We start from the raw sequence: 144,179 nt of genomic DNA on the forward strand, positions 1-144,179 counted from the left end.
CTTTCACAGCTTCAGTGGTTTCTTAGCTCACAGCTTCAGTGACGTCATTGTTGCCGGCTTGACTGGAAATGTCCTTTTATTGCTCAAGTGTCTTAAATGGGGTTGTTTGTGGTGTTTGCTTTGGAATTAGCTTTGCAATCCTGCATTGTTATGAGGATGGTCATGTGTTTTTGGACGGTTTTTTCCTTTTCAGTTCAGAGCTGCAGGTTTGAGTTTTAGTTTTAGAAGAGACAGCAAGATAAAAGGAATTGTTTTCTCTCTCTCTCCCGGTTTTGTTTTCTTTGGAAATTCTCCTGTTTTCCTGAAGGGTGAATATCTGCTGTTGTTGGGGCTGGACCAGAGTCTCTCTGGTGCGTTGGGAAGCTGCCTGGTCTTCAAACTGTGCAGAATAAATCCAGAGAGCTGCAGACTTCAACCAAAGGACTCAATCTCCCTCATCACGTGAGCAGTAGACTTTGCTGAACATGTTTAAAGGGTTTTCTCTATGGCAAGGGTTTTGGTTTGATTGGAACACATTAGATATCTTTGTTAAGGGTTTTATACATTATAGCGGTTGTTTTGTTTCTTGTTTGCAATTGAAAAAATTCTTGCTAATTTTCTTACTATACATGTTAACTATGTTCTTAAATAAACTTTGTTCCACAAAAGCTTCCTTGGGTCTTTTGAATCACACCTGAAGTGGAATATATCATGATTATCCTAGCCAAATTCAAGATACAACATTTATGATTCAGATGGGCTTCATAAAATACATTAGAGTTTCTAACCTCAACCATAACACTACCTTTAGCCCCATTAACTTACCTAACACTGCTTCTTTAGTGATAATGATCGTTTCGAGATTCTCACCTGTCATTGCCTTCTCATCATCAATTTGGGGCATGTTATTTGTGTTTTCCACTGTGAAGTCCGACACAAAATACCTGTTCAATGCCTCGGCCACTTCCTCATTTCCCATTATGAAATCCCCCTGCTTAGCTTCGATGTTTACCTTCGCCGCTCTTTTTCTTTTTATATATCTGTAGAAACCTTTGCTGTCTGTTTTTGTATTCTGAACTAGTTTACTCTCATAGTCTATCTCACTTTTCTTTATAGTTTTTTTGCAGCTCTCTGTTGGCCTTTAAAGATTTCCCAACCCTCTCGTTTTCCACTAATCTTTGCGATTTTGTATGCAAGGCCAGAATTTATTACCCATGACAATTAAAGAATGGTGATATAGTGCGAAGGCCTGATTTTGCTTGACGAAGTTGAACTTGTAGATTGTAGTGTTCCCCTGCATCTTCTGCCCTTGTTATTCTTGGTGCTGGAGGTTGAGAATTTGGAAGGTGCTGACTAAGAAACCTTGATGAGTTCTGCAGTGCATTTTGTAGATGGTACACATTGTGCATGTAGTGGTGCGAATAAAGTTTAATGTGCTGAATGGGATATAGAAATCTACCAGGAGGATACAAGCTGGTAGACTGAAAAATGTTCCAAATAATTACGTTGTTTGCCGCCTCCCTAAATCAAGAAAATTACGACCTGTTAAAAGGTAGAGGTAAATTTGGACAAATTGTACGTTGCAGTGATTAAGCACATGAACAAAATATTTTCCAACAGCAGATGATGGTGATAATGGGAGGTGGACAATACAAGACTCCCAAACACCCAATTAACTCCCTGTCACACACAAACACGGGGTATTCCAATACTCAGTAACAGGACACCCCCGGGCACGTACCTTGCAGCGCGGATAGTGTGCAGTCGTCGATTTTACTGACTTCAGTAAGCTCTTCTTCTTCTCCTTCTCCTTCTTCCGTTGGATGAATTTGCCCACGAATTTCATGATCAAGACCACGAGGCCCCAGACTATTAGCAAAATCGCGATCACCAAGATGACGATGCCCAGGTTCGTGGTCCACAGGAACGACAGCAAGTTGTACATGAAATCGTAGAGGATGGCGAACCGAGACCGGGGGGTCAGTTTGTAGCCGCACCATATCGCCAAAGTTTCAATCACCGTTTTCAGCCCCGACCTCTCGAACAGGGTCTGCAACATGGCGGCTCGGCAGGTCGGCCAACGCGCCTGCGCGCGCCCGCACACACGCGAAGCTCCCGATTCAACCTCGATGTCACCGAGAAACTGGAGCCGAGAAACGGAGAGTCAGGATGAGGAACACGAACCAATTCCTCGAAACTGTTTTTCTTTCTAAAAAAAATACAGTGCAAAAAATTGTTCAGCCACAACGTGTCAGGTCAGCGCCGACACTGAACGGGATGGTCCCGGCTCCCCGTCACCGCCTGCCCAGCGCCATTGCTCGGTCACAATGGCTCAGCCCATCACCCACACTTGTGGGGGGGGGGGGCGGTGTGGGAGGGAGACCAGAAAATATAACAGTATTCACACACAGGAGGAAATAAGTAAACATTCCAAATACAATTACTATTACTTATTTTGTACTTCAGACGTGCTGGTGTTTCTGCTTCTACTTTTGCCCTCACTTTTAAAGAATAAAGTAAAATCTCCCCCCCCATCTATTGGATAGGCGACGCTATTGTGTGACACTCGTTGCCAGGTGTCACTTGCCGCGGGAAAGAGGCACGTGCCGGTAGGCTGGCTCCTGGGGACCAGCTGCTGCCTGTGAGCAGAGTGCACACACATTACCGTCAAACCTGGGCATTGCAGTGGTGTTTGCAATGGATAGCGGGTTTGCAGCTGAGGAAGATCGACCAAATGTTTGCTGGCAATTTATTTTTCCTTGTGGGTAACAAAAACTACAGACTTTGGCACAGAATTAGTGTCAGAACTTTAGTGGTATCAAACAGAATTCACATTTTGATTTATTATTGGTATAGAGTGAAAAGCATTGTTTCCCGTGCGCAAAACAAACAATGGAGAATTGGAGGTGAGCAAGTATACATACATGACTAACAAGAGGCAAGTTGCACAAGCCTAAAGCAAATGTCTCACTGGAACCTTGCACTGACACCCTTTCTGAATCGTGCATGGAGTACATAGAGTAGAAGGAAAGGAGAGGCTGCAGAATATGGTGTTGCAGATTCCAGACAGGGTGAAGAGAAAGATCAGCAAAGAGAACACTATTAGACAATTTAAAGGTGTTAGAGTTAAGTTTTAAGAGCACAGAACGAGAGTAAAAGATTGAATTAGAGAGTATGCTGGGGACAGCTTGCACAAAGTCACCTCACTCAGCTGCCATCATTTTTTCACATTGTGGGCTTGGTGCAACATTCTGGTACTTGGCATGACCCACTTACAGTAAAAATATTTGCTAGAAGAGAAATTGGTATGTGTCTTCCCCATTTTTGCACATACAAGTATCGTAATTTAGCCCAATTTCTGGGTGCAAGGTATTACACCTAAACCGTGTCAACAGCATAGCCACCTCTTTAGTCCTTGCTGTTGTCCTTTTTCAAGCCACCAGAAATCAGCACTGGATCACTTTTAATGTGCCAGGGAAGACTCTGTGCCTGTTTAAAGACCCTTGCACAAAATGGGTACACAGGTTTAGCCTGTTCCGTGCAAGCCCTCACTCGAATCTTCAATCCTGCAGCAGAACCTCGAGGATAGTGGATGCCACTGAAGAAGACATGTAGAATGGCAACACGACAGCATTACAGTAGGTCATTTCCAGCTTTCCTCAACTCTCTTGTGTCTGTGATACTTCCTCAGCACATTTGGAAACCTCAGTCTCCATCGCCTTGTTTCCTATTGCTCACCAGTGGGACTCTGGGGATCTGTTGATGTATTTGAAGAAAATAGTTCTTACATTTTTGTTAGTGTGCAGTTAATAATCCCTTTGCATACCAGGATTCATGGAATTCTGGAATTCTCTCTTGCAAAAGACTGCAGGGGCTAGGTCAATTGAAAATGTCAGAACTGCAATTAATACATTTTGTTGGGTCATGGAGGTGGATTTTTCTGTTCCGCCGATCACAGAAATCGTAGCGGGCAAGGGGCAGACCATGGAAAGATCCGTTGACCTCATGCAGGATTTTCCAGTTTCAGGGTGAGCGTGGCCAGAAAACCCTGTCCCAAGTATCAAAAAATATGGAGAAAGGGCAAGCAAATGGAGTTCAGTTTTGAGGTGCTGAATATCCTCTTCCAATCGCTATGTTCTGATGCATTTTAATTAACAAGACAACTGAGTAACCAGTCAGAAAGAATGGTGCTGAATTCGACATTAACTTGAAAAGCCTGCAAGCATTATTAATGAAACTCAGTTTATCAAAGCACCGATGGTTCTAATTCTGAAGAGAGTAAGGGAACTTTTCTGTGTAATGTCCAACCTCACACTGTCAAGATCAGGAAAGAAAGTTGAGGCAGATCTGTGGGGTATGATATAATAGCAGCGTTGTTAAGTTTCTGGCAGGACATGCCACAGTTAATCAGAAAGAGGAAACCCAGGAGTTAATCTTAATTTAAGTGCCTGTAACTTTCAGACAGGACGTCAGTGCAAGATTCCAGGTGAGGCACATGCCTCAGACTCCTCGCATCTTGTTAGTAATGTATGTATACTTGCCCAGTTCCAATTCTCCATTGTTCGTCACCTTTCTAAATACGTTTTAAAATCCCTCTTTATCTCCCTCCCTGGAGATGTACTCCTGCTCCTATTTCTTGTGTTCAAAAGTCCTCCACTATTCAATACACTCATGTCTTATTTTGGGCTTTAATTCAATTTTCCTGCTCGCTCCCCACTCTTGAAAACAAGAAAATTAATTTTGAAATAAAGGCATTACCAGACTGGGAGCTGATGCAGGTCAGTGTTCAAAGGAGAAATAGATGTGACACTTAACATGCATTAGTAAACGGGCAGTAAAATTTTGGATGAATTCAAGTTCACAGAATTCAAATCGGCCATGGAGACAGCAGAGGCAGCAGTGCCACAGTGGTTAGCACTGCTGCCTCACAGCGCCATGGACCCGGGTTCGATTCCCACCTTGGGTGACCATGTGGAGTCTGCACATTCTCCTCGTGTCTCTGTGGGTTTCCTCCAGTTGCTCCAGTTTCCTCCCACAGTCCGAAAGACATGCTGGTTAGGTACATTGGCCATGCTAAATTCTCCCTCAGCGTACCTGAGTGTGGGTACGAGGGAATTTTCATAGTAACTTCATTGCAGTGTTAATGTAAGCCCACCTGTGACACTAATAAATAAACTTTAACCTTTAGCATTTTAAGCAATAATCTCAAAAGATCTAAAAAGATCTGTGTGAAATGTATGCACTGCATGTTTCAAGCAAGCGCTGAAGTTTATGATACACATGCCCAATCCTCAGGACTCTCCAACAGTGGTCTCCAACCTATTGAAGCACAAGATCACTTTCAGAATCTAAATGCAGCACAAGATCTGCTCTTAAAAATTCGACTTTACGAAAACCCCCTAAAATGTATGCCGTGCATAACACTCATCTTTTCTGACTTTCTGGGAGTGCTGTGATGTTTGTGTTGTAGATTGAAATGGCCAGTCTCATACAGCCTATCAGATGGCATCAGTGACATTTTCATCTGGGAAAAAGCCATCTCACAGGTGAACCAAAGTATGCCTTCACCTTGAGTGCACAGAATGTCAGAAAAGGGTACTTGTCTCTGTTTACAAATCCCCAAAAGTCTTTGCCCCTTGACCTAATTTTCAGTTCTATGTCATCTTGCATGGTGATGATTTCTACGTCAAGGCCACTGCTCTGTTCAAACACCTGCTGAAATTTTGCTGTCGGTTCTCCAATGTCCACTTGAAGAAAATGATGTGAGACAAGCATAGTGATTTGTTTAATCTTGTCTAACTCCTGACATTGTCTGTTGAATTTCTTTTCCAATTTGTTCAGGGGGACAAAGATGTTTGGATGGAACCTTGTCTCCAGATTTGGGAAGTGCTCAGTAATTCCCTCGTCACCACACTCCAGTGCCTGTGTCTTTATTTGGGAGGACCACAGGCCCACTTTCAACTTGAACACATTCTCTGTACTGATCATGTGTGACAAGTCTCTGTCCCTCCTAAAAGTCTGTGATTCAGTTCATTCAGTTTTGTGCTTATATCCGTAAGAAATATCAAGTCTCGCAACCCATGCATTATCTGACAGCTCGCTGTACACCTCAAATTTAAGAAAGGTGACAATTTCAGGGAGCAGATCCAAAACTCTCTGGAGGACTTTTCCTCAAATTAACCACCTTACCTCTGCATGAAGGATGAGCTCACCATTGGTGGCATGAAGCTCGAGTAACAATTTGAACAAACAAATTTGCAGATGTTTGGCATGAATTGAGTTGACAATCTTGACAACAACTGTCATTACATGAGAAAAGTCAATAACCCAGCTCGCTTCCACTTGTTGATTGATAACACAGTTCTAATTGACAAAGGAGAACTCAGGATCATATGTGCAAAGTGCCACAAAGCCTGCATTGCTACCTCGCTTTCACGGTGTGAAAGAAACCAATTTCTTGATCGGAATGTTTTTCTCAGTCCTATGAGTTTTGAATTTGTTGTAAATATCCTCGCTTCTTGTCCTCCCTTTGAGTGGAGTGGCAAAAGAGTGAGAAAGTCCTCTTTTGTTGTTGAGTCTTTGTTTTTGGTCACATTGCATTCAATCAGCTGGACCATATCTGTCATAACTACTGATTCATCAAACTGCAGTGAGAAACATTCACAGCATGATAAGTCGACATTAATTTGCTGAGATGTCCTCAGACAACAATTCCACCCTTCGCTCTTGATAGCTGTCATAATTTCATCTTTATTTTTAAAGTCTTTGGCCAAGGTGTCAGCAGCAACTGTCGAAGCGTCCTTGATAACTTCACCATCGATGAATGGTTTATTATGTTTCACCATCTGCTGGCAAATGTGTAAGGTGTATTTTTGCCAGCCTTGTCTTCAGCCACAGGAGAAGTCATCAATGACTGCAATAAACAGTTGGAGAGATGGGCGGAACACTACCTTGAGTTGGTACTCTCAGGAGAACATTGTTATATAGGAAGTTGCAGAATCTATAGAAAGCCTACCTGTCATGGGCAGAGCTGGATATTGAGCTATTGACTCGCTTGCCACGGATTAGGCTCCAAGTGCTGATGGCATACTCATCAAGCATGGGAAACCAGTACTCTGCAGCACCTGTATGAGATTCTGTGTCAGCTGAAGGGAGACTGCAGTGCCCCAGGGTATGTGTGATGCAAAAATTGTGACTCTGTACAAGAACAAGGGCAACCACAGCGAATTCATCAACTATTGAGACATTGTGGGAAAAGTATTTTCTCATTTTGTCCGTGTCAGCCTGCAGATCCTGGCTGAACACTATCCTAAATCCCAGTGTGGTTTCAGAACTAGAATGTCGACAATTGACATGATTTTCTCAGTGTGGCAGCTGCAGGACAATTGCCATGAACAAAGGAGACCACTATACCTTACCTTCATCAATCTCAGAAAGGCACTCGGCTATGTGAACAGAAGCAGTCTAATTTAAGCTGCTGGAGAAAATTGGCTGTTGAGTGAAGCTGCTCAAAGTGATCTCCTCTTTCCATGATCACATGTTCGGCAAGGTCAGCTCTGATGTTGAAACATCAGAACCGTTGGAGAGCCACAGTGGATTCAAACAAATTTGCGTTCTGGAACCAATACTCTGGCATATTCTTCTCTTTGTTGCTGACATTTGTCTTCATGTCCTCTGCAGATAGTGTCTCCCCATATACCAGAACCGATGGAAAGCTGTTCAACCTTATTCACCTGAGGTCCAGGACAAAGGTGCATCAAGGCCTCATCAGAGAGTTGCTCCATGCTGATGATGCCGCAATAATATTCCATACCAAGGAACATGTCAGCAGCAAATGAACAGACTCTCTGACATCTGAAAGGGGTTTGGTTTGACCATTGGCATCAGAAAGACAAATGTCAGAGTCCAGGATGTTGCCATCCAAAGATCCTCCACTGTAGATTCAGTATGTAGCTCTCTCCACGACAAGTAGGCTTTCTATGGATTCTGCAACTTCCTATATAACAGCGTTCTCCCGAGAGCCAGTGTTCCACCCATCTCTCCAACTGTTTACTGTAGTCACCGATGTCTTCTCCTGCCTTTTCAATTGAGCTGTTTTCTTTATTGATATGCCTTTTTTTAATCCCTTCACACATGCCGCCACTATGACCTGTGTCAAAAGATATCTGGTTATTGATAGTTTCATATTTCAAGGCTCCACAACCACCTGGAGCATACCAATTCCATTAACATCTGCACATTGGTAAACTAGCAACAATTGCACTGGCTGTTTTATCAGATGGATGACAGTTGTATAGCCAAGGACCATTTGTACCATGAATTGGCCACTGGGTCACGGCCTGTTAGGTGTCCATACCTCCAGTACAAGGACACTCGCACGGAAGATATGATGATGGTGGATATTGTCGCCGATAACTGGGAGACAGTCGCTGACCGCCATGACCTCTGGAAGCTGATTGTTTGGAAGGGCATTGAAAAAGGTGAACAGAACCAAAAAGCTCAGCTGGATAAGAGGAGGATCCAAAGAAAACAGAGGCCTGTGAATCATACAACTTCTCAACCTTCTCGGTCTTCCACTACAGCAATTGCAGCAGAGATTACCATGTCAAATGGGGTTTCTAAGCCACACCAGGAAATACTTAACACAGAGTTGACCATCACGGCTCAAACAATCATCTTACGAGACAGAAAGCTCCTGTAGAGACATTGTCAAAATATTTGAAGTCTACACTTCGTTCTCTGTAATTCCCCATCGACCAAACCTGGAACCGACTCAACAAACTCTGTGAAGTTTGTCAAGCACAATCATTCCTTTTGAAATCAATCCTGGCCCATTCTATTTTCCCTTTATCTGCATTGCTAGTAATTTAATTCTTAATTAGACACTCTAAAAATGTCCCTCTCACAGATGTGATGCTAGCTGGGCTGTAATTACCTGAATTAGTTCTGTTTCCCCTTTAAAAATGAGCTCTCCATTAGCCAATCTTCAGTCCTGCAAGTACTTGAGGATTTCAGTTCCCTTTTCTTTATCTCCTTGTCTCAATTAATAAGTGGGTAATGAAGATCTCCCAGAACAATAATTGTTTTTCCTCTTCATCTCTCTAATCTGACTTCTGATTTTCTCTTCCATTTCCCTCCCACAATTTGGTTGCCAGTGTTCTATCCTACTAATTAAACACGGTTTTTAAAATCTTTGAGCTCCAGCCACTCCAAGAGCTGTCAGTGCCCCTTCTTTGTCCACATCACCCATCTCTAAACTCTCTTTTATAAATATTGCCAGTTCCATTCTTATAGGGTTGGATATTACCGGCTGTGTTGCAAAACTGATATTGGAATAATTCCTGGGTCCCAACTTCACTCAAGGTTGTTGCATGGCATTCAGCAAAACTTTGCATGAGGCAACCAATTAGTGACTTGTCCTTGTTGATTGCCATCCAATTAGGTGGGGCAGGTATATTCGGGAGGTGGTAGCGAGACATGGCAAGGCTAATTTAAAGGGCATTTGTTAGCCATTAATGTGACTGTAGGCAGACTATCATTACCGAGTATGTAAGAGTAAAGAGCAGCAATACGGAATTCTGTTACGGAAGCGTGGACTCACAATTCATCAAAGCCTTGCTGGATCTTCTGGGGTGCGGTAAGAGTTTGCAGAAATAATTTGATTTCTTCGGAGCGGCAGGTGGCGTCCTGTCTGTCAGACTAAGCGGGACCAGAGTACAATTCAGGAAGGTCTTTAGTGATCTTCTGGGGCCTGGCAAGTTGAAAGGGTTAAAATTATTCAATGCAACAAAGGCTGGGAGACTGCTAGAGCTGCAAGGTACAGCTGCAAAAATAATGAACACAGGGCTCTGAGGGACAACAAAAAAGGCTGTAACTGCATATATCACTGCCTTCTTATAACAGCCCAGGACTGCAGTGTGTTTTCATATGAGTCATAAGTCACTACCCAGGGTGCCAGCCTGGTGCGGAGGGGGGCGGGTCGGGAGGATGACTTCCTCGTGAACCTGCTCCTGGGCCTGGCAAGGCGAGCTATCAATAGGTCCGGGCAGCGGGCGATTGATGGGGTCGTCCATCCCGACTCTCTGCCCCTCTAACGCGGCTATATTCATGGCCAGGTGTCCCTGGAGAGGGAACATGCAGTGTCTGCGGGTGCAGTTGACGCCTTCCGTGCCCGCTGGGCACCGCAGGGGCTGGGGTGTATAATAGACTCCGGCAATCACATTTTAATTTGATGTTTTCAGTTTTCTTTTGACTTTGTTTTTTGTTCGGGCTGCTCCTCCTCCTTTTCGGGAGCTGCTCCTTTTAATTTTGTCCCTAAGTTAGTTTGAGTTTCTTTATTTGGTTGGTACCAGAAAGAAGTACCCAGGTGCCAGACAGTCCAGGACCATAAGCATGTATTTATTGATAATATAGTTCTGTGTATGTGCCATGTTAATGATTGGATATTGTAATTAGGCAAGTGTAGAGTTGTTGTAATTGGTTAAACACACTGTGGGAAATGAAAGAAGTGATCAGAACTATTAGTTAGGATTGGATATTGATTACTTTCGAATGAGTTTATTTATTGAAGTAGTCAGCTCGTGTGTGGTTTTTTTTGGCCTTTACTTTTGCAGCAGTATTTTAAGTTTACAGTGAAAACTGGAAGTGGGCTGCTAAGGAGTCTGGGAAGGGTTTTTATTTTAACTTTAAAAGTCAGTTACCTGGGAGGTTCCCCCTCATTGTTCCACTGGAGCAAGCTGAGAGGGAGTGATTGGAGGCAGCAGTGCTGGTCAGAGACTAATTGAATTGTTTATTTATTTAATTAGTCAGCTAGTGTGTGTTTTTTTTTGGCCTTTACTTTTGCAGTAGTATTTTAAGTTTAAAGTGAAAACTGGAAGTGGTCTGCTAAGGAGTCTGGGAAGGGTTTTTTTAGGCGTGTGAAGCATAAAAGGTAGGCTGCAGTATACAGTGGGCAGCGTCAGGAGCGGGCTGTGGAGTGAGTGGGAAGCAGAGTGTGAGCTATAAGGCTTTGGCTCACAGGGCTTAGGCAGAAAGGGCGAGCAGGGGTGAGTTTAATTCATTTTTGCACTTTCTCCCTGGTACTGGCAAGGCATCTAGAGGGGATGGGTGTGCAGGCAGTGCTATGTTCCTCTTGCACTATGTTTGAGGTGAGGGACGACGACAGTGTCCCTGCTGATTACACCTGTGGGAAGTGTACCCATCTGCAGCTCCTCCAAAACCGTGCTAGGGAACTGGAGCTGGAGTTGGATGAACTTAGGATCATTAGGGACGCAGAGGTGGCCATAGACAGAAGCTTTAGGAATACAGTTACTCCGAGGAATGAAAACAGATGGGTGACGGTGAGAGGGGCTGGGAGGAAGCAGTCCATGCAGGGTTCCCCTTAGCAACAAGTATTCCGCTTTGGATACGGTTGAGGGGGATGACATACCAGTGGTGAGCCGCAGTGAGAGGATCTCCAGCACTGTGTCCGTCTCTGTGGCTCGGGAGGGTAAGGGGCAGAGCGAGAGGGCAATAGTTATTGGGGACTCGTTAGTTAGAGGGATAGATAGGAGGTTCTGTGGCAGCAAAAGAGACTCACGGATGGTATGTTGCCTACCGGATGCCAAGGTCCGTGACGTCTCAGACCGTGTTTTCCGGATTCTGAAGGGGGAGGGGAAACAGTCACAAGTCGTGGTACACATTGGTACCAATGACATAGGTAAGAGAAGGGACGGGGATTTAAAGCAGGAATTTCTGGAGCAGGGCTGGAAGCTGAGAGCCAAGACAAAACATGTGGTCATCTCTGGTACGTTGCCGGTGCCAAGTGATAGGGAGTTGAGGAACAGGGAGAGAGTGCAGTTAAACATGTGGTTGCAGGGATGGTGTAGGAGGAAGGGTTTCAGATACTTGGATAATTGGAACACATTCTGGGGAAGGTGGGACCTGTACAAACAGGACAGGGTGCACCTGAACCAGAGGGGCACTGATATCCTAGGAGGGAAATTTGTTACGGCTCTTCAGGGGGGTTTAAACTAATTTGTCAGGGGATTGGGAAAAGGAGTTGTAGTCCAGAAGTCAGTGAGGGTGGTGAGGTATTGGGGAAGGTATCAGGGTCAAGGGTGGGTACCGGTAGACAGGAAGGTGGGTTGAAGTGTGTCTACTTCAATGCAAGGAGCATCCAGAACAAGGTAGATGAACTTGGGGCGTGGATTGGTACTTGGGACTACGATGTTGTGGCCATTACGGAGACGTGGGTAGAACAAGGACAGGAATGGTTGTTGGACGTTCCGGGGTATAGATGTTTCAGTAAGTGTAGGGAAGCGGGTAAAAGAGGTGGAGGAGTGGCACTGTTAATCAAGGATAGTTTAACGGCTGTGGAAAGGCACTTCGAGGGGGATCTGCACACTGAGGTAATATGGGCTGAGGTTAGAAATAGGAAAGGAGCGGTCACGTTGTTAGGAGTTTACTATAGGCCCCCAAATAGCAATAGAGATGTGGAGGAAGAAATTGCTAAGCAGATTATGGATATGTGTGGGGGTCACAGGGTAGTTGTCATGGGGGACTTTAACTTTCCAAATATTGATTGGAACCTTTGTAGGTCAAATAGTTCGGATGGGGCAGTTTTTGTGCAGTGTGTGCAGGAGGGTTTCCTGACACAATATGTGGATAGGCCGACAAGAGGTGAGGCCACATTGCATTTGGTACTGGGAAATGAACTGGGCCAAGTGTTAGATTTGGTTGTGGGAGAGCACTTTGGAGATAGTGACCACAATTCGGTGTCTTTTGTTATTGCAATGGAGAGGGATAGGGCCGTACGGCAGGGCAAGGTTTACAATTGGGGGAGAGGTAATTATGATGCGGTTAGGCAAGAATTAGGGGGCATAAGTTGGGAACAGAAACGGTCAGAGAAAGGAACTAATGAAAAGTGGAACTTTTTCAAGGAACAAATACTGGATGCCCTTGATAGGTATGTCCCTGTCAGGCAGGGAGGAAATGGCCGAGTGAGGGAACCATGGTTCACGAAAGAGGTGGAAGGTCTTGTGAAAAGGAAGAGGGAAGCTTATGTAGGGATGAGGAAACAAGGTTCAGATGGCTCGATTGAAGGTTACAAGTTAGCAAGGAATGAGCTGAAAAAGGGGCTTAGGAGAGCTAGGAGGGGACACGAGAAGTCCTTGGCGGGTCGGATCAAGGAAAACCCCAAGGCTTTTTACTCTTATGTGAGGAATAAAAGAATGACGAGGGTGAGGTTAGGGCCGGTCAAGGACAGTAGTGGGAACTTGTGTATGGAGTCAGTAGAGATAGGCGAGGTGATGAATGAATACTTTTCTTCAGTGTTTAACTGGAGTGAGACTGGGGGAGAGAGTCTTAGCAGGAGTGCTGAGAGTAAGCTAAGAAGTGATTTAATTATTCATTTATTCATTTAAGGGTATTCCTAGTATATTTTGCGGGCTTTTTTCAGGGTTTTGAATTGAGGAAGTGAGGTCAGCTGAAGGGGATTCTGGGAGGTTGAGTCTTAGTATAAAAGGCAGTTACATAGAACATTACAGCACAGAACAGGCCCTTCGGCCCACGATGTTGTGCCGACCTTCATCTGAAACCAAGATATAGAACATAGAACATTACCTGGGGAGTTCGATCTCTTTGTTTAACTGGAGTGAGACTGGGGGAGAGAGTCTTAGCAGGAGTGCTGAGAGTAAGCTAAGAAGTGATTTAATTATTCATTTAAGGGTATTCCTGGTATATTTCGCGGGCTTTTTTCAGGGTTTTGAATTGAGGAAGTGAGGTCAGCTGAAGGGGATTCTGGGAGGTTGAGTCTTAGTATAAAAGGCAGTTACCTGGGGGGTTCGATCTCTTTGTTTAACTGGAGTGAGACTGGGGGAGAGAGTCTTAGCAGGAGTGCTGAGAGTAAGCTAAGAAGTGATTTAATTATTCATTTAAGGGTATTCCTAGTTGATGCGCGACAATCAAGCACGTGGAACAAGGCTTCAGCTATTGAAGGCTTTTATTAGCAAACAATGGAACTAACTAACACGAGTACACCAGTTCAGACTGGAGGGGTCCCGCCGGAGCAGAGGGTCTTATACCTCTCCCCAGGAGGCGGGGCCCGACCGGGATGTGCCACAACAACATCTACCACAGGTAAACACCCTAACCCAACAACATTATACAACCCCTACAGTGGCAACCCCCTAACCCAACAGTAACATAGGAATAACCCACAGTGGTAACCAACGATGGTTCACCACATTCACCCCTCCTTTAAAAACAAAGGCCGGCGGGGTGCGAAAACAGGTCACATATGTACAAAATTCACAAGTCCAGACGGTCTGGAGGACCGCACCGTCGCTGTGATCTCCTCAACACCGGTTGCGACACCGGAGCAGGTGCTTGCGGTGGCGTTCTCTCCAAAACAGCGTCCGGCTGTCCCCTCGAGGACTCCCGGGCCGGTTGACCCTGGTGAGGCGATGGTGCAGGGGATCCTGGAACCTTCTGTGGTGGCGCCGAACTCCGCGTCTCAGGCAAGCTGTACATGGGAGTATAACTGTTATGCACTGGTCCCGGTGCTGACCGCGCCACGTCTGGGGAAGAAATAAGTGATAGGGGATTCGTGACAGGGGGTATGGGAGCGACAGGAGTTGCTACGTCCCCTGCGGGCGCCAGGTCTCGGATGGAGACTGTGTCCTCTCGCCCGTCAGGATATGCCACATAGGCATACTGAGGGTTGGCGTGGAGGAGTTGGACCGGTTCGACCAAGGGGTCGGACCTGCGGGCCCTCACATGTCGCCGCAGAAGGACGGGTCCTGGGTACGTCAACCAGGCTGGTAAGGAGATCCCCGAGGACGACTTCCGAGGGAATGAGAACATCCTCTCGTGGGGAGTAGCATTGGTTGCCGTACACAGGAGGGAGCGGATGGAATGAAGCGCATTTGGAAGGACCTCCTGCCAACGGGAGACTGGAAGGCCCCTGGATTTCAGTGCCAGTAGGACAGCCTTCCAGACTGTAGCATTCTCCCTCTCCACCTGTCCGTTACCCCTAGGGTTGTAGCTCGTGGTTCTACTAGAGGCAATCCCGTATGAGAGCAGGAATTGCCTCAAGTCGTTACTCATGAACGACGAGCCCCTGTCGCTATGTATGTAGCAGGGGTACCCGAACAGGGTAAAAAGATCACTGAATGCCTTAATCACTGTGGCAGTCGACGTGTCCGCACAGGGGACAACAAACGGGAACCGGGAGTACTCATCTATTATATTGAGAAAATAGACATTCCGGTCCGTTGAGGGAAGGGGGCCCTTAAAATCCACACTCAGCCTCTCGAAGGGGCGAGTGACCTTGACCAATTGTGCCCGGTCCGGTCGATAAAAGTGCGGTTTGCATTCCGCGCAAATCCGACAGCTTCTCGTCACTGACCTGACATCCTCCACCGAGTAGGGCAGGTTGCGGGCTTTTACGAAGTGGTAGAGTCGGGTGACTCCAGGATGGCACAGGTCATTGTGGAGGGCCTTCAAGCGGTCCTCCTGCATGATGGCGCATGTTCCGCGCGAGAGGGCATCCGAGGGCTCATTGAGCTTCCCTGGACGATACATAATATCGTAATTATAGGTGGAGAGCTCAATTCTCCACCGCAAGATCTTATCGTTCTTGATCTTGCCCCTCTGCGTGTTACTGAACATAAAAGCCACGGATCGTTGATCCGTGATCAGGGTGAACCGCTTCCCCGCCAGGTAATGGCGCCAGTGTCTGACGGCCTCCACAATGGCCTGAGCCTCCTTCTCCACCGCTGAGTGCCGAATTTCGGGGCCTTGAAGGGTGCGGGAAAAGAATGCGACGGGCCTGCCTGCCTGGTTTAGTGTGGCGGCTAGGGCAAAATCAGATGCATCACTTTCCACCTGGAAAGGGATGGATTCATCCACCGCGTGCATCGTGGCTTTCGCAATGTCGCTTTTCAAAGCCTTGAAGGCCAATTGGGCCTCCGGCGTGAGTGGGAAGGTCGTGGACTTGATGAGCGGACGAGCTTTGTCCGCGTAGTTGGGGACCCACTGCGCATAATACGAAAAGAAGCCGAGGCATCTCCTCAGTGCTTTTGTGCTAGCGGGCAAGGGAAGTTCAGTAAGGGGGCGCATACGGTCTGGATCAGGGCCGATGACCCCGTTTTCCACCACGTATCCAAGGATAGCTAACCTGCGCGTACGGAATACGCACTTCTCCCTGTTATAGGTCAGATTCAGGCGAGATGCAGTGCGCAGAAAGTGTTGGAGATTCGTGTCATGGTCCTGCTGGTCATGGCCGCAGATGGTGACGTTATCCAGGTACGGGAAGGTAGCCCGCAACCCGTTCTGGTCCACCATTCGGTCCATAGCACGCTGGAAGACCGAGACCCCATTGGTGACACCAAATGGAACCCTGAGAAAATGGTATAGACGACCATCCGCCTCAAAAGCCGTGTATTGTCGGTCCTCTGGGCGGATGGGGAGTTGATGGTAGGCGGACTTAAGGTCTATGGTAGAGAACACCCGGTACTGCACAATCTGATTGACCATATCAGAAATGCACGGGAGAGGATACGCATCCAGCTGCGTATAACGGTTAATGGTCTGACTGTAGTCGATGACCATCCGAGGTTTGTTCCCGCTTTTAACCACCATGACCTGCGCTCTCCACGGACTAGCACTGGCCTGTATGATCCCTTCCTTGAGGAGCCGCTGAACCTCAGATCTGATAAAGATCCGGTCTTCAGCGCTGTAACGCCTACTCTTAGTAGCGATGGGCTTGCAGCCTGGTACCAGATTCTTAAATAAAGAAGGTGTGGTGATTTTTAGTGTGGAAAGATTGCATGCGGGGCGCTTTGGGCAATTTGGAGGCTGCGGCTGATTCCCTACTGCCAGTGAAGGGAGTGGCCCACCGTACTGTAGGATCACACTCTTCATGTGGACCATAAAATTTAGTCCGAGGAGAATTGGCGCACAAAGGTGCGGTAACACAAGGAGCCTGTATTGCTCGTAAATTGTGCCCTGTACCTCTAGGGTTACCATACACCGTCCTTGGATCGGTACAGACCGGGACCGTGATGCCATGGAAATTGTCTGTTTGGCAGGTAGAACCCGGAGTCCACACCTTTTTGCAGTGTCAGGGTGAATAAAACTCTCGGTGCTCCCACTGTCAAACAGACAATACACAGTACGACCATTTACCTTGATGTTCATCATGGAATTATCAAGCCTGTGGTGCTTTGTCTGGTCCAGAGAGATCGACGCCACCGTTGGCCCCTGGGCGTCACTGCATGCAGCCGAGGTTGATGCTGAGGACCCCTGCTGGTCGCTCCTAGTCGTCGTTGACCATGATGGCCGCCCCCATGAATCGCACGTGGGTGAGGGCGCCAAACGTCGCGACTCCTGGTGGTCTTCCTCCTCCTCCGTCAGCCACGATGGCGCCGTCCTGGATTCGCACGTGGTCGGACCTCGTGGGTACTGTGACGCCGAAGGAGATTGTCTCCGCTCTGGAGGGTCACAGGCTGCACTGCCGTTTTTGGGCTTCGACCTGCAAACTTTAGCATAGTGGCCCTTTTTACCACACTGGCTGCAGATCGCCGTTTTTGCTGGACACTGTTGCCGTGAATGCTTGGCCCCGCCGCAAAAATACCATCGCTGGCCGCCTGGAGCTGCCGCCGTCGTCGGATCGATATGGGAGCGCGAGCCCGTGGGGCGAGGAGGGATTTGTGCTTGCTCTTGCCACGTTGTCTCCACGTGGTCTTCGGGGTACAGAGCCAAGCTTTTCGACGCTACTTCCAGCATCTCAGCCATCTCCATCGCTTGGGTCAAGTTGAGGTTCCCTTTCTCTAGTAACTTAAGCCGGATGTACGAGGACCCTACCCCTGCTACGAACGCATCTCGGGCGAGGTCGTACATATATTGCTCTGCTGACACATCTTTACAATCGCAACCCCTGGCAAGCTGCAAGAGCTCATTGGCGTAGTCCTCCATGGTTTCGCCTGACTGCCGACGTCGTGTAGCGAGGAGGTAACAAGCGTGTATCTCGTTGGGTGGTCTCGTGTATCATTTCTTCAAGAGCTCGATGGCCCTCGGGTAAGTGGTGGCCGCACGAATCGGAAGATAAATCGTGTCGCTTACCCTCGCGTGGAGGACCTGGAGTTTGTCGTTGTCTGTAGTAACAGCTACAGAGGCTGCCAGGTAGTCTTCGAAACACTTCCACCAGTGGTCGAAGGTGTTAGCGCCACCGACCGCACGTGGGTCCAGCGCCAGACGTTCTGGTTTTAATATTTGTTCCATACTCCCTTTTTACTGTTGAGAGTTTTATGTTTGCTAATAAAATTGATGCGCGACAATCAAGCACGTGGAACAAGGCTTCAGCTATTGAAGGCTTTTATGAGCAAACAATGGAACTAACTAACATGAGTACACCAGTTCAGACTGGAGGGGTCCCGCCGGAGCAGAGGGTCTTATACCTCTCCCCAGGAGGCGGGGCCCGACCGGGATGTGCCACAACAACATCTACCACAGGTAAACACCCTAACCCAACAACATTATACAACCCCCACTGTGGCAACCCCCTAACCCAACAGTAACATAGGAATAACCCACAGTGGTAACCAACGATGGTTCACCACACTAGTATATTTCGCGGGCTTTTTTCAGGGTTTTGAATTGAGGAAGTGAGGTCAGCTGAAGGGGATTCTGGGAGGTTGAGTCTTAGTATAAAAGGCAGTTACATAGAACATTACAGCACAGAACAGGCCCTTCGGCCCACGATGTTGTGCCGACCTTCATCTGAAACCAAGATATAGAACATAGAACATTACCTGGGGAGTTCGATCTCTTTGTTTAACTGGAGTGAGACTGGGGGAGAGAGTCTTAGCAGGAGTGCTGAGAGTAAGCTAAGAAGTGATTTAATTATTCATTTAAGGGTATTCCTGGTATATTTCGCGGGCTTTTTTCAGGGTTTTGAATTGAGGAAGTGAGGTCAGCTGAAGGGGATTCTGGGAGGTTGAGTCTTAGTATAAAAGGCAGTTACCTGGGGGGTTCGATCTCTTTGTTTAACTGGAGTGAGACTGGGGGAGAGAGTCTTAGCAGGAGTGCTGAGAGTAAGCTAAGAAGTGATTTAATTATTCATTTATTCATTTAAGGGTATTCCTAGTATATTTCGCGGGCTTTTTTCAGGGTTTTGAATTGAGGAAGTGAGGTCAGCTGAAGGGGATTCTGGGAGGTTGAGTCTTAGTATAAAAGGCAGTTACTTGGGGGGTTCGCCGGGAGCATAAAAAGCCGTCTGCACTATACAGCGGGCAGCGTGGGGAGTGGAGTGAGTGGGTAGCAGAGTGTGCACTATAAGGGCTTTGGCTCACAGGGCTTAGGCTGAAAGGGCGAGGCAGGGCTAGTTATTTTTTACCGAACCCTATAAAGGATAAGGGCAGGTATGAGTGATCGGCCAGTTCAGTGCTTCCGATGTGGGATGTGGGAGTTCCTGCAAACACCTAGCTTCCCAGAGGTTCACATATGTGCCAGGTGCGTGGAACTGCAGCTCTTGAGGGACCGTGTTAGGGAACTGGAGCTGCAGATCGCTGACCTTAGCCTAGTCAGGGACAGCAGTTATAGGCAACTAGTTACACCGGGGCATCGGGAGAATGACACGTGGGTCACAGTTAGGAGGAGTAAAGGGCAGAAGGGTAAAGTACAAGGGAGGACTCCAGTGGTGGTCTCTCAAAATAGGAAGGGCTTGGTGACAGGTGTGAGAGGGGAGGGGAGTGGACAGTTAGAAGAGGGGTCACCTGTGGTTGTCCCACTCCAAAACAGGTATATTGTTTTAGATCGTGTGGAGGAGTGTGCCTCTCCAGGGGTAAGACACAGTGACCAGGTCACCGGCACACAGTCAGGCTCTGTGGCCCGGAAAGGGAAGAGAGGGGTTAGGAGAGCGATAGTGGTGGGGGATGCATCAGTTAGAGGCACAGACAGGTGATTCTGTGGGGGCGAACGGGACTCCAGGATGGTAGTCTGCCTACCTGGTGCTGGGGTCACGGATGTCTCCGAGCGGATAGGAGGCATATTAAAAAGGGAAGATAAAGAAACGGATGTCATTATACACATTGGTGGAAATGACGTAGATAGGAAGAGTAGGGGGGTCCTAAGAGAGCAATTCAGGGAGTTGGGAAATAGGTTAAAAAGTAGGGTCACTAGGGTGGCCATCTCTGGGCTGCTCCCAATGCCTCGTGCCAGTGAGGCTAAGAATAGGGAGTTGGTTCAAATGAATGCCTGGCTAAAGGACTGGTCCAGGAGGGAGGGCTTTATTTTCATAGACCAATGGGAGGTTTTCAGGAGAGGATGGCACCTGTACAAGAGGGAGGGGTCACAACTAAGTTGGAAGGGCACAAATATCCTGGCTGGGAGCTTTGCTAGTGCAGTTCGGGGGGGTTTAAACTAGTATGGCAGGGGGGTGGGGATCAAAATATTAGGTCTATAAGTGTGGTGGCTGGGGACGAGCTTGGGGCTGGGACAAGGCTGGCAAAGAAGAAGAGCACTCTGGGGGAGGACGACCTCACTGAGCCTGGGGGTCTGGAGTGCTTATACTTCAATGCAAGGAGCGTAAAACAGACAAACTTGGGGCCTTAATGCGCACGAGGAATTTGGATGTGGTTGCGGTGACAGAGACTTGGTTGAAAGAGGGACAGGACTGGCAGCTGAATATTCCAGGGTACAAGTGTTTTAGGCGAGACAGAGGAGGGGCCAAAAGAGGTGGGGGAGTAGCGGTATTGGTTGGAGAGCATATTACAGCGGTGCAGAGGGAGGACAATTCGGAGGAGTCGTGTAGCGAGTCACTCTGGGTGGAGCTTAGAAACAGGAAAGGCGCAGTCACTATGTTGGGGGTGTACTACAGGCCCCCCAACAGCCCAAGGGAAGTGGAAGAATGGATATGTCAGGAGATACTGGATAGGTGCAGGAAATATAGGGTTGTTGTAGTGGGAGACTTCAATTTCCCTGGTATAGACTGGAAATCGCTGAGGGCAGGGACTCTGGATGGGGAGGAATTTGTAAAATGTGTACAGGAGGGTTCGTTGGAACAATATGTGGACAGCCCAACTAGAGAGGGGGCTATACTGGACCTGGTACTGGGGAATGAGCCCGGTCAGGTCTTCAAAGTTTTGGTTGGGGAACATGTGGCAAATAGTGACCACAATTCTGTTAGCTTTAGGATAGTGATGGAAAAGGATGAGCGGTGTCCCAAGGGTAAGGTGTTGGATTGGGGGAAGGCTAACTTTATTGGGATATTTTTTTATAGAATTTATAGAAACCCTACAGTGCAGAAGGAGGCCATTCGGCCCATCGAGTCTGCACCGACCACAATCCCACCCAGGCCCTACCCCCACATATTTACCCGCTAATCCCTCTAACCTACACATCAGGACTCTAAGGGGCAATTTTTAACCTGGCCAATCAACCTAACCCGCACATCTTTGGACTGTGGGAGGAAACCGGAGCACCCGGAGGAAACCCACGCAGACACGAGGAAAATGTGCAAACTCCACACAGACAGTGACCCGAGCCGGGAATCGAACCCAGGACCCTGGAGCTGTGAAGCAGCAGTGCTAACCACTGTGCTACCGTGCCGCCCGATCAGGCAGAAATTGGCAGCTCTTGATTGGGAGAGGCTGTTTGGGGGTAAATCCACATCTGGTATGTGGCAGTCTTTTAAGGAACGGTTGTTAGGGCTACAGGACAAGCATGTGCCTGTAAAAAAGAAGGATAGGAAGGGTAGGATTAGAGAACCGTGGATAACCAGGGAAATTGAGGGACTGGTCAAAAGGAAAAGAGAGGCGCATGTTAGGTCCAAGCAGCTAAAAACGGAGGGAGCTCTGGAGGAGTACAATGAAAGTAGGAAAATACTCAAACGGGGAATTAGAAGAGCAAAAAGGGGTCACGAAATGTTCTTGGCAGACAGGATTAAGGAGAATCCCAAGGCATTTTATTCATACGTTAGGAACAAAAGGGTTGTTAGGGAAAAAATCGGACCTCTCAGGGACAAAAGTGGGGACTTATGCTTGGAGCCCAAAGAAGTAGGGGAGATCCTAAATGAATACTTTGCGTCGGTATTCACAAAGGAGAGAGATGTGTTGACTGGGAGTGTCTCGGAGGGGAGTGTTGAACCGTTGGAGAAAATCTCCATTACAAAGGAGGAAGTGTTAGGTTTGTTAGAGAATATAAAGACTGACAAATCCCCAGGGCCTGATGGAATCTATCCAAGGCTGCTCAGGGAGACGAGAGGTGAAATCGTTGGGCCTCTGACGCAAATCTTTGTCTCGTCACTGGACACAGGTGAGGTCCCAGAGGATTGGAGGATAGCCAATGTGGTCCCGTTATTTAAGAAGGGTAGGAAGGATAACCCGGGTAATTATAGGCCGGTGAGCTTGACGTCCGTAGTGGGGAAGTTGTTGGAGAAGATTCTTAGAGATAGGATGTATGCGCATTTAGAAAGGAATAAACTCATTAACGATAGTCAACATGGTTTTGTGAGAGGGAGGTCATGCCTCACTAACCTGGTGGTGTTTTTTGAAGAAGTGACCAAAATGGTTGACGAAGGAAGGGCCGTGGATGTTGTCTATATGGACTTTAGTAAAGCGTTTGACAAAGTCCCTCATGGTAGGCTAGTGAAAAAGGTTGGATCCCATGGGATAAAGGGGGAGGTGGCTAGATGGGTGGAGAACTGGCTTGGTCATAGAAGACAGAGGGTGGTAGTGGAAGGGTCTTTTTCCGGCTGGAGGCCTGTGACTAGTGGTGTACCGCAGGGCTCTGTATTGGGACCTCTGCTGTCTGTGATTTATATAAATGATCTGGAAGAATGAGTAACTGGGGTGATCAGTAAGTTTGCGGACGACACAAAACTGGCAGGACTTGCAGATAGTGAGGAACATTGTCAGAGGCTACAGAAGGATATAGATAGGCTGGAAATTTGGGCAAGGAAATGGCAGATGGAGTTCAATCCTGATAAATGCGAAGTGATGCATTTTGGTGGGAATAATGTAGGGAGGAGCTACACGATAAATGGAAGAACCATAAAGGGTGTAGAGACGCAGAGGGAGCTGGGTGTGCAAGTCCACAGATCTTTGAAGGTGACGTCGCAGGTGGAGAAGGTGGTGAAGAAGGCATATGGCATGCTTGCCTTTATAGGACGTGGCATAGAGTATAAGAGTTGGGGTCTGATGTTGCAGATGTATAGAACGTTGGTTCGGCCGCATTTGGAATACTGCGTCCAGTTCTGGTCGCCACACTACCAGAAGGACGTGGAGGCTTTGGAGAGAGTACAGAGGAGGTTTACCAGGATGTTGCCTGGTATGGAGGGGCTTGGTTATGAGGAGAGATTGGGGAAACTGGGGTTGTTCTCCTTGGAAAGACGGAGGATGAGGGGAGACTTAATAGAGGTGTATAAAATTATGAAAGGCATAGATAGGGTGAACGGTGGGAAGCTTTTCCCCGGGTCGGTGGTGACGTTCACGAGGGGTCATAGGTTCAAGGTGAAGGGGGGGAGGTTTAACACAGATATCAGAAGGACATACTTCACACAGAGGGTCGTGGGGGCCTGGAATGTGTTGCCCGGCAAGGTGGTGGAGGCGGACACACTGGGAACGTTTAAGACTTATCTAGACAGCTATATGAACGGAGTGGGAATGGAGGGATACAAAAGAGTGGTCTAGTTTGGACCAGGGAGCGGCGCGGGCTAATTGTTCCTTGTTTCTCATTTCAAGGCTTCATTCTATGATCATCTTGCTGGTGCCAGTACAGAGCGAGACTGCGGATAGTTGGGAACCTGTCTCGGGGGCAGGGAATTCATATGGTGTTCGTGGAAGTGGAAATGACTAGGGTTGGGAAGCATTTTCCGATCGGGGCCATTGTGATCTCCTGGACTCGTTTCGATCGCCTCAGGGGGTCGGAGAGGAATTTCCCAGATTTCTTTTCCCCATATTGGCCCTGGGGTTTTTCACTCTGGGTTTTCGCCTCTCCCTGGAGATCACATGGTCTGGAATGGGGGGGTGGGGGTGAGTTAATAGGTTGTAATGAACAAAGCATCGTAGCTGTGAGGGACAGCTCGGTGGAAAGGATATTGGTATGTAGATAGGCTGGAAAATTGGGCGGGGATCCTGGATTCAGGATTCAATCCTGGACCGGGGAGCGGCGCGGGCTTGGAGGGCCGAAGGGCCTGTTCCTGTGCTGTATTGTTCTTTGTTCTTGTTCTTTGTTCACCAAGGAGAGGGGCCATGTTTTTGAGGAAGAGAAGGTGTTACAGGCTAATAGGCTGGAGGAAATAGATGTTCGGAGGGAGGATGTCCTGGCAGTTTTGAATAAACTGAAGGACGATAAGTCCCCTGGGCCTGATGAAATGTATCCTCGGATTCTTTGGGAGGCAAGGGATGAGATTGCAGAGCCTTTGGCTTTGATCTTTGGGTCCTCTCTGTCCACGGGGATGGTGCCAGAGGACTGGAGAATGGCGAATGTTGTTCCTCTGTTTAAGAAAGGGAATAGAACTGACCCTGGTAATTATAGACCGGTTAGTCTTACTTCGGTGGTTGGTAAATTGATGGAAAAGGTCCTTAGAGATGGGATTTACGACCATTTAGAAAGATGCGGATTAATCCGGGATAGTCAGCATGAATTCGTGAAGGGCAAGTCGTGCCTCACAAATTTGATAGAATTTTTTGAGGAGGTAACTAAGTGTGTTGATGAAGGTAGGGCAGTTGATGTCATATACATGGATTTTAGTAAGGCGTTTGATAAGGTCCCCCATGGTCGGCTTATGATGAAAGTGAGGAGGTGTGGGATAGAGGGAAAGTTGGCCGATTGGATTGGTAACTGGCTGTCTGATCGAAGACAGAGGGTGGTGGTCGATGGAAAATTTTCGGATTGGAGGCAGGTTGCTAGCGGAGTGCCGCAGGGATCAGTGCTCTTTGTGATTTTTATTAATGACTTAGAGGAGAGGGCTGAAGGGTGGATCAGTAAATTTGCTGATGACACCAAGATTGGTAGAGTAGTGGATGAGGTGGAGGGCTGTTGTAGGCTGCAAAGAGACATAGATAGGATGCAAAGCTGGGCTGAAAAATGGCAAATGGAGTTTAACCCTGATAAATGTGAGGTGATTCATTTTGGTAGGACTAATTTAAATGTGGATTACAGGGTCAAAGGTAGGGTTCTGAAGACTGTGGAGGAACAGAGAGATCTTGGGGTTCATATCCACAGATCTCTAAAGGTTGCCACTCAAGTGGAAAGAGCTGTGAAGAAGGTCTATCGTGTGTTAGCTTTTATTAACAGGGGGTTGGAGTTTAAGAGCCGTGGGGTTATGCTGCAACTGTACAGGACCTTGGTGAGACCACATTTGGAATATTGTGTGCAGTTCTGGTCACCTCACTATAAAAAGGATGTGGAAGCACTGGAAAGAGTGCAGAGGAGATTTACCAGGATGCTGCCTGGTTTGGAGGGTAGGTCTTATGAGGAAAGGTTGAGGGAGCTAGGGCTGTTCTCTCTGGAGCGGAGGAGGCTGAGGGGAGACTTAATAGAGGTTTGTAAAATGATGAAGGGGATAGATAGAGTGAACGTTCAAAGACTATTTCCTCGGGTGGATGGAGCTATTACAAGGGGGCATAACTATAGGGTTCATGGTGGGAGATACAGGAAGGATATCAGAGGTAGGTTCTTTACGCAGAGAGTGGTTGGGGTGTGGAATGGACTGCCTGCAGTGATAGTGGAGTCAGACACTTTTGGAACACTTAAGCGGTTATTGGATAGACATGGAGCACACCAGGATGATAGGGAGTGGGACAGCTTGATCTTGGTTTCAGATAAAGCTCGGCACAACATCGTGGGCCGAAGGGCCTGTTCTGTGCTGTACTGTTCCACGTTCGAGGAGTGTGCAATCTTGATTTATGCATGTTAATTACTTGCAGCTGAGCCTAAAGATATAATTACCATTGTATTCCTTTGTTCTGGGGATCAGTAGACCACATTGTGGAAAGCTGTTTGCTGAGCTACAGCTTGAATAAAGGCCATTTTAAAATTCCAAAAAGCTTCATCTGGTGTCTTGAAGGGAGTGAAGAATGGAATAGCTGAATAGTTTGTTGCTCTCCCTAACGCAAGGTGAGCAAGATGCCCAAATGGCAAACATATAGTCATAATGACATAGAACTTGACCTCTTGAATTCATGATGGCTTTTGGAGTGTTCAATTGTTTTATTAATTTTCAGTGACCCCCAAGTTCTAGATTCCTGCATAAGAAGAAACATCCTTTCCACATCCACCCTGTCAAGATCCCTCAGAATCTTATATGCTTCAAATAAGCTGCCTATTATTCTTCTAAACTCCTGCAGACACAAGCTGAGCTTGTCCAACCCTCCCGTTTCAAGTATTACTTCATCAAACCTTCTCTGAACTGCTTCCAATACATTTACATCCTTCCTGAAATAAGGAGACCAATACTGCATATAGTGTTCTAGATGTGATCTTACCAATGCCCTGTACAGTTGAAGCATCACATCCCTACTTTTGTATTCAATTCACCTCACACTAAACAATAACATTCTATTTGCTTTCCTAATTACCTGCTGTACCTGCAAATTAATCTTTTGTGAATCATGACTAAGACACCAGATTCCTCTGTATCTCTGAGCTCTGCAATCTCATCATTTATGTACTATGTTTCTTTTTATTCTTCCAATCAAAATAAACAATTTTGTATTTTTGGTCCACTTCTAGCTGCCCGCCAGCAGACCGTTCCGCCGACGGAAGCTATTCTTCCTTCTCCTCCTTCTTCCATTGGATGAACTTGCCCACAAATTTCATGATCAAGACCACGAGGCCCCAGACTATTAGCAAAATTGCGATCAGCAAGATGTCGATGCCCAGGTTCGTGGTCCACAGGAACGACAGCAAGTCGTACATGAAATCGTACAGGATGTCAAACTGAGACCGGGGGGGCGGTTTGTAGCCGCACCATATCGCCAAAGTTTCAATCACCGTTTTCAGCCCCGACCTCTCGCACAGAGTCTGCAACATGGCGGCTCGGCAGGTCGGCCAACGCGACTGCGCGCGCCCGCACACACGCGAAGCTCACGATTCAACCTCGATGTCGCCGAGAAACGGAGAGTCAGGATGAGGAACACGAACCGATTCCTCAAAACTGTTTTTCTTTCTTTTAAAAAAATACAGTGCAAAAAATTGTTCAGCCACAACGTGTCAGGTCAGCGCCGACACTGAACTGGATGGTCCCGGCTCCCCATCACCGCCTGCCCAGCGCTATTGCTCGGTCACAATGGCTCAGCTCATTACCCACACTTGGGGGGGGGGGGGGGCGGGTGTGTGGGATGGAGACCAGAAAATATAACAGTATTCACACACAGGAGGAAATAAGTAAACATTTCAAATACAATTACTGTGACTTATTTTGTACTTCAGACGTGCTGGTGTTTCTGCTCCTACTTTTGCCCTCATTTTTAAAGAATGAAGTAAAATCTCCCCCCGCCCCCCCCCCCGCTATTTATTGGATAGGCGACGCTATTGTGTGACGCTCGTTGCCAGGTGACACGCCGCGGGAAAGAGGCACGTGCCGGTAGGCTGGCTCCTGGGGACCAGCTGCTGCCTGTGAGCAGAGTGCACACACATTACCGTCAAACCTGGGCATTGCAGTGGTGTTTGCAATGGATAGCGGGTTTGCAGCTGAGGAAGGTCGACCAAATGTTTGCTGGCAATTTATTTTTCCTTGTGGGTAACAAAAACTACAGACTTTGGCACAGAATTAGTGTCAGAACTTTAGAGCAGTGGTATCAAACAGAATTCACATTTTGATTTATTATTGGGATAGAGTGAAAAGCATTGTTTCCCGTGCGCAAAACAAACAATGGAGAATTGGAGGTGAGCAAGTATACATACATGACTAACAAGAGGCAAGTTGCACAAGCCTAAAGCAAATGCCTCACTGGAACCTTGCACTGACACCCTTTCTGAATCGTGCATGGAGTACATAGAGTAGAAGGAAAGGAGAGGCTGCAGAATATGGTGTTGCAGATTCCAGACAGGGTGAAGAGAAAGATCAGCAAAGAGAACACTATTAGACAATTTAAAGATGTTAGAGTTAAGGTTTAAGAGCATAGAACGAGAGTAAAAGATTGAATTAGAGAGTATGCTGGGGACAGCTTGCACAAAGTCACCTCACTCCGCTGCCATCATTATTTCACATTGTGGGCCTGGTGCAACATTCTGGTACTTGGCATGACCCACTTACAGTAAAAATATTTGCTAGAAGAGAAATTGGTATGTGTCTTCCCCATTTTTGCACATACAAGTATCGCAATTTATCCCAATATCCTCTTCCTATCGCTATGTTCTGATGCATTTTAATTAACAAGACAACTGAGTAACCAGTCAGAAAGAATGGTGCTGAATTAGACATTAACTTGAAAAGCCTGCAAGCATTATTAATGAAACTCAGTTTATCAATGCACCTATGGTTCTAATTCTGATGGGAGTAAGGGAACTTTTCTGTGCAATGTCCAATCTCACACTGTCAAAATCAGGAAAGAAAGTTGAGGCAGATCTGTAGGGTATGATATAATAGCAGCGTTGTTAAGTTTCTGGCAGGACATGCCACAGTTAATCAGAAAGAGGGAACCCAGGAGTTAATCTTAATTTAAGTGCCTGTAACTTTCAGACAGGACGTCAGTGCAAGATTCCAGGTGAGGCACATGCCTCAGACTCCTCGCATCTTGTTAGTAATGTATGTATACTTGCCCAGCTCCAATTCTCCATTGTTCGTCACCTTTCTAAATACGTTTTAAAATCCCTCTTTATCTCCCTCCCTGGAGATGTACTCCTGCTCCTATTCCTTGTGTTCAAAAGTCCTCCACTATTCAATACATTCATGTCTTATTTTGGGCTTTAATTCAATTTTCCTGCTCGCTCCCCACTCTTGAAAACAAGAAAATTAATTTTGAAATAAAGGCATTACCAGACTGGGAGCTGATGCAGGTCAGTGTTCAAAGGAGAAATAGATGTGACACTTAACATGCATTAGTAAACGGGCAGTAAAATTTTGGATGAATTCAAGTTCACAGAATTCAAATCGGCCATGGAGACAGCAGAGGCAGCAGTGCCACAGTGGTTAGCACTGCTGCCTCACAGCGCCATGGACCCGGGTTCGATTCCCACCTTGGGTGACCATGTGGAGTCTGCACATTCTCCTCGTGTCTCTGTGGGTTTCCTCCAGTTGCTCCAGTTTCCTCCCACAGTCCGAAAGACATGCTGGTTAGGTACATTGGCCATGCTAAATTCTCCCTCAGCGTACCTGAGTGTGGGTACGAGGGAATTTTCATAGTAACTTCATTGCAGTGTTAATGTAAGCCCACCTGTGACACTAATAAATAAACTTTAACATTTAGCATTTTAAGCAATAATCTCAAAAGATCTAAAAAGATCTGTGTGAAATGTATGCACTGCATGTTTCAAGCAAGCACTGAAGTTTATGATACATATGCCCAATCCTCAGGACTCTCCAACAGTGGTCTCCAACCGATTGAAGCACAAGATCACTTTCAGAATCTAAATGCAGCACAAGATCTGCTCTTAAAAATTCGACTTTACGAAAACCCCCTAAAATGTATGCCGTGCATAACACTCATCTTTTCTGACTTTCTGGGAGTGCTGTGATGTTTGTGTTGTAGATTGAAATGGCCAGTCTCATACAGCCTATCAGATGGCATCAGTGACATTTTCATCTGGGAAAAAGCCATCTCACAGGTGAACCAAAGTATGCCTTCACCTTGAGTGCACAGAATGTCAGAAAAGGGTACTTGTCTCTGTTCACAAATCCCCAAAAGTCTTTGCCCCTTGACCTAATTTTCAGTTCTATGTCATCTTGCATGGTGATGATTTCTACGTCAAGGCCACTGCTCTGTTCAAACACCTGCCGAAATGTTGCTGTCGGTTCTCCAATGTCCACTTGAAGAAAATGATGTGAGACAAGCATAGTGATTTGTTTAATCTTGTCCAACTCCTGACATTGTCTATTGAATTTGTTTTCCAATTTGTTCAGGGGGACAAAGATGTTTGGATGGAACCTTGTCTCCAGATTTGGGAAGTGCTCAGTAATTCCCTCGTCACCACACTCCAGTGCCTGTGTCTTTATTTGGGAGGACCACAGGCCCACTTTCAACTTGAACACATTCTCTGTACTGATCATGTGTGACAAGTCTCTGTCCCTCCTAAAAGTCAGTGATTCAGTTCATTCAGTTTTGTACTTATATCCGTAAGAAATATCAAGTCTAGCAACCCATGCATTATCTGACAGCTCGCTGTACACCTCAAATTTAAGAAAGGTGACAATTTCAGGGAGCAGATCCAAAACTCTCTGGAGGACTTTTCCTCAAATTAACCACCTTACCTCTGCATGAAGGATGAGCTCACCATTGGTGGCATGAAGCTCGAGTAACAATTTGAACAAACAAATTTGCAGATGTTTGGCATGAATTGAGTTGACAATCTTGACAACAACTGTCATTAGCTCGCCTTGCCAGGCCCAGGAGCAGGTTCACGAGGAAGTCATCCTCCCGACCCGCCCCCCTCCGCACCAGGCTGGCACCCTGGGTCGTGACTCCCAGGCAGCGGGCGATTGATGGGGTCGTCCATCCCGACTCTCTGCCCCTCTAACGCGGCTATATTCATGGCCAGGTGTCCCTGGAGAGGGAACATGCAGTGTCTGCGGGTGCAGTTGACGCCTTCCGTGCCCGCTGGGCACCGCAGGGGCTGGGGTGTATTATCGACCCCGATAATCACCTTTTCGTTTGACGTTTTAAGTTTCCTTTCGACTTTGATTTTGGTTCGGGCTGTTCCCCCCTTCCTTTTGGGGAGCCGCCCCTTTTACTTTGTCCCTAAGTTAATTTGAGTTTGTTTACTTGATTGGTGCCGAAAGAGCGACCCAGGTGCCAGACAGTCCAAGACCATAAGCATGTATTTATTGATAATATAGCTCTGTGTATGTGCCATGTTAATGATTGGATATTGTAATTAGGCAAGTGTAGAGTAGTTGTAATTGGTTAAACACACTGTGGGAAATGAAAGAAGTGATCAGAACTATTAGTTAGGATTGGATATTGATTACTTTTGAATGAGTGTGCAATCTTGATTTATGCATGTTAATTACTTGCAGCTGAGCCTAAAGATATAATTACCATTGTATTCCTTTGTTCTGGGGATCAGTAGACCACATTGTGGAAAGCTGTTTGCTGAGCTACAGCTTGAACAAAGGCCATTTTAAAATTCCAAAAAGCTTCATCTGGTGTCTTGAAGGGAGTGAAGAATGGAATAGCTGAATAGTTTGTTTCTCTCCCTAACGCAAGGTGAGCAAGATGCCCAAATGGCAAACATATAGTCATAATGACATAGAACTTGACCTCTTGAATTCATGATGGCTTTTGGAGTGTTCAATTGTTTTATTAATTTTCAGTGACCCCCAAGTTCTAGATTCCTGCATAAGAAGAAACATCCTTTCCACATCCACCCTGTCAAGATCCCTCAGAATCTTATATGCTTCAAATAAGCTGCCTCTTATTCTTCTAAACTCCTGCAGACACAAGCTGAGCTTGTCCAACCCTCCCACTTCAAGTATTACTTCATCAAACCTTCTCTGAACTGCTTCCAATACATTTACATCCTTCCTGAAATAAGGAGACCAATACTGCATATAGTGTTCTAGATGTGATCTTACCAATGCCCTGTACAGTTGAAGCATCACATCCCTACTTTTGTATTCAATTCACCTCACACTAAACAATAACATTCTATTTGCTGTCCTAATTACCTGCTGTACCTGCAAATTAATCTTTTGTGAACCATGACTAAGACACCAGATTCCTCTGTATCTCTGAGCTCTGCAATCTCATCATTTATGTACTATGTTTCTTTTTATTCGTCCAATCAAAATGAACAATTTTGTATTTTCCCTTGTTGTACTCCATGTCAGATCTTTGCCCACACACAAACCATCTTTATCTCTTTGCAGCCATCTTATATCCTCCACACATCTCACTTTCCTACCTACCTTTGTATCATCAGCATATTTAGCAACCATACCTTTGGTCACTTCATCCAAGTAATTTATACAAATTTTAAAAGCTTGAGGCCCCAGTACTGATCCCAGTGGCACACCATTCTTTACATCTTACCAACCAGAAAATAACCCATTTATGCCTACCCTCTGTTTACTGTGAGCCAGCCAATTTTCTATCCAAGCCAATATTTAACATCACTTCCCTCCTTACCCCCACCATCACCTTTTATTTTCCGCATTAACTTTTAATGTGACACCTTATCAAATGCCTTCTGGAATTCTTAGGTCCAGTATCCACCGGTTTCCTTTTTCGATGGATCATATTCTGCATGGAGGTTGGTCACCAGTTGAGTGCCCCAGGGATCTGTTCTGGGAACCTTACTCTTTGTGATTTTAAAAAATAAATAAATGACCTGGATGAGTAAGTGGAGGGATGGGTCGGTAAGTTTGCTGATGACACAAAGGTTGGAGGTGTTGTGGATAGTGTGGAGGGATGTCAGAAGTTGCAGCGAGACATTGATAGGATGCAAGACTGGGCGGAGAAGTGGCAGATGGAGTTCAACCCAGATAAGTGTGAGGTGGTTTATTTTGGCAGGTCAAATAGGATGGTGGAATATAATATTAATGCTAGGACTCTTGGAAGAGTGGAAGATCAGAAGGATCTTGGGTTCCGAGTTCATAGGACGCTCAAAGCAGCTGTGCAGGTTGAGGCTGTGGTTAAGAAGGCGTATGGTGTACTGGCCTTCATCAATCGAGGAATTGAGTTTTGGAGTCATGAGATAATGTTGCAGCTGTATAAGACCCTGGTGAGACCACACTTGGAGTACTGTGCTCAGTTCTGTTCGCCTCATGACAGGAAGGATGTGGAAGCCTTACAAAGGGAGCAGAGGAGATTTACAAGGATGTTGCCTGGGTTGGGGAGCATGCCTTATGAGCATAGGTTGAGTGAGCTCGGCCTTTTCTCCTTGGAGAGACGAAGGATGAGGGGTGACCTGATAGAGGTGTATAAGATGTTGAGAGGTATTGATCGAGTGGATAGTCGGAGGCTTTTTCCCAGGCCAGAAATGGTTGCCACAAGAGGACACAGGTTTAAGGTGCTGGGGATTAGGTACAGAGGAGATGTCAGGGGTAGGTTTTTCACTGAGAGGGTGGTGGGTGCGTGGAATGGGCTGCCAGCAACGGTGGTGGAGGCGGATTCGATAGGGTCTTTTAAGAGACTTTTGGATAAGTACATGGAAGTTAGTAAGATAGAGGGTTATAGGTAAGCCTCGTAATCGCGAAGGTAAGGACATGTTCGGCACAACTTTGTGGACTGAAGGGCCTGTACTGTGCTGTAGTATTTCTATGTTCTATCCACAGCACATCTTACTTCATCAAAGAACTCTAATAAATTGATTAAACATGGTTTCCCTCTCTCAAAATGTTGACTCTGCCTGGCTACCTGGAATTAATCTAAACGCCCTGCTTTAATGTCTTGAATAATAGCTTCTCACTTTTTCCCTGTGGCAGATGTTTGGCTAACCTGCCTGTAATTTCCTGCTTTCTGTCTCCCTCCCTTTTTTGAATTCACTATTTTCCAAATGAATGGAACCTTCACTAAATGTCGGAAAATTAAAACCAATGCATCACTTATCTCACTAGACATTTCTCTTAAGATCCTCGGATGAAATCCATCAGGACCCAGGGACTTGTCAACCGCAGCTCCAGCAATTTGCTCAATGCCACTTCCCTGGTGAATGTAATTTTCCTGCATTTCGCTCTCCCTTCCATTTCCTGATTTACAGCGATATCTGGGATGTTATTATTTTATTCTCTATTATGAAGACTGGTGCAAAATGTCCATTCAACTCATCTGCCATCTCCTTATTTATCATTATTAATTTTCCAGACCCATTTTCTATAGGACCAATGCTCAAAGTTAACTCTAAATATTTACAGAGAATCTTCATGCTTTGATCTTATTTGCTCGCTTTTTCTCGTACTTTTTTCCCTCCTTTATTAATCTTAATCATTCTTTGCTGTGTTTTATATTCTGTCCAATCGTCTGACTTCCATCTTGTGCAATCATATGTTTTTTCTTTCAGGTTGATCCTATCTTTAACTTTTCCCCTTGGAATTTTTATTTCTCATTATAATTTGTCTATTCTGTGTATTCTGAGATATTCTTTTAAATGCCTGTCACTGCGTCACTATTGACCTATCCCTTAACCTTATTTACAAGTTCATTTTAGCTAGCTCTGTTTTCATGCCTTCATAATTGCTTTCACTTGAGTTTAAAATATTAATTTTAGACCCATTCTCTCCCTAAAACTCAAAGTAAAATTCAATCATTGGACCCAATTCTCCCCAAAAAATACTAAGTGCTGAATTGGCGGGAACAATGATGTAAATAACGATTGTTTTTCGAGTGGGAGTTCAGACTCGAATCTCCCACACTCTGTGCACTGCAGAGGTCACAATCGTGAATATCATTAAAAGCTCGGGGGGCGGGGCCAATTCACGTCAGAGTCGGACAGTTCCAGGCCTCTGTGCATGCGCAGGGACCCCGATCTGTCAGCCTCCCATTTGCTGGCCAGCTCGATCGCTGGCCAACCTGGGACCCTCGCAATGTTGCCCCCCAACACTCCACGGCCTGATTACAGCCTCCATGAACATTTCCAGGCCAGCTTCAACTTTCCCCAGTCCGGGAGCACCCCAATCTCCAGACCCCTCCCACCCTGGCAGACCACCCCCCACGGGAGGCAGACACCCCTGGGAGGCAAACGCCTCTGGCAAACCACCCCCCTCCAGCCCGCCCCAATCGCTGGCCTCCCTCCAGTCCCAACCAGATTCCAATCCAGAGTGACAGTGGGACCCTCGCCAACCCCTACCGATGGTCCCGCCCACAATAGGCCCCAACCCGTTGGCACTGCCCCATGCCTGGTGGGTAGTGCCAAGGTTCCCCCTGGGCAGTGCCAGGGGGAAGAGGCTGGCGCTGCCAGGATGCCCATACCCAGGGAGCATCACCCCCTGCCACCAACCCCGAGGGGGCCCTGATTGCCTCCCCTTCACTCCAGCGGGATCTCTCGCAAGTTCCCCAAATGTGGGGAGCTACTCTAAACCCCGCCGAGTGAAATGTGGTGTGGCGGTGTGGGAGATGCTATTGGGCCTGGAGAATTCAGTCCCGGGCCCAATAATGACATTTAAATTACGTTAAAAAGATTTAAATCACTTACTTGGTGTTCCTGCCGGTTTCCAGCGTGGTCTCAACTGCACCTGCTCTCTGGCGATGGGAGACGCACATGCATTCCCATGAAATGGCTGACGTGCCAAAAAACTAGCACATTGCGATGGGAGAATCGGGCCCATTATGTTTGCTGCTACCGAGGGGGCCTTCACTATGAGGCCATTAATTAATCTTGTCTCATAACACAATATCCGGTCTCGTGTGGACTGCTTTCTGGTTGGCTCTTCAATGTCGGCTCGAAGAAACTCCCAAAAACATTTGCTGAACTCCTCATCTGGGCTACCTCTGTCCACATGATTTTTCCAGTCAGTGTGTAAATTAAAATCCTCCATGATTATTGTCATAACTCCCATTATTCCTTCCTTTATATGCCACTCAAGCATGTGATTACTGTTAAGGGACATGTACACATTTATTAACTTTCCTAATTACTTGCTGTACCTGCATATTAATCTTTTGTGATTCATGCATTAAGACACCCAGATCCCTCAGCACCTCAGAGCTCTGAAATCTCTCACCATTCAGATAATGTGCTTTTTTTATTGTTCCTTCCAAAATATGTAATTTTACATTTTCCCACATTGTACTCCATATGCCAGATTTGTGCTCACTCCTTATGTTCTCTTCACAACTTCCTTTCCTATCTATCTTTGTGTCATCTGCAAATTAAGGACAGTAGAAATACTCACTCGGTCTTACTTACCAACGCTGCCTGCTGTTCTTTTTGAGGAAAGGTAGAAAAGGAAAGGAGCACATCCTGTCAGCTTCACCAAATTCCCTCCATCCTGTGAGAGAAAAACAACGAATCATCTCCATTTTAAATGAGAAATCTCTTAATTTTAAACTGTGTCCCAGTTCTAGGATATCCTTTTGAGGAACCATCTCTGTATCCGCCCTGTCAATTTCCCTTGGAAATTATTCATTTCAATAAAATCATCCCACATTCTTCTAAACTCTAATGCATACGGGCCCAACCTGTCTAATCTTTCCTCATAAAATTTTCTATTCTTCCTGCCAAAATGGACAGCCTCATATTTCCTACATTACACTCCATTTGTCATTTTTTGTCCACTCACTTAACCTCTTGATATCCCTTTATAAACTCTTTGTATCCTCCTCACAACTGTTTTCCTACCTACCTTTGTATCATCAGCAAATTTGGCTCCAATACTGTTGAACTTTCCTTTTAAGTCCTAAGTAGTTGAGTCCCAGGACTGACCCCGCAACACTTCACTCGTCACAGTGTGCCAATCTGAAAATGGCACATTTATTCTGACTTTCTTGTTAATTAGCCAGTCCTCTATCGACACTATATCAGTCGGAACACCATATACTCTCGTCTTGTCACGTCATAACGTCATCAACAGGAGCAGATGATAGAGGCAATGTCTGATCTGGCAGTGCCTATCAAAGGACAGAGGAACGCTCCAGCCAAGCTCAATCCCTGGCTGGAGATGCCGAGCCTCGAGGGCCACAAATAAACAGTGCTTGTGGACCAGCAAAGGAAATGTGTGACTGTGTGTCAGAGTTCCCTGAGGCAGTGCTGACCCTCGCATGGGAATGGACTGCCCAAGGAATGCTGAGATTAATGTGGCACTCATTGCAGCTCAGAATGAACCCCACTATAAATCCCATTCCCTCCCTCTCTCAGCACTCCCAATCTGAGAGATCTGCTAAAAGTATGGTAGGTCATTGACCATGCTTGACTTCCTCTTTTCTGATTCCCTTTTTAATGTCTGTTGCTATAGACAATAGCTCATCAGCTTCCATGAGGTGCTGACCCTGTGTATGGCCCATGGGCTTCTGACAAATTGCAATAGATTTCTCTGTACCTGCTTAATCACCCTTATTGACTGCCCACCACTACTAGGTGGGTGGCTGTCATCCCTGAGAAGCCACCTTTGGAAAAGTTGTGCAGAGGTGGCAAATTTTCTCTCTCGTCTGCATGTATTGTATCTGATTCTTATCTAGTTTATAATCAGACTTTTTAAATGCTAGAGTCTAGAATTTCATGTAAAATTAATTCCCTTGGTTTATTGCTCACATTTTGCAATATACCTTGGAACTATTTTTTTGATTTTTGATCAGAGCTTCTTCTTTAATTATGAACCTTTTGTCTAAGTTTCCCCCTATCTTTTTCCCTTTATAAATGGTCCATTTTAGATTATCCCTCTGCTCTACACAGCTCCAGCATTTGTTTGTGTAAATATTATCCAAATTCATCACTTCACTATCAGCTGATCCTTATACCTGCTCTGCATGAGAGGCAGGGACACAGTGCTATACCGCCAGGAAGAAATTGCCCTGGGAGTCAACATTGACTTCGGAGCCCCTGAAATCTCATGCCATCAGGCCAAACAGGAGCAAAGAAACTTCCTGCTGATTACCATCACTCCTCCATGTTGAACAATAGTTGAAAGAGGCACTGAGGGCAGCAAGGGCAGAGAATGTATTCAGGGTGGGGAACTTCAAAGACCAAGAGTAGCTTGATAACACCACTGAATGAGCAGGCTGTGTCATGAAGGATGTATCTTCCAAACTGCAGCAGGTGGTGGTGAGGGAACCGACAAGAGGGATAAACATACTTGAGCCCCCCGCCCCCACCCCCCATTTGTCACAGGTGCATCGGTCCACAAGAGTACTGATGGGAGAATATTGCACAGTCTTTATGGATACAAAGTCCCAGATTCATATGAGGATACTGTCCCTCATGTGGTGTGCCACTACCACCATGCTAAATGGGATAGAGTCAAAACAATCTAACATCAAAATTGGGCATCCATAAGTGGTGCCTCCATTCAATCCCTCCACCACTGATGCTCAGTAGCAGCGGTGTGTACTATCTACAAGATGCACTGCAGCAATTCACTAAAGATACTTAGACAGCACCTTGCAAACCCACAATCCCTTCCATCGAGAAGGACAATTATTTGTTCCCAGATAATTGGGAACACGACCACCTGCAAGTTCCCCTCCAAGCCACTCAGTATCCTGACTTGGAAATATATTGCTGTTCCTTCGCAGTCGCTGGGTCAAAATCCTGGAATTCCCTCCCTAACGGCATTTTGGGTCAATCCATAGAACATGGACTCCAGCGATTCAGGAAGGCAGCTCACCACCACCTTTTCAAGGGCAACTCGAGATGGGCAATAAATGCTGGCCAGCCAGCAACGCCCATGTCCCATGAATGAATTTTTTTAAAAAGTATTCGTGCACCTTCAGCAGCAGCAGTGGAATTCAACCAAAGTCTGAGTACTCATGACTTCGTATATCTTTCACTACACTGTCATCATCAAGCCAAGGTGGCAACTCTAGTTCAATGAGGAGTGCAGGAGAGCATACCAGGAACAGCATCAGCCATGCTTAAAATGAGCTGTCAACCTGGTGAAGCTACAAGTTATGCAAGTGCCAGGCAATGCACATCTCCAACAAGAGAGAATTTAACCATCTCCCCTGGACATTCAACGGCATTACCATCCCCCCAAAAACATCCTGGGGTTACTATTGACCAGAAACTGAACTGGACCAGCCATATAAATACTGTGGCCACAAAAGCAGGTTAAAGGCTGGGAATTCTGTAGTGAATAACACCTCTGCATTCCTAGAGCTTGTCCACCACCTATAAGGTACAAGTTCGGAGCGTGATGAAATATTCTCCACTTGTTTGAATGAGTGCAACTCCAAAAACACTCTCGAAGTTCAACACTATCTGGGATAAAGTAAGCCTCAACTTAAAGCCATTTGCTCTTTCTGCTTCAAACACTCCATATGACAGTGAATTCCACTCTTACACCACTCTCACTGTGTAAAGAAATCCCTTTAAACTTCTTTCTATGATTTATTAACGGCGATCTTATGTTTATAACCCTTGATCTGGGCTCACCCACAAATGGAAACCATTGCTCGATAGCTAATAAATCATTCATCCCTTTTTTCAGTTCTCTGTTCTATGTCACAAGTTGGAAAGTGGACCAAAAGGGTTGAGTTTCCCTGAGTTTCAAGGGTTGAGGTAACTCTTAGCTTGATTTCCAAATCAAAGGTGCAAGGCCTGGAAATGCGCTATCTATACTCGTGGCCTGTGAAATATTGCATCATGGGTGACAATCTAAATCTACTCGATACGATTTAATTGGAAGTGGGTTCTCGAATGAAGATGAAATCATGTGGAGGTGAGTGTGAAATTTATTATATGTTGGGCAGAACAGGAAAATTGTTTCCAAGTGTGCTGAAAATTTTCTAAACCTATCATTTGTATTTGTGATTGTCGAGTACTCTTCTAATATGAAGCTGAAAGTGGAACAATTGCAGTTAAAATTGTAGCTAAACATTGCCTTAAGTTGAAAGTTCATCGGCAAAGTTAAATTTTCAGCCGTCATGTTCATGTTGTCCATTAGAAATTTAGAGTTCAAGTGAAATCAGATGCATAGGATATTATGCTAATCACTTTTTACATGGGTAATGAGAATTGCATGCAAAATGTTCAGCGAATTGAATGCCACAAATTCAGTATTCTATAAACATTCAGGCACTACCACCTGCTGGGATATCTACTATATGAATTACAGGCTCTAATCAAACATATCATCAGTTGCAAATGCATTCAAATAGAATGCATTTGACAATAATATTGGATGAGATGTGTCAGTAAATTCAAGATACTATTTATCAGAGACAGGACCTATTTGGAAATCTTCATCCAAGTCCAAACCTTGAAAGCAGAGAAGTTTGTTCCATATGTCAATACTCTCTATTCATTCAGCGACTATTCCACAGAATTGAAACTGAACCCTGCTAATTTAAAATGTTGTGCCCAAAATAAAATCATGCAGATTGTCCTCATTCAGTAATTTCATTAGCCCTGGCATTTAAATATATTCTTATTGACAGACCCCAGGAAATAATTGGTTATGGAGAAAATACCCCATGAAAAGAACTGTCTCCATTAACTTGTGTCAGCTAAATTGAAAGGGTGCCCAAAGGTACTTTGATGCAGATATTAGTGTGATGTTATAGTGAGGATAAGAATTAAATTGGAAATCAGGGGACTTTAATGAAGTTTAAAACATTGCAATCCCTTATTTTAATACATTAGCTGTATCAATCTTTTTAAAGGGACACAGGTGAAACCGCAAAAAACGATGTCATTTTAACCATGGTAACATTGGGCCCTATTTTACCATTGCCTCACGCCCGATTTCGGGCGCGAAAACGTGGTAAAGTCGGGTGAGAGGCCATTATCACGATCCGCACCTGCATCTGCACAGATCGCCACTTTACCGAAACCCAGGAATGATGGCGATCCGCTTCACGCCCAAAACGGGCACAACGGGGATTTAAATGCATTTGCATGCATTTAAATTGAATTAATGAACTGCCCGCCCAACTTTATCAGCATTTCCCCCTTTACCACCGCGTTTCCCAATCCGGAACCGCGCCGTAATGGACCTGCTGAATAAAAGTCTGAATCAGGCGCTTCATCAGTGAGGGTCAGCGAGGAGGTAAGCGCATGGCGTCCGACGGCTCTCTGCTACTCACGGGTGTCCTGTTGTTGCGGCCATTTCACTGTCCCGGGTCGGTGGCGGCTCTGCGAGTGTGTGGGGGGGGGGGGCTGTTGCTGTGCACGATCTCCAATGTTTGTTCTGCAGCACGGAGCCGGGTCTCAGCACTGACCTCGGGTCTTGCAGTGCTGCTGAGTCCGAGCACCGCAGCTCACTTCAGGCTAAGGCCCTTGCAGACAGCACTGGTACAGCCCCCCAACTTTACCAGGGGCTGTGATTGTGTGGAGCATGTGGCTGGGGGGATTGGGGGGCATGGGGGGGCTGTGATTGTCGATGTGCGAGGGGGAAGCAGTGTTGCATGACTTCCACATTTGTTCACCTCCATCTCCTCCTCCCCCCTCCCCCCCCCCCCCCCCCCCCCACCGGCCAATCGGAGCTGCAGGGTTTCGGGCGCGTTAAGCCCCACCGACAGGCTTCCGCAACGCAATTCGGAATCGCTGATATTTTTGCAGGCAGAGTGCGTATGGAGGCGCCTGAGAACAGGTCTAAAAGTCGGATCTGAAACACTCAGTTTCAAGTCTGCCCAGCTCTTGGAATCAAAATTGTAAAATAGGGCCCTAAATGTTAAAAGTAAGCATGTAAGTTCACAAAGAAAATTTATCTAAAATTTAAAAGATAATCAATGAGAAGTGATTGGCCCAGATAAATTATCACGTAGATTACCAATTAATTTGGAACATGGGAACATGACTAAGTTATTCAACCATTGAATTAATCTGGCCAGGGGATGTGTAGCCAGCAGAGGGAGAAAGAGGGATGAGATCCTGCAGGCGGAATGTAGCGAACTCGGTAGGTTGGCCATTCTTCTGGTTTTGTGCCAGGCAGTCCAACTTTCAGTGGGTCCATGTCTATTCCAGCACTGGATCATCTTATGTCCAATGTTTTGAATTTGGTAATGCCAAGCCTCAGGCAACCAATAGGATATTTACTTGTGGGCACAGACTGGCCAAAAATGTTATTTTAAATTAACCTGATATTAAACAATGAAGATTAGCGGCTGGGCGGTTCCAAACAGCCACCTTACCAGCTGGTCCTTCCAGAGAGAAGCTGCCCATTCCTTTGAGAACAACAAATAAAAGTTTGATATTTCTGTCAGGATGCTCACCAAACATCACTTTTGTTGTTGTTTGAGTGACAATTAGATTTCCAGGTCAGCCTTAGGGCTTTGTCTGTACCTGTTGTAGCAAAGTAGGTTAATAGTTGTGCTCATGAGATGTTGATGTGTGTCATGACGTAACAGTGACATCAGAGTCATGTGCTGGAGATCATAAGGACACGATGGAATAGCGCACACACGAGAGATGCACTTAACTAGGAGGTTATCATGCAAATAAAATAATTTTGAAGAAATCTACCCCAGTCAAACATCAGGCCCTATGCATAGAGGGAACCCCTCCCAGTATAAATTAGGCCATGAAGTAAGCCACAAAACATGGTAGCAGAGGTAGAGACATCAATCTAACACTGATTTGGTGCCATTGGTAACACATCTACAAGGAGAAATTGGAAGAGAAATTCTTTGATTTGATTTTTGATTTATTACTGTCACATGTATTTACAGTGAAAGGTATTGTTTCTTGCGCCTATGCAGACAAAGCATACCGTTCATAGAGAAGGAAACGAGAGAGTGCAGAATATAGTCTTACAGTCATAGCTGGGGTGTAGAGAAAGATCAACTTAATGCAAGGTTCATTCAAAAGTCTGACAGCACAACAGGGAAGAAGCTGTTCTTGAGTCTTTACCTCTACCTCTGAGTCGGTTGGTACGTGACCTCAGACTTTTGTATCTTTTTCCCGAAGGAAAAAGGTGGAAAAAAGATTTGAAAGGAAGAATAAGAATACTTCCCTTGATGAGAGCAAACTGATAATCAGTAGCAATCCAACTGCCAGTCGAGCAGTCACTGACCTTTCCGCAGCCGTTCAAAAATCTTCAAGGTCCACAGAGGAGCCAACGTTGGGAGTTGTGGAATAAACACTTCCAACACTATTGAGAAGTGTTGGGTTTGCATGCCAGGTTAGTTCGCCTATTTCTGATGTCCTCCTGACACAGGACAGAGAGGAGCTCTTTTCAGACTTTGAAAATGTTCTAAAAGCATTCATTGCATTCCTCAACCCAAAATGGTTCTATATACGTGACAGGTCAAAGTTAGGGAGCACATTCGGGCAATAATCTGTCAAAATACCAAGGCTTTGGCTAACTCTGGTGGATAGGCCCAAAAGTGGCATCCACACCCACACTAAAACTTGCCAAAATGAGCAAAAGGGCTGTCAACTAGGAGTGCCCTCTACCCATTAGGAGTGACCTCTGCCAATTAGGAATGACCTCTGCCAATTAGGAGTGCCCCCTTTCAATTAGGGGTGCCCCTTTTCAATTAGGAGCTCCCCCTGTCAGTTCGGAGTGCCCCCTGACAATCTGGAGTACCCCCTGTCAATTAGGAGTCACCCCTTTCAATTAGTAGTACCTCCCATCAATGAGTAGCGTCCCGTGTCAATTAGGAGTCCCTCCTGTGAATTACGAGTGCCCCTTGTCAATCACGAGTGCCCCCTGCGAATGAGAAATGCCCCCTGTCAATGAGGAAGCTGGCGATCGGGAGGCCAGCAATTTGGTGGGGTGGGGGGTGGGGTGGGGGGTGGGGGGAGGGCGGGTGTGCAGTTTGCGTGCCCAATCTCCCCACTGACAGATCAGCGCATGCGCAGAAAATTGTCCCCAACATCTTTTGTTTTCGTCAACATTCTTCGAGTAAACATGATACTGTGAGATGTAGATGGTGGACACTTTCTTGTTTCACTCTGCCTCCAGAATTCATTGACAAGTGATTTAAGGCCATCCTTAATGTTATCCATTGTTAGATTATAGTAAGAAGTCCCACAACCCCAGGTTAAAGTCCAACAGGTTTATCTGGAATCACGAGCTTTCAGAGCGCTGCTCCTTCAGCAGGTGGGGGCTGAGCAGTGGGTGAACATTTACAAGGTGGGGGGGCGGGGGGAGGTTGCAGAGTGATGATCATTGTTATGTGGTGCAGGGAATGAGCATCATCAGGAGGGTTGGGGGAGTGAACAATGCCAGGAGTAATTCAGAGGGATGAGCTTCCTTCAGCAGTCCAATGCCGGCATCTCCACATCATTGTTAGACTATGGTATCTTACAATTTATCAATGCATTGCTGTGGTGATGTAGATGCCAGTTCCTGTTATTCACAAACTGCCTGATGAAGAAGGATATATCATATCGTATGCCCCATGATGTTAGTGTCCTTGAGCACACAATTATGCCAAGGAATGCTTATAAACCTCTGAACCTTTGTGCAGCAGATGAATCCAGCTTTTGATTTTTATCCTGACTTCACAGGGGAAATCACGCTTTTTAATCTTATAACTCTGGGTTCCCTCACAATGTTCACACTGCTGGCAGATGTCACATGTTCAGCTCGACAGGATAAATTAGAGTTATCAACCCAATTCCACAGGGAGAAAGTTCTCCTTAAACTTGACCAGACCCTATCTGAAGTATTGGCCCAGGTTTCCAATCAGCTACTGAGCAGTGCTTTCTCACTGCTTATCCAGTGCTCAAGACTTTGGATATTCCTGTCCCAGCTCCAGCTTGAATCCTCACCGAGCAATCTGGGAAGGCCTTGTGGCAAAACCTAATTGCACTGATGCCCTTGATCATGTCTAATGAGGAAAGGTTCAGCAGGTTGGGCCTATACTTTGTGCAGTTTGGAGGAATGGGAGGTGATGATATTGAAACATGTGAGGTTCTGAAGGGGCTCAACAAGGGAGGTGCTGAGAGTAGATCCTGAGAGGAACTCTCAAAGAACAAAGAACAATACAGCACAGGAACAGGCCCTTCGGCCCTCCAAGCCCGCGCCGCTCCCTGGTCCAAACTAGACCATTCTTTTGTATCCCTCCATTCCCACTCCGTTCATATGGCTGTCTAGATGAGTCTTAAACGTTCCCAGTGTGTCCGCCTCCACCACCTTGCCTGGCAGCGCATTCCAGGCCCCCACCACCCTCTGTGTAAAATATGTCCGTCTGATATCTGTGTTAAACCTCCCCCCCCCTTCACCTTGAACTTATGACCCCTCGTGAACGTCACCACCGACCTGGGGAAAAGCTTCCCACCGTTCACCCTATCTATGCCTTTCATAATTTCATACACCTCTATTAAGTCTCCCCTCATCCTCCGTCTTTCCAGGGAGAACAACCCCAGTTTACCCAATCTCTCCTCATAACTAAGCCCCTCCATACTAGGTAACATCCTGGTAAACCTCCTCTGTACTCTCTCCAAAGCCTCCACGTCCTTCTGGTAGTGTGGCGACCAGAACTGGACGCAGTATTCCAGATGCGGCCGAACCAACGTTCTATACATCTGCAACATCAGACCACAACTTTTATACTCTATGCCCCATCCTATAAAGGCAAGCATGCCATATGCTATAAAGGCAAGCATGCCATATGCATGCATGCTCTCCTTGGAATGTTCTTCCATAGAGAACAGTGGAGACTGGGTCATTGAATATATTCAAGGCTGAGTAAGACAGATTTCTGATTAACAAGGGAGTCAAAGGTTATGGGAGCAGGCAGGAAAGTGAAGGTAAAGCCAGTCAGATGAGCCAAGATCTTATCAAATGGCTGAGTTTGATTGGCAGAATAGTCTACAACTTCTCCTAATTCTTCTGATTTTATGAATACATATCCCTTAAGTTCATTGACCTGAAGAGATTTTAAATCTCTTGTCTTTGTTAGGTTTCTTCCTCAACCACTCACATCACTGCTCAGCCTCCCCTAACACCGTTTCCCCTCCATAATCTCTGATACTGGTCACAACACCAGTTGTGACACTCAAAAAATGGCAAATGGAGTTTAACCCTGACAAATGCGAGGTGATTCATTTTGGAGGACAAATTTAAATGTGGATTACAGGGTCAAAGGTAGGGTTCTGAAGAATGTGGAGGAACAGAGAGATCTTGGGGTTCATATCCATAGATCTCTGAAGGTTGCCACTCAAGTGGATAGAGCCATGAAGAAGGCCTATAGTGTGTTGGCGTTCATTAACAGGGGGTTGGAGTTTAAGAGCCGTGGGGTTATGCTGCAACTGTACAGGACCTTGCTGAGACCACATTTGGAATATTGTGTGCAGTTCTGGTCACCTCACTACAAGAAGGATGTGGAGACACTGGAAAGAGTGCAAAGGAGATTTACCAGGATGCTGCCTGGTTTGGAGGGTTGGTCTTATGAGGAAAGGTTGAGGGAACTTGGGCTTTTCTCTTTGGAGCGGAGGAGGTTGAGAGGAGACTTGATAGAGGTTTATAAGATGATGAGGGGGATAGATAGAGTGAACGTTCAAAGACTATTTCCTCGGGTGAATGGAGCGGTAACTAGGGGGCATAACTATAGGGTTCATGGTGGGAGATATAGGAAGGATGTCCGAGGTAGGTTTTTTACTCAGAGAGTGGTTGGGGTGTGGAATGGACTGCCTGCAGGGATAGTGGAGTCAGAAACTTTAGGAACATTTAAGAAGCTATTGGATAGGCACATGGAGTACTTCGGGATGATAGGGAGGAAATAGCTTGATCTGGGTTTCAGACAAAGCTCGGCACAACATCGTGGGCCGAAGGGCCTGTTCTGTGCTGTACTGTTCTATTCTATTCTAACTCCCCAACATTCATCTACCCTGCACCCCCAACAATGCTCACCTCTCTCAATTATTCCTGGCATTGCTCACTCCCCCCCAACCCTCCTGATAATGCTCATTCCCTGCACCGCACAACAATGCTCACCACTCTGCAACCCCCCACCCCCTTGTAAATAATCACCACTGCGCAGCCCCCAACAATGTCCCTGCACAAACCTGACAATGTTCCTCACCCACATTGCATCTTCAACAAAGCGCCCCCCCCCCCCCCCGCCCACTAGCACACGACACTGGTCACACCCCTGCACCCTTAACCATGCTCATCCCTCCCTCATGCCAACAATGCTCACACCTCCAACACCCTCCCAACAATGCTCACTGTCCCTCACCTCCCTGACAATATTCACCGTCTCCCGTAGCCCCCAAAATGTTCACCCATCCGACCCTTTCAACAATACTTCCTCCTGTAACCGTGATAATACTCACCTCCCCTGAACACCCAAAAATGCTGGCTCTGTTTTGACATCAGCCAAACTAAGGAGCCAGCGATTCTGGTCTCTCTCTCCCCCCCCCCCCCCACCCACCCAACCAACCAGAGAATGATCTGGATCGTCTCCCTCCGCCTGCCCCTCCCCCCGACCACTCCCAACAATCGATCTGAGTTAGAGAGCCGCTGGAAGCTCTAAACATACCTCTTCAGAGGTTGGAGCACCCGAAACAGACCTTTGCCAAGCATGTCTGTTTTGTGCCGAATCTGGATGGGCGAACGTGATGGTAAAGGGAGAAATGCTGGTGAAGTTGGCCGGGCAGCCCATTCATTCAAATGCATGCATTTGATAAAGTGGCCTTGGTAAAGTGGGCATCTGTGCAGACGCAGGCGCGGATCGTGCTAATTGCCTCACGCCCGACTTTACCAAGTTTTTGCACCCAAAAATGGGCGCGATGCAATGGTAAAATCGGGCCCAGAGAGTCATAGATGGTTACAGCATGGAAACAGGCCCTTCAGCCCAACTTGTCCATGCTGCCCCTTTTCTTTAAACCCCTAATTGCCAACTCCCAATTAATTCCTAATTGCCCGCATTTGGCCCATATTCCTCTGTACCCATCTTGCCCATGTAACTGTCTAAATGCTTTCTAAAAGACAAAATTGTACCCGCCTCTACTACTGCCTCTGGCAGCTTGTTCCAGACACTCACCATCCTGTGTGTGAAAAAAATTGCCCCTTTGGACCCTTTTGTATCTCTTCTCTCTCACCTTAAACTTATGCCCTCTAATTTTAGACTTCCCTTCCTTTGGGTTGACCTATGCCCCTCATTATTTTATAGACCTTTATAAGATCACCCCTCAGCCTTCTACACTCCAGAGAAAAAAGTCCCAGTCTATCCAACCTCTCCTTATAACTCAAGCCATCAAGTCCCGGTAGCATGGTAGTAAATTTTTTCTGCATTCTTTCCAGTTTAATCATGTCCTTTCTATGATAGGGTGACCAGAACTATACACAGTATTCCAAGTGTGGCCTTGCCAGAGTCTTGTACAACTTCAACAAGACATCCCAACTCCTGTATTCAATGTTCTGACAAATGAAACCAAGCATGCCGAATGCCTTCTTCACCACTCTGTCCACCTGTGACTCCACTTTCAAGAAGCTATGAACATGTACCCTTAGATCTCTTTGTTCTGTAACTCTCCCCATCGCCCTACCATTAACTGAATAAGTCCTGCCCTGGTTCAATCTACCAAAATGCATCACCTCGCATTTATCTAAATTAAACTCCATCTGCCATTCGTCAGCCCACTAGCACAATTGATCAAGATCCCGTTGCAATCCTCGATAACCTTCTTCATTGTCTACTATGCCACCAATCTTGGTGTCATCTGCAAACTTACTAACCATGCCTCTTTTATTCTCATCCAAATCATTAATATAAATGACAAATAACAGCACTAATCCCTGAGGCACACCATTGGTCACAGGCCTCCAGTTGGAAAAACAACCCTCTGCAACCAGCCTCTGGCTTCTATCATCAAGCCAATTTTGTATCCATTTGGCTACTTTACCCTGGATCCCGTGAGATTTAATCTTATGCAACAAACTACGATGCGGTCCCTTGTCAAAGGCCTCGATAAAGTCCATGTAGACAACATCAACTGCACTACCCTTATCTACCTTCTTGGTTACCCCTTCAAAAAACGCAATCAAATTTGTGAGACATGATTTTCCACTCACAAAGCCATGCTGACTATCCCTAATCAGTCCTTGCCTCTCTAAATGCCTGTAGATCCTGTCTCTCAAAATACTTTCTAACAACTTGACCTACTACAGATGTGAGGCTCACCAGCCTGTAGTTCCCAGGCTTTTCCCTGCAGGCCTTCTTAAACAAAGTTACCACACTTGCCACCCTCCAGTCTTTAGGCACCTCACCTGTGATTATCGATGATTCAAATATCTCTGCAAGGGGACCCGCAATTTCCTCCCTCGCCTCCCGCAATGTCCTGGGATACATTTCATCAGGTCCCGGGGATTTATCTACCTTGTTGTGCTTTTAGACTTCCAGTACCTCCTTCTCTGTAATATGTACACTCCTCAAGACATCACTATTTATTTCCCCAAGTTCCCTATCATCTATGCTTTTCTCAACAGTAAATACTGATGAGAAATGTTCCTTTAGGATCTCATAGTCATCTGCCACAACAATCTCGTGTCCCTTTGAGAGTTTATCAAAAAAGGTGAAACCAGTTAGAGTAAAAAGTGATCCCTTAACCAGTTCTGGGATTCTCCTAATTTTAGCGAGGAAGAATACTTCATGAATGGCAGGGCAATGTAGAAATATCAGATGAATCTGTTGCTTCTCCATTTTTAGCGCTGATGTGAAGGTTCTGATTCCTCCAAAAACTGAAAAAAGAGCATTAGCAAAAAGTAAGAAAAATGAGGCCTTGTTGAAGAGCTTTTATACTTCATAGGTATTTTAATTCAGATCATTTAGTGACCCTGAATCTCATGTCAATGCACAGAATCAGCAGAAGTGTGCATGGTACTCGTGAAATTGGTTTGACGTTGATTCGAAAGGAAGTTCCAGGGATGGTCGAATTATTTAAGTTAGGTCTCAGTCTATATTGGGTCTGACAAGGGGAGTCATTGGAGGAGTGGGAAATTTCTCAAAGGATTGTTGACGAGAGTTAGATCATGGCTGATTTGTACCTGAACTCCATTCACCAATTTCCTTGCTGAATAAAAATCTATGGATCTTGGTCTTGGAAGTTTCAACTGTGCCAGCAACTACAGCCTCATGGGGCCGGGAGTTCCAGATATTCAATACCCTTTGTATTAAAAATTGTCTCCTGAGCTCATGACTGAATGGCTTAGTTTTAATTTTAGAGTTGTCCTATACCTGCCAAAGGAAAGAGCAAATCTATTTTATCAAATTGTTTTATCATTTTAAACACTTCAATTACATCGCTCTTCAATATTTTAAACTTAGTGGAGTAAAACCCAATTTTATGAACCCTGTCTTCATAATGTAAACCTTTGAACCTGATATGAATTGGGTGAAACTGCACTGCATCCTCTCCAAGGCCAGTATATCCTTTCTTTAGATGGACTCTGACCAAAGCTGAGGAAGGAAAAATAGATGCTACACATACTCAGTGAAAAGTGTTTAAATAGCAAAGCTAAAACTGCAACAAAACCAGGAGTCTTAATAGACTTGATGCTAAACGTGTCCAACATGAAACAGAGCAGCAATCAATAAAGCTAATACAATTCTTTCTATCTTACTTGACTCTGGGCTGAGCTTCTGACGCCACATCCTTTTAAGCATAAAGACTGCTTACTTCAACCTGCATAACAATGACCCATCCACACGCCTGCCTACTCTTGAAACCCTGATACATGATCATCCAAAACTCTTCTGCTCTTACTCTAACACACACCAAGTGCCATATTGTCCACTTCACAAAAAGCAGGACAAATCCAACCTGGCCAATTACCGCCCCATCAGTCTGCTCTCAATCATCAGTGAAGCGATGGAAGAGTCATCAACGGTGCTATCAAGCAGTCCTCGCTCAGTAATAACCTGCTCAGTACCCAGTTTAAATTTCACCAGGGTCACTCAGCTCCTGACCTCATTACAGCCTTGGTTCAAACACAGACAAAAGAGCTGATTTCCAGAGGTGAGGTGAGGCGAGAGTGACAGCCCTTGACATCAAGGCCACATTTGACCGTAGTGTACTCACTACAAGATGCACTCCAGAAATTCACCAAAGATCAGCAGCTTCCAAACCCACGACCACTTCCACCGAGAAGGACAAGGGCAGCAGATACATGGGAACATCACCACCTGCAAGTTCCCCTCCAAGCCACTCACCATCTTGACTTGGAAATATATCACCGTTCCTTCGCAGTCGCTGGGTCAAAATACTGGAATTCCCTCCCTAATGGCGTTGTGGGTCACCTCACAGCCAGTGGACTGCAGCGTTTCAAGAAGGCAGCTCACCACTACCTTCCCAAGGGTAATTACGATTTGCCTAGCATTTGGGCAACAAATGCTTGCCAGCCAGCAATGTGCATGTCCCATGAATGAATAAGAAAAGAAATCTAGTTCACGAATGTCCTTTCGGAAAGGAAATCTACTATCCTTCCCTAATGTGGCCTACATAACTTCCATCCACAGCAATATGGTTAACTACCTTCTGAAATGACATAGTAAGCCACTCAATTTAAGGGCAATTAGGGATGGATAACAAATTCTCGTCTTGTGAGTAATGCCCATATCCACCAAGTAAGCTAAAAAAGAATTAGTGGAAACATACCATGGTGTTAATTTGCTCTCTATGTAGGTCGGTTTTGTTGGCCAGGTTGGATTCCAGCACTATGTTTATAAACTAGTACAAAAAAATCATTGAAACTTGATTTGAAATTCCATTTTATACTGCTTTTGCCGATTCTGGGCAAATTGCACTGTCAAAGCGACCTCTGGAAACTACTGTGCCCACGCGAATAAATTCTTTATCTTATTCCCGAATGATTGATTTCCTGTTTAGTACCAGGGTCCAGGTACATGAAGTTTAAGGAATGACACAGTTATTAATTTGCTTTTAGATGCCTCAAAAGAGGTATAATTTCAAAGTAAAATTCACAAGATTGGAAAATCCATCTGAGGCACACTGGAACTTGAAAGTACTCCTGTGTTAATGAAATAAAAGTAAGAAATTGCACAACTAGTGAGGTAATGGATTTACGTTCTTTAAAAATGTGTAATGGCTTACTTACAACCTTTCAAACAGAAGGATTAATCTGGCTATTGGAATTACAGCCATTAAGCAAAAATGTGGCCATTTTATGTTCCATATGCTCACAATATTAAATATGCTTTGAAAAGGCTGTTGGCTGCACTGAAAGAAATTAATCATGGAGATAACTGAGGTGTTGAAAAAATCGAATCTGCTTTGTTTTGTCTTTAACCATTTTGGAACATAAGTATCTCTGACAAGATCAGCCTTGATTGCCCTGAGAGTGATGCTAGGCCTTTCCCTTGAACCTCTGCAGCAATTTGATACAGCTGGCGAGCTTGTTTGATTTCATCTGAAGATTAATAATCTGGCAAATGTGAGTTCAAATCTCACTGTGGCATTTTGAGAATTTAATGGCCATTTATAAGAAAATCTAGAAATTTAAAAAAATGATACAAGTGGAAGTGACCATGAAACTGGCAGATTGTCTTAAACACCTAACTGGTTCAGTTATGCTCTTGAGGAAAGCATACTTCCTATTCTCACCCATTCAGCTCCCCGCCACTGTGGTTCATGCTTAACTGCTGCTGAAGTGGCTGAGCAAGTCATTTAGTTTTATCTGACTGCTACGAATGATTAAAGAAGCAAGCCCACTGTCACCTTCACAGGGTAGGTACGGATGGCAATAAATCCCAGCCTTGTCTGTGACACATCTCAAAAATCAGAAAAAAGATGGCTATAACAAGGACAATGATACCATCTAATAATGAAGGTTAGCAACGTGTTAGACCTGACTTGTCCAATCTTTTCTCTTGTCAGGGGTGGGGAGGTGGTGGTGGCTGGGGGAGTGGGGGCGGGGGTGGTGACCGGGGTGGGGCGGGGGGGGAGTGGTCGGCGTGGAGGTGGGGACAGGGTGGCCAGGCAGGGGGGGGGTGCATTGGCCGGTGTGGGGGGTGTGGCTGGGGTGGTGATGGTGATGGGTGGGGGTGGCCAGGGTGGAGGGGGGGCTGGCCGGGGTGGGAGTGGCTGGGGTTGGAAGGGGCGGGGGTGGCTGGGATGGGGGGGTGTAGCTCGGGTGGTTGGGGGTCAGGGGGGGGGCGGTCGGGGGGGGGGGGTCGGGGGGGGGGTCGGGGGGGGGGGTCCGGGGTCGGGCGGGGTCGGGGGGTCGGGGTCGGGGGGGGGGTCGGGGTCGGGGGGGGGGTCGGGGTCGGGGGGGGGGGGGGTCGGGGTCGGGGGGGGGGGTCGGGGTCGGGGTCGGGGGGGGGGGTCGGGGTCGGGGGGGGGGGGTCGGGGTCGGGGGGGGGGTCGGGGTCGGGGGGGGGTCGGGGGGGGGGTCGGGGTCGGGGGGGGGGGGTCGGGGTCGGGGGGGTCGGGGTCGGGTCGGGGTCGGGGGGGGGGGTCGGGGTCGGGGTCGGGGTCGGGGGGGGGGTCGGGGTCGGGGGGCGGGGGGTCGAGGGGGGGGGGGGTGGGGTGGGTGGCCGGGGGGGGGAGGGGGGTGGGTGGCCGGGGGGGGGGGGGGGGGGGTGGGTGGCCGGGGGGGGTCGGGGGGGGGGGTGGCGGCGGTGTGTGGCTGGGATGGGAGATTTGCATATTTTTCTCACTCAGGGGGTTCAGGAACAAATTTCACACAGAAAAGCTCTGGCACAGCAATAAACTCAATTTCAAAAACATGCCGAGGTTTTAAGGGAAAAGAATTGGTGAGGAAAAGTACAGCAATGTCCTAACAATAAATTAAATTAAAAAAGAGTAAGTCATATCTCTCTCCCTCCCTCTCTCCCGCACTCGCTCACTCTCTCCCGCACTCGCTCACTCTCTCCCGCACTCGCTCACTCGCTTACTCACTCGCTCGCTCACTCTCTCCTGCACTCACTCACCCGCTCACTCACTCTCTCCCACACTCACTCACTCTCTCCCGCACTCGCTCACTCGCTTACTCACTCGCTCGCTCACTCTCTCCTGCACTCACTCACCCGCTCACTCACTCTCTCCCACACTCACTCACTCTCTCCCGCACTCACTCACTCTCTCTCTCCCGCACTCACTCACTCTCTCTCTCCCGCACTCACTCACTCTCTCTCTCCCGCACTCTCACTCACTCTCCCGCACTCACTCACTCACTCTCCCGCACTCACTCACTCTCCCGCACTCACTCACTCACTCTCCCGCACTCACTCACTCACCCGCACTCACTCACTCACTCTCCCGCACTCACTCACTCACTCTCCCGCACTCACTCACTCACTCTCCCGCACTCACTCACTCACTCTCCCGCACTCACTCACTCACTCTCCCGCACTCACTCACTCACTCTCCCGCACTCACTCACTCACTCTCCCGCACTCACTCACTCTCTCCCGCACTCACTCACTCACTCTCCCGCACTCACTCACTCACTCTCCCGCACTCACTCACTCACTCTCCCGCACTCACTCACTCACTCTCCCGCACTCACTCACTCACTCTCCCGCACTCACTCACTCACTCTCCCGCACTCACTCACTCACTCACTCTCCCGCACTCACTCACTCACTCACTCTCCCGCACTCACTCACTCACTCACTCTCCCGCACTCACTCACTCACTCTCCCGCACTCACTCACTCACTCTCCCGCACTCACTCACTCTCCCGCACTCACTCACTCACTCTCCCGCACTCATCCACACTCACTCACTAGCTCCCTCACTGGGGGGGACTTTCTGGCTGCGCTCGCCCCGAAACTGGAAAATCCCGCCCGAGGTCAACGGACTTTTCCATGGTCAGCCTCTCGTCCGCTCCGGTTCTCATGGTGGGCGGAACAGGAAACTTCGCCCCACTCAGTATTTCACACTCACTCACACTTAGTATCTCGCGATCACTCACACTCATACTCCCTCTCTCTCACACTCAGCCTCACAATCACTCAGTCTCTTGCACACACTCGCACTCACTCACTCAGTCTCTCGCCTTCACCCTTCATATCAAGTTTAAGTTTATTCGTCACAAGTAGGCTTACATTAACACTGCAATGAAGTTACTGTCAAAATCCCCTGGTTGTCACACACAGGCGCCTGTTTGGGTACACAGAGAGAATTTAGCATGGTCAATGCACCAAACCAGCATGTCTTTCAGACTGTGGGAGGAAACCAGAGCACCCGAAGGAAAGCCATGCAGACAAGGGGAGAATGTTCAAACTCCGCACAGACAGTGACCTGAGACTGGAATTGAACCCCGGTCCCTGGCGCTGTGAGGCAGCAGTGTGAACCACTGTGCCACCGTGCTGCCACTCAGTCAGTATCTCACTCTCGCTCCCACACACAAACACACTTTGTTCGTTTCTCTCTCCCACATCCTCACCACGACATTGTCTCCTCCCAGCCCACCACGACCTCACCTTCCGTGGGCCTTCCAGGACCTCACCCTCCCCACCCCCCGGGCCCACCAGGATTTCACCCTCCCCGGGCCCTCGCCCTCCCCAGGCCTACTTGCTCTCCACAGTCTGTCAAATCCATGCTACTTTCTCGCTTCAAAGCCGAAGTCCCCCCAGCCCACCTGCTCACTCGCTCCATTTGCCCAGCCCGCTCATGTCTCAGCCCCTCCCCCACTTGCTCCCCCGCTTGCTCACTCATTTCGATGCTCCGCTCCCCTCTCCCAGCCCTGCCAGAATCTGCCATAGCAGTCTCCCTCTCACCCCATACTCCGATTTCATTGTCACCCCAATTCCCCAGTCTTCCTCTCCTCCCATTCCCTAGTCACTACCCGCACTCAAGACTCCACCTGATTTCTAAGGTTCCCCACTATTCCAGAGTCCCACATCAAGCTGCAGGCTTCTTTGAGAGCAATGGCAAAGTTTCCGCTCCAGTGGAACATTTAAATCACCGATCTCCCGGGTTGCTAGAGGCAGCACTTGGGGGAGAAATTCATCATTACAAGTAACTCCTGGTCATTCCTTGAGAGTTGAAAATACCATAAGGACTCCACATCGTTCATAAAAAATAGCCTTCTCAACCTGTCCTGCCACCTGCCCAGAAATTTGTATGTGAATGCCCAGGTCTGTATATTCCTGCATTCCATTTAAATTGATACCATTTATTTTTATACTGCCCTCTCATTCTTCATTCAAAAATGCATCGTCTCATACCTCTGCTAATTTTCATCTGCTATGTTCCTGCCTATTTTATCAGAATGACTGTGTTCCTCTGAAATATAAAAACAAAAATGCTAGACTCAGCCGGTCAGGCATCTGTGAAGTTAACAGTTTAGGTCAGTGACTTGATGAAACATAACAGTTCTGAAATGCCAACTCTGCTTCTTCCTCTACAGACGCTGCCTGACTTGGCTAGCATCGTGTATTTGTATTTCAGGTTTCCAGCATGCACTGTTCTTTGGTTTTGCATGTCCCTCTTTAAGTCTGGTACTGCCCTCCTGTTTTCTACAGTTCCAAATTTTCTATCATGCACAAACTTTGAAATTATGCACAATATACTTGCAGGGAGGTTTGCTAGTGTTATTGGGGAGTGTTTAAACTAGATTTGCAGGGGGATGAGAACCAGCGCGCCAGAGCAGATAGTGGAGCAGGGATAAAAAGACAGGTTAGTTCAAGCAAAATCACAAATGGAAGGGTTGAGTGTGGTGGAAATAACCTTTTGAGGTGTGTCTATTTCAATGCCAGGAGTATTGTGGGGAAGGCAGATGAGCTAAAGGCGTGGATAGACACATGGAATATGACATTACAGCCATTAGTAAAACTTGGCTACAGAAGGGGCAGAACTGGCAGCTCAATGTTCCAGGGTTCCAATGTTTCAGGCGGGATAGAGGCAGAGGGATAAAAGGTTGGGGGGGGGGGGGGGCGGGGGGGGGGGGTGGTGGTGGTGGGGGGGGGGGTGGTGGTGGGGGGGTGGTGGCGGCATTGTCGGTCTGGGAAAATGTTACAGCGGTACTCAGGCAGGATAGATTAGGGAACTTGTCTACAGAGGCCCTATGGGTGGAGCTGAGAAACAGGAATGGTATGACCACATTAATGGGGTTGTATTATAGACCACCCAATAGTCAGCGAGAATTGGAGGAGCAAATCAGCAGAGAGATAGCTGACAACTGCAAGAAACACAAAGTTGTGATAGTAGGGGATTTTAATTTTCCACATATAGATTGGGACTTGCATACTGTTAAAGGGTTAGACGGGGTAGAGTTTGTAAAATGTGTTCAGGAGAATTTTAATTGGTCCTCTTGAAGACCAGAATGGTAGACTGTGTATGGAACCAAAAGAGATGGGGGAGATACTAAATGGTTTTTTTGCATCCGTAGTGACTGAGGAAACGGGCATGGAGTCTACGGAAATAGGGCAAACAGGTAGGGAGGTCACGGAACCTTTACAGATTAAAGGGGAGGAGGTGCTTGCTGTCTTGAGGCAAATCAGAGTGGATAAATCCCCAGGACCGGATAGGATATTCCCACGGACCTTGAGGGAAGGTAGTGTTTAACTTGCAGGGGCCGTGGCAGACATATTTAAAATGTCAGTATTCACGGGGGAGGTGCCGGATGATTGGAGGGTGGCTCATGTTGTTCCGTTGTTCCAAAAAAGTTCCAAAAGAAATCCGGGAAATTATAGAACAGTAAGTTTGACGTCGGTGGTGGGCAAGTTATTGGAAGGTGTGATAAGGGATAGGATCTACAAATATTTGGATAGACAGGGACTTATTAGGGAGAGTAAACATGGCTTTGTGTGTGGTAGGTCATGTTTGACCAATCTATTAAGAGTTTTTCGAGGAGGTTACCAGGAAAGTGGATGAAGGGAAGGCAGTGGATGTTGTCTACCTAGATTTCAGCAAGGCCTTTGACAAGGTCCCTCATGGGAGGTTAGTTAGGAAGGTTCAGTCGCTGGGTATACATGGGGAGGTAGTAAATTGGATTAGACACTGGCTCAATGGAAGAAGCCAGAGAGTGGTTGTGGAGGATTGCTTCTCTGAGTGGAGGCCTGTGACTAGTGGTGTGCCGCAGGGATCAGTGTTGGGTCCATTGTTGTTTGTCATCTATATCAATGATCTGGATGATAGTGGTAAATTGGATCAGCAAATTTGCTGATGATACAAAGATTGGACGTGTAGTGGACAGTGAGGAAGGTTTTCAAAGCTTGTAGAGGGATTTGGACCATCTCGAAAAATGAGCTGAAAAATGGCAAATGCAATTTAACGCAGACAAGTGTGAGATATTGCACTTTGGAAGGACAAACCAAAGTAGAACGTACAGGGTAAATGGTAGGACTCTGAAGAGTGCAGTTGAACAGAGGGATCTGGGAATACAGGTACAGAATTCCCTAAAAATGACGTCACAGGTGGATAGGGTCGTAAAGAGTGCCTTTGGTACATTGGCCTTTATAAATCGGAGTATCGAGTATAAAGGTTGGAGTGTTATGGTCAGGTTATCTAAGGCATTGGTGAGGCCGAATTTAGAATATTGTGTACAGTTTTGGTCACCTAGTTACAGGAAGGATGTAAATAAGGTTGAAAGAGTGCAGAGAAGGTTCACAAGGATGTTGCCGGGACTTGAGAAGCTGAGTTACAGAGAGAGATTGAATAGGTTGGGACTTTATTCCCTGGAGCGCAGAAGAATGAGGGGAGATTTGATAGAGGTGTATAAGATTTTGATGGGTATAGATAGAGTGAATGCAAGCAGGCTTTTTCCACTGAGGCGAGGGGAGAAAAAAGCCAGAGGGCATGGGTTAAGGGTGAAAGGAGAAAAGTTTAAAGGGAATATTAGGGGGGCTTCTTCACGCAGAGAGTGGTGGGAGTGTGGAATAAGCTGCCGGATAAAGTGGTAAATGCTTTTAACATTTAAGAAAAACTTGGACGGTTTCATGGATGAGAGGGGTGTGGAGGGATATGGTCCAAGTGCAGGTCAGTGGGACTAGGCAAAAAATGGTTCGGCACAGACAAGAAGGGCCAAAAGGCCTGTTTCTGAGCTGTAATTTTCAATGGTTCTATGGTCAGTAATAAACATGAAAAACAATGGCACTGGATGGAATCTAAATTATTTATAATAAGCAATAAAACTAAATGCTTTGGATGTAATTCTGATGCATGAAAAACATGTTGGGGAGACATATAATTCAAAAGTTTGGGTATGGTACACACTTCCAGGATTTTACATCAACATTTATAATGGGCAACTGGTTAAAAAATGCTCTGTAAATGATTGTCTCTGTCTATATACATACAAAAGTTATTTCATCAAAAAAGTTGATCTAAGTTTATGAAATATTATGTTTTTAAAATGTGCATATTGCTGCCCAGCTGATTATGTGCAGAAAGCTGAGGCAAGTGTTAGAAGGGAACAGTACAGTGTCTATGAGGAAGAGGACAGGAACGGAACTTGAACCTGGTCTACGTCTGACACGAGAGTTGCAATGCAAAGCTGAATAAGGCGGAAAAAAATTGGCCCATGACTTGAGGCTGCATCATGGATAGGAATTGTGAAGAATTTCAGACGGTGGCAAGGGAGAGAATAATAAAAGAAAATAATTTTTTAAAAATTTAAATGAGATAAGATTGATTAAAAATCAAAGTTACCTTCACATTGAGTGAAAATTGGTAGAATGCCTCTGCTCATCAATTTGCACCACAAAAGGCAGGAACTTGCATCTACACCCTGACAGGAAACCAATTACAGTGTTTTTTTAACCAACTGTTATTATAAATGTTGAGGTAAAATCCTAAAAGATTTGTGCACAGGAAATGTGTACCATACACAAGACTTTTTATTTACATATCCCCCGACACGTATTTTCTTCTATCAAAGTTACTTTAAAAGTATTAAGTTTTGTCGGTTGTTATAAAGCTTAGATTCCATCTCGCTCAATTTACCTAAAATTAACTTAACCTTTTTGCATCATATAACAATTAAAAAATATAAAGGTACCTGACAACTGATATGATACACATAGAGACATATAAAATTGTTTGACATCAAATAATACCATCACCAATGGACCAGTCAAAATTTTCAATTTTTGCTTTGACTGCTAAAGCAAGGGAAGAAATAGCAGTGGTTCTGACCATCTTATTCCAATCCTCTCTTGCTGCAGGGGTATTACTGGAGGACTGCTAATGTTATACTGCTGTATTAAAAGGGACACAGGATAGTACAAGTAATTACAGACCAGTCAGCCAAACCTCAATGGTGGGCAAGTGAAAGAATTCTGAGAAACCAAATAAATTGTCATTTCGAGGTACTCATCAGCCAGGGGCAGTCAGCGTGGATTTGTTAAAGATAGGTCTCATTTCAGACTAATATGATTCAACTTGTTCAGGAAATAACAAGGAGAGTCAACTAGGGTAGAGTATTTGATGTAGTCCAAGAACAGGAAATTTTAGCTACAAGTGAAGATTAACATAGAAACAGGAATGGGCCATTCGGCCCTTCGAGCCTGCTCCACCATTCACTTTGATCATGGCTGGTCATCAAATTCAATATCCTGATCCCCACTTCTGGATCCTCTTCACAGCTCACTCTCCCACCCAACTTTGTATCATCTGCAAATTTGGGGATAATACACTCAGTTCCCTCTTCCAAATCATTAATATATGTGAACAGTTGGGGTCCTAGCACAGATCCCTGCAGAACCCCACGAGTCACTGACTGCCAATCGGTAAAAGACCCATTTATTACTCTTTGCTTCCTTGCTGCTAACCAGTTTTCTATCCATCTCAAGACATTACCTACAATCTCATGTGCTTTAACTTTACATGGTAGTCTGTTATGTGAGGCCTTGTCAAAAGCCTTCTGAAAGTCCAAATAAACCACATCCACTGCTTCTCCTTGGTCAACTCTACTAGTTATATCCTCAAAGAATTTCAATAGATTCGTCAAGCAGGATTTCCCTTTTGTAAATCCATGCTGACTTTGTCTGATTATACCACTGCCTTCTAAATGCCGAGTTATGAAATCCTTGATAATAGACTCTAGCAACTAGAGTTCGACTCACCGGTCTATAGTTCCCTGTTTTCTCTCTAACTCCCTTTTTGAATAGCAGGCTTACATCAGCTAATGTAATTAGCTCCTTTAGATAAGCTAGAGTTGTTTTCTTTGGAAAATAGGACCTAAGGGCAGATTTAACTCAATTGTATAAAAGTATGAAGAGCCTAGATGGCGTCAATAGGTGTTGTGGGAAAAGTCACCACTCGGAGATCAGACTTGAGATTCAACATGCAGTTTATTGAATCGAAGCTTTGGGAGGATCTCTGGGCAGAGTTCCTCAATCTGGCTTGGCAGCAAGTGCATTTATATCCGTTAAAACATCGCAAACATCAGCAGTTTTGCATCCAGCCGTAGGCGGTTACATACTTTGGCCAAGTGTGCCCCTTGACAATAGTTAGTTATCAATAACATTTCGTTGAAAATACCTCACTGTTCTAGGCCAATTTCAGGCCATCTGCCCCTGAGCGACCTAACTATTCTTGTCCTTTGCTGTCTGACTATTCCTGCTTGCTTTGCACTTTTACACTAAAAATGAGACATGGCTCACCCCAGCTTGTCACTAGTCAAGGCTCGAGTGTTTGTGCTTAACCACAGAGTGCAAAAGTTACATACACAACTTTTCTTGTCTTAAAAAGTTTTACATTCACAATGATGGCTTAAAAAGTTTTATAAGTCACAATAATGGCTTGAACAGTCTCAATTTTACTCCAACAATAGGAATGACCAATTTCTGTTTGCAGAAATAACCAGGGGGCATAAATTGGCAGAAGGATTAGAACAAAGAACAAAGAACAATACAGCACAGGAACAGGCCCTTCGGCCCTCCAAGCCCGCGCCGCTCCCCGGTCCAGGATTGAATCCTGAATCCAGGATCCCCGACCAATTTTCCAGCCTATCTACATACTAATATCCTATCCACCGAGCTGTCCCTCACAGCTACGATGCTTTGTTCATCACAACCTATTAACTCACCCCCACCCCCCCATTCCAGACCATGTGATCTCCAGGGAGAGGCGAAAACCCAGAGTGAAAACCCCAGGGCCAATATGGGGAAAAGAAATCTGGGAAATTCCTCTCCGACCCCCTGAGGCGATCGAAACGAGTCCAGGAGATCACACTGGCCCTGATCGGAAAATGCTTCCCAACCCTATTCATTTCCACTTCCACGAACACCATATGAATTCCCTGCCCCCGAGACAGGTTCCCAACTATCCGCAGTCTCGCTCTATACTGGCACCAGCAAGATGATCATAGAATGAAGCCTTGAAATGAGAAACAAAGAACAATTAGCCCGCGCTGCTCCCTGGTCCAAACTAGACCACTCTTTTGTATCCCTCCATTCCCACTCCGTTCATATAGCTATCTAGATAAGTCTTAAACGTTCCCAGTGTGTCCGCCTCCACCACCTTGCCGGGCAACACATTCCAGGCCCCCACGACCCTCTGTGTAAACTATGTCCTTCTGATATCTGTGTTAAACCTCCCCCCCTTCACCTTGAACCTATGACCCCTCGTGAACGTCACCACCCACCCGGGGAAAAGCTTCCCACCGTTCACCCTATCTATGCCTTTCATAATTTTATACACCTCTATTAAGTCTCCCCTCATCCTCCGTCTTTCCAAGGAGAACAACCCCAGTTTCCCCAATCTCTCCTCATAACCAAGCCCCTCCATACCAGGCAACATCCTGGTAAACCTCCTCTGTACTCTCTCCAAAGCCTCCACGTCCTTCTGGTAGTGTGGCGACCAGAACTGGACGCAGTATTCCAAATGCGGCCGAACCAACGTTCTATACATTCTATAGATTAGAGAAAGTGGCAATACAATTTTGCCAACCAGAGTGTGATGGGATTCTGGAACTAACCACCTGGAAGCATAGTAGAGGCAACATCACATTTAAGAAAAATCTGGATATGCACTTTAAACGTCTTAACTTACAGGGCTCGAGACCAAGAGCTGGAAGGAGAGATTGGACTGGGTGACAATTTTCCCAATTGGCATGGCCAAGATGACCAAATGAGCTCTTTCCGCAGCAAAAAATTTTCTAAGTTTTCACATCCATTATGTCCTGTGACAGTTACATGAAAGTAACTGGAATGATCAACCATAATTGTGTATGAGGCATTATTTCCAGTTCAATACATGTAAAAATATTTAAAAACAAGATTTTGGCCTTCTAATTTAATTACACTTTAAAATGTGCTTAAATGAGTGAAATGAAAAGGTCAAAAGTCTATGATGACCTCAACTTCACTTTAATAACTTACCAATCTAATTTTAGAAATTTAGGATCAAACTACATCCAGTTCTTCATTTTTCTGTATGTAGTACACCACTGGGTTCCTAATTAACACATTTAAAAGGTATCCTAATTTTTGGAAGCTGTCACTCTCCCTTCATTTTCTGACTTATCAGCAGGCAGGGAAGTTTGGTTTTTTTTGGAGAGGGGTGGAGGGGAGAGGGTGACATAATATTCTTTGGAACCTGAAAAAAAACTTTATTTTTCTTGAGGTCATATTGGGAACTGCATTGTCTGTTTATTCCAAAATGATATAATAGATCAATTGCTTCCACGGGCAATTATAAACAATATGCAATGAAGGATGAAATAATTCATACAACTTTTTAACCGTACATTAAAGTGTAACCTTGGTACCTTGCTAAGAAATAAAAGGGTGACTGGAAAAATTATTTATATCGCAAAATTCCACTCTAGATCAAACATGAAATTCGGCTTGTGCATTGTCATAGCACTGTCAAGAGGAAAGCCTGTAGTTTCCGGTCACTGGAAATTGAGCACAAGTACTGTTATAATACACATCCCTTCCCCAAATGCCAGCTGACCAAGGGCGTGTGTGTGTATGTATATATATATATATATGCAGACACACATCTCTCCACAATCTTCTAACAGTCATGATAATAAACTTATACTATTCATGGCACAGAGGAAATTGGTCTCAAAGAGTGAACTCAATATCCAGTATACTTGGTCCAGCCAGTTATCTAATATACTATACTAATTAAGTGGGAATATCAAAATGAGTGAATAAATATGCACGAATTAATAACCTCACAGTGATGAGAGGAGCAAAGTGTTAAAACTGCACATTTGAAAGAGGCCAGTTAAATCTTCATCACCACCATCCAATAATTTATTAACACATCCGGGTTGTAATCAAATGCTATTTTACATGTATTAAATGTGGTGTAAGATAATAATATCTTGTTTCCAAGGTGAATGGTGGTCGATTTAATGCCGCTTCTAAAAGTCTACGTGGCTGTGTTGTGTACGAGAGGCCGAGGCTTCACGAGGCCTAGCTTGCGATCGCCTGCCTTTACCTGCAGTCCTTGTGCTCCCGGATCCACTCCCGTGTCCAAGACAGCGATCAGAACCCCCCTGCCGTCGTACTCCGGGTACCGGGCGAGGAAAGACGCGGCGCCCGTCTCCTTCTTCAGCAGCAGACTCTGGTAAGGGAAGGAGTCGTCCAGATGAAGCGCCATTACCCCCGCCCGCTGGAGCCCAATGCGCAGCTTGATCTCAGCTGCTCGCCTTCCCGCGCTGATCCTTCCAGCGAGCAGCAATCGCCAAGGATCACACACACCAAGAGGGAGTGAGTGAGGCACAGCACTGTGCGCTGGCAAGGTCAGGGGTAAACAGTATGTCAGGGTCAGAGGAACAGGACACCTACAGGACTTGCACCATATTCTGAGAGACACGTTTAGGGTTCAAATTTCTTTCAAGAGGAAGTTATTTCAAAAGAATAGGAACCTGAAAACATGTTATGCGACAAACTGATTTAAGAAATACAGAGTCAAACATCAATGGAAGTGTACTTTTAACCTATTTGCTTCACAATTTCTGAAACAAATACACTAACAGGAGCGAGATAATATTTGGCTTGTATTGTCTGGGAATGGTTGCATAGAAAATTGGTCATTCTGTATTTGTAAATTCCTCAAATCAATGTAGTTCCCGATGAGAATTTTAATACAAAGAGTTCCGGGGATCAATTCACACTCATGCCAACTGTACTGTTATATTGTTATATTACTCTAAAATGATTTAGGAACTATATTGTCAAATACCACATCACTCACTCTGCACTACAATCTGCACCATGGCAACAATAACATTGATTTGCAACACATTGGATGAAAGCTACTGCATTTGTCTAAAATAGCATGGTCATTTCGGACTTCTGGGCACCACAAGGCAGAACATTAATTTCAAATCGAGAGAAACCCTTTAATCCAAGCAATTTGTTATAAAAATCATGTGTTGCTATTCTTAAAACCTGAACTAATATGGATGGACGGTTGATTTATAAACCTGATGAGTGATTATTTAATCTTCAATAGATCAGGACCTTTTACAAAGCTATGGGTGAAATTTAATAGCAGGGACATGGAAACCACCCAATGGAGAACCAATGGGAGCTCCACATTACCTCTACACAGGAGGCTTGATACTATTCCGAAACCATCAGGGCTCCCACTGAAGTAAGGCCCACGTCGGGCAGAAATCCCATTCTTGAGGCTGGCAGCTTTGTAGTTCGGCAGCACCACGAGGAGAGCTGCCCACTCCCAGTAATGCACTGGGAATCAACAATTAATCCTCTGGAATCAGGTAAGTGGGGTTCCCTGGAAGGGGAATGCTGGTCATTGGAGATGGGGGGAGGGAGGTGTGGGATCACCAGCAAGGATGGCTCACTCTGAGGCCCCACCTTCCTGATTCCAGGTACCTCAGTAGGGCACATAGTGTCTTTGAACGAGGGACCACCTCTCCACTTCAGAGAGCCGCAGGCAAACCCAACAAGATTTGGAGCTTTTAGGTGGGAAGGTAGCCTACAAGCATTCTGACTCAGGACTTAATAGAAGGGGGATGGGAATTCAGTGCACTTTCAACCTGACCTGAGAGCAAACATTCAGGCCATAATTTTTGGAAACTATGCAGAGGCTGCTGGGTGTGGATGTGGGCTGGGTGGATGGCTTGCCTCAGTGTTCCAGCACTGCGTTGACATTTTAAATGAAAACAATAACATCCCTCCAACCTTCACACTCCCCATGTCATTTACCCACCTCCCATGGCTCCTTAGAGCATCTATGGAAAGCTATTTCCTCCATCCACTCTACATGGCCCTTTATAGCCCCTTTATGCCAACTCATAGCATTCCATTCCCCACCCACCATCCTTTTTCTTTACACTATGCCAATCCATCCAGTATCTGTCATAGAAAGACCTCAGGATTTGTGTTAAGATGAGATCAAATAAAGTTCTTATGGGTCTACTGAAGAATTCACTATTTGAAAAGAAAATGCTGATTTTAAAAAACATTTAATTTCCTTTAATTACTTATAAAATCAAGTATTCCTGGTCCCACTTCAAAGAGGTGATAACTACTCAGGACTGTCAAATGACTGAAATGGCAGACACTCCACTGTGATAATGGAAGTTTATTAAATCATTCATGCAGCACTAATCCAGTAATGATAATCCTCAGGCTTAAGTCAAGATAGTGATATAGCAAGCATTGATTTTTTTTTAACACTCCAGTTTTATTCACAAATAAAGGATGGGAGTTTTAAATACCTCAACAGCTCCTTTAGACAGTTGGTTTTGACAGTTCAAATCTGCTTGATAGTTCCAATGAGTTTGTTTTTTGCATATATTCATACCTACTTTTAACAACACAAAAGGATACCTGACCACCAAGGTGTCCTGTGACCATAACCAAAAGAATGTCCTACCTATTCAAGCAACTCGACAAAGCTTAGACCGGCTCCTATCAGATCTGCCTGCTATTTTTCTCTCTTGGCTAACAAAAATCAGACATGACTGGAGACAGCTGTTGTTTAATATGGGCAGCAGCCTCCGTGAGCCACAGATGTGCAACTTGGAATCCACCCCCAAAACTGCCCCCCCCCCCCCCCGCCTGCCCCCCCCCCCCCCCCCCGCCCGCCTTCCACCTTGCGAAAATGGTGGGTGCTGTGCTTGGGGATGGAGCTACTTTAATTGTATCACAGTCCTTTTCCATGATTTCTATACCCGCAATGTCCCTTTCACTCATGAATACTGACACAAAGTATTTGTTTAGAACCTTACCTACATCCTCCGGCTTCACACACAAATTACCACTGTGGTCTTTAATGGGCCCTGTTCTTTCCATAGTTATCCTTTTACTATGAATGTACTTGTAAAACAACTTATGATTTTCCTTTATTTTATCTGCCAGTATCCTTTCATGTCCCCTTTTTGTTCTCCCAACTTCCTTTTTAAGTTCCCTCTTCCACATACTATACCCGAGGGCTTCTGCTGTTTTGAGACCTTGATATCTACCAAAAGCCTCTCTTTTTCTCATTATCCAATGCTGTATTATGTCCCTCGATATCCAGGACTCACTGGATTTATTGGTCCCACTGTTTTTCTTTCTTAGAACATATTGGCCCTATATGCTCCCTGTTTCCTTCTTGAATGCGTCCCACCTTTCTGTCACAGATTTACTTAAAAGTGTCTGCTACTACTCCACTATGCTCAAATCATATCTGATCTTATTAAAATTGGCCTTTCTCCAGTTTAGAACTTAGATTTCAGGCCCATCTTTGTCCTTTTCCATAACAATCTTGAATCTAACAGAATTATTATCGATGTCTGCAAAATATCCTCCTACTGATACTTCAACCACTTACATAAATTGAAGTCCAGCATCGTCCCCTCTCTTGTAGGATCTTCTACATACTGGCTTAAAAGGTTTTCCTGGGTGCACTTTAAAAATTCCGCTCCCTCTAAATCTTTCACACTATGACTACCCCAGTTAACGTTGGTGAAGTTGAAATCCCTCACTATCACTCCCTATTATTTTTACACTTCTCTGAAATTTGCCGACATATCTGCTTTCTATTTCTCTCAGACTATTAGGGGGCCTATGGAACATTCCCAGCAATCTGATTGCTTCTTATTGATTTTTAAGTTCTACCCATATGGCTTCATTTGAAGACACTAACTCTTTACTGCTGTAACTGATTTCCTTATCAAAATTGTGACACCCCCTCCTTTTTCACCTCCTTCACTGCTCGCCTGAAGATCCGATATAGAATATTGAGTTGTCAATCCTACCTCTGTTTTAGTGACATCATACCTCCATGTTTAATTTATATGCCCTTAACTCATCTGCCTTGTTGTCAGACTTCTTGCATTAAGATACCATCAAATCTTGCTAAACTCCCTTGTTCCTTAAGTGGTCCATAACTTCTATGCCTTCCTGATTCACTTGCTGTCTCTTCTAATTTTGGAGGTACACCTCCAAAAGGCTGAACCTTCTCTCTCGATCGTACCCCCTTGCCAAATTAGTTTAAACCCTCCCCAATGGTATTAGCAAATCTCCCTGCGAGGACGCTGGTCCCATTTTGGTTCAGGTTCCCTTACCCTTAACCCACCCCACTCCTTGCACAACCCTCTTTCCACATAGTCCCTTAGTGTTTGCCCTTCCCCCACCCCTTGCATAATCCTCCTTCCACATTGCTCCCTGGTGTAAAATGCTTTTTGACCAAAGTGAACAATATTCCTTAAAATCAATAATATTTAAATTATCAGCATTAAATATTTTACAATCATAATCACTTATTTGAATCAATCACTGCATCCCATAAGTGGAAATTGTTTCTTGCCAGCTTATTTTCAAGTCATTTAACTGAATGTTGCTAATTCTGTCAGTGCCTTAATGTGTACTGATTTAAAAAAATCTCACTACTCTTATTATCCCACATCAGGCAGCAACTTCACAACTGACAGAAGACTTTTATCCCAATATTTAGGCTGCAATCAATGACTGAAGAAGAAACAAACAGCAATGATCGGCTTACTTATATTACTTAAAACAAAATGTGCTGCAAACATAGTGACAAAGAAAAAGCATGTAATAATTGGAAATTGTTGGGCCACTCAGAAGAGGAAAAATGTTTTGTGAATAATTTTAAACATAAGAACAGTAGCCCATTCAGTTTCTTGAGCCTGCTCTGTCATTCCAGTAGGTCTTGGTTCTTCCATTTCTTCATTCCATCTTCTCACCTTGGTTCTGTAACTTTTATAATTTTGCCTAACAGAGATCTACAAATCACAGTTTCAGAATTTTAATTGACCTAGTCTCAACAGCTTTTTGTGGAAAAAATTAACGCTTTCTGATACCATGTTTGAATGATCTAGCTCTGATTTTAAGATTATGCAGCATTGTTCTGGATTCCCCCATCAGAGGAGTTGATGGGGGAATCCAGAACAGGGAATCCTACCGATTTATTTGATTATTTAAATATACTTGGTCCTCTTAAACACCCAAATTGGATCAGCCCTTAATCTTCTATAGTCAAGGACATACAATCTTAATTTTTGCAATCTATGTTCATATTTTAATCCTTTTAGATCCTAAATAATTTTGGTGAATCTGCATTGCATTCCATCCAAGGCCAATATTTCCTTCTTGAGGGCCTTTCAGCCCAGGTCTTAAAACAGTGCCTGATTGTGACAAATTGTGTCTGACCAGAGCTCTGCCATCCATTTGTATTGCAACCCTCTTAAAAGTAAGGGCCGACATTTTATCAGGCCTTTGAATTCTTTTGTACCCGTGCTCCAGGTTTTCATTGTTTCTTAAGTTGGGCATCTAAACATTTCTGCTCATCTACAGTTTCTAGTTTTTTGCCTCTTAGCAAGTACAACAATATTTCTTAGGTCGAGAGTAGAAGCGCCACCAACCACAATTTTTTTCACTAAATGTATCAATGTATTCTTGCAATTTTCTGCTCCTATTTACATAATCTAATGTTTCATCTAATTCAGTACTGCCAGAAAATCTACATTTTCAGTTCCCATTGAAAATCTGAGGCCCCAGCACAAATCCCCCACCATGGACTGGATTTTACAGTGGGGGGAGGGTGTTTAGTTCATCACTCTGGAAGTTGTTCCCTGCAAATCTACCAACTTTAAACCAGGCTTGTTCCACAGCCACAACTCACTCTGAGCATCCTCAACAAGATGAGAGTCGGACTTCTGCTCCTCAGTAGAAATAAGTTGCCTCCATGAGAGCTTCCGCTGCAGTCCAATCTTGGCCGACAGCTCTAGTGCTGAGTGCTCAGTAGTGAGTGCTGCTGGGACTGCAAAATAGGGTGATGTGTGTAACTCTTTATTCAGAGTGTGTGATGGATGAGCATATTATTGGCGGGGTCGTAAAATCCAGCCCCTCTGATCACATCCTCCCAATCAGAATACATAGCCGTTATCCCTATCCCTGTCTCCTACTCCCAACAAACTCCCTATTCAAGCCAATAAATTGTTGCCAATCCATGCTTTCTCAGTTTTGTTAATGATCTTTTTATGAGGATCTTGTTGCAAACTTTTTGAAATAAATAAAATCCACTGGTATTCCATTATTACATTTGTTACTGTCTTGTTTTTATGACGCAGGATGACTGATACCAATTTTATTAATAACATTTTCAGAACATGAACACACAATGACAAGGCATTTACAGCCTTGTTGCAACCTTCCCTCACATATGTTACCTGATCTGTAGAGTGTACCATATTGTACCTAATACTTGAGTCCACAACCATAATCCACATATTATCATAATATTTCCTTTTTATAAACCAGAAGCACTTCTGGCGAGTCTCTGTTAAAACAAAATGGATTGTGAATACTGCCGACTCGTGTACACAGAATCTCTTATTTACTCTTTCACACTGTTTTGATCAGTCTGTTTGATCTTTTATTCATCTCAATATCTCTGTGGTTTTTACACAATTCTTTCACTGGATGTTCTGAGGTATTATTCAGGAGTCTCAGGCTTTGTCTGGTTATCTATTGCTTCACCGGTGGATTCTGCTTCTTGATCTTTCGCTACATGTACTGGTTCAGAGCAGGGTCACATTTCTTTTGTTGTCCATAGGAATTTCCAGTTTCTCCTGTACTGCTGTCCATTTGGAGTCTCCGCTATGCAAGACCTTGGTCTGTGATTCCTGTGACAACGGCAGGATTCCAGATCCCTTCCTGCAGAATCCTCAGTGTCTCTCCCATGTTCAATTCAATAGGTAGAGGTCTCTTTTGTCTACCTTTGCCTTCTTCAACAGATGTTTTAAGGTCTGCATGATATGTTCCACCATTTCATTGGATTGTAGATATTTGGGACTTGATGTATTGTGCCAAAACTCTGAATCCTGTGCAAATTTGCAAAATTCAGTGCCTGAGAATTGTGCACTGTTACATGAGATGAGCACCTCAGGTATGCCATGGTGAGCAAAAAAAAAGTGATGCTCTTACTATCCTCTTAACAACATAAATTAAAAACTCAGTAATACTCAACAGCTAGTAGGGACTCAACTGTTGTCAAATGTGAACAGGTCCATTCCAATTTTCAGCCATGGTCTTTCTCGAACAGTGTTTGGTTGAAGTGGTTCTTTTTGTTGTCATTTAGCGTACTTTTGGCACACGGCACAAGGGTTCACCATTTCCCCAATTTGTGTTCCCATTCCAGGCCAATACATTACATGTTGAGTTCTTTTCTTGCATGTTTCTATGCTGAGGTAACTTTCATGTATGTGTTGCACCATTTCTTTCCTCAGTGTGACAGGAATTACTATCTTTTCTGCTCCATGAAGTTCCTCGCAAAAGTTCTTGTACAGAAGAAGAGGCTCTTCTCTGGCTTGTGAGTCAGCCAATTTGTACAAGTCACTGCCATCTTCAAAGGATGGCGTAATTCTTGGTCGCTTCCCTGATCTCATCCAGTTTGGTTATAGTCACAGGTCAGTGTTTTGTCAGCTTGTGAACATGCGCTTCCGTTTCTTTGTCCTTTTCTTCCGTGATGGATAGATATGCATGTGACAGGTTGTCTGCGATGTACATTTCTTTGCCTGGTTTGTATTTAAATCAGACCTGGTGCTTCTGCAGATGCAGCATTAACCTTTGGATTCTTGCTTCAGTTCAGGAGCTTTTAAGTATAGTTTTCAAAGGCCTATGATCAGACTCTACCTCCAGGTCTTTGTCATGGATAAACTGGTGGAAACGTTCCGAGCCAAACACAATTGCTCGTATTTATTTCTCTATTTGGGCATAATGTTGTTGTTTCAGTCATTGCCTTGGAAGCATACCACCACTTCTGTCTTATTTTGCAAGAGGGCAGCTCCCAGAACATTTTCAATCAGCCTGTCAAGATATCCGCTGATATCTTGACTGGTTGATTGACATTGTAATATTTTAACACTGGTATCTGGGTCAGTGTTTTCTTTAGACTGATCAAAGCTTCTTGGTGACATTGTTCCCCATGCCACTCCACATAATTTTGTGGAAACTCTGTGAGGTGCTGTCAGGTCTGACATTTATGGAATGTATTTCCCAAGACAGATCAACATGTCTAAAAACCTCTCCAAGTCTTTCTTACATGTTGTGGGTGGGAACTTCACGACTGCTTCAATTTTGCTCTGGTTTCAGTTCCTAACTTGTTAGCACATGTCCCAAGGGAGCTATTTCACACTTTTGCTTCTTCCACTTGAAGTTCCTTTCTCTTGCTCTTCTCAGCTCCACCTCATTCTGTGGTTATGTTCTTCTTGTATAGCTCCCCAGACCAGCACATTTGTTAGTGTAGGTTTCTACACACTCTAACCCTTCAAACAGCTGCTTCACTGTCCCATGGAACACCTCAGGAGCTGAATTAACACCAAAAGGTAAACATAAAAATCTGTAGCCTGTATGGGTGTATTGAACATACAGAGAAAGGAACTGCGTTCATCCAGCCAGAACCCTGAACTTGCATCCAAGACTGAACAGTATTTAGCATCAGCAAGCTTAAACATGACCTCTTCTACTGTGGGCACTGATAATGCTCTCTTTCTACTGCCCAATTTAGGTCTCTGGGATCCAGACAGACCTGCTGAATCCCAACAAGTGGGTTACCCACTTCGTTGGTTCTTCAATTTTCTTTACGATTGGAAGCTTCTCCATTCTGTCCAACTCTCAGCATTACTGGTACTTTCCTGAGGGGATGTATTTTGGGTATCACGGTTTAATCAACCGTGATGGTGTGTTCTCCCTTTAGGCAACCAATCGCCTTGAACACACTTTGAACTTACTCAGGGTGTCAGCAGACGTGGCAGTCATTATTCTCTTGATTGGCTTCAGATTTTCACCAGCTTTGATTCGAAGAATAATTTTTTACTACGATAAATGGAAGTGCTTGTGACTATTTTGTGTAGTTCACTTGAAGTGTGCATTCGGCTTCTGCAGCAACTTTTGCACCTGTGTAGGTAGACAACTTCACTTTTGTTTTAGTTAGCTGGTTTTTTTACTTATCTTACAATGAAAGCTTATGGTAATGGTATTTGCTTGTGCACCTGTGTCAAGCTTGAAATTCACCATCCTGTTGGGAGTCATGCAGTATAGAAGGGGCCCTTCAGCCCATCAACTTTGCACCAACGAAACTACACTAAATCTACACTAATCCCACTTTCCAGGGCTTGGCCCATAGCCTTGAATGTTATGACGTTTCAAGTGCTCATCCACATACTTTTTAAAGGTTATGAAGTTTCCCACCTCTCCTACCCTCCGAGGCTGTGCATTCCAAACTCCCACCACCCTCTGAGTGAAAAAGCTTTTCGCAAATTTCCTCTAAATCTCCTGCCCACATATTAAAATTATGCCCCTTTGTTATTGACCCTTCAACTATGAAGAGCAGCTGCTTCTATGTTAAATTTTTGACAATTTTTAAACCAACCTTCCATTTGTCTATAGAATTTGCTGTTACTGAACCAAAGGTTCAGTTTCAGTGTCTGTGACATCAGTTGCACTCGAGTGCACTTTCTTTGAGTTACACATCTTCGCAGAGTGATTTCGTTTATCACAGTTCTTGCACTGCTTTCCGGAGGCTGGACAACTATGTACATAATGGTCTGTTCCACATCAACTCCATTTAAATGTTTTAATCTCAGACGAGTGATTGTTCAAGCTCTCCAAATTCACAGGATTTAGCTAGTCTTCTCAACTCCGTTACGTACTGCCGTGCATGCACACAAAAAAATTGTATCTTTCACATCTGATGTTTTTCTTAGGACTGCAGTAAGCTTTAAATTTTTCCATTCCTTCTTTCAAGTAATTTCATTTTCTATTACTTTCAAATGTGAATGTGTTATAAACTTCTAGGGCTTCTTCCCTACTACATGAAGAAAGGAAAAAAACTGTACCTGCGAGTGTTTCATATTACTGCCTGTCGCTGTGAGGTACAGGTCGAAGCACTGCTCGAATCTTCTCCAGTTGTCGGCAAGATTACCCTCCAAACTGAGCTCTGTCTGTCTTTTCAGAGCGTCCATTTTGTCTTTAGTTCACTTCCAACACCATGGGGCGATTTTCCCAAAAGAAAACTACATGCCCGACGGGCGTAAAAACGGGAGATTTTCCCATCTGTTTTTTGGGCAAAGTTAGTTGTTTGAATTTCCAGCACTCCATGCTTCACAGAGTCTGCCTGGGGCGGGGGATTGCGGCCCGGTAGGGAGATTGGCACATGCGCACTGCCCCCCAAACTGCCAGCCTCCCATTAGCTTCCAGAACACCCCCAATAGCCGGCCCCGACACCTCCTCCCCAATGACCAGCCCTGATCGCAACCCCCCCCCCCCTGCTCCGCCCACCATGGCCAGCCCTGATCATCCCCCTCTCACCCCACTGATCACAGAGCAGCGGTTCTCCCCACCCCCCCCGCCACTGCCCCCGCCTCCTGCCCCCGCCCCCGATCGGTCTGCCTGCAGACTGGATCCGCCCCGAGCTTTAATCCCCACTGATGGGAACATCCCCCGGCAGAGTCAGAAACATGAGCAAGCCCAGACAATGCCGTCACGGGCTCACTAATGCGATTCAAATGTCAATTTCAATCGGGTAATCAGCTTCGCATCGTATCCTGGCGCGAGACTGATTGTGCCATACAAAACAGTCTTGGAAAGTCGTGACCGGCATCTTCTCACCGGTTTTTCCCATCACACTGCGCTACTCGAGCAGCACAGCGGGCCGGGTAAATTACACCCCCCGTCTTGTTTTTATGATGCAGGATGACCGACATCATTGCTGTAAACTAACTAATTTTCAAGACATGAACACACAACTGCAAAGCATCTGAAGCCTTGTTACAACTTTTCTTACATGTACTTTCTGACTTTCAAACCCCAGGTCAGGGAACCCTGTGAAGCAGAGTGTACCATATTGTACCTAATATTAGAGTCCACGACAACAATCACTCAATTATCATGACAGTTACCTTCTCAAAAATTTGCGAGGTTTGTTCAACATTTGCAGTTCCATGCTGGCCCTTCCTGATCAGATCGATATTTGTCCAGATGTTCTGTCATCTTACCCCATTAACAGATGGGGATGGCACAGCGGTTAGCATTGTTGCTTCACAGAGCCAAGGACCCGGGTTCAATTCCGGCCTCCACACTCTGTGTGGAGTTTGCACATTCTCCTCGTGTCTGTGTGGGTTTCCTCCGGGTGCTCCAGTTTCCTCCCACAGTCCAAAGATGTGCAGATTAGGTGGATTGGCCATGCTAAATTGACACTTAGTGTCAGGGGGACTAGCAGGGTAAATACGTGGGGTTACGGGAACAGGTCCTGGGTGGGATTGTGGTCGGTGCAGACTCGACTGTCGGGATTCTGTTCATTCTATTTTAGTAGCTTCTCTAAAACAGCGTTAGGCTGATGACCTATAATTTCCTAGTTTAACTCTCCTAAATAATGGAGTGAAATTGGAAGTTTTCCAATCTAAGGGGTCAGTTCATGAATCAAGATGGTTTTGGACTATCGTGAATCATGACTAATGTATCAACAATTATGCCACCTCTTCAAATCTTAATTGCAATCAATGGTTGGGAGACAGATTCACCGATATATAGACTTGACCACAGTAAAAAATCTTTCAATTCCTTTTTGAACAATTGGAGCATACAATAGCTTGTATATTAATTGTATTTCACTGTATACATTAACTGGGGAATTCATTTGTGCCTCCATAGAAAGAAAGACGGAAACTGCGGTTTTTGGCTGAGGAGGTAACTGTGTAACGTATATCTCTGTAAACTAATGCTTATAAAAGATTGGCTTCAGTTCTATCCTTCACCTGGTCTTCTGGATTATAACTTGTTCTATTGGTCAATAAGTGGGAAAAATACTTCTTGACATCTAAACTACTTCTTACCCAAATAATATTTATGTGATCTGGTCCTCCAAAGTCTACCAACCTCAAATTATTGTTCATATGGGCCAAGACTAATGCTGTCATTATTTTAAAGATCTCCTCAAAGATCATGCTTTCTAAAATTAAAAGCTCTCTACCTTTACTCTGATAAGGTCCTTTAAATTACATGTTAATCTCGCTATATCTTTTATAATGTTATTTTACCTACCATTTGAAAATATGAATTACCGTTCTTTCATTGTCACTAGATCCAAATCCTCGAAACTTCCTGTTCCTACTTAATAGCACCGAGGAGTCCCTTTACTACAGGGACTGCAACAGTTCAGGAAGAAAACCCATCACCACTTTCTCAGAACGAGGGATGGCAGTAAATGTCACCTTTGCTATCGACCATGCCATATTCTAAAGTTGGGCCAAATAGCCTGTTTCGGTGTTGTAATTTATATGTGATTACATTAAGTCTTTGTGATTATGCAACAGTGTGATTACCAAGAATTAGAAATAGAAGTTATCTTCCTGTGGTCAATTTATAAGTTAATTTAAAACTGCTTCTTAATCAGCACATAATTGTAAATGTTTACCAGGCTCGTGCTTTGCTGTTAAAAAGCAACGTTAAGAGTAACAACTGTAATATTCATAGAAGTTCACTCTAAAAGTGCATATTTCTAGCAAAGTATAAAAGCAGACCTTTACAGATTTTTCTACAATACATTTTTCTGAGAAATTAAATTCAAGCATAAAATAATTCAACTTTCATGTCTTACAAGTGGATTTTATACAGATGTATCAGACAGTGGACACTTTCATTAAAAGCAATATTTCATTGAAAGTACATTTGTTTTTAATAATATGCTTCAGCATCTCCTTCACATTATGGGGGCAATCACTGCTCCTTTCTCCGGAATGCAATTTTTAAGCTACCTGTAAATGGGAAAACAGCATGCCCAATAATTTGAAGTCGAAGTATGTTCAAATATGAAAATAGGAATGGTGCGCTGCTGCAAGACTCTGGTTGCAAATTTTAACTTAAGTTGGGAGTATGCTCTGACAATGCTCTCCCTATTTACATCATGCAGTGCAGACTAACCAAAAACGTATTGGTAACACCTACACAAAAGGGACCAAATATTATTTTTATTTTACTACTGTGGAGCCAGGAACATCAGGACCCAGCCTGAAACGAACGGGATAGCTTTCAAAGATCCCAGTAATTCCGCACATGAGTGTCGTTTGAACAAATGTTGCACACCATGTGCCACCGACCGTTCCAGCTCTGAAAGGAGACAGTGCAACACCTGTGCCACTTGTTGCAGGATCTGGTACCTTGGGGCAGGGTGGACATCCACTCTCGGTGGCTGTCAAATTGACAGCCGCTTTAAACTGTTGTGCCACGGGCTCCTTCCAGACTCCCAGCGGAGTTGTATGTAGCATTTCACCATCAGCTCTCCATACCTGTGTCAATGAGGTCATGAATGCCCTTATGCCCGGGTTGGCCAATATGTCAAATTTCACCTGGATCAGGCTCAGCGGGAACCCTGGGCTGCAGGATTCGTGGCCATTGCAGGTATGCCCAATATGCAGGGGGCTACAGACTGCACCCACGTTGCCCTCAAGGCCCTGGTCAGGAATCCACGACGATTCATCAACAGAAAGGGGTTCCACTCCCTAAGTTGGTTTGTGACGAGATGAAATCACGCACGTCTGCACGAAAAACCCCGGCAGCGTGCATGACAGTTTTATTCTGAGGAGCTCAGACATACTGGGGGCCTTTGAGAAGGAGCCCAGGGTGCAGGGATGGCTCATGGGTGACATTGGTAACCCGCTTTGGACTTGACTGATGACTGGTGCGGAGGCCTGAGACTGAGGTGGACACTTGCTGTAATGAGGCCCATGTTGTCACCCGCTGTATAATAGAGGTGCATCGCGCTCCTGAAAATGCGGTTCCAGTGCCTGGACCACTCTGGCGGGGCCCTACAATACAGCGCCCCCCTGATTTCTTCCACCATCGTGGTGGTGTGCTGTGTCCTTCACAACCTGGCGCAGCAGAGAGTTGACTTATTGGAAGAAGAAGACGTGGAGGCTGACCCGCCGGGCGTCGCTGGGGAGGAGGCTGCCCAGCAGGAAGAGGAGGAGGAAGAGGAGGAGGACCACACCGAGTAACACCACCCAGATGCTGGAGGGCTGGCAGCAAGATTCAGACATGCGAGGGCGATGAGGGAGGACCTGATCACCAGGTACTTCGCTTACAAGGGGCCTGTGTTTCTGCTCGTGGGTTCCATTCTGCCCCCACCCCCAAATCCTACTGTTTCCTGAAACATTGTAACACCAGAGTGGTGAGCCTGGGTATGCTGTGTTAGCAAGTTTCTTTGGCGGGCAGGAGGTTGACATCAACTCGCTCAGCACCATGATGATGATGCCCTGGTGCAAATTAGTCTGACTCCTACCTGAGCTCCATATGCATGCTGGCACCTGGGCCCATGTCTGTGTAGTGAGTAAGGGATCAGTGAACCCCCATACAGGAGTCCCGGGGCAGGTGGAGTGGGGGAGGGGAGGGAATTGCTCGTGGGTTCTGGGGAACCAATGGCTTCATTTTCTCAATGACACAGCATTGAGGGGCCTCCCCAGTTGACATCAACATGAAGGATCCCACCGGCGACTGTCAGGGTAACTGCATCCCCATTCAAAGCAAATCTGAGACAAATTAGTCACAGGTGGGTGGTGAAAAAACATTTATTGTTTACAATAAGTGTCTAAATAAAAAGTGCCAGCAGAAAAACAGTCTACAGTCCAGCCCTGTAGCAAAAAAAGGAAAGGAAAGGAGTCCGAAGGCGAGTGGGGACTCCACAGTGAGGGTGTCAGACAGGCGTTTCTGTGGAAGAAGTCGAGAAACGCAGATGATGGTTTGCCTCCCTGGAGCCGGGATCAAGGATGTTTCCGACAGGGTTCAAGAAATCCTTAAGTGGGAGGGAGAGGAGCCAGAGGTTGTGGTGCATACTGGTACTGCCGACGTAGGCAGGAAAGGGGAAGGGGTTATGAAAAGAGAATATCGGGAGTTCGGTGGGAAGTTAAGTAAACGGAACACGAAGGTCGTAATCTCAGGATTGCTACCTGTGCCACGAGACAGTGAGGGAAGGAACGGAATAAGGTGGAGGATGAATGAGTGGCTGAGGGATTGGAGCAGGGGGCAGGGATTCAGGTTCCTGGATCATTGGGACCTCTTTAGGGGCAGGTGCGACCTGTACAAAAAGGACGGGTTTCACTTCAATCCCAGGGGGACCAATATTCTGGCGGGAAGGTTTGCTAAGGTTACTGGGGACGGTTTAAACTAGAATGGTTGGGGGGTGGGAATCAAAATGTGGTGACTGGGAGAGAGGAGGTTAGAGTAAAAGTAAGAGGGGCTGGTCGGCAGTGTGAGAGGGAGGATAGGCAGGTGAAGGGGAAGGGGAGCTCTCAGACCGAAGGGTTGACGTGTGTTTATTTTAACACAAGGAGTATAGTGAACAAAATGGATGAACTCAGAGCGTGGATCGCTGCTTGGAAGTGTGATGTGGTGGCCATTACAGAGACTTGGTTATCTCAGGGTCAGGACTGGGTACTTCAAGTGCCGGGTTTCAGATGTTTCAGGAGGGACAGGGAAGGATGCAAAAAAGGTGGGGGAGTGGCAATGTTGATCAGGGATAGTGTCACAGCTGTAGAAAAGATGGATGCCACGGAAGGACTGTCTACGGAATCTCTGTGAGTGGAGGTTAGGAACAGGAAGGGGTCGGTAACTTTACTGGGTGTTTTCTATAGGCCGCCCAATAGTAGCAGAGATGTGGAGGAGCAGATTGGGAAGCAGATTCTGGAGAGATGTGATAATAACAGAGTGGTTGTGATGGGAGATTTTAATTTCCCAAATATCGATTGGAATATCCCTAGGGTAAGGGGTTTAGATGGAGAGGAGTTTGTTAGGTGTGTTCAGGAGAGCTCCCTGACACTGTAAGTGGATAAGCCTACAAGAGGAGAGGCTGTGCTTGATTTGATATTAGGGAATGAACCTGGGCAGGTGTCAGATCTATCAATGGGAGAGCATTTTGGGGATAGTGATCATAACTCTATCTCCTTTACACTCGCATTGGAGGGAGATAGGATCAGCCGAGCTAGGAAAGTGTTTATCTGGAGTAAGGGCAACTATGATGCGATTAGGCAGGAAATTAGAGGCATAAATTGGAAGGAGGTTTTCTCAGGGAAATGTACGGAAGAAATGTGGCAAATTTTCAAGGAAAATTTGTCTGGAGCTCTGCACGGCAATGTTCCAGTGCGACAGGGGAGTTATGGGAGGTTACAGGAACCGCGGTGCATGAAAGCTGTAACGGATTTAGCCAGGAAGAAAAGAAAAGCCTACAAAAGGTTCAGGGAGCTAGGTAATGTTCGAAATCTAGAAGAGTATACGATGAGTAAGAAGGAACTAAAGAGGGAAATTAGAAGAGCCAGGAGGGGACATGAGAAGGCCTTGGCAGACAGGATAAAGGAAAACCCCAAGGCATTCTGCAAGTATGTGAAGAGTAAGAGGATAAGATGTGAAGGAGTAGGACATATCAAATGTGACGGTGGGAAAGTCTGTATTGAACCGGTTGAAATAGCAGAGGTACTCAATGAATACTTTGCTTCAGTATTCACAGTGGAAAAGGATCTTGGTAGTTGCAGCGCAGACTTGCAGTGGACTGAGAAGATTGAGCATGTGGGCATTAGGAAAGAGGATGTGTTGGAGCTGTTGAAAAGCATCAAGTGAGATAAATCGCCAGGACCGGATGGGATGTACCCCAGGTTACTGTGGGAGGCGAGGGAAGAGATTGCTGATCCTCAGGCGATGATCTTTGCATCGTCAATGGAGACGGGAGAGGTTCCAGAGGATTGGAGGATGGCGGATGTGGTTCCGTTATTCAAGAAAGGGAGAAGAGATAGCCCAGGAAATTATAGACCGGTGAGTCTAACCTCAGTGGCAGGTAAGTTGATGGAGAAGATCCTGAGAGGCAGGATTTATGAACATTTGGAAAGAAATAGTATGATCAGAAGTAGCCAGCACGGCTTTGTCCGAGGCAGATCATGCCTTACGAGTCTGATTTGAGCTTTTTGAAGATGTGACTGGACACTTAGACGGGGGAAGAGCGGTAGAAGTGGTTTATATGGATTTCAGTAAGGCGTTTGATAAGGTGCCTCATGCAAGGCTTATGGAGAAAGTGAAGGGGCATGGGATACAAGGGGACGTTGCTTTGTGGATTCAGAACTGGCTTGCCCACAGAAGGCAAAGCGTGGTTGTAGATGGGTCTTTTTCAGAGTGGAGATCGATCACCAGTGGGGTGCCCCAGGGATCTGTTAAGGGACCCTTGCTCTTTGTGAGTTTTATAAATGGCCTGGATGAGGAAGTGGGTTGGCAAGTTTGCTGATGACATAAAGGTTGGAGGTGTTGTGGATAGTGCAGAGAGATGCCAGCAGTTGCAACGACACATAGATAAGATGCAAGACTGGGCGGAGAAGTGGCAGATGGACTTCAACCCAGATAAATGTGTGGTGGTTCATTTTGGCAGGTCGAATAGGATGGAAGAATATATTAAGGGTAAGACGCTTGGCAGTGTGGAAGAACAGGGGGATCTTGGGGTCTGGGTTCATAGGACGCTCAAAGCGGCGTCGCAGGTAGAGGCTGTGGTTAAGAAGGCGTATGGAATACTGGCCTTCATCAAGAGGAATTGAGTTTAGAAATCGGGAGATAATGCTGCAGCTGTATAGGATCCTGGTCAGACCCCACCTGGAGTACTGTGCCCAGTTCTGGTCGCCTCATTACAGAGAGGATGTGGAAGCCATAGAACGGGTGCAGAGGAGATTTACGAGGATGTTGCCGGGATTAAGTGGTATGCCTTATGAGGATAGGTTGAGAGAGCTAGGTCTATTCTCCTTGGAGAGGCAAAGGATGAGAGGTGATCTGACAGAGGTGTATAAGATGTTGAGAGGTGTTGATAGAGTGGATTCTCACAGGCTTTTACCCAGTGCTGAAATGGTTGTCACGAGAGGCCACAGGTTTAGGGTGTTGGGGAGTAGGTATAGAGGAGATGTTAGGGGTAAGTTTTTCACTCAGAGGGTGGTGGGTGCGTGGAATCGGCTGCCGGTAGTGGTGGTGAAAGCGGATTCGATTGAGTCTTTCAAGAGACTTTTGGATAGGTTCATGGAGGTTAGTAAGATAGAGGGATATAGATGAGCCTCGAAGGTAAGGAAATTGTTCGGCGCAACTTGTGGGCTGAAGGGCCTGTTTGTGCTGTAGCTTTTCTATGTTCTATAAATCCCCAGGACCGCACAGGGTATTCCCTCGGACCTTCAAGGAGACTAGTGTTGAAATTGCAGTGGCCCTGGCAGATATATTTAAAATGTCGGTATCCACGGGTGAGGTGCCGGATGATTGGAGAATAGCTCATGTTGTTCCGTTCTTTAAAAAAGGATCAAAAAGTAATGCGGGAAATTATAGGCCGGTAAGTTTGACGTCAGTAGTAGGTAAATTATTGGAAGGAGTATTAAGAGATAGGATCTACAAATATTTGGATAGACAGGGACTTATTAGGGAGGGTCAACATGGCTTTGTGCGCGGTAGGTCATGTTTAACCAATCTATTAGAGTTTTTCAAGGAGACTACGCGGAAAATAGATGAAGGGAAGGCAGTGGATGTCGTCGACATGGACTTCAGTAAGGCCTTTGACAAGGCCCCGCATGGGAGTTTAGTCAGGAAGGTTCAGTCGCTAGGGATACATGGAGAGGTAGTAAATTGGATTAGACATTGGCTCAATGGAAGAACACAGTAAGGAGTCTAACATCACCAGGTTAAAGTCCAACAGGTTTATTTGGTAGCAAACGCCACTAGCTTTCGGAGCGCTGCTCCTTCGTCAGGTGAGTGGGAGTGAGTGGAACAGTTTATGACAATAATCTTCATCGTAGCACATTCTGCCTGGGCAAGCACCATCCAGGGTGGAGCTTGAGTTCCAGGTCACCTGACCCATTCTCTTAAAGGGGCATGATCCAGCATATATATCAACCCCCACTCTCCTCACATAATTATGATTATGAGGGACCATGTAGGCAGACTACAAGTTGGATTTAACAACCCCCATCATCAACGTCCCCTTCCAAATTTGTCAGCAAGAGTGTAAAATTCCACCCTATGTGAAAATTTAAGTTGCTGGCATGTGAATGTTTCAAGACTGACTGTCACTATTTCGCATTCACAATCTCTTTTCAAATTATTTTTGCAATGATCTACAAGGCGATCAGGAATGATTCACTTTGCCATTTTGATGTTTATTGAAGCAAGTGAAATGTTACACGTGATGATATGAAATCATATCAGCAGGCAAAAAGATATTCATTTACTTCATCGATGTCCTGTCTTGTGAAATCCTGCTGATGAACCTGCAATTCAAGAAAACAATTTTCCATGTTATTAGGATTTCACTCTGGCAAGTAATAAATGGCTATTAAAAACTGAATATTACACATACATTACCCGTTTCACGTTTTCTTGTTTTATTCTTCCTCGTGTACTGTGTGAAATACCACTGGACTCTCACATCGGTAATAGACTAAAACAGAAAAATATAAATTAAGTATGAACTCAAATCTATGATGCAATCTGTATCTGTTATCAAGTTCTGTGCCATTCAAAATAATGTACAGTCTGCATGACTTGGTTTCTAAAGGTGCTATAGTTTTCATTCATGTTATTGATGCCATCAAATTAATTCTGTTCGACATTACATTCAATGGCTTAAAGAGAGGTTAAGGGGTTAAGGTGCAAACACTATAAGATATGGTGCAAGTAATTACTCAATCGTCTTTCGGATGAGATGTTAAACTGAGATGTATTGATTCAATACAATTCAGTGATGTTATCTGCGACCTTTCTCGAAAGTAAGGCTCAAGAATACAACATCAGTACATGCATACAGTCATTGGGGGCATTTTTTATTATCCTGAAAGTACACTACAGGATAAGAAATAAATTTAGATTGGGTGCCTTAGATCGTAAAATAAATAAAATATGCAGCAATGATACATCAGATTGATAATTTAGAAAGTAAGTCCTGAAGAGTTAGAAATTCATTGACATAATAAAAGAATGCAATGCAGGTGTGGCAATGCCTGCTCCAGTAAATTAACATATGTGGCGTGATAGACTTGCATAGATTCACTCGGACATTGAGTGCTGTAAGAAGTGATGTAACACAAACAAATGTCTCTCCAGAGAGCTAGTGTACCAATAGAGAATAGAATATCTTAGAATGTGAAAATTAGCACTGAAATTCGATGGTAAAAGGAGACAATATGGAAATCATCGGAACTGTGGTTTCCCAAGGCAGAGAATGGTAACATGATCAGTGCCTTTGAGACAGACCCAGAAGGAGACCCAGTGGTACAGGAGACCTGAAGGTTATAATGAAGAGACAGCAACTAAATACCAAAGAGGGTGGTGTGTGATAAGAAATCTGATACGCATGCCAACTATGAAAGTCATCCTCATCACTTAAGTACTGGTAAGATCAATGTCTACCTATTAGTTGAAGTTATACAGACATTTATTTAGTTCTTCCTTATTAGTGTAATCATGCATTGATTGTATATGACCTGGAAGTTTAACAGGAGAGATTTTAAACAACTTCAGTGAGTATCCCATATCCCTTAACTCTTTGGTATCCAAGATCTCTCACTTGAATTTACTCAACCAACAATCATCCACAGCCTTCTCAGGTGGAGTTTCTAAAGATACAAACTCTTTGAGTAAATATTTTTCATCTTTGTCCAAAATTGCCATTCCCTTATTCTAAGACTGTGACCTCTTGTTCTATGCTCTCCAGCCAGAGAAACATCTTCCCAGCAATGACCTTTCAAGCCCTTTAAGAATTTTACATGTTTCAATGAGATCATCTCTCACTTTTTGAAACTGTAAGGGAATATAGGCTACTTAATCTTTCCTATAGGACAATCCTGATTCCCAGGAATCAGCCGGTCGAATCATCACTGCAATCCCTCTGGGGCAGTATTCCCTTTCTTTGGTAAGGAGACCAAAAGTGTACACAGGACTCCAGGAGAAGGGGTGGGCAATTCTCCCAGCCCGCTGCGCTGCCGAGAGACTCACGTGGAGGCCATTTAGCAGGTTCCCCGCTGGGTGCCATGGCCTCTACGAGTGTCCGGCCACCAGATTTCCGGACCTCTCAGCTCCACACCAGAAATCGGTGCAAGCTGTATTAACTATTCTAATGAAGATAGAATAAGACATAGGAGCAGAATTAGGCCACTCGGCCCATCGAGTCTGCTCCGCCATTCAATCATGGCCGATTTTTTTCTCATCCCCATTCTCCTGCCTTTTCCCCATAACCCCGATCCCCTTATTAATCAAGAACCTATCTATCGCTGTCTTAAAGACACCCAATGACCTGACCTCCACAGCCCTCTGCGGCAAAGAGTTCCACAGATTCACCACTCTCTGGCTGAAGAAATTCCTCCTCATCTCTGTTTTTAAAGGGTGTGGCTGTGAACAGTAACTGCTGCCTTTCTCCAGTTATTGTGTTATGGATGTGTCATTCTTACCCTCTGACAGTGCCAATTCCCTTATCTTTCCACTGTGAAGTCACCTCTTCTACACCCCATTGTTTCCCCCAGTCACATAGTTGATGCTAATTTCCCCATCAAAACATTCCTTCAAACAGGTGCCCTTATCAATTCCCTTTTATTATATTCCAATTTCATCTCTTAATCTTAATTTTCCCCAATTCTTAACACTTACAACATAAAGCTATCCATATCATAGTTCCAAATTAGGACAACATAAAATGTCTACCAATTTTAGTTAATTTAGGATGCTCACAACTAAATATCTTAAATTACATTTTACTTATACAAACTTTGAAAGTAAAAAAAATAAGTCAATTGTACATGTTTATATCATTCAACTGTCTGACAAAAACATCATCTTACACTGTACCTTCACAGTCTTCATTTGTTGCAAATGGAGAATCCTCATGCGACAATACTTGCTGACATCCTGGATTATGAGATGTGGAACTTTGTGGGGACCTTTCATCATGTCTACAACTGTGAGAAATTTCTCTTGTTGACATTGGACTTTCTGGTTGGTCACAATATGAGGAGTAAGAGGAACATTTCTCCTTTTGGTCTGTGTCTGACCAACACAGTTCTTCAGTTGGGCTAACAAAAAGAGTGCTTTGGTTACATAACTCAGGTTTTCTCCCTTCTTCATGTTTAAATATTCTTGATCTCTGACAGTCTGGCTTGGAAAATTTACTCTTTGAATTCACCAAAGTTTTATCTGGCTTTGTTTGATTTGAATACCGACTTTGAAAAGTTTTCTTGGACTTTTTCTTCGCAACATGGGTTCTGGAAGTATGGTATGATTTATTGAAGTTTTCATAATAATCATCATAGACTTCCTCATCAGAAACACACAAGTAGTTTCCATCATCAGGATCTTGAGATGTAATCATTATTCTCTCTTGCAAGGTGTCACAAGGTCTTGTAGGTGATCGCTGTGCACAAATTATTTCCGATAGATCAACTTGCACCTTTTCTTCTTCATTCTGATTTTTAACAATAGCTCCTGCAATTATTTTAACATATCCATGTTCTTCACCTTGTTGAATATGACTTTTTGCTTCCTCAGTCAATTGTTCTGAACAGGACACATCATTCCCAATCTCTCTTGCACTTTTCGATGAGGTTTCTTCACAATCAGCAGAAGGAATGAGACGTGGCAATAAAACGGAACCCATGTTTTGTTTCAGATAAATGTTGAAATCCTCCTGCACAGTCATGGGGGATAAAGGTGCATTTGCTCCCATCATTGTTGGACCTAAAGACAGTCCCACAATAGTCACTGGTTTATATGTCAAATCAGCCAATTTCGGATCTGTTGTCCAAGTTGAAGAGCCCACAGTTTTCATGCATTTTGGCCTATAACTGGGTGAGGCTATGGAACACTCTAATTCAAGACAATCATCACTCCATTTACTCTTTCGGTTTTGTTTTTTGAATCTTCTATAAGGGGTATTTAGCTTCAGCAAACGTTTACTTGTGTAAGAACATCTGTGCACTGATTGCAGTTCCAAAGATTGCTTTGTCATATCTGTATCCACTTCATCTTTAGGTTCCAAGTTTGGATTGACTGGAAATGTTTCCATGCTATTTACACTGCCTTTACCATCTTTACAATTTGGTGAAGAAACTGTGCTTGCACATAACCTCTGTTTAGCAGATACATCTGTATCAATTTTGCTCAGTTCAGATCTATTCAGTGCTGTTGTACTTCCTTCTCCAGTCTGTACCAGTGGCATGAAATCCTTTACTGATGGAAAAGGAGTTATAAAGCTCTTAAATGAGGCCTGGATAATATTGGGAAGACCCTGTCTGTGATTTATGATCCGGTTGTTTGTATTTATTTCCAATGCTTCCTTAAATTCCTCACTCAGGAATATTAGCTCATTTACAGAAACAGCAATATCAATATCAAGATACTGGCTAAATTGGGACAGAACCAGTTTTGGAGGTGATGGAATGAACTTGTCTATTGATCTTTGGATATGCAATGGTATGCCCCAATGGGATTGAAATCTTTTTGCTGTGATGTGCCATTCCAGGATTTCAATGGTTTCAGTAGACTGAAAGGCTAATTCCATACCTATATACTCTATTTTACCTTCACTTGGTTTGATTGCTGGAAGCAAAGATGGTGCTTTAGGAATCATCATTTCTACTGACTTGTCAAATGTAGTTGCAATGCCCCAAAGGTTATTAATCTGTTTGTGCTTTAAGTTTGTACCTAAGTGATGAATGATATCCTGTTCAGCAAACAGAATATATGGTAATCTTGTTCTCTTAAATCCTTCAACATGTGTTCTCAGCTTTGGTAATGATTTCTTCAATGCTGGAGGATAACTTTGTTTGTACAATTCCTTCACCAGTTCAGGAAGACAATCCAGTTTAATAGATAGACTTTGTTTTATCACACACATATTTAACTTATTACTACATTCTGGTACAAGTTCAGTAAGAGTAGACTTCCTCCTTTCTCTCTTTTTCATTTGGACACTTCCCTTCAAACTTCCATAGTATGAAGTATTATTTTGTTCTTTGTTCAGAAGAGATGTGCACGAAGAAGAAACTGTTTTATCAGCATTTGATAAGCCTTTCTTTCTGGACTTCATTCTATGCTGTTTTTTAATTTTAAATTGTTCTACAAAATCCCTTATAGGTGGAGGAGGTGCCATAAATTCATTTAAAGATGCCTCAACAAGCCTGGGAATGCCCCATACGTGATTTACAATCCTTTTCTTTATATTAACTTCTAGTGTCTTTTTCAGCTGATCATTCATGAATTCTAACTCGATTGGAACAATAACTATTTCAACATGAAACCCTGGATTGAGCCGGGCTAAAATCAGCTTCGGAGCTGGTGGAATAAATGCTTCTGCTGATCTTTGAACATGTGATGGGAAACCCCAAGGACACTGAAGCTTTTTCTGCAAAATATGCCATTCTAGAAAGTTGCTGGTTTCATCAGAAAAAGAAGTTTGTCCAGGTACAGATTTAATTTGAAATCTACTAGCCTTAATTGATGGAGGAATGGGTGGTCCCTTGGGAATCATCATTTCTACTGACTTTTCATACTGTGTTTCAAGTCCCCAGAGATATAAAAGTTGCCTGTGCTTCAAGTTCATTTCTATCTGATCAATATCATCTTGTTCAGTAAAAGGTATATACCTGATTCTTGATTTTTTAATTCCCTTCCCAGGTGCAATAAGCTTTGGTAAAGATTTCTTTGACACTGAAGGATAGGTACATTTGTAGAACTCTTCTACCAGTTTAGGCAAGCATTCAGTTTTAATTTCCAGACACTGCCTTAGCACACTCATATCAAGGTTTTTGTCAGACTTTAATCTAAGGATAACATTGGCAGCTATCTCTTTCACTTTATTTATGTGCATTTCGTCTGTTCCAAATTGTGAACCTAATTTTCCTCCTTTCAGTCGCAAGGTTGTGCCCCGAGAAAATATTTCATAACTTCTACCCAAATTGGCACTATTGAATACTGTGCTGCTTTCTTTAACATTTTCTGATTGTTGGACGAAGCTTTCATCATATGGAGTAGGACCCATAAACTGCTTTAAAGATGAGTTAATAACTTTTGGAAGACCCCAATTTTGATTTATGATCCTTTTCTTTATATTTTGATTCAGGGTTTGCCTATGTTCGTCAGTAACAAATGCCGGTTCAAAAGGAGCAACAGCTATTGCACTATCAAGCTGGGAATTTAACTGGGTTAGAATAAGTTTTGGAGCAGGTGGAATTAAGACTTCTAGCGATCTTTGAATGTGCAAAGGTAAGCCCCAATTGTACTGAAGTTTCTTCTGTGTTATGTGCAGTTCGAGCTTGTCTCTTATTTTCTTGTAAAGGAAGTTGTTTTCCATACCCACAGGCTCTATTTGAGCTCCACTGGCTTTGATTATTGGAGGCAATGCTGGTACCACTGGAATCATCATTTCCAATGATCCTTTATAGGGAGTTGGAAATCCCCACTGATGTGTAATCTGTTTGTGCATTAAATTCAATTCCAAACGATCAATTGCTTTTTGTTCAATAAAAGGCATATATGTTGATCTTTGTTTTTTAAAACCTATGCCAGGTAAAATAGCTTTAGGCAAAATCTTCTTTGATGTCTGAGCATTGAGAGCACTGTAGGTATTCATTACCAGTTCAGGTAGGTGCTCTGTTTTAATTTCTAAACACTGCTTTATTAAGCAGAAATCTATAGAACCTCTACATGTAACGCCGTGATTATCAGAAGAAAATACCTCGATATTTTTTTCCACTTCTGTGCTTTTTTGATACTTTGATAAAGGCAATTTTCTTAATTGGATAATACTGTCTGAAGTAGGCACAATGAAAATGGGCATTGCCGCATCTTGTGGCTGTAGAATTAAATCTTCTGTTTTTGGGACAACAGGTATAAAATTCTTTACAGATAACTGAATGATCTTCGGAATGTCGCATGTGCAACTTATAATTCTTTTTCTTGTATTCCTTTCTAGTATTTTCCGGTGTCCATTACTAAGGAAGGGCCGTTCAACCGGCACACAGATCTTCACCAAAAAAACCTCTTGTTTTAACTGTGATGGAATTAATTTTGGGGCAGGTGGAATAAAGTTTTCTTGTGATCTTCGAACATGGAGTGGAAAATCCCAGTTGTGCTGAAGTTTCTTCTGTGTTATGTGCTTAGTTTTATTGTCAATGAAGGTTGTTTCCTGACCCACAAATTCTATTTGGACTCCATTTGCTTTGATCACTGGAGGCTCCGGTGGTACTTTTGGAATCATAATTGCCATCGATTGTTCATATTGGGTTGTATATCCCCAGAGATGGGGAAGCAATTTGTGCTTTAAGTTCAGTTCTAAATGATTAACAGCATCCTGTTCAATAAAAGATATGTATGACAATCTTGGCTTACTAAACCTTTTGCCAGGGGCAACTGGTTTTGAAAAAGGCTTTTTTGACATTGAAGGGTAGGTGGCTTTATACATCTCATTCACTATTTCTGGAAGACCACTATTTTTAATTTCAAGGCACTGTTTTATCAAACATATTTCTACCTTGTTCTTACTTTCTTGGTTGAGTATAGGGGAAAGCCGTATCTCTTCTACATTGCAAGGTTTCAGATTACTGCTATATTTCTGACTCTGTTTTGAAGACAGATTTATTTTCTTCGTCTGTAAAAATGTGTTAATTGAGGCATCTACTTGTACATCTTCCATTTGACTATTGCTGGAAGATATTTTGCCTTTTTCCAACACTTCAGATTGCAGCATAGGAGAAGCTAGGAAATTACTTAAAGACGATTGAATAGCACTGGGGAGGCCCCACTTGTAATTTAGGATTCTTTTTCTTGTATTCAGCTCAAGTCTTTTTCTAGGTTCTGAGATTAAGAAAACCATTTCAGGTGAAACAAAAACCAAAGGAAAACCAGGCGGTGGTTTTAGCTCCGAAGGAATTAGCTTTGGAGCCGGTGGAATAAATGTTTCTTGTGATTTCTGAATAAGTAATGGTAATCCCCAATTACCATTTTGAAGTTTCTTCTGTGTAATGTGCCATTCCAGTCTGTCTCTAACTTTATCATCAACGAACCTTGTTTCTTTACCAACAGGGTATACTAGAGCTGTACTTCTCTTGATGATTAGAGGTTCAGATGGACCTTTAGACATCATTATTTCAATTGATTCTTGATAAAGATTTGGAAATTTACATAGATGGGTAATCAGTTTGTGCTTTAAATTCATCTCCAAGTGATTAACAGCATTCTGTTCAATAAATGGTAAACAATGCGGTCTTGGCTTTTTTAGTCCTTTACCAAGTGCTATGAGCTTTGGCAAAGATTGCCTCGATTGCGAAGGATAGCTATTTTTATAAAATTCCTTTAACATTTTAGGTAAGCACCCGGTCTTAATCTCTAGAGACAGCTTTGTTAAACAAATTTCAAGTTTGTCTTTCAATTCTGGTTTGAAGTTCGCAAGTGAAAATTTCTCATCCATTTTTTTAGTTTTCTTGCTTTTGTTATTCTTTTCATATTGTAGCGCTGATGATTTCCCCCTTCTGATTGCTGTCAACGTGTTGTGAAGAAACATTTTGTTTTCTTTATTGCCCACATTAATGTTGCAGCATGCATCTGGAACAGTAGTTATAAACTTATTCAAAGAGGATTGGATAAGATTAGGAAGACCCCATCTGTAATTGATCATCTTTTTCTTTGTATTCATCTCCAATATTTTCTTATGCTCATTACGAAGAAATGGCAGCTCGGGTGAAATAACTACGACTGAAAAAGCAGGCTCTTGTTTTAACTGGGATGGGATTAGCTTTGGAGCAAGTGGAATAAATGCTTCTTCTGATATCTGAACATCTAATGGTAATCCCCAGGTTTTCTGGAGTTTTTTCTGCATAACATATCTTTCAAAGTTGTCTCTCACTTTGCGATCAATGAATGTTGTTTCCCTACCCACTTGTTCTATTTTAGCTCCACTTGACTCGATTGCTGGAGGCATAGGTGGCACTTCAGCGATCATCATTTCCAATGATTTATCATTTAGGGTTACAAGTCCCCAGAGATAGCAAATGCGTTTATGCTTTAGGTTCAGCTCCAAACGATCAACTGCACTCTGCTCAATAAACGCTATATATAATGAACGTGGCTTTTTATATACATCACCAGGTGCAATAATCTTCCTTAATAGCTTCTTTGACATGGAAGGATAATTTTTTTTATAAGATTCTTTTACTATTTCTGGTAAACAATGCATGTTAATTTCTAGACACATTTTTCCGAAGCACATATTAAGTTTATCTGTATACTCTTGTTTGAAGTTGAACAAAATGGCCACTTCAGCTGTTTTGCTCGGTGTTGTGTCTTTGCTACCATCTTTACTTTTGTGCATTTGCGAAGGAATTCTCATCCTACTTCTTCTATCAATATTGCTGGGTTCTGTTTTGTTGGCTTCGACTATTCCTGACTGTAACACTAAATCTTTTCTTGATGTAGAAAGGGCTATGAACTTTCTTAATGAAGACTGAATAAGTATTGGAAGACCCCATTTGTGATTTATTATCTTCTTCTTTGTATTAAGTTCTAATAATTTCCTAAGTCCTTTACTTAGAAATGTCATTTCAGTTGGAGCAACAATTACTTCAAAGCTAAACTGTAGATATAGATGGGATGGAATCAGTTTTGGAGCAGGGGGAATAAAGGTTTCTGCTGACAATTGAATATGCAACGGTAAGCCCCAGTTCTGTTGAAGTTTCTGCTGTGTAATGTGCCATTCTATTCTGCTCCTAACATCATATTCAATGAAAGTGCTTTCCATACCCACAGGTTCTACTTTAGTTTCACTTGCTTTGATTGCAGGAGGCATAGGTGGTCCTTTCGGAATCATCATTTTGATTGATTTATCATATACAGTTTCAAGTCTCCAAAGGTGGATAATCTGCTTGTGCTTTAAGTTCAGCTCTAAATGATCAATAACATCTTGTTCAATAAATGGTGGGCACCATGGTCTTTGTTTTTTGCAACCTTCATTGGAAACAATAAGTTTTGGTAATTCTTTTTTTGCTGCTGTAGGGTACGTACGTTCATAAAATCCCTGTACAATGTCAGGTAAATTATGTGTTTTAATATCAAGAGTTTGCTTTAATAAACACATATTTAGTTTATCTTTACATTCTGATTTGAGATTGGAAGAATCTGGGAATGCACTTATTTTCTTAAAGTTTGCTCTTTTATAAACTTTCTGGCAAAGCAGTGAAGGGAACTTTTCCTTCTTGTGCCCTGCAGTAATTTTTGAATTAAGATCTATGACATTGTGAGTGAATGTTTTACTTCCTTTTATGCTTCCTGACTGTAATGTGTCACTTTGTAGTGATGGCGTTGGAGTAATTAAGTCCTTCAAGGATGTCTGAATAAGATTTGGGAGACCCCATTTTTGATTTATGATCTTTTTCTTTGTATTCATTTCCAATCTATTTCCATCTTCAGCACTTATAATAAGTGGTTCAGTTGATGTCACAATTATATCATGAATACAATGTGGCTTTAGCTCAGAGGAAACCAATTTCGGAGCCGATGGAATAAATGTATCCATTGATTTCTGAATATGTAATGGAAAGCCCCAATTATTCTCTAGTTTTTTTCTCGTAATATGCCATTCCATTTTGTCTCTAACATCATTGTTAATGAAAGATGTTTCCATACCTACAGTTACAATTTGAACTCCATTTGATTTACGTATTGGCGACACATTTGGTCCTTTAGCAACCAGCATTTTGACTGACTTTTCATACAGTGTGTCCTGTGCCCAGAGATGAATAATCTGTTTGTGCTTGAAGTTGAATTCTAAACGATCAACAGACTCCTGTTCGATAAAAGATATATACAACGATCTTGGCTTTTTGAATCCTTCACCAGGTGTAATTAGCCTTGGAAGACATTTCTTTAATTGCACAGGATAGGTATCTTTGTACAAACGTTTTACGAGTTCTAGAACACTGTGCATTTTGATTTGTAGGCTTTGCTTTGTTAAGCATATACATAGTTTATCTTTCTGTGCTGGTTTCAGACCAGCAAAATCATCTATTTTGTTTGATGTCTTGTTATTACTACTTCTTTTAGATTGTGGCAACAAAATCTTTCTTTGAATGCGCAGTGGAAATATGCCTCGAGGAAACAGATCACTCTTTACCTTTTCAATGGGAGTGTTGCTCAATTTTTTCTTGTCTTTAATTATTTCAGTTTGTAGCATGAAGTCCTTCACTGATGGAGCAGGAGCCATAAAATTACTTAAAGATGACATAATGAGCTTGGGTAGGCCTAATTTCTGATTTACAGCTCTCTTCATTAGATTGAACTCCAGTCTTTTTTTATGTTCATTGTGAAGGAATGTTGGCTCAGGCGGGGCAAAGACAGTCACAAAATTAGGCTGGGGATTTAACTCAGATAATATTAGTTTTGGAGCAGGTGGAATTAAAGCTTCTTGTGATCTCTGAATATGTAGTGGTAAACCCCCCTTTTGCTGAAGCTTTTTCTGTGTAATATGCCTTTCAAGGTCTTTTCGAACTTTATCATTGGAGAAATTAATTTCCACGCCCACAGGCTCTATTTGAGCTCCATTCATCTTGAAAGGTGGTGGCATAGGTGGTGCTTTAGGAATCATCATTTCCACTGATTCCTCATACAGAGTTGCAAGTCCCAAAGAATTGGTCATCTGTTTGTGTTTTAAATTAAGTTCTAAGTGATCGATAACATCCTGTTCCATAAAAGATATATACATTGCTCTTGGCTTTTTGAATCCATTTCTGGGTACAATTAGCTGTGGTAATGATGTCTTTGAGGTCGGATAATAGGTGACTTTATAAAACTGCTTCACTCTTTCTGGCAAGCAGTCCATGCGCATTTCTAGACATTGCTTCATCAAGCATACATCCAGTTTATTTTTAACTTTTTGTTTCAGATGAGCAAAGACAAACTGCTCACCTAATTTAGCTGTTTTTGAATTCCTTTTACCTGTTCTGTATTGTACTGAGAACGTCTTTTCTCTTTGTGGTTGTACAAACATTTTCTGTTGAAAGCTCATTTCATTATTCTCTATTTCAATGTTATTGGCTTTTGGTTTCTTTCTTGCCATGTTTTTTGACTCCATAATATCATTCATTGATGGTGCAGAAGCAACAAATTTTCTTAAAGATGACTGAAAAAAATTAGGAAGACCCCACCTTTGATTGATGATTTTTTTTCTGGTGTTCAGCTCCAACATTTTATTAATTTCAACATCTACAAATGGCAACTCACATAGAGTAATGACCAAAACAGAATCAGCTTTTGGGCTCAGCCGAGATGGAACCAACTTTGGAGCAACTGGAATGAATGCTTCTACTGACTTCTGATAATATGATGGCTTGCCCCAATTGTGTTGAAGTTTCTTTCGAGTAACATGCCATTCAAATTTATCTCTGACTTCTTTGCTAATACAAGTGGTTCCCATGGATTGGCCTCGATTTGCTTTGAGTGCTGGAAGTGCAGATGGAGCTTTGGGAATCATCATTTCTATTGACTCTTCATGTGGAGTTTGAAATCCCCATAGGTAGGCAATGTGTTTGATCTTCAAATTCATTTCCAAGTGATCAACAGCATTCTGTTCAAAAAATGGTATATACCGTGGCCTTGTTTTCTTACAACCTTCACCAGGTGGAAAAGATTTTGTTAAAGTTTTTTTTGGTGTTGGGGGGTATGTATTTTTGTAGCATTCTTGTACAATTGCTGGTAAATTGTCCAGTTTTATTTCGAGACATTGTTTTATTAAACACGTATCTAACTGATCTTTATGCTGCGATTCCAGGGTAGCAATCACAGATAACATTGGTTTTCTCTTCACTTTCATTAATTTGATAGCTTGGTCACAGAATGGTGCAGACGTTTTTTCTCTCTTGAGTTGTATCAACTTGCTTTGCAAACAACTTGTTTTAAACTTACTCTTTAACAAAACCTCACTTTCTTCTGATATTTCTGACTGTGACTTGATACCCTTTACTGATGGTGCATGAGACATAAAACTCTCTAAAGACAAATGAACAAGCTTCGGGAGACCCCAATGATGATTTATGATCCGTTTTTTTACATTCAGTTCCATTCGTTTCTTATTTTCAACGTCGAGAAATGCAGGATCAATTGTAACAACATTCACATCAAAATTAGGACATGGGTTGATCTGTGAATTAATTAGTTTTGGAGCAGGTGGAATGAATGCTTCTTGTGATCTTTGAATATGTAACGGAAAACTCCCGTTACTTCCAAGTTTTTTTTGTGTAAGGTGCCACTCTAAAATCAACCTGGCTTTATTAGTAATAAAAGAAGTCTTTACAGCCGTAGGTAGTATTGTAGCGTCAGTTGCCTTGATTACTGGAGGAACAGGTAGTACCTTAGAAATCATCATCCGTAATGACTTTGCATGTAATGTCTCAAGCCCCCAGAGATGGCAAATCCGTTTGTGCTTTAGGTTCAGCTCCAAGCGATCGACTGCCTCCTGCTCAAAAAAAGGTATATAACATGGCCGTAGTTTCTTATTACCTTTGCCAAATGTAATTAATTTTGGTAAATCTTTTCTTGATTCGAAAGGATATGTGACTTTGTACATCTCTTTTACTGTATTAGGAAGATAATCCATTTTAATGGCTAAACATTGTTTTGCTATGCACATGAACACTTCTTTAAGTTCTATCTTCTTGAGATCTATGTTTTTCCTCCTACTTTTATTCTTTAGAAATGGCAATTTTGGGCTGTATTGCAGTATCTCCTTACGATGTTCACTGCTGACAGACATTGCTTTTCTTTTTATAATGTCTGAATGGGCAATGAGATCTTTTATTAAACTAAAATCCATGAAATTAATTGACGATCTCTGCACAACATTGGGAAGGAGACCCCGTCTATTATTAATGATCTTTTTCTTCATATTGGAGTCCAACATTTTCTTATGATTATCACTTATAACTGTCAGTTCAGTTAGGACAACAGCTAACTGTGAACAAGGCAGTGGATTTAGCTGGGAAGAAATCAATTTTGGTGCAGGTGGAATGAGTGCATCTCTTGATCTCTGAATTTCTGTTGGTAGACCCCAATTAAACTGAAGTTTTATCTGTATAACGTGCCTTTCCAGATAGTTTCTGACCTTATCTTCAAGGAAAGTAGTTTCTGTACTGGTGGGTTCTATTTTAGTTGCACGTGTCTTAAGTTGTGGAGGTAATGGTGGTGCTTTAGGGATCATTATTTCCAAGGACTTTTCATATGAAGTTGGGAATCCCAACAAACTTGAAATAAGCTTTTGGCTTAAGTTTACCTCCAATCGAGCAACGGCATCATGTTCCATAAAAGATATATACAATGGCCTTGACTTTTTATATCCTTTTCCAACTCTAATCAATACTGGTAAACGTTTCTTTGACGTTAGAAAATAGGAATCATTATACGATTCCAATACCGGATTTGGTAAACAATTTAGCTTCATTTCAACCTTTTGTTTTGTTAAGCACATAATTAATTTATTTTCATATTCTGGCCTGAAGCTGGTAACAGCAAATCCCTCTTTTAATTTTTTTGTTTCTCCATTCCTACGATTACGTTCAAGTGACAGAAGCATGCTTTTGCTTTCATTCTGAAGCATGTTTTCCTGATAGGGAATGATTTTAGAAGAATATGATATATCAGTGTTATTGAACACTGAATTATTTCTATCAGTGCTTTTTGATTGTAGCGGTGCAGGAACGTTATAACCATTTAAGGTTTGCTGGACAAACCTGGAGGAACTCCACCTATTACTTGTAATTCTTCTATTCACATTTCTTTCAATTTTTTTATGTTCTGGAGTTACGAATGGTAATTCGGTGGTAGTAACCGTATCAATTAGACTTAGCGGTGAAGAAATCAAATTAACTGAAGAAAGGGATGCTTCTGCTGGCTTCTGGAAATCTGTGGATAAATCCCAGTTGTGTTTGAGCTGTCCCTGTGTAACATGCCATTCAAGATTGTCCCTTGTTTTGTCATCAATGAAAACTGATTCCACACGAACTGGCTTTATTTGGGCATCATTTGCCTTGGTTGTGAATGTTTCTTTAGGAGTCACCTTTCTCACTGAATTTTCAAAGGAAATTGGATATTGCCAGAGATGGGAAATAAGTCTTTGCTTTAATTTCATCTCCAAGCAATCAACAGCATCTTGCTCAATAAATGATACACATCGCGGCCTTGGCCTCTGACTTCTTCTATCAAGAGGAGTAAAGTTAATTAAAGGTATTTCATTTGGGTGAACACTGCTGACTGATTCTTGAATATCAGATGGAATTTCAAACTGTTCCTCAGCAACGTACATTTCAGATTCATTTGTAATGTTCTGAACCTTCTCTATCGGCATGGCTATGTCAGTGCTGCAAGATTTACTAACCTGAATTGATGAATGGCTGTTACTTGCTTTTTGTTGTGTTCTAAATTCAGCTCTGTCTGTTTTGATCTCATCAAAACAATTAATTTGTTTAGAATCCATTGCTTGGGTCACAGATGGTGGAGCCTGTTTCTTATCAAGAGATTGAGGTTTTAAATTAACCAATGTCTTAGTGCTAAAAATGGAGACTGGTGGAATAATCAATACATGGCTTTCATTGAATGTTTCTGAAAGTGACTTCATTATGTTCACATTAACAGAATCTATGAGGTTAACCCCCTTGATTAATATTGGTCTCCACTGATGAATTCCAATCCTCCTTTGCAAATTAAATTCCAAGTCATAAATGTCAGGTTCCAGAAGGGCTGGCATTTTCAAATCCTTTCCGATGAATTCAATGCATGATTTCTTAGGTAAGGATAACAGTGGAAGCAGTATCAGTGAAAGTGACTTCTTATGCATAAATGGCAATCCCCACTGACCTTCTAATGCCATCTGAGCTACATTCAGCTCAAGAGTACCAACCCGGTTATTAGGTAAGCTTGGAGGAACTGAAGGTATTGGTTGATCATTCGCATTTTCCATTTGCTGAACTTCTCCATTCACTCCCTGAATTTTTTTGTCAATTTCCAACTCTTCAGTAACTGGTGTTGAAACAGAATGAAGTTTTCTTCTGAGCTGAAGTAACTCAAATTTTTCAACATTTTCTTTGGTCAGCAAAGCAACTTTCTGAATGCGTGGATAAACATGAAAATTAGTATTGCTTGCCAATGCATATTTTTCATGTTCTCCCAAATGGTAAATTTCAGGCAAAGGTAGCTGGTTCTTTAAGTTAGGAACTTCTAATGATTCCATCTGTTTTGTCTCTGAGTCTGGGAAGACTGTTACATGAAGACCATTAGTGTAATTATTGTTTATAAAATCATTCTGTACTGGCACGCTTTTTATTTTGTCAGTTATTGCTGTGGAGGCAAGCAAGGTCTGGCCTGGTGGGGATGTTAGACAGGAGGATGGCATGCATCCTGATGTTTCTATTTCACTCAAGGTTTCATACACAGTATTACTAGTAACTGTGCACTGCTCATCAGTACTTCGCCATGTAATGCTCAGAGTCATCCTCCATATTTCTTCAGAAGAGAACTGGTCAGATGTGTTTTTCCAATCGAGGTGTAGTTTTCGAACAAATTCTGTTCTGAGCATTTTTGTTTCAAGTCTGATGAGGCGATACAGCTCTTTCCACCACCGTTTAAAGCACTGTTAAGAGAAGAGGTATCAGAAACTGAGCTGGACTTTTTGTAATTTAATTTTTCAGATGTGACTGAGCCAAATGAATGAAGGGATGTATCCTTGCCGCAATGGCGATGATGATCACGTAAAGGTATCTCATTGGAGCTTTGATGTAATGCTTTTTCATTTAGTGCTCCTTCACCTTCTTCAAACTTTGACTTGTCAAATTCTTCTCTTGCATTACGTTGTTTTCTGTTTAGTTGCAATACATACAAGTCAACACATTAAAAATAATTCAAATGATCTCATCAATATATATTAACAGAACAATGTTATACAGGCAACTTCTCACAAATGTACATTTTAAAGAACAAGTACAAGATTTAGTAGATTGTCACTCTGTTTCATAGGGCTGAATTTTCTGGTCCTGCCTGTGGCGGGTTTCATGGTGGGCAGGAGCAGAAAATACAGAGAGAAGCCGAAAATCAGATTTCTGGCAGGAAATTAATTTGGAATTTTCCCCTCACCACATTCATGGTAGACAAATGGCGAGTTGGGTTTCCCACTGATCCATGACAGGAATGCCATTTGGGTACATTACCATGTCATGAATACTCAATATAAGTCTATTTGCTGGTTCCACCTTCTAATCTTGCATCACCTTAGTGAGAAATTAGATTGGTCGATACAAGGTTTGCTGCGGCTGGTGAGATAGATCGCACAGTGACAAATGGAGGTGGGGGCTGGGAGAGTATAAAGAGGAAGTGGAGAGCTCCTTTAAAGAAAGTCATAATCACCAGTCAGGGCGAGGGGATCAAGGTGAGAAATGAAAAACAGTTGTTGGGCTGAGTCGACCTCACATTCGGTGAGATGTTAAAGACAGTCTTGAGGCTTCCAGGACCAGGCTACAGCACTATGCAAGACATGTACATTACTGTACTATCCCAGGGAGGGACAAAGTTTAAGTGCTCAATTTGGATAAGGTACGGCTTAGTATGCAGGGCATGAACATGGTCTTACCATCAGTGGCCATAGGCTTGTCTGGCTCAGTACTGAGTTGCAGATGGTACGGTTAGGGGAGCTTGTAAATCAGGAAAACATGATAGAGGAGTAGTCAAACTTTGTGTGTGTGTGGCGCGTTGTCCTCGGTATATGATAGTGTACAGATCCTCAAGATTGGGAGGGGTGAGGTCTACATGGGACATATGGTATTGATGAGTTCAGGTGGCTGAAATGTTCATTACAATTACAATGGGATCTCGGGTTACTCGGAAGCTGGAGAATAAAGAACAGTACAGCACAGGAACAGGCTCTTTGGCTCTCGAAGCCTGGGCTGATCACATTGTTCTATCTTGACCAACCGTCTGTATCCCTCTATTCCCCAGCTGTTCATATGTTTATCCAGATAAGTCTTAAATGTCGCTAACATGTCTGCCTCAACCATCTCACTTGGCAGTGCATTCCAGACCCCCACCACTCTGTGTAAAACATTTCCCCCGCACATCTCTACTGAACCTTTCCTTACAAGAATAACCAGAAGGACATTTTCCTACAATTGTGGAGTTGCAGGAAATTTGGAGGAACCCGAAAAGTGACAAGGAGAGGTTTGCAACTCGTCTTTAAACAAAAAGGTTGCTGCACCATAGCCTGAAGTTTTTACAGTTTGAAATCAAAGCCTGCACAGCATGGGTCTGAGAAGTGTGGGAGGAGCCCAGGACTGGGTTGCTTTCAGGGGGCACCCTCGAACTGCATTGGTACTCAACATTGAAATGATGCTCGAGCTGGGAGAAAGATTTCCTTGAGAACCTGCAATTGGAGCCGTCCCCTTTTGATGTGTGTCAGAAAGAGACTGCAGGAGTCATCGAGTTCTTCAGGGTAATGTCCAAGACCCAACTATTAACAACTGCTTCATTAATGACCTTCCTTCATCATAAATTCTGAACTGGAGAGGTCTGGTGACGTTTACACAATGTTCAGCACCATTCATGATTCCTCAGATGAGAAAGCAATCCATGTCCATATGAACACCGCTCGACAATCACCAGGCAAGACTGTTCTCTTCCTGTTGGGGAGCATTTCAGCGGTCATGGGCATTCGGCCTCTGATATTCAGGTAAGCGTTCTCTAAGGCGGCCTTCACGACACACGATGGCGCCGAGTCGCTGAGCAGAAACTGATAGCCAAGTTCCACACACATGAGGACGGCCTCAACCGGGATATTGGGTTCATGTCACACTATTTGTAACCCCCACAGCTTGCCTGGACCTACAGAGTCTCACTGGCTGTCCTGTCTGGAGGCAATACACATCTCTTTAGCCTCTCTTGATGCTCTCTCCACTCACATTGTTTGTATCTCAAAGACTTGATTAGCTGTAAGTATTTGCATTCCAACCATTATTCATGTAAATTGAGTTTGTGTCTTTATATGCCCTGTTTGTGAACAGAATTCCCACTCACCTGAAGAAGGGGCTTAAGGCTCCGAAAGCTTGTGTTTCTTTTGCTACCAAATAAACCTGTCGGACTTTAACCTGATGTTGTTAAACTTCTTACTGTGTTTACCCCAGTCCAACGCCGGCATCTCCACATCATGACTACCATCGACACCGCAAACTGCCACCTCCAAGTGGAGAGGATCTCCAAGAAGATCGCGCATATCGACACAGACATCAAGTTTCTACAAAGATGCAAGAAATCAGACAAGATACCGAAAGGACTACAGATCACGAACCCACTCAGGTCAAACTATAACAGACTACGCTGAGAGACTTTGCCGTCGCACCTCTCTCAAACACTCCTCAAACACCTCGTACACCAGCTCAACAGTAAACGCCGCAGCCTGGAAACCAAGATAGAGTCCACATTCTCAACTTGCGCTCAGGATGCAGCCCAGCTGCGAAACTCTGCCAAGCAGACTAGACAAAGGAACTACACCATCTACATGCACACCAAGAACAGGAAACTTGAGAAACTCGGCATCACCACCAGCAGCAACCAAGCCTCCCCGGTACCACAGTAGAAAACAGTACCACTGCAGGGAAGTCCATTGTCAACTTGTCTGACTACACACTTCAACCAGATGAAATCGAAGTTCTCAGCCGAAGGCTTAATTTTTGCCCCACCACCAAAATAGACCACATCAGTCTCGCAGCAGACACAGGAATTCATCAGGCGAATGAGGCTGCGGGAGTTCTTCCACAAACCCCAAGAGGACAACAGCAAACACAATGAGACAGACAATGAACCGGAACAGCCGACAGAGAGATCCGCAGTGCATCCGAAGAGGAAAGAGTCGAATTGGACTCCTCCGGAAGGCCGCTGCCCTCGACTTGACATGTATGCCCAAGCCATCAGGAGGTGCGGCAACACCAAATTCATCAGCCGCACTCACAAGACAGCCCCGAACATCACCCAAGTACAACGCAACGCCATCCACGCTCTCAAGACCAACCGCAACATTATCAAACCAGCAAAGGAGGGGCCATCATCATACTGAACAGAACGGATGACTGCAAAGAAGTGTACCGACAACTAAACAACGAGGAACACGACAGACAGTTACCCGCCGATCCGACCAAAGAACACACCCGTCAACTCAACACTCTGATCAAGACCTTTGATCCGGACCTTCAGAGCACCCTCCGTGCTCTCATCCCACGTACTCCCTGCATTGGAGATCTCTACTGCCTCCCGAACATACACAAGGCAAACACACCCGGCCGTCCCATCGTATCGGGCAATGGGATCCTGTGCGAGAACCTCTCCCGCTATGTCGAGGGCATCCCGAAACCCATTGTACAAAGAACCCCCAGCTTTTGTCGCGACACTACGGACTTCCTACAGAAACTTGGCACACATGGAGCAGTTGAACCAGGAGCGCTCCTCGTCACAATGGATGTCTCGGCACTCTACAACAGCATCCCCCACGACGATGGCATTGCTGCAACGGCCTCAGTGCTCAGCGCTGACAACTGCCAGTTTCCAGATGCAATTTTACAACTCATCCGCTTCATCCTGGACCACAATATCTTCACCTTCAACAACCAGTTCGTCATCCAGACACACGGAACAGCCATGGGGACCAAATTCGCACCTCAATATGCCAACATCTTCATGCACAGGTTCAAACAAGACTTCTTCACCGCACAGGACCTTCAACCGATGCCATACACTAGATACATCGATGACATTTTCTTCCTTGGGACTCGTGGTGAACAATCACCGAAACAACGATATAATGAAATTCCATCCCACCATCAGACTCACCATGGACTACTCTCCGGAATCGGTTGCATTCTTGGACACACGCATCTCCATTAAGGACGGTCACCTCAGCACCTCACTATACCGCAAGCCCACGGATAACCTCACGATGCTCCACTTCTCCAACTTCCACCCTAAACACGTTAAAGAAGCCATCCGTATACACAGGATCTGCTCGGATGAGGAGGATCGCAACAGACACCTCCAGACGCTGAAAGATGCCCTCATAAGAACAGGATCTGGAGCTCGACTCATCATTCGACAGTTCCGACGCGCCACAGCGAAAAACCGCACTGACCTCCTCAGAAAACAAACACGGGACACGGTGGACAGAGTACCCTTCGCCTTCCAGTACTTCCCCGGAGCAGAGAAGCTACGGCATCTCCTCCGGAGCCTTCAACATGTCATTGATGAAGACGAATATCTCGCCAAGGCCATCCCCACACCCCCACTTCTTGCCTTCAAACAACTGCACAACCTCAAACAGACCATTGTCCGCAGCAAACTACCCAGCCTTCAGGAGAACAGTGACCACGACACCACACAACCCTGCCACAGCAACCTCTGCAAGACGTGCCGGATCATCGACACAGGTGCCATCATCTCACGTGAGAACACCATCCTCCAGGTACACGGTACATAGTCTTGCAACTCGGCCAACGTTGTCTACCTGATACACTGCAGGAAAGGATGTCCCGAGGCATGGTACATTGGTGAAACCATGCAGACGCTGCGACAACGGATGAATGAACACCGCTCGACAATCACCAGGCAAGACTGTTCTCTTCCTGTTGGGGAGCACTTCAGCGGTCATGGGCATTCGGCCTCTGATATTCAGGTAAGCGTTCTCTAAGGCGGCCTTCACGACACACGATGGCGCAGAGTCGCTGAACAGAAACTGATAGCCAAGTTCCACACACATGAGGACGGCCTCAACCGGGATATTGGGTTCATGTCACACTATTTGTAACCCCCACAGCTTGCCTGGACCTACAGAGTCTCACTGGCTGTCCTGTCTGGAGGCAATACACATCTCTTTAGCCTCTCTTGATGCTCTCTCCACTCACATTGTTTGTATCTCAAAGACTTGATTAGCTGTAAGTATTTGCATTCCAACCATTATTCATGTAAATTGAGTTTGTGTCTTTATATGCCCTGTTTGTGAACAGAATTCCCACTCACCTGAAGAAGGGGCTTAAGGCTCCGAAAGCTTGTGTGGCTTTTGCTTCCAAATAAAACTGTTGGACTTTAACCTGCTGTTGTTAAACTTCTTACATATGCAGCAAGACAATGGACAATATCCAGGCTTGGGCCGACAAGTGGCAAGTAACATTCATGCCAATAACCATCTCCCCATGACATTCAATGGCACTACCATCGCTGAATCCCCCACCATCGACATCCAGGGATTTAACAATGATCAAAGCCTGAACTGGATTAGCCATATAAACATAATGACTATAACAACAGGTCAGGAGCTAGGAATACTGTGGCAATTCACCTTTTGACTTCCTTCCCCAAGGCCTGTCCACAATCTACAAGGCATAAGTCAGGAGCGTTATAGAATATTCTCCCCTTATTTGGACTGCCAATACCTTCTTCAAGAAGCTCAACACCATCCAGGGCAAAACAGCCCTCTTCATTGACACTTCTTCCACAAACATTAATTCCCTTCATCAGTGAGGCACAACGGCAACAGTACATACCATATGAAAGGTGCATTGCTGGAACTCACCAAGGCTCCATTGACAGCACCTACCTAACCCACAACCACTATCATCTATAAAAAAAAAGGGCAGCAGATACATAAGAACACTAATGTTTATCTCAAACTACCTCCACGTCCTGACTTGAAAGTATACTTTGTTCATTCACATCTAACAGTCCCAGGGTGGAGGAGTATTGAATAATGGAACCTGGTGCTCATTGCTGCCTTCTTGATGGCAGTGATTCAATTGAGGGGAGAAGGGCCCCGCACCGTCTAGCCCATCTTCCAGAGGAGGCCTCGCCTGAGGTCCATGGTTCAGGGGAGCCCCAGTGCCACCCAGAGGATGAGGAGTTTAGACCCATCTAATGGAGGCCACCTGCACAACCAAGGGTATATCGAAAAGCCTCTCCTTTCTGGAGATGAGCAAAGACAATGTCACATATATCTGCATCTGTCAAGGTATGTAGTGGATCAGAATTGCCACATAGTGTGGGAGGATCAAACACCCCATGATCTGGGAGGACATCTCCTGCCAATCAAACTGAAGATCACTGGTGCACTCAATTTCTTTGTCTGAGGATCATTGCAAGCATCCAGAGGGAACCTATGCAGCATCTCAGTCCTTGGCACATAAATGTATCGAGCAGGTGACATATGCCCTCTACTGAAATTCACATGTGATGAAGCTATTCAGGCTGTTCGATTTCTGGGGTTTGCAGCGATCTCGGGATATGCTCGAGTTCAAGGTGCAGATTGCACACATATAGCTTTGAGAGCTCCATGGCAGCAGCTCTTGATGTTCATCAACAGGAAAAGGTTTCACTCACTGACCATTGGTGTGCAATCATCGGAAGGACATAGAACATGTTTCTAACAGGTACCCTGGGAGTTCCCATGATTCACATACATCCTGAGTCACTCCCAGATACTTTGCATCGAAGGGACTCAGTAATTACAGGGCTGGCTGCTTGGGGATAAGTGGTAACGAATCAAACGATGTCTCTAGACACCCACGTGTCGTCCTCAGAGTTCCTCAGTGGAGAAGTGTATCTGGCGCATAGATTGACACAATCCATCATCGAGCAGACCATTAGCACCTTAATCCAAAAACATCACTTTGAATGTTTGGACCGCTCAGGTGGGGATGGGGCTCTGCAAGAACCTGTAGAAGGTACCCCACATAATCATAGTCTACTGTGCTCTTCAAAACCTGGCGCTTCAAAGGGGGTCCCTGGCCAGAGGAAGATATGGAGAAAGTTGATAGCTTCTTAGATGATGAAGGACAGGAAGGGCTAAAATCTAAAGACAGAGATGAGAGTCAGCACCATGTGAAGATACAACCGAAGAAGTATGATGTGGAAGATGATGTAATTAAGTTGCTTGCGAGACCATTTCATGCATGGATGTCAGATTTCCTTCCCTAAAGTGGATATTAGGGAACTGGATAAATCTTTAAAACAATCAAGTGGTCACCATTACATGACTATCTTTTTATTCCAGATTTACTAACTGAACTTGTTAGTAATTTCACCAGCTGTTGTGGTGGAAAATGGACTCCTGTTCTGGTATCTGGATTACTAATTCTGTGACATTACCACTATGCTAATTTACTTTGATTGGAGGATAAATACATAACAAATTACATTCAAAATAATGTGATGGGATCTTTTACTTTCACTTGAGAGCAGACAGGACCTTGGTTTAACATCTTATCCTGAATCTGACACCTCCGTCAATGTACTCATGCAATGCAGCATCCAGGAGTTTCAAACCAGATTTTAAGTCTAAAGTGGAATAATACGAGCTGAGTGACAGCCAAATCTATAGTCAAATCCACATAGATGTCAGTCAATCAGGCTTTGGCGAAACCATCACCTTTTCCTTGGACTTGGTTGATGGTGACTTCCTATATCAGAAGTTCAGTTATAGATTTCCAGCATCAGTCAGAATGCTGATTTAGACTCTCTCTATTACAGGGGTATAAGTATCACAGATGTGGTTGGCATATGCTGCTCTCTCTCTCAATAAAACAACGTGTTTGATCGTTCAAATACCCCTGATTGATGTGCACAACATCTGGGCTGAAACACTGCAATCTGCAGTCGATCTTGGAGTTCTCAATTCCTCGAGATTACAAATCATGAACATATTTACAGCCTTCTTCTGAGCAGCAGCATTTTTACATTTTCCTTGCTAAAACCACTGCAATACAACTTGTAGAAGCATAGCGTAGCCAGAAGTAAAATTTAGGAATATTATGAACTCGCACCGCTGAGAATATTACGTTATGGCATCATAGTAAGCCATTAAAATGTGAAAGCATTTCCAATTATTACCTGGTCTATGGAGCATTTTTATAGTGGCTGCTGATCCTGCAATGCCACATACCATTTATATTATTGTTAATTAATTAGCACAGCTTTATTGAAGTGGAAGGATTCTAAGAAGTGATTTTGGAATGGGAATGCATGGAAGTGGGGATCAGGAATAGCTCAGGTTAAGGGTTGTTCAATGAACCCAAGAACACAGGAGCAGGCAATTTGGCCCCTCCAGCCTGCTCTGCCATTTAACTGCATCATGGCTGACCGTCTACCTCAATCTCATCTTCCCACACTATCCCCATATTCCTTGATGTGATTGGTATCTAGAAATCTATAAACCTCAGTCTTGAACATACTCAAATGACTGAGCTTCCACAGCACTCTGAAGTACAGGGAACCAAAGGTTTACCACCCTCTGATTGAAGTAATTCCTTATTTCAACCCGAAATGGTCTACCCCTTATTCTGAGACTGTGCCGCCTGATACAGATACTAGATATCCCCTCAACCAGGAAAAATATCCTTCCTGCATCTACCTTTCAAGCCCTGTAAGAATTTCATGCACTTCCATGAGATCAAGGGCCCTATTTTACCATCTGGGAGTGTTTCAGATCTGACTTTTAGACCTGTTCTCAGGCACTCCCATACACATACTGCCCGAAAAAATATCAGCGATTCCGAATCACGCTGCACAAGCCTGTGAGCAGGGCTCAATGCGCCCACAACCCTGCAGCTCCGATCGGCGCCTCCAACTACTGACAGAATGTAGCCTTTTAGCCACATCCCTCCAGGGCCCCCCCCCACCATCCCACAGACAATGTCCCACACCCCCCCAACATTACTGACCCCCTTATCCCCCAACCCCCTGCCACCCAGACCAATCGTGGGCCCCTCCTCTCCCACTCTCCCCCCCATCGATCTCAAGCAGAGTGGCAGCGGACCCACTTTCCCCCCACCACCGATCTCAAGCAGAAGGGCAGCGAACCTCCACTTCCCCCCGACCAATCTCAGGCAGTGATCCACCCTCCCCCTTCGATCTCGGGCGGAGTGACAGCGGACCCCTCCTTACCCCCCGCCACTGATCTCAGGCAGAGTGGCAGCAGACCACCACCCCCCTACCCCCCAACACCACCGATCTCAAGCAGAGTGACAGTGGACCCACCATCCCCCCGCCCCACCAATCTCAAGCAAAGAGCTGTTAGACGCCAGGCACTTATCTCCTCACGAACCCTCACTGATGGAGCGTCCAAATCGGACTTCCATAGAGCATGTCTATTTCACGCCAATTCCAGATGGACGAACGTAGTGGTAAAGGGAGAAATGCTGGTAAAGTTCGGCATGCAGCCCATTAAGTCAACTGAAATGCATGCAAACGCATTTAAATGGCCGTCGCGCCCGGTCCCAATCGCGGCCATTTTTGGGCCTTGGTAAAGGGGGAGGCGGGGCACGGATCGTACTAACTGCCTCACGCCCGACTTTACCAAGTTTTCACACCCGGAAACGGGCGCAATGTGATGGTAAAATCAGGCTCCAACTCTCATTCTTCTAAACTCTAGAGTACAGGCCCAGTTTCCTCAATCTTTCCTCAAAACAATCCCACCATCTCAGGAATTTGCCTGGTCAGCCTTTGTTGCACTCTCTCTATGTTAGGTATATCCTTCCTTGATAAGGAGACCAAAGCTATACATAATACTCCAGGTTTCGTCTCACCAAGGCTGTGGAAGAATTCAGGCTCCAGGCTCATCTTGGTGCCTTCCTGTTCCTGTGCTATTCTCACTACCAGGATCTGCTGTAGGATGTATAGGTGCTATATTGGTCCCAGTTACATGGCAATGATGTGGATATTGCAACTATACCACCCACCATCAACACTGAGCAGAAATTTAATTAGGTCAGCCATATAAATGCCATGGCTACTAAACCAATTCAGAGGCTGAGTATTTTGCAGTGAACCACTGACTTCCTGACTCCCCAAAGCCTAAAAAGACACAAGTCACAAGTGTAATGAAAAATATTTGACTTGCCTGGATGGGTGCAGGGACAACAAGATTCAAATCTCAATACCATCCAAGACAAAGTAGTCCATGTGACAAATAGTCTCATCCATCACTCTAAATATCCATTCCACTATTGATACCGCCAGTCCAAAGATGCGCAGGTTAAAAGGATTGGCTGAGCTAAATTGCCCCTTAGTGTCCCAAGATGTGTAGGTAAGGGGGATTAGCAGGGTAAATGTGTGGGGGTTACAGGGATAGGGTGGGGGGTGGGCCTTGATAAGATATTCTGTCAGAGTCAGTGCAGACTTGATGGGCCAAATGGCTTTTCTACACTGCAGGGATTTTATTATTCTATGAATAGGCTTCACTAAACAACTTTCCAAAATTTCTTCGACAGCTCCTCTCAAACTCCCAGAAGAACAATAGCACATGGGACCACCATCTTTGAACTACACACCAATCTGACTTGCAGCTATATTACCGATCCTTCATTCTTGCTACATCAAAAACTTTGGCCCTACCTAACAATACTGTGAAAGTATACGTTCATTGCATAGACTAGTCGTTTAAGGCAAGGTGAGGAAAGGGCTGGGACCTGAATATTCAAGGGTGACCTTTCTTTTGGGCAGCAAGTTAAGAAAATGTGGAGGAGTAGCTCTTAAGTATGACATGAGTACAATGTCATAGAGGGAAAGATGAGCTCAGATCAAGATGGAGAATCAGTCTGGCTACAGGTAAGAAATAGTAAAAGGCAGAAATGAAGCTTGAGGGAGTAGTTTACAGGCCTCCTCTATGCCCTAAAAGTGAAAGGGAGAATTAATGGGGGCTTGAAAGAAGGCTGCAGCAATAGTCATGGATGATTTTAATCTACATATAGGTTGGGCGCATCAGATGGGCAGAGGTAGCAGAAGATGAGTCCATGAAGGTTTTTTTGAGAGAGTTTCTGAGAACCAACCAGGCAGCAGGCTATATAGATCTGGTAATATGAAATAATGATGTGGAGATGCCGGCGTTGGACTGGGGTAAACACAGTAAGAAGTTTAACAACACCAGGGATCAAGTGGATCACTTGAAGAGCATAGAGGGTGTACAAGTAGAGTTAAGAAAGAAATCAGGAGGGCAAAAAGGGGACATGATTGCTTTGGCAGATAAGGCAAAGGAGAATCCAAATAGAGATTTTACAGATACATAAAGGGCAAAAGAGTAATAAGGGAGAGAGTAGGGCCTCTTAAGGATCAACAAGGTCATCTATGTAGAGATCTACAAGAGATGGGTGAGATCCGAAATGAATATTTCTCATCATTATTTACTGTTGAGAAAGGCGTGGATGCTCGGGAACTTGGGGAAATAATGATGTCTTGAGGACTGTACATATAAAGAGAAGGAAGCGCTGGAAGTCTTAAAGAGCATCAAGGTAGATAAATCCCCGGGATCTGACGAAGTGTATTCCAGGACGTTGTGGGAGGCTCGGGAGGAAATTGCGGGTCCCCGAGCAGAGATATTTGAATCATTGACAGCCACAGGTGAGGTGCCTGAAGATTGCAGGGTGGTAAATGTCGTGCCTTTGTTTAAAAAGCGCTGCAGGGAAATGCCTGGGAACTACAGGCTGGTGAGCCTCACACCTGTAGTGAGTAAGTTGTTGGAAGGTATTCTGAGAGACAGGATCTATAGGCATTGAGAGATTAGGGACAGTCAGCATGGCTTTGTGAGTGGAAAATCATGTCTCACAAATTTGATTGAGTTTTTTGAAGAGGTAACCAAGGTGGATGAGGGGAGGGCAGTGCAGTTGATGTTGTCTACATGAACTTTAGCAAGGCCTTTGACAAGGTACCGCACGGTAGGTTGTTGCATAACGTTAAACCTCATGGGATCCAGGGTGAGGTAGCTGTGATGACTTCAGCCAGGGTAATGAGGTTGGCTTGCTCGAGTATGAACTACCTGATGAGTCCTCGCCCCTTCGCTTTGGGAGAGGAGTACGGCAGGGCTGCCCCCTGTCCGACCAACTTTATTCTGTGTGCGTGGTGCCATTCCTGCGCCTCTTGCGGAGGAGGTTGTTGGGTTTGACTCTGCGCGGCCCGGACGTAGGGGTGGTCCTGTCGGCCTACGCCGATGATGTGCTCCTCATGTTCACGGACCCGGCTGACCTGCGGAGGATGCGAGAATGCCAGGTGGTGTACTCCGCCGCGTCCTCTGCCAGGATCAACTGGGCCAAGTGCTCCGGACTCCTGGTTGGTCCGTGGGAGACGGACCCCCTTCCGGAGGAGCTCAGGCCTTTCACCTGGAGCAGGACCAACCTCCTCTACCTGGGGGTCCATCTCTGCCCAGCCGAGGAATCCTGGCCGGCGAACTGGCAGGAGCTGGAGGCCAAAGTCTCCGCCCGCCTGGGTCGCTGGACAGGACTGCTCCGAGTGCTGTCCTACAGGGCACGAGTTCTCATCATAAACCAGCTGGTCGCCTCCATGCTGTGGCACTGGCTGGTCACTTTGACCCCTTCCCCTGGCTTTGTCACCGAAATGCAGTAAGCCGTCGTGCGGTTCTTCTGGGACAACCGACTGCACTGGGTCTCTGCCGAGCTTCTGCATCTCCCACTTGAGGAGGGCGGACAAGGTCTGGTGTGCCTCCGCACATAGGTAGCGACCTTCCCCCTCCAGACCCTGCAGAGATACCTTTACGTCGAGCCTCCTCCACGATGGCGACGTATTTTTTCCGCCAGTTGCATGGCCTCAACTACGACGTGCAGCTCCTGCATATCAACCTGGGGCGTATTCCGACCTCCTTGCGGGAGTTGCCCGTCTTTTACCAGGACCTCCTTACGGTCTGGAACGCGGTCGCCTCGCGACGCAGCTCTCCCCCGTCAGGAGTAGCGGCTCTTGTGCGAGAGCCGTTGCTCAGGAATCCGCACCTCCAGCCTTACAACTTCAGGTGGCTGGCGGAGAGGAGGGCCGCGGTCGGCGGGGTGACCAGGATCGGGGACGTGCTGGATGGCGGAGGAGTGGGCTGGATGAGCCCCCACATGCTGGCTGAGCGCGCGGGGGTGGCCGTCTGGCGCGCGGCCAAAGCCATCCAAGACCTTAAGACGGTCGTGCTCGGCCCTGAGTGCGCACGCGGTCTGGAGGCGGCGCAGGCGTGCGGTGGGATCCTGCCCAAGCGTTTCCCTGCTCGGACGGAATTTCACATTGGTCCAAAGCCTAAACCTCCCCCCCCCCCCGGGTCAGGTGCCCCACTGCATGTGCTGCCTCGCGGAAATGTCCTCCGTGCCCTTTTCCACCGCGCGGAGGCGTTTCCTGTACGGGCTGCTGCTGCACACCTTTCATTACCGCGTCCTCGCCTGTCACCCGGATACATCTTGGCGGGCCTTGTTGCCGCCAGGCGGCGGAGGTCCCCAGTGGAGGTCCCTCTACGGAGGGATCTCCCCCAATTATCTTGGGGGCCTGGGGTGGAGGGTGCTGCACGCAGCAGTGCTGTACAACTGTAGGTTTTTCTGGTTCACGGGCTCCCAAGACTGCCCTTTTTGTGGCCTTGTGGAGTCCGTGGACCATGTCTATGTTCTGTGTTTGAGACTGCACACCCTTTTTGGTTTCCTCAAACACCTTTTACTGATGTTTTGTTTACACTTCAGTACCACGCTCCTGATCTACGGGCACCTGGTGCAGAGAGGGGCGGATCGGGATGCCGACCTCCTCGTGAACCTACTCCTGGGCCTGGCGAGATGCGCCATCAATAGGTCCACGCAGCGAGCGATCAACGGGCCCGTCCATCCTGACTGTCTGCCCCTCTACCGCGGCTCATTCGCGGCCAGGTGTCTCTGGAGAGGGAGCATACGGTGTCCACCGGCGCAGTTGACGCCTTCCGCGACCGCTGGGCACCGCAGGGGCTGGGGTGTATTATCGACCCTGATAATCACCTTTTGGGTTGATGTTTTAAGTTTCCTTTCGACTTTGTTTTTGGTTCGGGCTGTTCCCCCTTCTTTTTGGGGAGCTGCCCCTTTTAATTTGTCCCTAAGTTAGTTTGAGTTTGTTTATTTGGTTGGTATCGAAAGAAATACCTGATGAGTCCTCGCCCCTTCGCTTTGGGAGAGGAGTACGGCAGGGCTGCCCCTTGTCCGGCCAACTGTATTCGATTTGCGCCGAGCCATTCCTGCGCCTCTTGCGGAGGAGGTTGTCGGGTCTGACTCTGCGCGGCCCGGACGTAGGGGTGGTCCTGTCGGCTTACGCCAATGACGTGCTCCTCATGTTCACGCACCCGGCTGACCTGCGGAGGATGCGAGAATGCCAGGCGGTGTACTCCGCCGCATCCTCCGCCAGGATCAACTGGGCCAAGTGCTCCGGACTCCTGGTTGGTCCATGGGAGACGGACACCCTTCCAGAGGAGCTCAGGCCTTTCACCTGGAGCAGGACCCCGAGCGTTCCCCTAGTCTAAGTAATGGTGACCATGAAACGATAATTGATTGTTACAGAAATCCATCTGGTTCACTAACATCCTTTAGGGAAGGAAAGCTGCCTATAGGTGACTCCAGACCCACAGCATTGTTTTGGTCGCCGCACTACCAGAAGGACGTGGAGGCGTTAGAGAGAGTGCAGAGAAGGTTTACCAGGATGTTGCCTGGTATGGAGGGTTTTAGCTACGAGGAGAGATTGGGTAAACTGGGGTTGTTCTCCCTGGAAAGATGGAGAATATGGGGAGATCGAATAGAGGTGTACAAGATTATGAAGGGGATGGATAGGGTGAATGTTGGGAAGCTTTTTCCCAGATCAGAAGTGACGATCACGAGGGGTCACGGGCTCAAGGTGAGAGGGGCGAAGTATAACTCCGATATTAGAGGGATGTTTTTTACACATAGGGTGGTGGGGGCCTGGAATGCGCTGCCAAGTAGGATGGTGGAGGCAGACATGCTAACATCGTTTAAGACTTACCTGGATAGTCACATGAGCAGCCTGGGAATGGAGGGATACAAACGATTGGTCTAGTTGGACCAATGAGCAGCTCAGGCTTTGGGGGCCAAAGGGCCTGTTTCCTGTGCTGTACTGTTCTTTGTTCTTTGGAGGGATATGTCGCCATGTCACCAGCGCATTAGCCTGGGCCTCCGGATTACTACTATATCACCATCTTTGATAAGGTTTCCATTATCTTTCTTACTGCTGAAGTTAACCTATTTGGCCTATTGTTCCCTGAACTTGTTCTTAAACAAGTTTTCAAATCTAGGCATCACGTTAACTGTTAAACTTATGGCACTATTCCATCTTCTAATGATATTTAATAGTGCTTCTGCTAGCTCTTCCTTAACTCTGCCCCAACCTCTCTTAATGTGTGGGGATAGAATCCATCGGCCCAGGGGTTTTATCCTGTCTTGTGTCTGGTTCATCCATTATCGCACCAATTCCTATTTAACAGAGATCAGAGTGGCTGAAAACAAGTAGCTAAATTGCTGTCATTCTGAAATCTATATAGTTCCTCTTGCGATTTGTTACATCCTTTGTTTTTGTATCAACAAATTTCAAAATTATGTCCTTTTTGACCAAATCAAAATCATTTATCTACAACAAAAATACAAGTAGAGCCAGCACTGTTCCCTGTAACATCAATTCCAAATGTTCTCTCATCAAAGCAATATTCATTTGCCTGAAATTACTTGTCCGTGAACTAACTTTCTCATTATTGGAGGACTTCAAATTATTCTGGGATTTAAAACACCAATAAAGACTATTAGAACAGAGTGGATTAACTTAAGATAAGAATCACAGACTGCTTCATATATATGTTACAGAGGTACTGTCTGCATAGTAACACATATAACCACAGTTAGATAATTCAAACATGTATTTTTGAAAGTATTATTGAACAGCCATGGATCTTGGCTAAAGGCACTGGGTTCAAAGGCATTGTGGGAAATAGGCCAGTAAAGTGAACCACATTCCTGATAACAATACACCCATAGAAGCATAGCCCTTATCAGCATGGGTACCAGACAGCTCAGTGAATGAGATATTCATTGAACAAGGACAGACTACTGATTCCAGACAGCTAATGAATAAGCCAGAGAAGAATCCAGGAAGGTGGCCATGGGAAAGTCAGGCAGAAACCGCTAGAACCTATTGTTTCCATGCTGTCAGAGAATAACTGTGATTGGCCAAGGTATATGACATTTACTAATCATGACTGATCTGTATTAATGATGATGAGCCAGAAGGCGAGTAAAATGTCTTTTGGAAGTTGTATAATTGTACTGCCGCTGTGATGTAACTTCAGAGAAGAGTTGGACTGCCCAACCCTTCTTTTCCCAGCTTGCGTTGGTCAATAAAGAAACTTCCTTCGCCAGGATACTGTGTTGCGAGTCTTTGTATTAGCTAAAGTTAAGCTCAATACTTAGCCTCTGAAAAACCCCCGAAACTAATCACTTGTTTTCTCTTGTATATAACATACTTATATTTTTCTGACAAGCTTCTTTTGAGATACTTGACTGAATACCTCTGAAAATCCATACACACTTCGTTTTTCAAAAAACTAGTAAAATTTGCCAATGCAATGTGCCTTTAACAAACCATGCTAATTCCTGAACTAATAATACGTTCTAAATCCTCATTAATTTTCCCTTGAAGTAAGGAATCGAAAGGGAGAAAAGTTTGATAAATTTGCTTTCTTGTTCACATATTGCTAGTTTGGACAAAAACCTGGCTCCTGCCAGCAACAGAAACATTACACACAACGTGCACTTTATAATCATTTTTTCAACACTATTCCTTGAGGAAGGTACAATATATTTTTGATGCTCAACATATTGCTTTCCTGACAGCTACATATGCTTCATAGTGTTCTATGAAAGTTATTCATCATTGCTCTGCTACCATTATTACATGGACATCTGAAAGTGATTGTCCTTTGTCTGAAGTCACCAAAATAACTACTATAGTTTCATTGAGATGTCTGATTTTAGCAAATGAATAGGAAAAATGGCATGTACTTGTTGATGCTTTTCTGGAACATCTTTTGAAATTTAAAACTTACTTTTTCATGCGATGTAAACCTCGTTTATATTTACGTAAGGGCACGCATTTGTCAATTTCCAGCTCTTGCTCTGTTTCAGTTGACTCTAAGTCAAAGAGTAGAGAAATGTCAGAATTATCAATAACTATACAATTAATATGTTTTAATCTCCAAAATTGGTTGCAAACTTTACAAATTTTCATTAATTCCAACATTCCCATTAATTGGATTTTTCCACGTTTCAGCCTTCTTTAATCTCTTCCGCATTTTACGAAAATAACGCTAAAAATAAACAAACATTTCATTTTTATTCGGACAGAATAGTAAACTAAATTCGTAATTCAGTAGTATTAATTGCCAAAGAGTGCAATTTTCATTTTGGAAAACATATTTATGAAAATATGATGATGTAGTATAAGTACACAATTTACATCTGCTGTAAAAATGCCACAATGTACCTGCAGCTGTCGATTACACATGGAAGAGCATGAGGGCTGTTATGTTAAAATGCCATGTAGAATTAGCTGATGTGGCTCTTATATGTTGCCTCGGTTAATAACTTATCGTTGCTATACCCAATGTTACGACGTGGATACAGATCAGCATTATTCCAATGACATAACAATGACATATATATGAAGAAGATCTTGAAACCTTTGATGATATAACAAGGCAATTTATTATACCAAATAATTTTGCATGGATTTTTAAAAAAAAATTAGCTTCTTGCGTCCCATCAGATCTGAGTGCGTGTGTCTGAATTTGAAGAGCTCATTTGCCAAAAGATCATTCGGTGCAGCCTTTCTGGTCACTGAAGAGTAACTCTCATTCTGCCATATGCTGTTCCTGGGCTGAATTTTCCCATTTCTTTTCCAGGTGTTGTCTCAGGCAGGAAAAACGGAGGATAGCCCACCAGCTGCCTCGCCAGGTCTTCCCACTGTATTTTCCAATAAATTAAGGGTTTTAAGAAAGTTAAGAGGCAGGATGTCATGCAAGGAGAGGTGAACCAGCAATCTCAGGTGCCGAGATCAGGGGGCCCTACACTGATCAAAAATTGGACGGTTCTCTGGCTTTCCCTTCCATCCCCTCCCTGGAAACCTTTGCCCCAGGCTTCCCTTCATATCCCTCTCTTCAGGCTTGCATTGAAGCACCGGCACCACAAAACCGCCAAGAAAGCTGCCTGTGCCCCCACCACCCCAAAACGAAGATGTAGAGCCGATTCACAGGTGCCAGCTTGAATTCACTCAACTCCAAGTTGGCCTCGGAGGTCTGTCTGCTTGTGTCTCTTGAAACCATTCTGAGTTTAATTTGACGTGGGGGCATGATTCCAACTTATGGGCCCGATAATGATATGCAAATATATTACATTGAGATTCCGATGTTGAACACAGGAAATGTGACCAGCCACCAATGGGAGGAGGGGCAATCGCGCCCTAAATCTATGTCATTTATCACGCCTAAAGACTTCTCGCAACTCTCACCACCAAACCTGCCCAATGCAAAAGGGAGCAGAAAATCTCAGCCATCATCTTTACTACAAGCCCCAAGGGTTTCTTGTTTATTCCTCTGTCCAGTGGTGCAACTATTGTTAGGAGGCCTATAAACCACTCCCACCAGTATTTACTCACCCTTGCTATTCCTAATTTCCACCCATACTGATTCAGATAGAGCCTTTAATTTTTTTACTACCATTCTCTGCATAGATCTTACTGCCCGATGTACTATTACAGTTAAACTCTGCAAACCTTCGTGTTCCACTCCATCTTTACTTATAATCATTACACTGTTTTAAGTGAGCAAGCATGAAAACAGCAGCTGATCACTGATTGCAGCTCGTCACAGGGTGAGAACTTGGGAATTTGGTGAATGAGGGAATTGGGAGGAGGTGCTTTTTATGCAAGTAGCTACCTTAACTGAGCTTGAAAAAGCACGGAGAGTGGTAGACCAGTTTAAAATATCTCATGCTCGATGGATCAGTCACATTCCGAGAAAACAGGCAAGAGACTGGTTGTAGCATTTTGCTCACAACTTTCAAAACTCGGATACTTTAGCAGTCGTTGTGAGGTTTTATTAGTAGTATTAGGAACAGTACAGTCTAGGGTTTCTAATCTCCAAGTTTATAATGGGTAATCTGTAACGGTAAGGCAGGCAGGATAATTTGGCGACATGGAATGTTCATCATTTAACATGTGGAAAGTTGTGGTTGCTTCCTGTGGCCTACATGCCTACAAGTTAAGGAAGTGTCACCAGAAACTTGAGCTCTGGATTTCAGAGCTTGTGAGACAACTGAAGTTAATATGACGCAGCTATGAGACCGAGTCATGGATAGCACATTTAAGGTGGTGATCGATCACACTACAAGTTAAAAGAGTACAGAGACGCAATAGTCAATCTAGAAGCATCAGGCAGATAGCCTAATGCAGGAGTCCCCCGAGTCCATCCCATAAACAATTGAGTTCTCTGTTCTGGACATTGGTGAGGGTGATGGTTCCTCAAGAGGCTTGCAGCTAGAGTCAAGGCCAAGATCCTGGTTGAGGCCGTTCTCATGTGTGCGGAACTTGGCTATCAGTTTTTGCTCGGCAATTCTGCATTGTCGTGTGTCGTGAAGGCCACCTTGGAGAACGCTTACCCGAAGATCAGAGGCTGAATGCCCGTGACTGCTGAAGTGTTCCCCGACAGGAAGAGAACACTCCTGCCTGGCGATTGTCGAGCAGTCTTCATTCATCCATTGAGGATGGCCTCAACCGGGATCTTGGGTTCATATCACACTACCTGTAACCCCCACAACTTGCCTGGGCTTGCAAAATATCACTGACTGTCCTGGCTGAGACAGTTCGCACCTCTTTAACCTGTGCTTAACCCTCTCTCCACTCACATCGTCTGTACCTGTAAAGACTTGATTACCTGTAAAGACTCGCATTCCAACCATTATCTTGTAAATTGAATCTGTGTCTATGCATGCCCTGTTTGTGAACACAACTCTTCACTCACCTGAAGAAGGAGCGACACTCCGAAAGCTTGTGCTACCAACTAAATCTGTTGGACTTTAACCTGATGTTGTAAGTGGGCCAATCCATGGCTTATAAAGGAAATTAGAGAGCATATCTGCTCTAAGGAAGAAGCATACAGATTGGCCAAGAAAAATAATAGGTCTGAGGATTGGGAGCAGTTTAGATTTCAGCAAAGAAGGACCAAGGGATTGATTAAGATGGGGAAAATACAGTACGGAAGTAAGTTTGCAGGGAACATAAAGACTGACTCTAAGAGTTTCTATAGATATGTAAAGAGAAAGAGGTTGGTGAAGACAAATGTAGGTCCTCTGCAGACAAAAACGGGGAAATGTATAAGAGGGGACAAAGAAATGGCCGAGCAACTGAATATATACTTTGGTTCTGTCTTTACAAAAGAGGACACAAATCAGATACCAGAAATGTTGGCGTATGCAAGATTGAGTGAGAGGGAAGAACTGAGGGAGATCAATATTAGTAGAGCAGTGGTACTGGGAAAGCTGATGAGATTGAAGGCAGATAAATCCCCAGGGCCTGATAATCTACATCCCAGAGTACGGAAGGAAGTGGCTCTAGAAATAGTAGATGCATTGGTGATCATCTTCCAGGATTCTATAGACTCTGGAACAGTCCCTGCAGATTGGAGGGTAGCGAATGTCACTCCAATATTCAAAAAGGGAGGTAGAGAGAAAACAGGGAATAATAGACCAGTAAGCTTAACACTGGTAGTGGGGAAAAGTCTCGAATCCACGATCAAGGATTTTATAGCATTTAGAAAGCAGTGGCAGGATCAGACAGTCAGCGTGGATTTGACAAATCTGTTGGAATTCTTTGAAGATGTAACTAGTAGAGTTGACAAGGGGGAACTAGTAGATGTGGTATATTTGGACTTTCAGAAAGCGTTTGACAAACTTCCGCGCAAGAGATTATTGTGCAAGATTAAAGTGCATGGGATAGGAGGAAGTGTATTGAGATGGATAGAAAACTGATCGGCAGAGAGGAAACAACAAATAGGAATTAATGGGTGCTTTTCAAATTGGCAGGCAGTAACTAGTAGGGTGCCACAGGGATCAGTGCTGGGACCCCAGTTATTCACAATATATATTCATGATTTGGATGAGGGAACAAAATGTAGCATCTCAAAGTTTGCAGATGAAGCCAAGTTGGGTGGGAGGGTGAACTGCGACCAGGATGCAGAGATCCTTCAGAATGATCTGGACAGGTTGGGTGAGTGGGCTAATCAATGGCAGATGCAGTATAATTAGGATAAGTGTGAGGTTATTCACTTTGGAAGCAAAAACAAGGCGGAGATTACTACCTGATTGGCTGTAAATTGGGAGAGGGGAGTGTGCAGCGGGACCTGGGTTTCCTTGTGCACCAGTCACTTCAGGTAAGCATGCAGGTGTAGCAGGCGGTAAAGGCGGCAAATGGCATGATGGCCTTCATCGCGAGAGTTTTTGAGTACAGCAGCAGGGATGTGTTGTAGCAACTATACAGGGCCTCGGTGAGGCCACACCTAAAGTATTGTGTGCAGTTTTGGTCTCCTTTTCTGAGGAAGGACGTTCTTGCTCTCGAGGGAATGCAGCGAAGGTTAACCCGGCGGATTCCAGGGATGGCGGGATTGATGTATGAGGAGAGATTGACTCGGTTAGGATTGTTTTCGCTGGAGTTCAGATGAATGAGGGAGGATTTCATAGAGACTTATAAAATTCTAACAGGCCTAGATAGGATAGATGCAGGGCGGATGTTCCCGATGGTGGGGGAGTCCAGAACCAGGGATCACAGTCTGAGGATTCAAGATAGACCATTTAGGACGGAGATGAGGAGACATTTCTTCACCCAAAGAGTGGTAAACCTGTGAAATTCATTACCACAGGAAGTAGTTGATGCCAAAACATTGAATGCATTCAAGAGGCGGCTGGATATAGCACTTGGGGCAAATAGGATCAAAGGTTATGGGCAAAAAGCAGGATTAAGCTATTGAGTTGGATGACCAGCCATGATCTCAGTGAATGGCGGAGCAGGCTCGAATAGCCAAATGGCCTCCCTCCTCTTGCTCCGATCTTCTATGTTTCTATGTGGGCAGCATGGTGGCACAGTGGTTAGCACTGCCGCCTCACAGCACCAGGGACCTGGGTTTAATTCCAGCCTTGGGTAACTGTCTTTGTGGAGTTTGCGCATTCTTCCCGTGTCTGTGCAATTTCCTCCCACAGTCCAAAGATGTGCAGGTTACATGCGCAATTGTTCCTTGAGTGTCAGGGAATTTGGCAATGGGGCTGACAGGAATAGGGCCTGGGTGGGATGTTGCCAGTGCAAGCTCAATGGGCTGAATGACCTCTTTCTGCACTGTATGGATTCTATGATTCCATGAACCATGGGTATGCAACCATGTGTACTGGCTATAGTCTGGAATCTGCAGAATCTGTGCAGGAACTCAGGCTAAAATATATTGATTTTTAAAAAGAACACAAGAACTCAGAGCAGGAGTAGGCCATTTGGCCCTTCAACCCTGCTCCGCCATTCAATTAGATCATGGCTGATCTTTTCATGGACTCAGCTCCACTTACCCACCCGCTCACCACAGCCCTTAATTCCTTTACTGTTCAAAAATCCATCTACCTTTGCCTTAAAAACTCTCAATCCGGTAGTCCCAACTGCTTCACTGGACAGGGAATTCCACAAAGTCACAACCCTTTGGGTGAAGAAGTTCCTCCTCAACTCAATCCTGAATCTGCTCCCCCTTATTTTCAGGTTTCACCCCCCAGTGGAAACAACCTCCCTACTTCTATCTTATCTATTCCCTTCATAATTTTATATGTTTCCATAACACCCCCCTCATTCTTCTCAATTCCAAAGAGTATAATCTCAGTCTACTCAGTCTCTTCTCATAAGCCAACCTTCTCAACTCGGAATCAACCGAGTGAATCTCCTCTGCACCCTCTCCAGCGCCAGGACATCCTTTCTCAAGTAAGGAGACCAAAACTGTACACAGTACTCCAGGTGTGGCCTCCCCAGCACCTTATATAGCTGCAACATAACCTCCCTGTTTTTAAACTCCATCCCACTAGCTTTCGAGGACAAAATTCCATTTGCCTTCTTAATTACCTGCTGCACCTGCATTTTTGGGATTCATGTACAAGGACACCCAGGTCCCTCTGCAAGCTGCAATTTTTTACCATTTAAATAATAGTCCACTTTGCTGTTATTCCTATCAAAATGGATGGCCTCACATTTACCAACATTGTATTCTATCTGCCAGACCCTTGCCTACTCACTTAAACTCTCTATATCTCTTTGCAGACTTTTATAGTGTCCTCTGCACACTTTGCTCTACCACTTATCTTAGTGTCATCTGCGAACTTTGACACACTACACTTTGTCCCCAATCATCTATGTAAATTGTAAATAATTGCGGTCCCAACACTGATCCCCGAGGCATACCACTAGTCACTGATCGCCAACCAGGAAAACACACACTTATTCCCACTCTTCGCTTTCTGTTAGTTAACCAATCCTCTATCCATGCTAATACATTACCCGTAATGCCGTGCATCTTTATCTGATGCAACAGCCTTTTGTGCGGCACTTCGTCAAATGCCTTCTGTGCGGCACCTCGTCAAATGCCTTCTGGAAATCCAGATACACCACATCTACCAGTTCCCCATTGTCCACTATGCTCGTAATGTCCTCAAAGAATTTCATTCAATTAGTTAAGTGTGACCTGCCTTTCATGAACCCATCGTGTGTTTTCCCAATGGGACAATTTCTATTCAGATGTCTCACTATTTCTTCCTTGATGATAGCTTCAAGCATTTTCCCCACTACAGAAGTTAAGCTAACTGGCCTATAGTTACCCACCATTTTTCTATCTCCTCTTTTAAACAGTGGCGTCACATTTGCTGCTTTCCAATCTGCTGGAACCGCCCCAGAGTCCAGCGAATTTTGATAAATTACCACGAGTGCATTTGCTATTTCCCCCACCGTCTCTTTTAGTATCCTGGGATGCATTCCTTCAAGGCCAGGAGACTTGTCTACTGTGATGCTAGTGTACCTTTAAGAAAGTTTTTTTTTAAAAACATGACTTCTGCAGCTTTCACAGCTTCAGTGGTTTCTTAGCTCACAGCTTCAGTGACGTCATTGTTGCCGGCTTGACTGGAAATGTCCTTTTATTGCTCAAGTGTCTTAAATGGGGTTGTTTGTGGTGTTTGCTTTGGAATTAGCTTTGCAATCCTGCATTGTTATGAGGATGGTCATGTGTTTTTGGACGGTTTTTTACTTTTCAGTTCAGAGCTGCAGGTTTGAGTTTTAGAAGACAGCAAGATAAAAGGAATTGTTTTCTCTCTCTCCCGGTTTTGTTTTCTTTGGAAATTCTCCTGTTTTCCTGAAGGGTGAATATCTGCTGTTGATGGGGCTGGACCAGAGTCTCTCTGGTGCGTTGGGAAGCTGCCTTGTCTTCAAAGTGTGCAGAATAAATCCAGAGAGCTGCAGACTTCAACCAAAGGACTCAATCTCCCTTATCACGTGAGCAGTAGACTTTGCTGAACATGTTTAAAGGGTTTTCTCTATGGCAAGGGTTTTGGTTTGATTGGAACACAGTAGATATCTTTGTTAAGGGTTTTATACATTATAGCGGTTGTTTTGTTTCTTGTTTGCATTTGAAAAAATTCTTGCTAATTTTCTTACTATACACGTTAACTATGTTCTTAAATAAACTTTGTTCCACAAAAGCTTCCTTGGGTCTTTTGAATCACACCTGAAGTGGAATATATCATGTTTATCCTAGCCAAATTCAAGATACAAAATTTATGATTCAGATGGGCTTCATAAAATACGTTACGAGTTTCTAACCTCAACCATAACACTACCTTTAGCCCCATTAACTTACCTAACACTGCTTCTTTAGTGATAATGATCGTTTCTAGATTCTCACCTGTCATTGCCTTCTCGTCATCAATTTTGGGCATGTTATTTGTGTTTTCCACTGTGAAGTCCGACACAAAATACCTGTTCAATGCCTCGGCCACTTCCTCATTTCCCATTATTAAATCCCCCTGCTTAGCCTCTATGTTTACCTTCGCCGCTCTTTTTCTTTTTATATATCTGTAGAAACTTTTGCTATCTGTTTTTGTATTCTGAACTAGTTTACTCTCATAGTCTATCTCACTTTTCTTTATAGTTTTTTTGCAGATCTCTGTTGGCCTTTAAAGATTTCCCAACCCTCTCGTTTTCCACTAATCTTTGCGATTTTGTATGCAAGGCCAGAATTTATTACCCATTACAATTAAAGAATGGTGATATAGTGCGAAGGTGTGATTTTGCTTGACAAAGTTGAACTTGTAGATTGTAGTGTTCTCCTGCATCTTCTGCCCTTGTTATTCTAGGTGCTGGAGGTTGAGAATTTGGAAGGTGCTGACTAAGAAACCTTGATGAGTTCTGCAGTGCATTTTGTAGATGGTACACATTGTGCATGTAGTGGTGCGAATAAAGTTTAATGTGCTGGATGGGATATAGAAATTTACCAGGAGGATACAAGCTGGTAGACTGAAAAATGTTCCAAATAATTACGTTGTTTGCCACCTCCCTAAATCAAGAAAATTACGACCTGTTAAAAGGTAGAGGTAAATTTGGACAAATTGTACGTTGCAGTGATTAAGCACATGAACAAAATATTTTCCAACAGCAGATGATGGTGATAATGGGAGGTGGACAATACAAGACTCCCAAACACCCAATTAACTCCCTGTCACACACAAACACGGGGTATTCCAATACTCAGTAACAGGATAACACCGGGCACGTACCTTGCGGCGCGGATAGTATGTAGTCGTCGATTTTACCAACTTCAGTAAGCTCTTCTTCTTCTTCTCCTCCTTCTACCGTTGGATGAACTTGCCCACGAATTTCATGATCAAGACCACGAGGCCCCAGACTATTAGCAAAATCGCGATCAGCAAGATGATGTTGCCCAGGTTCGTGGTCCACAGGAACGACAGCAAGTTGTACATGAAATCGTAGACGATGGCGAACCGAGACCGGGGGGGCGGTTTGTAGCCGCACCATATCGCCAAAGTTTCAGTCACCGTTTTCAGCCCCAACCTCTCGTACAGAGTCTGCAACATGGCGGCTCGGCAGGTCGGCCAACGCGCCTGCGCGCGCCCCCACACACGCGAAGCTCCCGATTCAACTTCGATGTCACCGAGAAACTGGAGCCGAGAAACGGAGAGTCAGGATGAGGAACACGAACCGATTCCTCGAAACTGTTTTTCTTTCTTTTAAAAAAATACAGTGCAAAAAATTAATCAGCCACAACGTGTCAGGTCAGCGCCGACACTGAACTGGATGGTCCCGGCTCCCCGTCACCGCCTGCCCAACGCTATTGCTCGTCACAATGGCTCAGCTCATTACCCACACTTGGGGGGGGGGGGGGGGCGGTGTGGGAGGGAGACCAGAAAATATAACAGTATTCACACACAGGAGGAAATAAGTAAACATTTCAAATACAATTACTATTACTTATTTTGTACTTCAGACGTGCTGGTGTTTCTGCTTCTACTTTTGCCCTCATTTTTAAAGAATAAAGTAAAATCTCCCCCCCCCCCCGCTATCTATTGGATAGGCGACACTATTGTGTGACGCTCGTTGCCAGGTGACACGCCGCGGGAAAGAGGCACGTGCCGGTAGGCTGGCTCCTGGGGACCAGCTGCTGCCTGTGAGCAGAGTGCACACACATTACCGTCAAACCTGGGCATTGCAGTGGTGTTTGCAATGGATAGCGGGTTTGCAGCTGAGGAAGGTCGACCAAATGTTTGCTGGCAATTTATTTTTCCTTGTGGGTAACAAAAACTACAGACTTTGGCACAGAATTAGTGTCAGAACTTTAGAGCAGTGGTATCAAACAGAATTCACATTTTGATTTATTATTGGGATAGAGTGAAAAGCATTGTTTCCCGTGCGCAAAACAAACAATGGAGAATTGGAGGTGAGCAAGTATACATACATGACTAACAAGAGGCAAGTTGCACAAGCCTAAAGCAAATGCCTCACTGGAACCTTGCACTGACACCCTTTCTGAATCGTGCATGGAGTACATAGAGTAGAAGGAAAGGAGAGGCTGCAGAATATGGTGTTGCAGATTCCAGACAGGGTGAAGAGAAAGATCAGCAAAGAGAACACTATTAGACAATTTAAAGGTGTTAGAGTTAAGTTTTAAGAGCATAGAACGAGAGTAAAAGATTGAATTAGAGAGTATGCTGGGGACAGCTTGTACAAAGTCACCTCACTCAGCTGCCATCATTTTTTCACATTGTGGGCTTGGTGCAACATTCTGGTACTCGGCATGACCCACTTACAGTAAAAATATTTGCGAGAAGAGAAATTGGTATGTGTCTTCCCCATTTTTGCACATACAAGTATCGTAATTTATCCCAGTTTCTGGGTGCAAGGTATTACACCTAAACCGTGTCAACAGCATTTCCACCTTGTTAGTCCTTGCTGTTGTCCTTTTTCAGGCCACCAGAAATCAGCACTGGATCACTTTTAATGTGCCAAGGAAGACTCTGTGCCTGTTTAAAGACCCTTGCACAAAATGGGTACACAGGTTTAGCCTGTTCCGTGCAAGCTCTGACTAGATTCTTCAATCCTGCAGCAGAACCTCGAGGATAGTGGATGCCACTGAAGAAGACATGTAGAATGCCAACACGACAGCATTACAGTAGGTCCTTTCCAGCTTTCCTCAACTCTCTTGTGTCTGTGATACTTCCTCAGCACATTTGGAAACCTCAGTCTCCATCGCCTTGTTTCCTATTGCTCACCAGTGGGACTCTGGGGATCTGTTGATGTATTTGAAGAAAATAGTTCTTACATTTTTGTTAGTGTGCAGTTAATAATCCCTTTGCATACCAGGATTCATGGAATTCTGGAATTCTCCCTTGCAAAAGACTGCAGGGGCAAGGTCAACTGAAAATGTCAGAACTGCAATTAGTACATTTTGTTGGGTCATGGAGGTGGATTTTTCTGTTCCGCCCATCACAGAAATCGTAGCGGGCAAGGGGCAGACCATGGAAAGATCCGTTGACCTCATGCAGGATTTTCCAGTTTCAGGGTGAGCGTGGCCAGAAAACCCTGTCCCAAGTATCAAAAAATATGGAGAAAAGGCAAGCAAATGGAGTTCAGGTTTGAGGTGCTGAATATCCTCTTCCTATCGCTATGTTCTGATGCATTTTAATTGACAAGACAACTGAGCAACCAGTCAGAAAGAATGGTGCTGAATTAGACATTAACTTGAAAAGTCTGCAAGCATTATTAATGAAACTCAGTTCATCAAAGCACCTATGGTTCTAATTCTGAAGGGAGTAAGGGAACTTTTCTGTGCAATGTCCAACCTCACACTGTCAAAATCAGGAAAGTTGAGGCAGATCTGTAGGGTATGATATATTAGCAGCATTGTTAAGTTTCTGGCAGGACATGCCACAGTTAATCAGAAAGAGGAAACCCAGGAGTTAATCTTAATTTAAGTGCCTGTAACTTTCAGACAGGACGTCAGTGCAAGATTCCAGGTGAGGCACATGCCTCAGACTCCTCGCATCTTGTTAGTAATGTATGTATACTTGCCCAGCTCCAATTCTCCATTGTTCGTCACCTTTCTAAATACGTTTTAAAATCCCTCTTTATCTCCCTCCCTAGCTCTGTAAATTCTTTTAGCCTAACAATAACCTGCATCTATATAGCACCTTTAACTGAGTAAAATCCCCAAAACATTTCACAGTCGTGCTTATCAAACAAAATTTGAGACCTGACCACATAAGGAGGAGGCATTACCACTACTGCTGAAAGTTTGCTCAAGGAGGTAGGTTTTTAAAAGTATCTTAAAGAGAGAGAGAGGCAGAAAGATTTAGGAATTAATTCGAGAGTTTAGGATCCTGGCAGCTGAATGATCAACTACCAAACATGCAGAGAAGAAAATCAGGATTGTGCAAGAGATCAGAATTAGCTGAACACACACATCTCAGCACTGGAGAGAAGAAAAGCTTATAGAAATAGGGAGGGGTAAACCTATAGACAGATTTGAACACCAGAAATAGGAGCAGGAGTACATCTCCACTGGGTTGCGAGCAACGAAGGGAACTTTTCTGTGCAATGTCCAACCTCACACTGTCAAAATCAGGAAAGAAAGTTGAGGCAGATCTGTAGGGTATGATATAATAGCAGCGTTGTTAAGTTTCTGGCAGGACATGCCACAGTTAATCAGAAAGAGGAAACCCAGGAGTTAATCTTAATTTAACTGCCTGTAACTTTCAGACAGGACGTCAGTACAACATTCCAGGTGAAGCACATGCCTCAGACTCCTCGCATCTTATTAGTAATGTATGTATACTTGCCCAGTTCCAATTCTCCATTGTTCGTTACCTTTCTAAATATGTTTTAAAATCCCTCTTTATCTCCCTCCCTGGAGATGTACTCCTGCTCCTATTTCTTGTGTTCAAAAGTTCTCCACTATTCAATACACTCATGTCTTATTTTGGGCTTTAATTCAATTTTCCTGCTCGCTCCTCACTCTTGAAAACAAGAAAATTAATTTTGAAATAAAGGCATTACCAGACTGGGAGCTGATGCAGGTCAGTGTTCAAAGGAGAAATAGATGTGACACTTAACATGCATTAGTAAACGGGCAGTAAAATTTTGGATGAATTCAAGTTCACAGAATTCAAATCGGCCATGGAGACAGCAGAGGCAGCAGTGCCACAGTGGTTAGCACTGCTGCCTCACAACGCCATGGACCCGGGTTCGATTCCCACCTTGGGTGACCATGTGGAGTCTGCACATTCTCCTCGTGTCTCTGTGGGTTTCCTCCAGTTGCTCCAGTTTCCTCCCACAGTCCGAAAGACATGCTGGTTAGGTACATTGGCCATGCTAAATTCTCCCTCAGCGTACCTGAGTGTGGGTACGAGGGAATTTTCATAGTAACTTCATTGCAGTGTTAATGTAAGCCCACCTGTGACACTAATAAATAAACTTTAACCTTTAGCATTTTAAGCAATAATCTCAAAAGATCTAAAAAGATCTGTGTGAAATGTATGCACTGCATGTTTCAAGCAAGCACTGAAGTTTATGATACACATGCCCAATCCTCAGGACTCTCCAACAGTGGTCTCCAACCGATTGAAGCACAAGATCACTTTCAGAATCTAAATGCAGCACAAGATCTGCTCTTAAAAATTCGACTTTACGAAAACCCCCTAAAATGTATGCCGTGCATAACACTCATCTTTTCTGACTTTCTGGGAGTGCTGTGATGTTTGTGTTGTAGATTGAAATGGCCAGTCTCATACAGCCTATCAGATGGCATCAGTGACATTTTCATCTGGGAAAAAGCCATCTCACAGGTGAACCAAAGTATGCCTTCACCTTGAGTGCACAGAATGTCAGAAAAGGGTACTTGTCTCTGTTTACAAATCCCCAAAAGTCTTTGCCCCTTGACCTAATTTTCAGTTCTATGTCATCTTGCATGGTGATGATTTCTACGTCAAGGCCACTGCTCTGTTCAAACACCTGCCAAAATGTTGCTGTCGGTTCTCCAATGTCCACTTGAAGAAAATGATGTGAGACAAGCATAGTGATTTGTTTAATCTTGTCTAACTCCTGACATTGTCTGTTGAATTTGTTTTCCAATTTGTTCAGGGGGACAAAGATGTTTGGATGGAACCTTGTCTCCAGATTTGGGAAGTGCTCAGTAATTCCCTCGTCACCACACTCCAGTGGCTGTGTCTTTATTTGGGAGGACCACAGGCCCACTTTCAACTTGAACACATTCTCTGTACTGATCATGTGTGACAAGTCTCTGTCCCTCCTAAAAGTCAGTGATTCAGTTCATTCAGTTTTGTACTTATATCCGTAAGAAATATCAAGTCTAGCAACCCATGCATTATCTGACAGCTCGCTGTACACCTCAAATTTAAGAAAGGTGACAATTTCAGGGAGCAGATCCAAAACTCTCTGGAGGACTTTTCCTCAAATTAACCACCTTACCTCTGCATGAAGGATGAGCTCACCATTGGTGGCATGAAGCTCGAGTAACAATTTGAACAAACAAATTTGCAGATGTTTGGCATGAATTGAGTTGACAATCTTGACAACAACTGTCATTACATGAGAAAAGTCAATAACCCAGCTCGCTCCCACTTGTTGATAGATAACACAGTTCTAATTGACAAAGGAGAACTCAGGATCATATGTGCAAAGTGCCACAAAGCCTGCATTGCTACCTCGCTTTCACGGTGTGAAAGAAACCAATTTCTTGATCGGAATGTTTTTCTCAGTCATATGAGTTTTGAATTTGTTGTAAATATCCTCGCTTCTTGTCCTCCCTTTGAGTGGAGTGGCAAAAGAGTGAGAAAGTCCTCTTTTGTTGTTGAGTCTTTGTTTTTGGTCACATTGCATTCAATCAGCTGGACCATATCTGTCATAACTACTGATTCATCAAACTGCAGTGAGAAACATTCACAGCATGATAAGTCTACATTAATTTGCCTCGGACAACAATTCCACCCTTCGCTCTTGATAGCTGTCATAATTTCATCTTTATTTTTAAAGTCTTTGGCCAAGGTGTCAGCAGCAACTGTCGAAGCGTCCTTGATAACTTCACCATCGATGAATGGTTTATTATGTTTCACCATCTGCTGGCAAATGTGTAAAGTGTATTTTTGCCAGCCTTGTCTTCAGACACAGGAGAAGTCATCAATGACTGCAATAAACAGTTGGAGAGATGGGTAGAACACTACCTTGAGTTGGTACTCTCAGGAGAACATTGTTATATAGGAAGTTGCAGAATCTATAGAAAGCCTACCTGTCATGGGCAGAGCTGGATATTGAGCTATTGACTCGCTTGCCACGGATTAGGCTCCAAGTGCTAATGGCATACTCATCAAGCATGGGAAACCAGTACTCTGCAGCATCTGTATGAGATTCTGTGTCAGCTGAAGGGAGACTGCAGTGCCCCAGGGTATGTGTGATGCAAAGATTGTGACTCTGTACAAGAACAAGGGCAACCACAGCGAATTCATCAACTATTGAGACATTGTGGGAAAAGTATTTTCTCATTTTGTCCGTGTCAGCCTGCAGATCCTGGCTGAACACTATCCTAAATCCCAGTGTGGTTTCAGAACTAGAATGTCGACAATTGACATGATTTTCTCAGTGTGGCAGCTGCAGGACAATTGCCATGAACAAAGGAGACCACTATACCTTACCTTCATCAATCTCATAAAGGCACTCGGCTATGTGAGCAGAAGCAGCCTAATTTAATCTGCTGGAGAAAATTGGCTGTTGAGTGAAGCTGCTCAAAGTGATCTCCTCTTTCCATGATCACATGTTCGGCAAGGTCAGCTCTGATGTTGAAACATCAGAACCGTTGGAGAGCCACAGTGGATTCAAACAAAGTTGCGTTCTGGAACCAATACTCTGGCATATTCTTCTCTTTGTTGCTGACATTTGTCTTCATGTCCTCTGCAGATAGTGTCTCCCCATATACCAGAACCGATGGAAAGCTGTTGAGCCTTATTCACCTGAGGTCCAGGACAAAGGTGCATCAAGGCTCATCAGAGAGTTGCTCCATGCTGATGATGCCGCAATAATATTCCATACCAAGGAACATGTCAGCAGCAAATGAACAGACTCTCTGACATCTGAAAGGGGTTTGGTTTGACCATTGGCATCAGGAAGACAAATGTCAGAGTCCAGGATGTTGCCATCCAAAGATCCTCCACTGTAGATTCAGTATGTAGCTCTCTCCACGACAAGTAGGCTTTCTATGGATTCTGCAACTTCCTATATAACAGCGTTCTCCCGAGAGCCAGTGTTCCACCCATCTCTCCAACTGTTTACTGTAGTCACCGATGACTTCTCCTGCCTTTTCAATTGAGCTGTTTTCTTTATTGATAGACCTTTTTTTAATCCCTTCATACATGCCGCCACTATGACCTGTGTCAAAAGGTATCTGGTTATTGATAGTTTCATATTTCTAGGCTCCACAACCACCTGGAGCATACCAATTCCATTAACATCTGCACATTGGTAAACTAGCAACAATTGCACTGGCTGTTTTATCAGATGGATGACAGTTGTATAGCCAAGGACCATTTGTACCATGAATTGGCCACTGGGTCACGGCCTGTTAGGTGTCCATACCTCCAGTACAAGGACACTCGCACGGAAGATATGATGATGGTGGATATTGTCGCCGATAACTGGGAGACACTCGCTGACCGCCATGACCTCTGGAAGCTGATTGTTTGGAAGGGCATTGAAAAAGATGAACAGAACCAAAAAGCTCAGCTGGATCAGAGGAGGATCCAGAGAAAACAGAGGCCAGTGAATCGTACAACTTCTCAACCTTCTCGGTCTTCCACTACAGCAATTGCAGCAGAGATTACCACGTCAAATGGGGTTTCGAAGCCACACCAGGAAATACTTAACACAGAGTTGACCATCACGGCTCAAACAATCATCTTACGAGACAGAAAGCTCCTGTAGAGACATTGTCAAAATATTTGAAGTCTACACTTCGTTCTCTGTAATTCCCCATCGACCAAACCTGGAACCTACTCAACAAATTCTGTGAAGTTTGTCAAGCACAATCATTCCTTTTGAAATCAATCCTGGCCCATTCTATTTTCCCTTTATCTGCATTGCTAGTAATTTAATTCTTAATTAGACACTCTAAAAATGTCCCTCTCACAGATGTGATGCTAGCTGGGCTGTAATTACCTGAATTAGTTCTGTTTCCCCTTTAAAAATGAGCTCTACATTAGCCAATCTTCAGTCCTGCAAGTACTTGAGGATTTAAGTTCCCTTTTCTTTATCTCCTTGTCTCAATTAATAAGTGGGTAATGAAGATCTCCCAGAACAATAATTGTTTTTCCTCTTCATCTCTCTAATCTGACTTCTGATTTTCTCTTCCATTTCCCTCCCACAATTTGGTTGCCAGTGTTCTATCCTACTAATTTAACACGGTTTTTTAAATCTTTGAGCTCCAGCCACTCCAAGAACTGTCTGTGCCCCTTCTTTGTCCACATCACCCATCTCTAAACTCTCTTTTATAAATATTGCCAGTTCCATTCTTATAGGGTTGGATATTACCGGCTGTGTTGCAAAACTGATATTGGAATAATTCCTGGGTCCCAACTTCACTCAAGGTTGTTGCATGGCATTCAGCAAAACTTTGCATGAGGCAACCAATTAGTGACTTGTCCTTGTTGATTGCCATCCAATTAGGGGGGGCAGGTATATTCGGGAGGTGGTAGCGAGACATGGCAAGGCTAATTTAAAGGGCATTTGTTAGCCATTAATGTGACTGTAGGCAGACTATCATTACCGAGTATGTAAGAGTAAAGAGCAGCAATACGGAATTCTGTTACGGAAGCGTGGACTCACAATTCATCAAAGCCTTGCTGGATCTTCTGGGGTGCGGTAAGAGTTTGCAGAAATAATTTGATTTCTTCGGAGTGGCAGGTGGCGTCCTGTCTGTCAGACTAAGCGGGACCAGAGTACAATTCAGGAAGGTCTTTAACTAGCACATTGCGATGGGAGAATCGGACCCATTATGTTTGCTGCTATCTAGGGGGCCTTCACTGAGGCCATTAATTAATCTTGTCTCATAACACAATATCCAGTCTAGTGTGGACTGCTTTCTGGTTGGCTCTTCAATGTCTGCTCTAAGAAACTCCCAAAAACATTTGCTGAACTCCTCATCTGGGCTACCTTTGTCCACATGATTTTTCCAGTCAGTGTGTGAATTAAAATCCTCCATGATTATTGTCATAACTCCCATTATTTCTTCCTTTATATGCCACTCAAGCATGTGATTACTGTTAAGGGACATGTACACATTTATTAGCTTTCCTAATTACTTGCTGTACCTGCATATTAATCTTTTGTGATTCATGCATTATGTCACCCAGATCCCTCAGCCCCTCAGAGTTCTGAAATCTCTCACCATTTAGATAATGTGCTTTTTTTATTGTTCCTTCCAAAATATGTAATTTTACATTTTCCCACATTGTACTCCATATGCCAGATTTGTGCTCACTCCTTATGTTCTCTTCACAGCTTCCTTTCCTATCTATCTTTGTGTCATCTGCAAATTAAGGACAGTAGAAATACTCACGAGGTCTTACTTACCAATGCTGCCTGCTGTTCTTCTTTCTGAGGAAAGGTAGAAAAGGAAAGGAGCACATCCTGTCATCTTCACCAAATTCCCTCCATCCTGTGAGAGAAAAACAACGAATCATCTCCATTTTAAATGAGAAATCTCTTTATTTTAAACTGTGTCCCAGTTTTAGGATATTCTTTGAGAGGAACCATCCCAGTATCCGCCCTGTCAATTTCCCTTGGAAATTATTCATTTCAATAAAATCATCCCACATTCTTCTAAACTCTAATGCATACGGGCCCAACCTGTCTAATCTTTCTTCATAAAATTTTCTATTCTTCCTGCCAAAATGGACAGCCTCATATTTCCTACATTACACTCCATTTGTAATTTTTTGCCCACTCACTTAACCTATTAATATCCCTTTATAAACGCTTTGTATCCTCCTCACAACTGTTTTCCTACCTACCTTTGTATCATCAGCAAATTTGGCTACAATGCAGTTGAACTTTCCTTTTAAGTCCGAAGTAGTTGAGTCCCAGGACTGACCCCTGCAACACTTCACGAGTCACAGTTTGCCAATCTGAAAATGGCACATTTATTCTGACTTTCTTGTTAATTAGCCAGTCCTCTATCGACACTAAATCAGTCGGAACACCATATACTCTCGTCTTGTCACGTCATAACGTCATCAGCAGGAGCAGATGATAGAGGCAATGTCTGATCTGGCAGTGCCTATCAAAGGACAGAGGAACGCTCCAGCCAAGCTCAACCCCTGGCTGGAGATGCCGAGCCTCGAGGGCCACAAATAAACAGTGCTTGTGGACCAGCAAAGGAAATGTGTGACTGTGTGTCAGAGTTCCCTGAGGCAGTGCTGACCCTCGCATGGGAATGGACTGCCCATGGAATGCTGAGATGAATGTGGCACTCATTGCAGCTCAGAATAAATCCCACTATAAATCCCATTCCCTCCCTCTCTCAGCACTCCCAATCTGAGAGATCTGCTAAAAGTATGGTAGGTCATTGACCATGCTTGACTTCCTCTTTTCTGATTCCCTTTTTAATGTCTGTTGCTATAGACAATAGCTCATCCGCTTCCATGAGGTGCTGACCCTGTGTATGACCCATGGGCTTCTGACAAATTGCAATAGATTTCTCTGTACCTGCTTAATCACCCTTATTGACTGCCCACCACTACTAGGTGGGTGGCTGTCATCCCTGAGAAGCCACCTTTGGAAAAATTGTGCAGAGGTGGCAAATTTTCTCTCTCGTCTGCATGTATTGTATCTGATTCTTATCTAGTTTATAATCAGACTTTTTAAATGCTAGAGTCTAGAATTTCATGTAAAATTAATTCCCTTGGTTTATTGCTCACATTTTGCAATATACCTTGGAACTATTTTTTTGATTTTTGATCAGAGCTCCTTCTTTAATTATGAACCTTTTGTCTAAGTTTCCCCCTTTCTTTTTCCCTTTATAAATGGTCCATTTTAGATTATCCCTCTGCTATACACAGCTCCAGCATTTGTTTGTGTAAATATTATCCAAATTCATCACTTCACTATCAGCTGATCCTGGTTGGCTTTATTTTCCTAATAAGGCTTCAGAACCCATTAGCAATTGCACTGGACATCAGTATTGTACCTGTAATAAAAATTCTGGATCTGGCATTCATGTCCCCTTTGTCACGTTAATTTCTGGCATATCTGGGTGCTATTTTCAACTAAGGTGTCATTATAGTTGCCTGTCACGAGATGGCGCTATTGCTTCTCTGAGCTTTGTCTATTTGCTCCATTATCTAATGTTGCGATTTATTTATTGGTTTTTTAACCTGAATTTATGCCAGCCAGTCTTCCTCCTCAGGGTTTTGTTTTAATTGTCACTTTCATTTCTCATTGCTACCATCTGTGTTTTATTGGACAGATCATTTTCTCTCCCCCTTCCTATCAGCTTCCCTTTCCCAAGGCCTGTCAAATCTCGCAGGGCTCACTCACGAGCTTGGGACTGTGGCCACTTTCTCCCCATTTCCCATGCTAGCCCATTGTGCCATTCCGGTCAAGCTATTTGCCACCAGTCCATGCCTGCAACAATCCTCACATCCTATCTTTCTTCCTCATATTCCCTGTCACCGCACTCTGCCTCCAGCCAGCAATTTGTTTTTTAAAATATTTTTGGAACAGTGGGCCCGATTTTACCATTTTGATTCTTAGTGCTGAATCTGGGCATGATTCAGATCCGACTTGGAAACCTGTTCTCAGGCACCTCCATCCGCACTCGGCCTGAAAAAAAAAGTTGCGAGTCTGAATCGCACTGTGGGCGGGGCTTATCACACCTGAAACGCTGCTGCTCCAATGGGAGTCTTCAACTGCGCATGCGCAGTAAAATCAATTTGAAAAACGCTGCCCTGCCACATCGCTCCCAGGCCGCATAAAATGGGAGATATGGACCCCACAACATAACCGTCCCCCTTATCCACCCACCCCTCCCCCTGCTACCCAGACCGAATGTGACCCCCTGCCTCCCTTCCCCCCTGCCCCCCCCCCACCGATCGCCTGCAGAGTGGCAGCGGACCCCCTCTTCGCAACCCCTCACCGATCACCTGCAGAGTGGCAGTGGACCCCCCCCCACCAGAGATCCATCTGGCCCTCCTCCTCACCCACCTCTCCCCCACCAGAGAACAATTTGGCCTCCATCCTCACCTACACCCTCCCCAATCTCGCCCACCAGAGAATGATCTGGCCTCCCTGCTCCACGACCCCCCCCACCACCGATCTGAGTCAGAGAGCAGCCGGAAGCTCTGAACTTACCTCTTCAAAAGCTGGAGCGCCTGAAACAGACTTTTGCCAAGCAGGTCTTTTTCAGCCATATCTGGACAGGCGAACGCGATGGTAAAGGGGGAAATGCTGGTACGTTTGAGCGTGCAGCCCATTAAGTCAATTTAAATGTATGCAAATGCATTTAAATTGACGTCGCGCCCATTTTGGGCGCTGTCCCAATTGCATCCATTTTCGGGCCTTGGTAAAGGGGGAATTGGCGTTGGCGCAGATCGTGCTATTCGCCTTACGCCCAACTTTATCAAGTTTTCGTGCCTGAAAATGGGTGCAACGCAATGGTAAAATCGGGCCCAATGAATGGAACATAGTGCTATAAACATCTTAAAAACAAATTGCTTGATTCCCAACTTATTGTTGGAAAGCTGGCTAGGTGCTTCGGCTGCAAATGAAAATTAAAGAGGACAGGAAGTGTTAGGTTGCTGGGACACATGGTAGCAAGGAAAGGGATACAGGATTGAGGAAGGAGGAGAGGGAAGGGACAAGGAGGCCTCTTGTTACCTTCAGAGGGGAGTGTATTAAGGGATAAGAGAAGTGGAAGAATAGAAGCTAATTGTATACTTTAAAGGTGAAAGGGAGGCAATAGGAGTGAGTGTTCTCTTCAAGATAACCAGGTGGTGAGAGATATAACCGAAGCCTACAGGATATTCCAAACACAAACTATGTGGTTGACTCTTAACTGCCCTCTGAAATAGCTGAGCAAGGCATACAGTTATACCAAACCATTGCAGAAATGTAAGAAACGGGATGAGCATCAACCTAGGCACCTGGAATGACAATGGCACACCATACTCTGTAAAGTCCTCCTCACAAATATTGAGGGGTTTGCGCCAAAATTGGGAGGGATGTTTCACAGACTGATCAAGCCAACAGCCTGACATATGGCTCACTGAACCATACCTATAATGAGTAACTCAGACTCCACCATTACCATCCTTGGGTATACCTGCTCTGCATGAGAGGCAGGGACACAGTGCTATACCGCCAGGAAGAAATTGCCCTGGGAGTCAACATTGACTTCGGAGCCCCTGAAATCTCATGCCATCAGGCCAAACAGGAGCAAAGAAACTTCCTGCTGATGACCATCACTCCTCCATGTTGAACAATAGTTGAAAGAGGCACTGAGGGCAGCAAGGGCAGAGAATGTATTCAGGGTGGGGAACTTCAAAGACCATCACCAAGAGTTGCTTGGTAACACCACTGAATGAACAGGCTGTGTCATGAAGGATGTATCTTCCAAACTGCAGCAGGTGGTGGTGAGGGAACCAACAGGAGGGAAAAACATACGTGACTCCCCTGCCCCCACCCCCCATTTGTCACACGTGCATCGGTCCACAAGAGTACTGATGGGAGAATATTGCACAGTCTTTATGGATACAAAGTCCCAGATTCATATGAGGATACTGTCCCTCATGTGGTGTGCCACTACCACCATGCTAAATGGGATAGAGTCAAAACAATCTAACATCAAAATTGGGCATCCATAAGTGGTGCCTCCATTCAATCCCTCCACCACTGACGCTCAGTAGCAGCGGTGTGTACCTTCTACAAGATGCACTGCAGCAATTCACTAAAGATACTTAGACAGCACCTTGCAAGCCCACAACCCCTTCCATCTAGTACAATTATCTGTTCCCAGATAATTGGGAACACGACACCTGCAAGTTCCCCTCCAAGTCACTCACCATCCTGACTTGGAAATATATTGCTGTTTCTTCGCAGTCGCTGGGTCAAAATCCTGGAATTTCCTCCCTAACGGCATTTTGGGTCAATCCACAGAACATGGACTGCAGCGATTCAGGAAGGCAGCTCACCACCACCTTTTCAAGGGCAACTCGAGATGGGCAATAAATGCTGGCCAGCCAGCAACGCCCATGTCCCATGAATGAATTTTTTAAAAAAGTATTCGTGCACCTTCAGTAGCAGCAGTGGAATTCAACCAAAGTCTGAGTACTCATGACTTTGTATATCTTTCACTACACTGTCACCATCAAGCCAAGGTGGCAACTCTAGTTCAATGAGGAGTGCAGGAGAGCATACCAGGAACAGCATCAGCCATGCTTAAAATGAGCTGTCAACCTGGTGAAGCTACAAGTTATGCAAGTGCCAGGCAATGCACATCTCCAACAAGAGAGAATTTAACCATCTCCCCTGGACATTCAACGGCATTACCATCCCCACCAAAAACATCCTGGGGTTACTATTGACCGGAAACTGAACTGGACCAGCCATATAAATACTGTGGCCACAAAAGCAGGTTAAAGGCTGGGAATTCTGTAGTGAATAACACCTCTGCATTCCTAGAGCTTGTCCACCACCTGTAAGGTACAAGTTAGGAGCGTGATGAAATACTCTCCACTTGTTTGAATGAGTGCAATTCCAAAAATACTCTCGAAGTTCAACACTATCTGGGATAAAGTAAGCCTCAACTTAAAGCCATTTGCTCTTTCTGCTTCAAACACTCCATATGACAGTGAATTCCACTCTTACACCACTCTCACTGTGTAAAGAAATCCCTTTAAACTTCTTTCTATGATTTATTAACGGCGATCTTATGTTTATAACCCTTGATCTGGGCTCACTCACAAATGGAAACCATTGCTCGATAGCTAATAAATAATTTATCCCTTTTTTCAGTTCTCTGTTCTATGTCACAAGTTGGAAAGTGGACCAAAAGGTTTGAATTTCCCTGAGTTTCAAGGGTTGAGGTAACTCTTAGCTTGATTTCCAAATCAAAGGTGCGAGGCCTGGAAATGCACTATCTATACTCGTGGCCTGTGAAATATTGCATCATGGGTGACAATCTAAATCTACTCGATACTACTTAATTGGAAGTGGGTTCTCGAATGAAGATGAAATCATGTGGAGATGAGTGTGAAATTTATTATATGTTGGGCTGAACAGGAAAATTGTTTCCAAGTGTGCTGAGAATTTTCTAAACTTATCATTTGTATTCGTGATTGTCGAGTACTCTTCTAATATGAAGCTGAAAGTGGAACAATTGCAGTTAAAATTGTAGCTAAACATTGCCTTAAGTTGAAAGTTCATCGGCAAAGTTAAATTTTCAGCAGTCATGTTCATGTTGTCCATTAAGAAATTTAGAGTTCAAGTGAAATCAGATGCATAGGATATTATGCTAATCACTTTTTACATGGGTAATGAGAATTGCATGCAAAATGTTCAGCGAATTGAATGCCACAAATTCAGTATTCTATAAACATTCAGGCACTACCACCTGCTGGGATATCTACTATATGAATTACAGGCTCTAATCAAACATATCATCAATTGCAAGTGCATTCAAATAGAATGCATTTGACAATAATATTGGATGAGATGTGTCAGTAAATTCAAGATACTATTTATCAGAGACAGGACCTATTTGGAAATCTTCATCCAAGTCCAAACCTTGAAAGCAGAGAAGTTTGTTCCATATGTAAATACTCTCTGTTCATTCAGCGACTATTCCACAGAATTGAAACTGAACCCTGCTAATTTAAAATGTTGTGCCCAAAATAAAATCATGCAGATTGTCCTCATTCAGTAATTTCATTAGCCCTGGCATTTAAATATATTCTTATTGACAGACCCCAGGAAATAATTGGTTACGGAGAAAATACCCCATGAAAAGAACTGTCTCCATTAACTTGTGTCAGCTAAATTGAAAGGGTGCCCAAAGGTACTTTGATGCAGATATTAGTGTGATGTTATAGTGAGGATAAGAATTAAATTGGAAATCAGGGGACTTTAATGAAGTTAAAAACATTTTAATCCCTTATTTTAATACATTAGTATATCAATGTTTTTAAAGGGACACAGGTGAAACCGCAAAAAACGATGTCATTTTAACCATGGTAACATTGGGCCCTATTTTACCATTGCCTCACGCCCGATTTCGGGCACGAAAACGTGGTAAAGTCGGGTGAGAGGCCATCATCACGATCCGCACCTGCATCTGCACAGATCGCCACTTTACCGAAACCCGGGAATGATGGCGATCCGCTTCATGCCCAAAACGGGCGCAACGGGGATTTAAATGCATTTGCATGCATTTAAATTGAATTAATGAACTGCCCGCCCAACTTTATCAGCATTTCCCCCTTTACCACCGCGTTTGCCAATCCGGAACCGCGCCGTAATGGACCTGCTGAATAAAAGTCTGAATCAGGCGCTTCATCAGTGAGGGTCGGCTGATTCGGAATCGCTGATATTTTTGCAGGCAGAGTGCGTATGGGGGCGCCTGAGAACAGGACTAAAAGTCGGATCTGAAACACTCAGTTTCAAGTCTGCCCAGCTCTTGGAATCAAAATGGTAAAATAGGGCCCTAAAAGTTAAAAGTAAGCATGTAAGTTCACAAAGAAAAGTTATCTAAAATTTAAAAGATAATCAATGAGAAGTAATTGGCCAGATAAATTATCACGTAGATTACCAATTAATTTGGAACATGGGAACATGACTAAGTTATTCAACCATTGAATTAATCTGGCCAGGGGATGTGTATCCAGCAGAGGGAGAAAGAGGGATGAGATCCTGCAGGCGGAATGTAGCGAACTCGGTAGGTTGGCCATTCTTCTGGTTTTGTGCCAGGCAGTCCAACTTTCAGTGGGTCCATGTCTATTCGAGCACTGGATCATCTTATGTCCAATGTTTTGAATTTAGTAATGCCAAGCCTCAGGCAATCAATAGGATATTTATTTGTGGGCACAGAATGGCCAAAAATGTTATTTTAAATTAACCTGATATTAAACAATGAAGATTAGCGGCTGGGCGGTTCCAAACAGCCACCTTACCAGCTGGTCCTTCCAGAGAGAAGCTGCCCATTCCTTTAAGAACAACAAAAAAAAGTTTGATCTTTCTGTCAGGATGCTCACCAAACATCACTCTTGTTGTTGTTTGAGTGACAATTAGATTTCCAGGTCAGCCTTAGGGCTTTGTCTGTACCTGTTGTAGCAAAGTAGGTTAATAGTTGTGCTCATGAGATGTTGATGTGTATCATGACGTAACAGTGACATCAGAGTCATGTGCTGGAGATCCTAAGGAGACGATGGAATAGCGCACACACGAGAGATGCACTTAACGAGTAGGTTATCATGCAAATAAAATAATTTTGAAGAAATCTACCCCAGTCAAACATAAGGCCCTATGCATAGAGGGAACCCCTCCCAGTATAAATTAGGCCATGAAGTAAGCCACAAAACATGGTAGCAGAGGTAGAGACATCAATCTAACACTGATTTGGTGCCATTGGTAACACATCTACAAGGAGAAATTGGAAGAGAAATTCTTTGATTTGATTTTTGATTTATTACTGTCACATGTATTTACAGGGAAAGGTATTGTTTCTTGCGCCTATGCAGACAAAGCATACCGTTCATAGAGAAGGAAACGAGAGAGTGCAGAATATAGTCTTACAGTCATAGCTGGGGTGTAGAGAAAGATCAACTTAATGCAAGGTTCATTCAAAAGCCTGACAGCACAACAGGGAAGAAGCTGTTCTTGAGTCTTTACCTCTACCTCTGAGTCGGTTGGTACGTGACCTCAGACTTTTGTATCTTTTTCCCGAAGGAAAAAGGTGGAAAAAAGATTTGAAAGGAAGAATAAGAATACTTCCCTTGATGAGAGCAAACTGATAATCAGTAGCAATCCAACTGCCAGTCGAGCAGTCACTGACCTTTCCGCAGACGTTCAAAAATCTTCAAGGTCCACAGAGGAGCCAACGTTGGGAGTTGTGGAATGAACACTTCCAACACTATTGAGAAGTGTTGGGTTTGCATGCCAGGTTAGTTCGCCTATTTCTGATGTCTTCCTGACACAGGGCAGAGAGGAGCTCTTTTCAGACTTGGAAAATGTTCTAAAAGCATTCATTGCATTCCTCAACCCAAAGTGGTTCTATATACGTGACAGGTCAAAGTTAGGGAGCACATTCGGGCAATAATCTGTCAAAATACCAAGGCTTTGGATAACTCTGGTGGTTAGGCCCAAAAGTGGCATCCACACCCAAAATAAAACCTGCCAAAATGAGCAAAAGGGCTGGAAACGCTACAAAAGCCATCTTGAGGTGCTTATGCTGCAGCAAGATTGCCTGGCAGGAGGTACAGAGTATTTCCAATGTGGAAAGACAAGACACTTGATGCAGTTCTGTAAATCTAAAAAAGAATTGAAGGAAGAAGGCAAGAGAATGTCTATGAAATGCTGACAATTCAAGAAATTGTGAATAAAGCAAGAAATGAGAATATAGATTTCCTAAGGGATCACAAACAAGACTTTTGGGTCAGTCACTATGGAAGTTAA

The 144,179-nt window shown here is 44.4% G+C and overlaps 2 protein-coding genes across 3 annotated transcripts; both read right to left on the bottom strand.

The window, feature by feature from the left end:
- Window positions 1-1,756: 1,756 nt before the first annotated feature.
- On the bottom strand, window positions 1,757-64,249 carry LOC144487260 (uncharacterized). The gene is made up of 3 exons (XM_078205342.1): window positions 63,979-64,249; window positions 35,971-36,052; window positions 1,757-2,188 (listed from the first exon to the last, which is right to left on the bottom strand). Exons 1-3 carry the CDS (start codon window positions 64,138-64,140, stop codon window positions 2,112-2,114), a joined length of 321 nt encoding a protein of 106 aa, XP_078061468.1. The 5' UTR covers window positions 64,141-64,249; the 3' UTR covers window positions 1,757-2,111.
- Window positions 64,250-82,692: 18,443 nt separating this feature from the next.
- Window positions 82,693-87,507, bottom strand: LOC144487261 (uncharacterized). 2 transcript variants are annotated; one of them, XM_078205343.1, is made up of 3 exons: window positions 85,854-87,172; window positions 83,374-83,454; window positions 82,693-83,284 (listed from the first exon to the last, which is right to left on the bottom strand). In XM_078205343.1, the coding sequence occupies exons 1-3, from the start codon at window positions 86,127-86,129 to the stop codon at window positions 83,219-83,221; spliced, it is 423 nt and encodes a 140-aa protein (XP_078061469.1). In that variant the 5' UTR covers window positions 86,130-87,172; the 3' UTR covers window positions 82,693-83,218. The 2 variants fall into 2 exon arrangements, with proteins under 2 accessions (XP_078061469.1, XP_078061470.1); XM_078205344.1 differs by having other exon boundaries at window positions 82,702-83,284; window positions 83,379-83,454; window positions 85,854-87,507.
- Window positions 87,508-144,179: the final 56,672 nt, after the last annotated feature.

This window comes from Mustelus asterias, unplaced genomic scaffold (assembly GCF_964213995.1).
Source record: "Mustelus asterias unplaced genomic scaffold, sMusAst1.hap1.1 HAP1_SCAFFOLD_681, whole genome shotgun sequence".
In the NCBI taxonomy this organism is placed as follows: Eukaryota; Metazoa; Chordata; class Chondrichthyes; order Carcharhiniformes; family Triakidae; genus Mustelus; species Mustelus asterias.

Coding starts and splice junctions, on each gene's coding strand:
- LOC144487261 (XM_078205343.1), bottom strand. CDS start 86,129: ATGAAGAAGGGAGAAAACCTGAGTTATGTAACCAAAGCACTCTTTTTG. Junction 83,455..85,853: donor AACAAATGAAGACTGTGAAG/GTACAGTGTAAG, acceptor TTTCTGTTTTAG/TCTATTACCGATGTGAGAGT. Junction 83,285..83,373: donor GAAAACGTGAAACGGGTAAT/GTATGTGTAATA, acceptor CTTGAATTGCAG/GTTCATCAGCAGGATTTCAC.
- LOC144487260 (XM_078205342.1), bottom strand. CDS start 64,140: ATGGCGCTTCATCTGGACGACTCCTTCCCTTACCAGAGTCTGCTGCTG. Junction 36,053..63,978: donor CGGGAGCACAAGGACTGCAG/GTAAAGGCAGGC, acceptor TTTCTCTCACAG/GATGGAGGGAATTTGGTGAA. Junction 2,189..35,970: donor AAGAACAGCAGGCAGCGTTG/GTAAGTAAGACC, acceptor TATTTTTTTTAG/AAAGAAAAACAGTTTCGAGG.